This window comes from Octopus bimaculoides, chromosome 14 (genome assembly GCF_046866305.1).
Source record: "Octopus bimaculoides isolate indiv1 chromosome 14, ASM4686630v1, whole genome shotgun sequence".
NCBI classification, from domain to species: domain Eukaryota; kingdom Metazoa; phylum Mollusca; class Cephalopoda; order Octopoda; family Octopodidae; genus Octopus; species Octopus bimaculoides.
In genome coordinates this window covers 3,317,711-3,460,308 of record NC_142941.1, presented here as the reverse complement: position 1 = coordinate 3,460,308, position 142,598 = coordinate 3,317,711, and the positions used below count along the sequence as shown (strand labels likewise).

General features: G+C 34.6%; 7 protein-coding genes across 7 annotated transcripts in view; all 7 read right to left on the bottom strand.

The window, feature by feature from the left end:
• LOC128249399 (protocadherin beta-16-like) overlaps positions 1-35,037 on the bottom strand; it is a 37,664-nt gene extending 2,627 nt beyond the window's left edge. Inside the window, exons 1-2 of the mRNA XM_052972915.2 lie at positions 34,915-35,037; positions 1-524 (exon numbers count right to left, since the gene is read on the bottom strand). The exon at positions 1-524 is cut by the window's left edge and continues 2,627 nt beyond it. Of these exons, the coding sequence (XP_052828875.1) occupies positions 1-480 (480 nt within the window). The 5' untranslated portion in view covers positions 481-524; positions 34,915-35,037. The remainder of the gene's footprint in view (positions 525-34,914) is intronic.
• A 21,911-nt stretch (positions 35,038-56,948) lies between these two features.
• On the bottom strand, positions 56,949-65,018 carry LOC106870064 (protocadherin beta-15-like). Its single transcript, XM_089362167.1, has 4 exons — positions 63,839-65,018; positions 58,939-61,379; positions 58,168-58,330; positions 56,949-57,224 (listed from the first exon to the last, which is right to left on the bottom strand). The coding sequence occupies exons 2-4, from the start codon at positions 61,342-61,344 to the stop codon at positions 57,142-57,144; spliced, it is 2,652 nt and encodes an 883-aa protein (XP_089218293.1). The 5' UTR covers positions 61,345-61,379; positions 63,839-65,018; the 3' UTR covers positions 56,949-57,141.
• A 998-nt stretch (positions 65,019-66,016) lies between these two features.
• LOC106870065 (uncharacterized) lies at positions 66,017-69,236 on the bottom strand. Its single transcript, XM_014916034.3, has 3 exons — positions 68,597-69,236; positions 67,651-67,788; positions 66,017-66,411 (listed from the first exon to the last, which is right to left on the bottom strand). The coding sequence occupies exons 1-3, from the start codon at positions 68,768-68,770 to the stop codon at positions 66,406-66,408; spliced, it is 318 nt and encodes a 105-aa protein (XP_014771520.1). The 5' UTR covers positions 68,771-69,236; the 3' UTR covers positions 66,017-66,405.
• Positions 69,226-88,907, bottom strand: LOC149132592 (protocadherin Fat 4-like). The gene is made up of 11 exons (XM_089363310.1): positions 87,573-88,907; positions 83,029-85,463; positions 82,734-82,881; positions 79,638-79,707; positions 76,613-79,022; positions 76,102-76,249; positions 75,888-75,937; positions 75,341-75,477; positions 70,110-72,519; positions 69,594-69,741; positions 69,226-69,429 (listed from the first exon to the last, which is right to left on the bottom strand). The coding sequence occupies exons 2-11, from the start codon at positions 85,423-85,425 to the stop codon at positions 69,350-69,352; spliced, it is 7,998 nt and encodes a 2,665-aa protein (XP_089219436.1). The 5' UTR covers positions 85,426-85,463; positions 87,573-88,907; the 3' UTR covers positions 69,226-69,349.
• On the bottom strand, positions 85,441-91,988 carry LOC149132591 (protocadherin beta-15-like). Its single transcript, XM_089363309.1, has 5 exons — positions 89,589-91,988; positions 89,072-89,219; positions 88,829-88,907; positions 87,573-87,760; positions 85,441-85,463 (listed from the first exon to the last, which is right to left on the bottom strand). Exons 1-5 carry the CDS (start codon positions 91,986-91,988, stop codon positions 85,441-85,443), a joined length of 2,838 nt encoding a protein of 945 aa, XP_089219435.1.
• A 3,430-nt stretch (positions 91,989-95,418) lies between these two features.
• Positions 95,419-101,898, bottom strand: LOC149132590 (protocadherin beta-15-like). Its single transcript, XM_089362196.1, has 4 exons — positions 101,169-101,898; positions 96,524-98,958; positions 96,212-96,350; positions 95,419-96,047 (listed from the first exon to the last, which is right to left on the bottom strand). Exons 2-4 carry the CDS (start codon positions 98,918-98,920, stop codon positions 95,968-95,970), a joined length of 2,616 nt encoding a protein of 871 aa, XP_089218322.1. The 5' UTR covers positions 98,921-98,958; positions 101,169-101,898; the 3' UTR covers positions 95,419-95,967.
• A 275-nt stretch (positions 101,899-102,173) lies between these two features.
• Positions 102,174-142,118, bottom strand: LOC149132589 (protocadherin-16-like). The gene is made up of 22 exons (XM_089363308.1): positions 137,731-142,118; positions 137,158-137,296; positions 136,944-136,993; positions 136,066-136,076; positions 131,542-133,951; positions 131,096-131,234; positions 130,854-130,932; positions 129,226-129,237; positions 124,187-126,596; positions 123,892-124,039; positions 123,649-123,727; positions 120,225-120,293; positions 117,680-120,084; positions 117,121-117,199; positions 116,546-116,597; positions 116,068-116,072; positions 110,763-113,172; positions 110,259-110,397; positions 109,037-109,243; positions 103,029-105,430; positions 102,562-102,700; positions 102,174-102,397 (listed from the first exon to the last, which is right to left on the bottom strand). The coding sequence occupies exons 1-22, from the start codon at positions 140,125-140,127 to the stop codon at positions 102,318-102,320; spliced, it is 15,861 nt and encodes a 5,286-aa protein (XP_089219434.1). The 5' UTR covers positions 140,128-142,118; the 3' UTR covers positions 102,174-102,317.
• Positions 142,119-142,598: the final 480 nt, after the last annotated feature.

The window sequence follows — 142,598 nt, the reverse complement described above, 5'->3', positions numbered from 1 at the left end:
TATAGCATTGGATATCGATCGCTTTGTGCCCCTTCCATCAGTTTCCGAGAACCAAAGGTCTACTTGACTCTCGGGAAACTCTGGTTTGTGATCGTTTATGTCTTCTATACTAACTTTTATTTTTAATATTTTAACAAACGCTTCCTCTTGATGGATCACACATTTTAGAATCCTGAAACAATCTGTGGCATATATGCAAAGGGCTTCAGCATCCAACCTTTTAACCGTGTAAAGCTTTCCTGTCTTGGAAATGTTAAAAAGCTCAAAATTTTCTGATGAACCTACATGAAGCTGACTAAAAGTGATCTGGCTGTGATCTTGGGCAGAGAACTGGTCGTGGAAGTGGGTGTCTTGAGCGATGTCACCAATCAACGTCCCAGGGCGTTTCTCTTCTGCTACATTGTAGGAAAGGTCTGTGCAGGATGAGTTATGCAGCAGGAGAAAAAGTAATAACAGCTCCGCTAACATAGCCTCATGCATAGCAGTTGCAGACACTGGTCTTCAAAGAAATATATCTACAGGCCCTGAAAGAAGAAGAAGAAAAAGAAACATCAAATTAATTTGGAAGCAAAAAATTTTCTTCTTTCACATTTATTATATTCATTCTCTTTCATATTAGTCACATGACAATTTATTAATCTTGTGAAAGTGATATCACACACACACACACACACACACACACACACACACACACACTCGTGATCAGAGATGCACATACTGTCAGCCACCAAGGGACATGCTCAACTGGTTAAGGACAAACAAATGACATGCATATCTGTGGTGTTGAGCAGAATATTAGCTGTAGCCCACCTTTTATACCAAGACAAAACAATATATTATTATTATTTTTATTATTATCATTATTATTATTATTATTATTATTATTATTTAGGGCTCAAGCTGGCAGACTCATTAGCATGTCGGGCGAAATGCTTAGCAGTATTTTGTCTGCTGTTGTGCTCTGAGTTCAAATTCCGCCGAGGTCGACTTTGCCTTTCATCCTTTTGGGGTTGATAAATTAAGTACCAGTCAAGTACTGGGGTCGATGTAATTATCTATCCTCCTCCCCACAAATTCCAGGCCTTGTGCCAATAGTAGAAAAGATTACTATCATTATCATCACCATCATCATCATCATTGCCTTTGCACAGCTTCTAATGCTGGAGATATACTACAGTGTCAGCTGTTCACTACCGGTGAACTCAGGTAACACCCCTTATTTTTCGAGCACCTTCCGGAGTATTCGAGTGCTGTTTTCTGCAAGTGCTCCACCCTTATTGCAGCCCCTATTTCTTCCACGTACTTCTCGAGATTTTTACTCACTGTTCCCAGGGCTCCGACAATTACTGGTACTACTACCACCTTTTTCATTGACCACAACTGCTTATCATCATCATCATCATCATTATTATTATCATCATCATCATCATCATCATCATCATCATCATTATTATTATTATTATTATTATTATTATTATTATTATTATTATTATTATTATTATTATTATTATTATTATTTCTTTACCCTTGCAATGTTGCCTTAATTGATGCATTTGCTGTTGCAACATTTGTTGTTGCTGTTGTTGTTTTAGCGGTTATTTTTGTTGCTACAACAACACGCCAAACAATCATCAATTCTAATGGTTTTTTATCAAAATGATTAGAACCCATTAATAAAACAACAACAGCAACAGCAACAGCAACATTAACCTATAACCAGACAGCAACATTATCATCAATGACAACATTATCATCAATGACAACATTATCATCAACATGAACAACATCAGCAATAAAATGAATATTGATAACAGTTTCTTTCAAACAGGAAGAACTTGTCAGAAGAATTGGACTGGGCCTCAAACAATGGTTGTGGTGGCAGTATGGTGGTAGCAGTGGTGGTGGTGGAGGTTGTGGTGATGGTGGTGATGGTAGTGAAGGTAACAGGGGTGGTGACAGGGATGGTGCTGGCAACAGTGGTGGTGGTGGTTGTGAAGGTAATGGTGGTAGTGATGGGGCTGGTGGTAGCAGTGTTGGAGGTGGTGATGGGGATGGTGGTAGCAGTGGTGGTGGTGGTGGTGATTGTGGTGGTGGGGATAGTGGTAGTGGTGGTGGTGGTGGTGGTGGTGGTGGTGGTGATATTTGTGGTAGTGTTCGTCGTAGTATTGATGCCAGTAGTTATAGTGTTAACAATCATTTAAAGGTAATATTGATAAAGGAAGCAAGCTAATTGGTAAGTATCGCCAACATGAACAAACCTGTTTGTTGTGCATTTATCAATCTAGTTTATATCCAAGGGACTCTATTTATACAGAGTATAATCATGTTTACTCTGTGTGTGTGAATATATACTCTCATTGTGTTTAAGTATATACACTCACTTTGAGTGTATATAAATTGTTCTGTGTGTAAAAAAATATTGCTTTCAAATTTTGGCACAAGGCCAGCAATTTTGAGGGAGGGGTAAGTCCAGCATTCAACCCCAGCATTCAACTGGTACTTGTATCTTTGATCATGAAAGGATGAAAGGCAAAGTCAACCTCGGCAGAATATCTGTGTGTAGAAATATGGAACCTTTTTCATGTGGCTATGAACTGTTGTTATATGAAGTGTGTGTCCTGGTTTGTAGAAGTGGTATACTGTGGCCCCTTTTAGAAATGTCCCTGTGTGTCATAAGAGATGACCCTAGGGGTTGGCAACAAGAAAGACATCCTGCTGTAAAAGTGTGGAAACATTTCTCCAAGGCCAGACAGATTTTTGTGGAAGATTGAAAATGAAGGATGAAATGAAGGATGCATCGAACAGGCAATCTTTATTCGTGATGGCCATAACATACTCAATAGCAGACGTTAACGAGTCTGTAGTGACGCTTTTATAGCAGACGACTGTTATATGTTCAATGTCCGGAGTTTTATCCACGCATGCGCAGGGACTAGTTCCGGAAGGAATACAGGAAGAGTCTCATGCACATGCATAGAGTTCGACACCCAAGTGTTCGTGCCTTTTCTCAGCCTCTTCGTTCACTGATCTTCGTCGTGTCGAGACGTCCCACAGAGCTCTCTCACATCTCAGCACCAGAGTTTCACAAATAACCACGAACTTCATTCAGAAGGCGTCTCAGTAACCGAAGGCGAAGAGCTACCGAATTCCCTCTAAGCATGAGCCGAATTCCACTGTAAATAAATATTGTTGTGTTGTTCAGAATCTGCGTTCCGTTGTTTCTTCTAGAAATTTTATGTACGGAAGCGGAGTACACCTAATGGTGTATAACCTCTTCCCTACAATTGGTGACCCCGAGTAAGAACAACAGCAGCCGAAAATCTGAACTGCGACCAATAATACTACATTTCAGTGAGTACATAACACATCGATACTACACAAGCCGTCCTTGGGTATTGTGAGCATGCTTGTTGGTCTCTCTCTCAACAATGCCCCAGACATAGTAGTCCAGTGAGATTAAATCAGGAGTATTGGGAGTAGATTATGGGTCAGATTATCATGAAAACTTTCAGCTTTCCACTCTTGGTTGTGATAACTTCATTATACTTAATTCCTACAAACCCTATTTCTCGTTTACACATATCAAAAAGTCCAGAGAGAGCCACAAAGAATACATTCAGTCATGATGGCAGTGTGAGAAATATTTGCTTCTTGTTATTGATATAAAAAATCAATAATTGAAATAAAATAATGAATGATTGCAATGATTTGTACCCAAACATCAGCATAAACAAATGCAATTACAGAATTTGGTGGGGGTGCAAGTGTGTGTGTGTGTGAAGGAGCTGAAAGTTGAAGCCTTTTGTTAGAAAAGAGTGGACTCCTAGGGAGTGGAATGGATTATTGTCCCCTGAAGTAGCCAATTGATCAGGAAATATGGTTTCGCTGAGATGGCAGCAGAGGTAATGATGTGAAGATATTACTGACCATGTTTAATAATGATAAATTTTGGTAACTGTACTCAGGTTTGGTGCTAAGATTGATGGTTCCTTGGACTAATTGAATCGTGACCCCTTTACAGGAATTTTTCCTCATGAATTTTCACATTTTGTTTTAATTTTATTTTCCCATTTGTTTTTCTTTGTATTTTTAGAGATGACAAACCTATGATGTAGTCCTCCCTGGCTCATTGTGCTCCAGGTAACTGCCCATGGTGTCATCAGAGCTTCCAATTAGCCCCGATTGGATCTGAAAGCATTAACTGACTTTCAGGTCTCCCTGACTTCATTCTCAGAAATATTTCAGGGGTTAGGATGACACCTTAAACCTTCCCTGTTCTTAATTGATTGTATCTTCTTAAGCCTTTGGTCTTTTACCATTGATGCTTTTAATCCAATTTAATCCCTGATCTTACAATAAAACAAATGATCCATAACCTTAAAGGAAGTCATCATCTTTTGTAATATTTCTTCTTTCATCTTGTCAACATTTGACTGTGCTGCCCCCTGCTGTCAGGGCTAAGAACTATTTTAAATACAAAATCGTCCATAATAAAGCAACAAAGCAAAGTGGTTGGGTAGTTTTGTGATTATTTTCCCTTTTTGAAAATCATTAATTGTAATTATAATTATAACTGTATCTGATTTTTAATTTTCAATGAAATTGTACTTTTGAATTTTAATAAAAATTTAAGTATTTTTTTCATGTTATTTGTTCAATTGTTTTTGCTGCTGTTGTTGTTGTTGTTGTTGTTCTCAGTAAAGTGGTTATGATATAACTGTTTCTTTTCATTTATATTTAACTGTAGAACATATAAAAGAATAATTTCGAATAAACATTAACATTAAAAAACCATGTCTTTGATTTTTCCTTAAAAACAGACAAGAAGAAGGTGTATGTTTGCATATCTCAACAGGAGATAACTGACTGGTTGAACAATTATGTAAAGTAGATAAATCTTAACATCAGCCCCTCAAAAAACACATGTTCATAAACTCTAACAGTCCTACACATATCATTAAGGATGAGAAACTATGTGGAAGGACTTCACATATTTAGGAAGCCTTATCAATCAAGTCAAAAAAGGGGAAGGGGACATGAAGCAAGGCTTATTAAAGCTTGTGTGGTGTTCACAAGGCTTCAGTTAATCTGGAAAGTCTTAGAACTAAAATTGGATTCTCTCCAGAGCAATGTAAAATCTCTCAAAATGTATGGCTCAGACCAATGGTGGTGAGTGATAACAGGGGAGATAAATAACATGATGCTTGAGGAAAATCTGTCACAACACGTCAAATGTTGCTGAGGCAAGAAGGTTAGTTTGACCAGTGTTACCCTTGGGCTAAACTAGCCCCAGATTATTGAGCCAGAAGAGAGATGCACTATTGATGCTCTCATTTTAGCAAGGCAGCGGCAAGAAGCTTGCTTCCCAACCACATGGTACCTGCGCCGATGGCATGTAAAAACACCCGTTACACTTTCGGAGTGTTTGGCTTTAGGAAAGGCATCCAGATGTAGAAACCATGCTAAATCAGACTGGAGTCTGGTGCAGCTCCTAAGCTTACCAGCATGGACAACAAACGTTAAATGATGATGATGATGATGATATATATATATATATATATATATATATATATATATATATATATATATATATATATATATATATACATACATACATATATATATATATATATATATATATATATATATATATATATATATATATATATATATATATATAGAGAGAGAGAGAGAGAGAGAGAGAGAGGGAGAGAAAGAGAGAGATATATCTACCTGTTTATTTGTCTGTCTCTTTCCCTGCTCTCTCTTCTCATCTCTATATATATGTATACACACATATATATGAATATACATACACACACACACACACGTATATAGACATACATATACATATCCCCCCACTCCAATCTGTGTGTGAGTGTGAGTGTGTCAGTGTGAGTGCAATGTGTGAGTGTACAATTTTTATTGTTTAGTTGCATTAAGTGTGCAGCATAACTGTGCAAGAGCGTGTAAGAAATGAGGTCAAAGGCCAACTGCTGCACATTATACTGCAGTGGCTGCTCTAGTTGAGTCAAGTGCACACAAAACAGTGCAGTGTTGCTATTTACGGGAGTGCAGTTCTTTCTGTACTCCACTTACACTTCCTGGCATTTCACAGATGTTTACGGGCATCTGGAATGTTGTTGATGGAACTGATGACGATGGGAGTGGGGGATGGATGGGGCTGGGGTGGGGCTGGGGTGTTGGAGGCTGGGGTGGCAGCGGCGGTGGTGGTGGTGGTGCAGGTGGCAACAGCAATTAATTATTTGTGGTTGTTGTTTGTGGTACTGGTAGAGGGAACATCACATATGTTGGTAAGGTGATATAATGACACAGCTTGGATGATGATGATGATGGTGATGATGATGATGGTGGTGGTGGTGGTGGTGGTGGTGGTGGTGATTGCGATGGTTTTGGTGGTGGTTATGATGATGATGATTATGGTGGTGGTGATGAACATGATGATGGCCGTTGTGATGATGGTGATAATGATGATGATGATGATGATGATGATGATGATGATGATGATGAACAAGTGAAAAAAAAGATCAACAAACATTTGCAAAATGGGCCAAACAGGAAGTGTATGTGAGGATGATGCCAAACACGACACAGTTATTATATTAATTAAGAAGATTCTAGAGGTAATACCTGCCACATTCATAAAACCCCCACCTCAACCCCTCCACCTCACTCTCCCCCCACATCTTTTCCTCTTCTTTGTCTTTGTTTTATATTTAGTTTTCCAATAAATACAGGAATTTATAAATAAATACTGACCTCCATGAGACATCACTTCTACTGGCCCCACTGTAATATGGTCTACTTATCTGGTTCTTACATACATAATATATATATATATATATATATATATACACACACACATATATATATATATTCATCACATTAAATACATACACACACACACACATATATTCATCACATTACATACATACATATATATATATATAGTTGAAAAATATCATTATAGGTATAAATATACCATAAACAATTATATAAAAATGGAGGAAAAAACGATGTTGCATCAAAATTAGATTTAATACAATTTCAGATTCATTACATACGCACGTTTCAAAGGACAATACAAATATGTAAGAAAAAAATTATAATCATAGTAATTATGATTAAATTTATACATTGTCATTCTCATCAGTGTGAAGAATTTTTGGAAGGACATCAAAAAAGGTTTAATAAAATAAAGTAAATTAAAATAAGATACAAAAAGGAAGAATACAAAAGGGGTAATAGGGAAAATTCGGTACAAGGGATAGATGTATCCATAGGCACTCCTGGTATTACCTCAGTATGTATGGTCCTTGTTATAAGGTATACGGTAGTAGGTAATTTAAAAGGTAAACTGTGGTTTAATGTATATGAAGACGATAAGAAAAGGAGCAATAAACAGTGAGAAGTGGATCGTTGAACACATTTTTTTGAACACATCCCCAAATTTTAAGTCACTTCAAAAAAACTCATCTATGCTTGGAATGACCAATTTTAAATACTATTGGAACTTACAAGGTACAGGAATCTTATATGCATACCATTCTGCCTAAATAATGGAACTACAGATACAATATCCCTGGATATCTCACGTCTATTTTCATTCCTCCACTTCACTCTCTATTTTATATCTTATCTAGAATAACTATTGCTTAACTATTTTCTCACACTGTGTCCGATGAAGGGATATATAAAATATCCCAGAAACAGCTGTAAGGCTTTCTATTTATAAATGTTCTGAAATCTTTCACAGCTTTGGATTTTTATCTCATTCTAAAAATTTTTTATATATACACATGCTGATATATGACCTGCGTCGGACTCCTCATTTGCATAATCACCGAACCTGGAGCTTAACCATAGTCTGTCCATAAAACTTACTCAGCATTACCTGACACCTTTGGGTCTTATTGACACCATTACCTCTCGTAACCTATATATATCTATATGTATATCCATTATATGTATATATATATATATATGTATATATATATATATAATGGATAATAAAATGAATGGTTTACACCTGGTAGCTTACTGGTAAAGCATGGTCACTTTCACAGTGATTGTTATGTATATGGTAAATGAAAGACGGAAGATGGAATATACGAGAATTTATTATTAATCACAACAATTGTTTCGACACATTTAGCATCGATTCCTCTGAAATTCTAAAGGTTTACGAAGCAAACCGTTTTTGTTGTTGCTGTTGTCTACCTCCAAATATCAAGGCAGTCACTTCTTTCGCAATTATTGTTCTTCTTACTCCAATGAAAATTTCATGAGGTAATGCTCGAATGTTTTGAAGTGAAAATCAAAAGGATGTCTTGACACTATAAAGCTCAATAATAATAATAATAATAATAATAATAATAATAATAATAATAATAATAATAATAATAATGATAATAATAATAATAATGATAATGATAATAATAATGATAATAATAATAATGACAATGATAATAATAATGATGATGATAATAAAAGGCAGACTGTATGACGCATGCGTACGAACAGCCATGCTACATGGCAGTGAAACATGGGCTGTAACTGCTGAGGACATACGTAAGCTTGCAAGGAATGAAGCCAGTATGCTCCGTTGGATGTGTAATGTCAATGTGAATACCCGTCAGAGTGTAAGTATCTTGAGAGAAAAGCTGAACATTAGAAGCATCAGTTGTGGTGTGCAAGAGAGACGATTGCGCTGGTATGGACATGTGGTGAGAATGGATGAGGATAGCTGCGTGAAAAAGTGCCACACCCTAACAGTTGAGGGAACCCGTGGAAGAGGTAGGCCCAGGAAGACCTGGGCTGAGGTGGTGAGGCAAGACCTTTGTACATTGGGCCTCACCGAGGCGATGACTACTGACCGAGACCTTTGGAAATGTGCTGTGCGTGAGAAGACCCGGCAAGCCAAGTAAGATCGTTGCCAGTGCCCCTGGACTGGTTCTTGTGCGGGTGGCACATGAGATGCACCATTTTGAGCGTGGCTGTTGCCAGTACCGCCTGACTGGCTCCCGTAGGATTTTTGAGCGAGATCGTTGCCAGTGCCCCTGGACTGGCTTGTGCGGGTGGCACATAAAAGACACCATTTTGAGCGTGGCCGTTTTCGTGCGGGTGACACGTAAAAGCACCCACTACACTCTCTGAGTGGTTGGCGTTAGGTAGGGCATCCAGCTGTAGAAACTCTACCAAATTAGACTGGAGCCTGGTGTTGCCACCCGGTTTCACCAGTCCTCAGTCAAATCGTCCAACCCATGCTAGCATGGAAAGCGGACGTTAAACGATGATGATGATGATGATGATGATGATAATAGTAATAATAATAATAATAATGATAATAATGGTTTCAAATTTTGCCTCAAGGACAGCAATTTTTTGGAAGGGGTATGAGTTGATTACATCGACCCCCCAGTGTCCAACTGGTACTTATTTTATCAACTCCGAAAGGATGAAAGGCAAAGATGACCTCAGTGGAATTTGAACTCAGGACGTAACAGCAGAATAATAATAATAATAATAATAACAATAATAATAATAATAATAATAATAATAATGGTTGTAGTAGTAGTAATAATAATGATTTCTTTAACAATAACAATAATAACAATGATGATGATGATGATGATGATGATGATGATGACGACGACGACGACGACAACAACAATCACAAAAAATATAAAATGTAGAACATGAAAGCTTCAGATGTTTTCCGGAAATTCCTTGCAAATTAATTCTTTATAAGAAGCAGGCAGTGTCGGCTGCAGCAACAATAGCAGCTGCAAGATATTGGTGCTGGTGTTGCACATATTTGTTGGCAGCATGCATTGACGGAATGTTGCAAAAATTCTTCAGCAGATGATAACGATGATTATGATGATGATGATAATGTAGAAGCAGGTGACGATGAAGAAGAAGAAGAAGAAGAAGAAGATGACGACGACGGCAATTATGACAATGATGACAATGATGCTGATGATGATGGTGAGGATCATCAGATGAAGAAGATGAGGATAAGAAGATGATAATGACACTGATGTGATGATGATGATGCTGATGCTAATGATGAAAATGATGATGGTCATTGTAAAGATTGTTGTTGCTGCTGCTGCCGCTGCTGCTCCCCGTGCGCTCTCATTTCAGTGTTAGTGTTTTGATCAGTATGGGCCAGTGACATGCCATGCATGCCAGAAATGAACGGTGATGGGTGGAGGGGATGGAGGGGCTGGGGATGCGAAGCAGGAGGAGAATGTGGCAGATGAGTGGGTATAAACACACGCACAGTTGTATAGGCACACTCACATATACAAAAATGCATACATACATACATACATACATCCATCCATATATATATATATATATATATATATATAAACATATATATATACATATATGTATGCATATATATACATATATGTATGTATGTATATATATACATACATATATATATATATATATATATATATATATATATATATATATATATATGTATGTATGTATATGTGTAACCACATGGTTCCGGATTCAGTCCCACTCCATGGCATGTTGGGCGAGTGTTTTCTATTATAGCCTTGGGCTGAGCAAAACCTTGAATTTGGTAGACAGAAACTGAAAGAAGCCTCTCGAATATATATAATATATATATATATATATATATATATATATATATATATATATATATATATATATATACAAGCTCACACGTGAATAGTGATTCTGTTGTATAGATAAGAGAGAACATAATTATGGGATGTGATGTGATGCTCATGGTTTTCATATGTATATATATATATACATATAGTGTAGTATATTGCCACTTAAGTGTGGCTGACCCCTAGGGGTGGATGTTACTGTTGCTTTTAGCCCCAGGAGGACATCTCCTCCAGCTGGCTTATCGACACACGACATCTCACTCTCTAAATACAGGAATTATTCATTTTTTTAAAGCTTAGTATTTATTCTATCGAACTATTTTGCTGAGCTGCTAAGTCACAGGGACGTAGACAAACCAACACCAGTTGTCAAGCAGTGATGGGGGACAATCGCAAACACAGACACACATACATATGTACATATGCACATACATACATATATACATATGCACATACATAAATATATACATATGTACATACATATATACATGCATGCATGTATCCATGCATACATACATATATATAGACACACATACACATACATACACATACATACATACATACGACAGGTTTCTTTCAGTTTCTGTTTACCAAATCCACTCACAAAGCTTTGGTCTTTGTGGGGCTGCAGTAGAAGACACTTTCCCAAAATGCCATGCATGTATGTATATGTAGGGGCCAATATGTAAAGTAGTGCTTATATATTTATTATTAACTGTAAAGCTTCACAAGTGACTTAAGAGTTTAGGGGTTTATGCATGGCATTGCCAAACCTGAGGCCCTTTACCTTTTTATTACCATATTTCCATTGAAATACACTAATCAATTTTGAAAATAATGAAGAATTTTGTCAAATAACTTTATCATTATTTTAAAGTTTTCGAAGGCCCAGTCCATCTGCTTGAACAAAAAGTACCGCATCAGACATGGACAATATGTTTTTAGCAGCAGCCCTTATGAAATAATGCCGAGTTTAAATTCCATGAAGTTTATCTTTACCTTTCAGCCTTTTGGGGGTCAATAAATAAAATACCAGTGCTGTACTGGGATCAGCATGCCAATTTCTTTTCTATCTCATCATTTCTTTCAACCGAACTCTTTGTCTCTTTCGGGAAGAAATCCTCTGTCGTTTCAACCGAAGAAGGGCAGAAGGTTCTGCCTGGTCTAAGAATGTCCAAGACATGCTATGTGTGACAACAGTGCTTCAACAATTTCCTCAAGGACTTGGGGGCCCAAAGTAAGGCCAAAATATAAGAGAAGCGGACCTAAAGATGATGGCACAACATTCTTGTAAAGTGTTCAACTCGCTTTAAACACCTCAGTGCTATCCTATCCTTCCTGTGTTTATTCTGTGTCCTGCTGAGGACTTTTATCATTCATATTTTTTTGCTTTTACTTCTGTAGATCCTGATTTTTAAAATAGGTCCATAAACTGTGTATCCTCATTATCATCATCATTTAACATCTGCCTTCCATGCTGGCATGGGTGAGATGGTTTCACAAGAGCCGGCCAGGAAGAAGCCTGCACCAAACTTCTGTGACTGTTTTGGCAGGATTTTTACAGTTGGATAATTATTAAGCTTACAAAAAATAAATCCTGGGGTCAATTTACTTAGTGGTTTGGCAAAAGGGATGGATAGAATAAGTACTAGGCTTACAAAGAATAAGCCCTAGGGTTGATTTGTTCAACTAAAGGTATTGCTCCAGCATGGCCACAGTCAAATGACTGAAACAAGTAGAAGAATAAAAGAATAAGAAGATATGATATTATATATATGCAAACATTCAAGGCTCAAGGGTCCATCCTGAGCCATAAGTTCAGATCTCTCATTTCCCAGGTTCTGTGACATAATCCCTTTAACATCCAAAGCAGTCATATCAGGCCTGTATATTCTATTTGCTTTACATTTAAAATTGGCTGGATCTGGCCTCTTACATCCGCCCTACATTATCATTCTGAAAATAAGCAACCACATGATCAAAATGTCAGGGCTACATGATAATGCATAATTAATACAAAACAATGTGAATAAATAAACCATTACATTTGTGAGAAGAATCTGAATGCTAAATGGATACATATTCCCAACTGACTGGACAAGATGCCAGTCTGTTGCAGGATTACTCATGTTTGCCAGTTGAGTGGACCGAAGCAATGTGAAATGAAGGGTTTTGCTGAAGAACACAACACATTGCCCGGTTCAGGAATTGAAACCACAGTCTTATGATCACGAGTCCCACAACCTTAACCACTAAGCCATGTGTTTCGACATGTAAACATTACATGTATATATGACATGTACCACACAAAAACTCATAAAGTTCTGCATGTAGCCCGAGTACCACAGGTTTGATGCAGGGTAACCCAACTAACTGCTGTGAGAAATGGCAACAGGGGTAAATTGATGATCGATTCATTATGAAAAGGGGGGGGGGGCTTTGATTATTTATGACAAGGTGCAGGCATGGGTGTGTGGTAAGAAGCTTGCTTCCCAACCACATGGTTCTAGGTTCAATCCCACTGCATGGCACCTTGGGCAAGCATCTTCTACTATAGCCTCGGGCCAACCAAAGCTTTGTGAGTGGATTTGGTAGATGGGAAACTGAAAGAAGCTTGTTGTATGTATATTTATATATATATATATATATATATATATATATATATGTGTGTGTGTGTGTGTGTGTGTGTGTGTGCATATATATATATATATTTATATATATAGGCGCAGGAGTGACCGTGTGGTAAGTAGATTGTTAATCAACTGCATGGTTCCAGGTTCAGTCCCACTGCATGGCACTGTGGGCAATTGTCTTCTACTATATAGCCTCAGGCCGACCAAAGCCTTGAGAGTGGATTTGGCAGGTGGAAACTGAGAGAAGCCTGTTGTATATATATATATATATATATATATATATATATATATATATATATATTGTAAGAATTTACAAAAATACAAAAGACGAAGACAGGTGTGTAAACAGCAAACAGTTGTATTAGTTTAACGCTCGGGGAGTGAGAAAGTCTTTTACGTTTCGAGCCTACGCTCTTCGGCAGAAAGGAATACAAAAATAAACAGGGAGAGAAAATTGAAAAAGGTTTAGTGGCTCAAGTGCAGATTGAGAGAAACGACAGGTTACATATGGGCAGAAATGTGTGTGTGTGTGTGTGTGTGTGTATATACATACATATATATACATGTGTGTATATATATATATATATAAAAACAACTAGACAACTGTGCATAACAAAATAAACGCACACATAAAAGAATGATAAAACGTACACATTTATGTGTACATATACACATACGCCCAATTACACACATGCACCTACAAACACACATACACACACACCTTGTTATAGACACATGCTCACAAAGACTGTGTTATGTTACATATACACACACAACACATTTCCATAGGTACATACGCAAACACCTAGTTATACGTAGACACACAAACACTCATACACATACACACACACAACTATAACCCCTACACTTCTGTCTGTCTCTCTCTCTTTCTTCCTCTCTTTCTGTCTGTCTGCCTGTCTGTGTGTCTCACTCTCTCTCTCTCTCTCTCTCTCTCTCTCTATATATATATATATATATATATATATGTATATATATATAAAGCTATACCTACACACCTACACACACACACACACACACACACACACATAACTACCCTACCATACATTCCACCCTCAACAACAAGTTTCTATCTGTGTCCCCCCGTCCCCCACTCCACCATATTTACATAAATGTGACCAGCATTCTTCTCTATTGATGTCACCGACTGCTACTAACAACAACAACAACAACAACAATAGACAGGCCATACATCTCAGCATCACTGACTCTATCGATTTTTTGACAAAAGGGAACACGTTTGTTCTTCAGCTCCTTTCTTCCCCTTCATTAAACATTTTTCTCTTCCTCATCTCTCTCTCTCTCTCTCTCTCTCACCGGCTCACTTAGTTGTGTGTGTGTGTGCTTGTGTGTGCTCTAAACTCTACGCCTGCCCCTATCTTCAGCCTCTAATCAGTTCAATACACTCTATCATTTCTCTGTCCCCTTCATCCTTATTCCCAGCCCCAATTTATATTTGTTCTCCTTAATCTCTTCTCTCTCTCTTTTCCTTTCTTTCTTTCTTTCTTTCTTTCTTGCTTTCTTGCTTTCTTTCTGTATACACAGATGCTAGCATATGCACGTGTGTGTATATGTAATATACATATATATACACACACACATGTACACACACTCGCTCATATAAATATATATATATATATATATATATATATATAAAACATTGAAAGTGTGTGTGTGTATATATATGTCCACATATACACATATATGTGTATATGATATACACACACACACACACAGACATATATATATAAGTATACATACATATGCAGATATATGCACTCATTCTTACATACATACACATGCATACGTACACACATACATGCGCGCGCGCTTGTGTTGATATACAATAGATAGACTTAGGTGAACCCAAGCAGCACATCTTTAGTTTATCGAAACAAGATACTTAATTACTGAGAGTGCACAACGACTCAACAAGTAGTAGGGGCTATGACTTTATGGGAATTAACCAAACGGGAGCAATGGACCACAAATTCACCTCTGAAAGAAAATATAGAAAATGCACCGTAAGTTATTGGTATGTGTGTGTGTGTGTGTGTGTGTGTGTGTGTGTGTGTGTGTGAGTGTGTGTGTTTTAATATGCACCCATTTTAATAAAAAAAAATTGGGAGAAACAATTTAAGGTAAACTGTTCAATATCATACTTCCAAGCAGAAGTATTTGTTTATATCTATCTATCTGTCAATCTATCTATCTATCTATCTATCTATCTATCTATCAATACATAAACACTTACCACATATACATATATCTAGTGTATATCTTTTTATCTATAGCTGTGTGTATGTATATGTGTATATATTACAAAACACAAAATTGATATATTTGCATGTGTTACTATACACACATGCTCATTAATATATATATATATATACAGTCACTCATTTCATCTTTTCACTCTTTCCTCCTCTCTCTCTTCCTCGCTCTCCTCTCTCCATTCCCCATCTCTATAGAAATATCAATCTCTTTCTGCTACTCTCTCCCTCTCTTTTTCCTTTCTCTCTCTCCCTCTCTTTTTCCTTTCTCTCTGCTTCTTAATACTGATCGCTAAATCCCTACACTCTCCCTTTTCTCCTTCTCCCTTGTTCCCTCATTCTCGTTTCTATTTTTTAACCATTTTCTCTCTCTCTTTCTCTCCTTTGTCCTCAGTAAGACAGGCATGAACATCACAACAGCTCAGTTCTCAAATCTATGTAAAACCCCAAACACCATCAATCACGTTATAACCTGTCTCCCTCTCTATCCTCCCCCTCCTCCCACTTACTCCTGCTCCACCTTAATCCATACCTCCCTCTAACCCTTTTTCTTCCCCTCCACTGCACGTTCACATGAATCCACTTCCATTGCCCACCTCTCTCTCTTTCTCCCTATTATTCCACACCTCATCCCTCCGTCTCTGTCTCCTCCTCTCTCCTCTTCCTCTGTCTCCTCCTCTCTCCTCTTCCTCTGTCTCCTCCTCTCTCCTCTTCCTCTGTCTCCTCCTCTCTCCTCTTCCTCTGTCTCCTCCTCTCTCCTCTTCCTCTGTCTCCTCCTCTCTCCTCTTCCTCTGTCTCCTCCTCTCCCACTCTCTTTATCTGTCAGAGTCATGTGCTTATTATCAATTTCTAACTGGATCATCTGTCGTCTGCTTGTTAATGGTTGCCTTGGTTACAGTGCACGGTGCGCGTGTTCGATGCTAATGGAATGCAGTGCTGTGCATAGAGTGCAGCAAGTGCCGGTAACCATTGCATGGTGCTGCATTGCAAGAGACCAAGGGACTGAATGGCAGCAAAGGGATTTCAACATAGGAAGGGGTTTAGTAGGGTTCAGAAGTGGTTCAGAATTGAGGGAATGATGACAGAGGATCATTAGGAACTGGAAGGACAGACAGGGAATAACTACGGAATAATTGTCAACTGTGGCCAGTTTATTAGAGGGAAGACTAAATATTTGGTTTATGGCTTGATCTGAGATTGAAACAGAAACAGTTATATCACTGCCCTAGCAGCCATTGAAATCGTATAACATAGCATTAGAGTCATGCCTTGTTTATAGTGTAATACTTTCAGATATCATTAAATACAATCCTATTATTCTATACAGTTATATCTTGCATTATATATATATGTTATGTTATATACTGTTGTGTATTGATCCATCCATGACCCAGTCATTGATTGTCCATCCGACTGTATCTGTTGTTGTGGACAGCTCAGCTGATTGACCACCAATATCAATGACCAGGTCACTCCATTGAATGGTCACATATACCTTTATTTATCTATCTATCTATCTATCTATCTATCTATCTATCTATCTATCTATCTATCTGTTTATCGTATCTATATATAAATGACAGCTGTCACTGTCAAATGACCTGCCAGCATGTACAGTGCTTCCACAAACTGTGTTTGGTTGCTGTGGAGTAACTGGGAGCAGACTTTGACACCCTCTTAGTCCTTCTCCCTTTGATGCAAAAGATAAAGAAGAGTATGACAATGAGATGCAAAAAGAGATGCACCATCTGTTGGCTGGTCCTTAGTTTGAGCTGAGCAGACTGGAACAAGGAGACAATGTGCTACCCAGCGCAGGAATTGAACAGATGACCTTATGATTGTGAATCTAACACCTTTACCACTAGGCCATGTGCCTTCCCAGTATGTTGGTATATTTGTATATGTGTCTCAATGACCAGATACAGAACATTAAATAACATGCACATTCATGTCCACATAGAGCTGCACACGTTTCCTCACTCACACACACACACATATACGCATGTGTACACAATCATAACTTCACAACGTCATGAATATAATGTATTTCTTTCATAATTCATCAATATTTGTTATTAATGTTATCCATAACCAATCAATAAATATAAATACAATCAATTCATGAACTCAATGTATCAGAACAAAAATATCAAAGTTCATGATCTTGTGATGTGTAACCGTTCACCCACCACTTGTCTCTAGTTACCATGAACCCTATAACAACAATTAGCCCAGTTGTTACCATTAGCCCTAAAGCTACAATTAGAGTAGCAGGTCACATTAGCCCTATAACTACTATTAACCCAATAGCTACCATTAGCCCTCTAGCTATCATTAGTACTATAAATATGATTAACCCTAGAGTTACCATTTATTCAAATGCTACGATTAGCCTTATAACTGTCATTAGCCCAATAGTTACTATTAGCCCTTATGAAGGCATATGGCTTAATGGTTAAGAGTGTTCAATTCATGATTGTAAGGTCGTAAGTTCAATACTAGGTGATGTGCTGTGTCCTTGAGCAAGACACTTTATTTCATGTTGGCTTAGTCTACTCAGCTGGCAAAAATGAGTTGTACCTGTAATTCCAAAGGGCTAGCCTTGTCACAGTCTGTGTCACACTGAATCTCACTGAGAACTACATTAAGAGTATGTGTGTTTGTGGAGTGCTCAGCCACATGCATGTTAATTTCATGAGCAGCTTGTTCACTGGAACACACATCATTGTAACTGATGGAGTGCCAGTTACATTAGCCTTATAGTTACCATTAGCCCTGTAGTTACCATTAGCCCAATAGCTACTATGAGCTCTATACTTACCATCACCTTCATAGCTATCATTACCACTATAACTACCATTAACCCTCAAAGTACCATTAGTCCCATAGTAATATTAGCTCTATAACCTTAAAATTGCTAAAAGCCCTACAACTATCCTTAGCCTGGCAGTTACAATTGACTCTATGGAAACCATTAGCCTTGTACTTACACACACACACACACACACACACACACACACACACAAATGGGATATTCGCAGAGGAAATGTCTTTGACCTTAAAAATGCCAGTTCAAAGCCAATCCAGAGACAACACAGTAACAATGCACCCAGGACACAATGTACTTCTGCAAACATACTGCACTCATAGAAGTGCAACTCAATGCTTTGTCAGCCAAAATAAGTAAACAAGAGCAAATTTGAATCTATCCACACGCACACACACACAACCACAGTAGTAAGGTCACACAGTGTGAACAGACTGCAAAACTTTTAAAGTTCATAAAATTCAAATTGCTCAAATTTATAGACTTGATATTATAAATTATATTTATTGATTAAATCAATAAATATAGTTTTGTTATATTTAGAGTGATTAATATAATTATTTCTTAAAATACATCGTGAATGCATTTTAAAGAAAGAAATCTACATGAGATTTCAATAAACTAGTTTGTGCCATCATTGGCATCATCTTTGTTGTCATTGACTCCACCACCATCACCACCACCACCACCATATATATATATATATATATACGGTTGAATATTAGTTATGCGATGATGCTTGATCGTGTACATATTTAATCCTAACACTCACAAATTTATAACTCAGAGTATTACACTGAGGAGAACAATTATAATTTACTTAAAGTTTGAAATGCGTCTGTGATTAACCGAAGTTGTGCAGACTCATCATTTTTCTTTTTACCTACATAAAAAAAGTGTGTTATTGTCTCAGAGATTTTTATGGTAGTTGAAAAGACATTAGTGTCTATTTCTAATTCAGTACGTGGCGAAGCACTTAGCTGACCCCTGATTATAATTTTGTATATAATTATAGAATATTATATATCTCGGAGTGGTTGGCGTTAGGAAGGGCATCCAGCTGTAGAAACTCTGCCAAATCAGATTGGAGCCTGGTGTAGCCATCTGATGATGATGATGATGATGATCATCATCATCATCATCATCATCATGAGGGATGAAATGCTGCAAAGCATTTTGTCCAGCATGTTAATAATTCTGTCTGGTCACCACCTTCAATTCCTTTATAAGGATGAATTTACATGTTTCCCTAACGTTATGGGTTGCATAGATCTATTGCACCACTAAATTAATGTTGTTTAACTCTTCATGATATCAACAAGTGTGTCCCTATTTCTAATTATCTTCATTTCGTTCCTAAATATTTCACCCTGTATCTACTTTGGACTGAATCTGAGGATGGGTGAACAGGACAAAGATATACACAGGTGGAGAATGTGATGTTTAACAAGCTACCTGTGTGTGTATAAACATTTGTATTGAGATGTTGCTGGTAGCAAAACATATTTTCATATACAATTTATAGATCCACAAGTGCTAAAGTTAATAACATAGGATAATATCAAGTATTTGATGTAATGGTGGAAATTAAATATTATTATTATTTTTTTTATGTCAACATAAGATCTGAAGAGAAAATGAAATTAAGATTGTGTAATGGTTGTTACTTCAGAAGGGCTTGAATAAATGTCAGCAAACTGGCTACAATTTTATCAAATGTCAGTTTGGGGGAATACGTAGAGTAGCGTCAACTGTTGAGGAAACAAACACACACACATACACATACACATACATGCACACACATACACACACACATAGACACACACCTATTCATATATATTATGTATTTATATGTCTATGCATATGTGTGTGTGTATATATATATATATATATATATATCATCATCATCATTGTTTAATATCCATTTTCCATGCTGGCATGGGTTGGACGGTTCGACTGGGGTCTGGGAAGCCAGGAGGCTGCACCAGGCACCAGTCTGATCTGGCAATGTTTCTACAGCTGGATGCCCTTCCTAACGCCAATCACTCCAAGAGTGTAGTGGGTGCTTTTTACATGCCATCGGCACAGAAGCCAGTCGGTGCAGGGGGCTGGCATCGACCACATTTGGACGGTACTTTTTACGTGCCACCAGCACAGGGACCACAACTACAATTTCCATTTGATTGTGATTTGATTTCATTTTCATTTTGATGTTGATATACTTGACTCAATAGGTCTCCTCAAGCACGGCATGTCATCCTACAATCCAAGGGTACTTTTTGAGTTGGCTGGTTATGCAACACTGGTGTAGATTACAATTGTGATCTCACTTTATCTGCCAGGTCTTCTCAGTCACAGCATACCTCCAGAGGTCTCTGTCTTTTGTTATTTCCTCTGTGAGGCTCAACGTTCGAAGGTCATGCTTGACCACCTCATCCCATGTCTTCCTGGGTCTCCCTCTACTCCAGATTCCTTCAACTGTTTGGGAGTGGCACTTCTTCACACAGCACTCCTCTCCATCCATTGTACATGACCATATGGAAACTGAAAGAAGCCCATTGTATATATATGCATATATATATGTGTGTGTATGTGTATATATATGTATACATATATATATATATATATATATATATATATATATATATATATATATATATATATATATATATATATAGATGTGCATATATACGTGTGTGTTTGTCCTCCCCATCACAACTTAACAACTAGTGTTGGTGTGTTTACATCCCCGTAACTTAGCAGTTTGGCAAAAGAGACCGATAGAATAAGTACCAGGCTTAAAAAATAAGTATTGGGGTCGATTCATTCGACTAAAAATTCAAGGCGGTGCCCCAGCATGGTCGCATTCTAATGATTGAAACAGGTAAAAGATAAAAGATAATACTTTACTAAAGTGAATGTGTGAAAAACAAAATAGGAATTTTGAAAGAAATATCTATGTTTAAACATCGAATGGTTATGGGAGTCCAGCAGAGTCAAATAGTAACCAAAGGGGTCATCATCATCATCATCATCATTTAACGTCCATTGTCCATGCTGGCTTGGGTTGGGTGGTTTGACCAGGACTCCAGTCTGATGTGGCATGGTTTTCTACAGCTGGATGCCCTTCTTAATGCCAACCACACCAGGAGTGTAACAGGTGCGTTTACTTGCCACTGGCACCAGTATCTGCCATGACTGCAATTTCACTTGGCTTGTTGTGTCTTCTTCGCAAGCCCGACATAATGCCAAAGGTCTCGGTCATTTGTCATTGCCTCCATGAGGCTCAACACTCAAAAGGTGCTTTCCACATGCTACCGGCATTGGCCACCTTGCCTCCGTGAGGCCCAATGCTTGAAAGGTGCTCTTTACATGCCACCAGCATAGGTGCCATGTCTTTCTGGGTCTACCTCTACCACAGGTTCCCTCCCCAGTTAGAGATAGGTGCTTCTTTACACAACTGTCTACATCTATACACAGGCACTTTACACAGCTAGAGGGAGAGAGAGAGAGAGAAACAGGAATCTTCCACAGAAAAGGGCAAGCTGGTTCTTTATTTGTTAACCATAAAAAATAAAGACAAAGTCGACCATAATGATATTTGAATGCTGTAACAAATACTGCAAACTATTCTCTTGATACTGTCAAATCAGCACACTCAAAACTTCTATGTTGGTACCAGAAAAAGAACATTTGTCTGGAGTTGATGAACATAAAGTGGATATCCATTACATTTATTAACTACAGACAGAGTATGATAACACTTATAGCTCCATTGTATTGAACCTCATCAGGAGATAAGTCACAGAGACAGACCATGAAATACAAAAGTACTGCAATTTACAACGAAGGCATTGGTCAGCAAAGGTTGAACTATTATAGCTAGTCATGGAAATGTCTAAAACGAATGAATTATTCCTCTGTTTGTGTAAATCTAAATGTAAAAAGAAATCACATACCTTTGTCAACAATTAATCTTTACTTGTGATTGTGATTAATTCAATTGTAATGTAAATACAGTTTTATAATTGAACTGAAAAAATATCCAGCAAAGTTGAAAATAAAATCTCAGAAAATGACTGTCTTTCTTTGGCTAACAATAACCCTTTGGTTGTTACTGAATGATGTCTATATAAATAGTAGTAATCCTTTATTTCTCTCTCCTTCTGTCTTTGAAACTTACCCTCTCACAACAACGCAAGTAACAGGCAGAGTTGGCGCACCACATGCCACCCTTCAAACTCGTGACACTAGATATGGGCTGGAAGAACACAAGAGTCATATTTCAGGATGTTGGTAGCATTAGTGATTTTTGACTGAGCACCACCCTTGTGTAGGCTGGTTGTGAGTACCAGGCTGACTAAAAATATGTGGTCAGGACAGGCCTGTATGGACATACAATTCATAATAATACCCATTCCACAAAGACCACATTGCTATTCTGGAGCTGCGAAAGCCAGAAGAGAGGGAGAAAGTAGCAGACAGCCATAGAGCCAACATAGATAAAAAAATAGTTGAGAACCCCTGATCTAGAATAAGATAATTTGTCAGTGACATTGTCTATGAGTTGACAACCGCCATGTGTGTATGTATGCATGTATGTATGTATGTATGTATGTATGTATTTTTGAATTACATGTGTATGCACATACATACATACATCTTGAGAAATTTGGCTTCTCAAAACCAGAAAGGAGAAAGCTAATTTGAAGACTACAGATCCAATCCATCATTGGTACTGTAAAAATCTGTGTGTGTGTGTATGTATGTTTGTGCCTGTGTTTGTCCCCCACCACTGCTTGACTACCAGTGTTGGTGTGTTTACGTCCCTGTAACATAGTGGTTTGACAAAAGAGACTGATAAAATAAGAACTAAGCTTAAAAAAAATAAGTCCTAGGGTAAATTCATGCAGCAAAACTTTTTCAAGGCAGTGTCCCAGCATGGCCACAGTCCAATGACTGAAACAAGTAAAAGATCAAAGATCAAAGATATTAATGTCTAGTAGCTTGTACCAGACATTTGTTAATTGTTAATTTGTTAATTTGTTTATTGTTTTAAGTGTTTATGGGGTCACGAGCACATATAGATATCCTCTCAACCATCACACATTTGACCCAGAGAGAATGTGATAACTGGAGGGAGAGTGAGCTACACAGGTACTCAGCTGGTAAGACTGGGGTAACATGAATGAAGAGTCTTGCTCAAGGAGAGTAAACCCTGCAAGGTTTTCTGGGAATTGAACCCACACCTCTATGATCATGAACCCAGCATGCTAACCATTAGGTCAGACACCTCAAACATTTATATACACTTGTAAATATATGTGTGTTTATGAACATTTGAATGCTTGAGGTAGTGAACATGTATGAACATATGTATATGTTTGGGGTAGTGAGCATGTGAGTATATGAACATAGGTGTATATGTTCAAGGCAGTGAACATGTGTGTATACAAATTTATATGTATATATTTGAGAAAGTGAACATGTATGTAAACATATATGTGCATGTGTGTGAGCATGTGTGTTGAAGCTGTGAGTGTGTGTATACACATCTGTGTCTATGTGTTGTGGGCATTACATTGGCAGATTCATTAAAATGTTGGGTCAGATACTTTGTAGTATTCATCCTGACTCTTTGAATTCTGAGTTCAAACCCTACCAAGGCCAGATTTCTCTTTTATCTTCTCAAGGGGCTTATAAATAAAGTACCAGTTCAGTATTGGGGTCCATTCTTACCTTCCTCTCTCCCCCTCTCTCTGTGTCTTTCTCTGTACCTTTCCAACATTGTGTCAAGCTACTAGTACAGTGTGAGAATTACACTAAAGGTGCTCGTGTCTGAGGAATACTCATCCACTTGTTCACAGGTGATTCTAACTGGATCTCATCAAAGAGGAATGGAAGTGTCTTTCAAAAGGTGTAAATTTACCAAACAATCACCTGGGGTCTCAGGTTGAAATGGCTACAACGTCCAAGATACCTTGGCTCTGGGACACTTTAACCATCCAGGAGTGTAGCTGTTCAGACAGTAGCACAGAATATGGCAGCAAAGGGGTATCCAGGTGTCATCATCTGGGAATAGTCTGGCCCCTATTGGGTGTAAGGAGTTAAGGGCTGAAATACTTGCATGGGGTGCTTTTTTAATGAAGACCTTTTGCTGTTCAGCTCTTCTGAGAATTTCCTTCTACCTAATAGTTGGAGTAAAATGTGATGAAGGGCAGAACGTATGATTCTGGTGTAGGAAGTGAGATGCTGTGTCATGGCAAGGCGTAGGTCTTGTATGTGGAAGTTTTGAAATGACAATAAAGAAATAAAGCAAACATGCTTCACTGGATGTGCAATGTTAGTGTTGATGAATGATGGAACATTGAGGAACTGAGAGGAATATTGAATATAAAAGAAATAAAATGCTGTGTGCAAGAGATAAGACCATAATGGTATGGGCAGGTGACGTGACAGGTGGAAGTGACAGTTGTATAAAGGAGTGCCAAGCAATCAAAGTGAATGGAAGAAGGAGACTTAGGAAGACATGGGATGAAGTGATGAAGACTGATCTCAAGAAAATGAATCTCATGAAGATGACAAAGTCCCATAATGAATAGTAACACATGGAGTTACTTCCCCACTGGCACATAGTAAAAAAGTATTTCAAATGGTGGTGGTGGTGGTGGTGGTGGTGCTTGGGCAGTATAGTGTTTCTTCTATTATGTATCTCACACATGGTTAAACCTTCATCTTCTGTCTTCCTCATTAGCCTCCCTTCCATTCATTATATATCAGCTGTGTTTTGAGATATGGCATATGATTTGATTTGTCCATGTTCCATCTCATCTCCATCACCCTTCTACTCCTCTTAGCCATCATTCACTCCATCATCATCATGTCACTCTTCATCTATCATCACCCATCTTTATTGCTACCCCAATAATACTGCTGTTGGTTTTCTATTCAACCTCTTTACCAACAACCGACGTGTAGCTATCATTGTCCCCTCTTTCATTCCTCCCACCTCTACAATTCTATCCCTCCTATCACTATTCACATTCTCCCTTCTATTCATTCTTTTGGTCACATTTTCTGTGTTGCTGGCCATCTCTCCTTCTTCCCTGAATCATTGCCTTTTGACATCTTTTTCTCATTCTTAACATGTCTGTCCAGTTTTGCTCACAAGGCTTGTGTCAACCTGAAACTATAGTAGAAGACACTTGCCTTAGATGCCATACACTGGTATTGGACCTGGGTCTTCAGGATTGAAAAAGAAAACTCATATCTCCCAGATATGGCTGCAAATGTACATATGCATGTATACATACACAATATACACACTTCATTTTAATATCCATCCGGCATTCTAATTATTATCTCTTCCCACACCATTTCTCACCAATCATATCCTTTCTGTGCCTTCAGTTATCTCTCTCCCTCTCCTCTTAGCTACATCTTAGGTTTGCAATACCTCATCTTTAACACCTCCTATAATATCTGCTATCATTTCAACACACTCTTGTATCCACCCTTAATGGACCCCCAATATTTCTCCCCCTCACTATCAACATATTCATGTGCTACTGACCTTCATCTCTGTCACTGTACATCTCTCTCCAGTCTTACGCCCTGCACATCATTCACTTCCTTTCTGGTTTGTGACACAGCTGTCCTCACCCTTCCTGTTCAGTAGCTTCTTTCTTCCCCCTTCCTGAGCCACTCCAATCCCTTTCACCTTCACCCCTCCTTACTGATATTTACCATCAATCATATTCCCACCCATGTTCATCATTCACTACATTCACCTCTGGCTCCATCTCTTACCATCTGTCATCCTCCACCCATACCTTGATTAATTTACCTCCACCCCGCCCCATTTATACTTTATCCACATACTCTCTTCTACGCACCTTCTTCTGCCTTGAGAACACCTCATCATCACCATCTTTAGCAAAACACTTGTGCTCGTCCCATCCTCATGATTTAGATTCTTAATGCCTGGTAGAAAGTCCCTGCCCTCTCTCAAAAATGCTCTCGGTCAATGGAGGGGGATTTTGTTGTCTTGCAAGCAATTTGGTGACCTCACTGGTGCCAGTGGCATGAAAAATCACCCAGTATATACAGTAAAGTGGTTGGTATTAGGAAGGGCATCCAGGTGTAGGAGCCAGAGCAAAACTGACATTGTGGGCTGACGTAGCTCTGTGGCTCATTGGATCCTGTTGAACCATACAACTCGTGCCAGCATGGAACACACGATCATGATCACACACATTCACACACACACACTCTCTCTCTCTCTCTCTCTCTCACACACACACACACACACAGACAACATGTGTAAACACATGCATATACATTTTGCAATCACTGGAGAGGATATGTGCCCTCGTTCTGCTATTGCTACCACTACTATTGAGGCCACTGCTTCTTTCCAGTCTCATCTCCCGACTCCTTTATCTCTTTCATTCAACTCCAGTATTGTGTCTATCCACTGGTTGCTCTGTAATACCATGTGGTTGATGTAGAGGAAAGGGAATAGTAATGATGGTATTGTTGGTATGAATGGTTTTGATGTTGTTGTTATGGCTGGTATAGATGGTAGTGATGGTAGGGTATAATTTCCTGGAGATTTGGCTGCTATTTCTAGCATGTTGAGAGACCTTGTAGAAGTTCCCCCATTGATTTGGTGAACTTATTGATTTTGATGGTGATTGAATTTTGTCAATTATTTAAATGATCTCCTGTTATATTTGTTGCAGGATGGTAATTAGTGCAGCAGTAGCAGCAGCAGCATTTTCCCTGTAGCTATGAGTAGTTCTCAATTTTGGGTCTTATCTAAACTCTGCAGATTTGTAGAGGTCAGGGTTTGCAGTCTTGTTGCAATCCCTGCTGCCACCAGAGAGAGAGAGAGATACATGTGTGTTTTGTGGGCCATTCTAAAGGTGCATGACTTAGTGGCTAAGGTAGTTGGCTTATGAGCATAAGGTCATGAGTTTGATTCCTGGCAGTGTTGTGTCCTTGAGCAAGACACTTCATTTCACATTGTTCCAGTCCCCAGAGCTGGTAGAAATGAGTAACCCTGCAATGGACTGGTGTCCCATCCAGGCAGGGAATCTGGGAAACCAGACTCATGAATCTATGGTTTGGGAAGAACATGTGACCCTTTTTTCTTTGTTATTAATGACCTGATAGTGTGTGCCTATCCATGTCTGTATGGAACCTGGATTCACAGACATTGGTTTAGCTGTGGGAGTCAAGAAGCTTATTTTGGAAGCATGTGGTTGAGAGTTCATTCCCATTGTGTAGATGCTGTCAGGTGTGTCTACGAATAAAGCTGCAAGTTGACTGATGTAAGTGAAATTTGGTTAATGAAAACTGGATGATACATGCATGTGTGTGTGTGTGTGTGTGTGTGTGTAGACACGCATGCATGTGTGCATGTGCATGTGCGTGAGTGTATATTTGTCTTGTCTTCACATGTGCATGCTGTTTGTAAACAAAACACCACCATTTATACAATTAATGCAAAAGGTGTTGTTTGTTTACAATCCTCTGCTGAAAATATGGACAGGTTGTTTGGTGTTCATTAGTCTAGGCAAGACATTACCTGGCAAAATAGGTGAGAGTTGGTGACAGGAAGAGCATCCAACTGCAGAAAATTTTGTCACCCATGCAAGCATGGAAAAGTGGAAGATGAAAGTGATGCTGACAATGATAAAAATGATAACAACAATGACAATGATGATGATGACTGATAATGAAAATGACAACCACAAGGAATGTTGGGGTGGGGCATCGCTCATTTGGCAGGTGTTCTGATTCAGTTTTTCTGCTGCTGGAAGAGACAAAAGTGTCATGTCTCCCCTTGTCAAGATCCCTCTCTGTTTATGGATTCTGTGTATGTTTGGGGGTGAAATATTCAAATGGTAAAAGATGAAGATCTATGGTGTTAAGATGTTTGTTTTCTGAGAAGCAGCCAGAGCATGCCAAAGAAGAGCTTGGGAGACATAACTGAGCCTTGAGGTGCACCACAATTTCTAGAAGGTACTGAGCGATACAAAAAATGAGAGATGGATGGAAACAATTGGTGGGAAACTCAGGCCATTTTTATAACAGAAACAGGTGGACACTTTACTGGAACCAAATGCAATAACATTGCTTTGAAGGAAAGTTTTGAGAGCAGTGGGACTACTGGCAATAAACAGAAGAGAAAATTTCTGGTAAACCTGGCACTATAGAAGCAATATTTGGAGAGAGAGAGAGAGAGAGAGAGAGAGAGAGAGAGAGAGAGAGAGAGAGAGAGAGAGAGAGAGAGAGAGAGAGACTGATAGGGATGATTGCTGATGAGTGATTTCATTATGTTTGAGATTTTGGAAATGAGAGTAATAGGTTGGTAGTGGCAAGGCTGGAGAGGCTGCCACTTTTGGTGGGGAATGGGACAAACTGCAATATATTCCTAAAGGTTGGCATAGCGACTCAGAGGGAGAGAGAGAGAGAGAGAGAGAGAGAGGTGTTTGCTCAAAGAAAGGACCTTGGCTGTGAAGCATACTGTTTGGATTGGAATGACCAGATGAGATTTTGTATCTTATGACATTGTATATATATATGTGTTGTTGTTGTTGTAGTATAGCCCCAGGTCAGATCTGACTGAGGTGACCCATATCACTCAGGCAGCCAACCATATACACACATGTAATATACAGATCTGTTGCTCCAGATGGGCCATGTCCCTGTCTATCTGAAGACCACACTATACACTCTGACATGCAGCAGTGAACTGTATGAGATGCAGTGGAACAGCCTGGACATGTGCTTCTACCTGCAAGGTTTAGTCTGCTTCTGTACACCTATCGTTTAGCCTAGATCAGTTCTGATTGAACAGATATGGAGCTAAACCTGGAATCAAAGGCATTCCAGTTGAGACCATCCCTCTTTTTTACAGTTGACATGGAGCAAAGAATCCAGGCATTTGAGCACAAGTGCTTCAGAAGGCTATTACACGTCCCGCACATGGAGCACAAAACAAACAGCTCTGTAGGGCAGCAAATCACTGGCAGACAGAAATTATTTCTTGCACAGGTAAAAAGATGAAAGCTTGCCTGGTATGGTTATGCATCCTGCCACAACTCTGTCTTCAAAATCATTCTTCAGGGCAGAGTTGAGGGAGGACGAGAGGCAGACAGAGAAAATCTTGGATTGACGACATCAAGGACTGGACAGGTGACAACACGGCAAACCTGTTATGCATGACAGAGAACAGAAACCATTGACAATGGCTGACAATGAAAGGGCCTTGAGTGGCACCCCAACCACCGGCTGAATCAGTTAAGGGACTTTGATGAAGATGAAGGTGTGATTTGATGGTGAATTGGCTGATATTCTACAGGTGTATCAAGTAGTCCAGAGACCATGAAGATGCTGCTTTGAATATCTCTGGTTTCAGGTGGGACCCCACAATCAAGACAGAATGCAACATTTGCTGTCGGTGTTGTTGTGGCTGTTAAAGTTTTGTCCTGAGTCAGCCTTGTCCAGTTGTGACCATCCTGTCTATTTTCAGAGAATATATAAAACTACATTATTCAATGTATCCTTCCTTTTATAAGATGGAAGGATGTGAATAGAGGTAGATTTAGCTTTTATTTCTAGCTGGTCTAGTGACTACTGATGTTGTTGTTGTTGTTATAAGTGGTGGTAGTAGTCATCACTGCTCAAGCAGACCTATTATGATCAAAGGTTTTCCAGATGTGACCACTCCATTTTTTTGAAGAGGTATTCTTTTATTCTTTTCTTGTTTCAGTCATTTGACTGCAGCCATGCTGGAGCACCCCCAGGACTTATCCTTTGTGAGCCTGGTACTTATTCTATTGGTCTCTTTAAGTTACAGGGATGTAAACACACCAACATCAGTTGTCAAGCAATGGTCGAGGGACAAACACAAACACACACACAAACATATATACACACACATATATATATATATATATACAATGAGCTTCTTTCAGTTTCCATCTACCAAACCCACTCACAAAGCTTTGGTCAGCCCGAGGCTACAGTAGAAGACACTTGCCCAAGGAGCCACGTGGTAGAACTGAACCCAGAACCACACAGCCACGCCTGCACCTATACAGAACTTATTTATAGGTATATAGAAATTATGTGTGTCCTTCTATTTTCTAAGATGATGGAGTATGATTTGATAGAGATTTGGCTGCTATTTCTAACAGGTCAAGCATCTTCTGCATTAAGTTTACCTCATTATGTAGTCTTACCTATCTACCAACCATTCTTAGATCCCTCTTTTAGACTTTCTCCCTCTCCCTTTCTATTCATCTCTCTCCTCCTCTTTCCCTCTCTCTCGCTCTCTCTTTCTATGTCTGCGTGTATGCATGTGGGCATACATGTGTGAATGTGCATATATACACATATATACATTTATATATATATATATATATATATGTATATATGTATATATGTATATATATATATATATATATATATATATATATATTTATATATATATATAATGAATAATATTGTTCTCTTCTTATTCCCTCTTATCTCTAACATCATCATCATCATCATCATCATCATCATCAAGTCCATCACAATCATCAACAAGACAACTACAACAACAGAAACAACAATAGCATCATTACTTTCAATACCACAACCTACTGTGTGTACAAACCCTCCCCTACCCCCTCCGTCCCCCCACACATACACCCACAACAACAATGCCAAGAACACCTCCTACAGCATTACCACCACGACAATGACAGCAACCACCACCACCACCACCACCACCACCACCACCACCACCACCACCACCACCATTACTTCCCTATCAACAACAATAACATAACACAGACCCGTTACAAACAGTATTTCTCCATCTGTTACTGGAGCCTTCACCCTTACCAGTGATACCCCACTACAAGCATCACCCATACCACCTTTCGAATCTGGCCATTCGGATGCTGAATGCATTGCTGTTTGTATCTGTGCATATGTACAGGTGTGTGCATGTGCGCGCATGTGCATGTGTGTGTTTGTGCATGTGTGCGCATGTGTAGGACTATGGTTATATAGTACCGACAGAAATTGCCAACACATACACACATAGTCACATGTGCATTTACACACATGCACACACTGACATATACACAGCATATATATGCGTATGTATATGTGTATGTGTGTATATATGTTTTAGTGCAAGTGTGTGTGTGTGTGTATGTATTTTTAAAATTCTTTTATTTGTTTATTTGTTTCAGTCATTTGACTGTTGCCATGCTGGAGCACTGCCTTTTTTTAGTCGAGCAAATCGACCCCAGGACTTATTCTTTGTAAGCCTTGTACTTATTCTATCAGTCTCTTTTGCCGAATTGCTAAGTTACAGCAACGTAAACACACCAGCAGTGGTTGTCAAGCGATGATGTGTTGTGGGGGACAAACATACACACACACACATATATATATAACCAGGCTTCTTTCAGTTTCCGTCTACCAAATCCACTCACAAGGCTTTGGTCAGCCTGGGGCTATAGTAGAAGACACTTGCCCAAGGTGCCATGCAGTGGGACTGAACCCGGAACCATGTGGCTGGTAAGCAAGCTACTTACCACACAGCCACTCCTGCGCCTATATATAAACGTTTATTTCAAGTTTATGTATACATATATATATATATATATACATGCACATACTGATATAAGCATTTGCATTTATGTTATATGTATAAGTATATATATATATATATGTATATATATATATATATATTTATCTTTTTATTGATATTTATTGATACATGTGCATACGCACGTAGCTGAATACAATTATATGCATATAGATTCATATGGACTTATGAATGTTTATGTGTATAAGGTTTTGAATTTGGTTTGCAAAAGTAGGTATGCATCTGCATAATTACACTCACACACACACACACACACACACACACAAACACACACACACACACACACACACACACACATATATCCATATCTTCCCATGTAAGCAGCTATGCACATAGATATACGTGTACATAAACATACTTCAATATACATGTAGATGCTTTGATAGTTGTCAGTGTGCATGTGTGCAACTACAAGTGTGTATAGCAGATCCCATATTGTAGATATTCAGATATTACTGTATCTGCTACGATATACATCCTTATATATCTCAGTAGCTGGTATGTATATAATATTAGCTTTAGCAGGCACATGTACACACACACACACACACACACACACACACACACACACACACACACACACACACACACACACACACACACACACACACACACACACACACATATTTGATTACATATAACAACATAAAAGCAGATAGACTTGTTATGACCTACATCTATGTATACACATATTTATGTATTTAAGTTATGTATGTGTGTCAGGGTATATACATATATATATATTTGTGTGTGTGTGTGTGTGTGTGTGTGTATATGTGTGTGTATGTGTGTGTGTGTGTGTGTATACCCTGAATACTTGTGATTGTGTTTGTACATGCATGTTTGTATACACATTTATGATGCATGTGATATGGGTAAATGTGTGTGTATGTGTGTGTGTGTGTGTATTTTTTTTCAATTTAATATTACTGCTTGGTATATAAACAAACATAGACATATATATTTAGGGACATACGCATATACATATATGTGTGTTTGTGTGTGTATATATATATATAATTATATGTATATATGTATGTATATATATATATATATATATATATATATATATACATATACATCCTCACTCACACACATGTATATGTGTATATGCATATATTATGTGTGCTTTATATATATGCATGTATACATGTGTGTGCATGTTTGTCACATGTGATTTTGGTTGCAGCTATTGAATGCTGAACAAAACAGTGTTCTGTTCTATCTATCTGTCTGCCTGTCTGTCTGTTTGTCTGTCTCCTCTTTCCCTGCTTGCTTATCTATCTATCTATCTATCTATCTTTCTGTCTGTATCTGTCTGTCTGTCTGTCTGACTATCTGTCTGTCTCTCTATCTCTCTCCTCATCTTTCTCTCTCCACACACATACATGCACTTACAGATACACACACGCACGCATGTGTGTGCACGCACACACACACACTTGACATTGAATTCATTATCTCAGTCCATGTATAAATACGTGTGTATACAAATGGCTTTATGCATGCATTGATATCTGTATAGAATGGAATTTGTTGTCACATATGTATGTATAAGTTAAATGAATGTATACATACAGAAGTATGTATAATAATACACTTACATTTATTTATCCCACAATTCGCCTTAGATTATGTGTGTATACATATGTATGTATACATGTATGGATATTATACATACAAATATATATATATATATATGTGTGTGTGTGTTTGTGTGTGTATATATATATATATATGTGTATATATATAGATAGATAGATTGATAGATAAATAGATAAATAGATATAGATATATATACATGTATGTATATATGATGTATGTATGTATGTTTGCGTACATGAATGAATATATGTCTGTATATACATACAGATATGAGTGTGTGTGTGTGCGTGTGTATGTGTATATATATATATATACATATTTATTATATATGTATGTATGATAATATGTATAAAATATATATACAGGCAACCTTGAATATGTAAATATCTACATGTATATATAATCCCTTCTAGGTGTATGTTTAAATATTCATCTGTATATTTCTGACGTATGTATATAACAAGTCACAGTCACTCTACATCATCATGTGTACACATCTGTGAGTGTATAACATTCATTAACATCAACACCAATAGGTGTGTATACACGAAAACTGCACACATATGTACGTTTATGACCAAATATTTACATATGTGCATATATAAGCAATTATATTTTATTGTGTACCAGCCAGAGTGAAGTCTACTGACAGCCACATACCTTTTCATTTGATAATTCCACATCTCACCGAGCAACCCCTCCCTTCTCACACACAGCTCTACTTTCACTTTGCATTTCGCTTTTTCATTTTCCCTTTCTTTCTCTTTTTTCAGATTGACATCAACCTACATGTGTCTATATCTCTTAACTCACACACTCTCTATCTCTCTATGCATGTATATATACATATATATATATATATATAGATATACATAGATATGGATAGATATATCTATCTCTCCCTATATATAAATATATATATACATGTATTTATACAATTATACACACACATGTGTATATGTCTACATATATGCCACACACACATACATCTCTCTCACCACACACACACACACACACACACATTCAGTCATACATACATACATACATACCCACATCTGTACCTCTTTGCATACATAGATAATTGTCGATTGTCCTTATTGCTTCTCTACCTCTGCAGTGATCTCTCCCGCTGGATTTTAATTACACGTGTGAGGAAAGGATCTGAAATAGGAATCAAAGAAATCTAGCGAAAGCCTACCACAAGGTTTCTCATCATTGCTAATGTTCATGTTACAGTCAGCATGTAGGTTCCTCCAACGGCACTCGTGCTGCTGCTGCTGTTACTGTTACTGCTCTTACTACTGCTGCTGCAGTTGCTGCTGTTGCTGTTTGTACTACTACAGCTACTACTACTACTACTACTACTACTACTACTACTACTACTACTACTACTACTACTACCACTGCCACCACCGCTGCTGCTGCTACTACTACTACTACTACTACTACTACTACTACTACTACTACTACCACCACCATTACCACCACCACCACCACCACCACCACCACCACCACCACCACCACTACTACTACTACTACTAGAAGACAACTGCTGCTGCTGTTGTTGTTGCTGCTGGTACTGCTGCTGCTGCTGCAGTGCTTTTGTGACAATAGTCACGCTGCAACGATACAGCAACACTGGGGCGGTATCAGTGGTTTTTCGAATTAGTACTGCCACTACCTCAACTGTTATTGTTGTTGTTGTTGTTGCAGCTGATTGTTGTTGTTGTCAGTGTTGATATTGCTTTTCAGCTGTGTACACCTTACTAATTATTGCATGTGGTTAGTACATGTTAGTAAGTTAGTAGTACATGTCACTACTTAGTACATGGTATTAATTAGTTCATGATACTAGTTCCTCTTAATTTCTAAATTATAACTAACTTTGTGCATGTCTTGTTTTATAAACATACCTAAATACATAAATACACACACATCTCCCATTTTTTCTTTGTTTTAATATCTATCTATCTATCTATCTATCTATCTATCTATCTATCTATCTATCTATCTATCTGTTTGTCTGTGTGTCTGTCTACCTACCTACCTACCTACCTAACTATCTATTTATCTATCTACCTATGTATGTATATATGTATGCTTGTATCTATCTATCTGTCTGCCTACCTGTCTGTCTATCTATCTATCTACACTTGCATACAGATATTTTTCACTATCTCTTTCAATATATCTTTATGCCATAATCACACAAAGTGCTCAATTCATGAGGTAGAGCCATAAAAATAATGTAATTTAACATACATGTGAAGATATACATGTAAAATACATTAAGAAATATAGGTATTGCTATTAAAACGATATTAAAATATAATGGCTATATATATACATACATACATATATATATTTATTCATAAATATCTACATACACACACACACATTCACACATTCACACATTCACACATTCACACACACAGAGCTGAAGGTATTTTTACTTCCCCTTGGGTCAATCTGCCAATATTATTGTGTGTGCTTTCTCGAAGGTATGCAGTTCAATCTGATTTGGTTTATGCGTTTGCATATGTATGCGTTTGCATATGTATGCGTTTGCAACTGCATTTATACAATTGCCTCTGTATCTGTGTGTTCGATAGCACGTGCTTAATTTGTGTATGCATCTATTCGCATTGCTGTGCCATCAGAAGCCAGTTTGTCATTGTGTGTTTATCGAATGTGCATCCAGTCCCTCAGCTGAACACTCCTTATTCACTGCCAGTTTGTGTGGTGCTGTATGCTACCTTATATAGAAACTGCAGTCTGTCTACAAAGGAAAGTGTCTGTACAGCCAATTCATCAGATGTTGATGACTACGGCTGGCAGCACTTTGCTAGCTTTGTTGTTGTTTTCTAAACTGTCATACCGGTAAGAATTCCGGGCAACAGTTTGTTTAATGGAAATACTTCCAAAGACCGAGGCGAGCTGTATGATAAACATTCCACTCGATTCAGCAACCATATTTTTTTCTCCCCTCATCACCTTGTTCAAAGAACTGGCAATAATAAATGACATGTCACTCGGCGGTTGACTAAGCAGCAACTATACAAAGAGAGAATTGATAATTGCCAGCTACAAGTTGTGAACTCACGGTTCATTGGATCAAATAGCAGTGCCAGGAATATTTACATTTCTTGTCCTTCGAACACTGTTAAAATAAATACCAGCCGACAATTCTGTGATGAAGCATTGAACAGGCCAGATGTTTGATGGCATATGGACACGGGTTCAAACCTTCATACAGAAGTCTGCAGGTAATGAACTACAAATAAACAACATTTCTGGAATATACGGTGCTTCTCCACCCTGGCTGGGAAGAAAGGAAGATGTTTGTGTGCAAAACAGGACCACTTTATTGAAATACATAAATGAGTCAGGGACTGAAGAAGAACAAAAAACAAAACAAAAAAACATGGACCTAAAAAAGTTATCAAATGAAAAATAACATAAAATGAGGAAGAAGTTGGTGTCAGTGGAGAAATAGACTTTTCCATGGCATATCAGTAATGCTACATATATACATATGCATATATATACATACACACACACACACACACACACACACATATATACACAAAAGTGATGTTATATTCTTTATTAGTGCAGATGGTGAGGGTGGCAAGCTGGCTGCATTGTTAGCATGCTGGGCAAAGTGCTTAATTGGCATTAGGGTTAATTGGCATTTGTCTGTCTTTGGATTCTGAGTTCAAATTCGGCTGAGGTTGACTTTGCCTTTCATCCTTTCAGGGTCAATAAAATAAGTACCAGCTGAGTGCTGGAGTCAATGGAATCAATTTTCCCCTTCCCCTGGACTTGCTAGCCTTGTACAAAAATTCGAAACCATTATTATTATTATCATCATTATTATTATAGAGATTGTTTATGTTTTCAGTCGTCTCAGTTTTGGTTGTCTCTATTTCCAGATCTTAATATTTTTAGATGAAATGCCCTGTGTTACTTCTGCTTTTTTACATTCTGAATTCAAATCCCGCCAAGATCGACTTTACCTTTCAACCTTTCGGAGTTGATAAAATAAGTGCCAGTCATATACTGGGGTCAATTTAATCAGCTCACTCATTTCAGCATGTCAGAAAAATGTTTTGCAGTATCTCTTCCAGTTTTTTACTTCTCGAGTTCAAATTCCATCACAATCAACTTTGCCTTTCATCTTTTCTGGTGTTGGTAAAATAAAGTACCAGTAAGTTAATGTTGAAGATGTTTCCTTAAAATGAGATTGTTTACACACCATGTATATATATGTCTATATGAGGACTGTATTTGCAAATCAGTTATAACATGTAAGCTGTATACACCTCTTATTATTTGTGTAGTTAAATACTTAAGTATTGATATATAATATAGAATTTGTCTTATATATATGGTGATGATGATGATGATGGCTATCCACTTGTGACCATTGCCCATGCAAAATGCCAGCAACGCCCATGCATGAGGTTATTGCACCAGCAGTTAGGAGGAGGAGGGGGGGGGGTATTCAGGAAGCTTATTTGTTGACATAAGGATTGGTTGAAAAAGTCCAGGGAATTATTACTACAACTTTTCCATCAGAGCAAAGGGCAGATCGTATGATATTTATGGATGAATCAGGATGATGCAGGGTAGTGAGAGATGGGCATTGAATTCAGGGGATTTGAGAAGACATAAAGTGAGTATGCTCCACTGGATGTGTAATGTGAAGGTGCACGACTGACAGAACACAAATGGGCTGAAAGAAAACCTGAACGCCAGAGAAATCAGTTGTAATGAGCAAGGGAGAAGACTGCATAAGTATGATTATAAGGAATGTTTACAGAGGAGGACAGACAGCTGTGTAAACAAGTGCCACATGCTTGGAATGAATGGAGCATGGAGTAAAAGGAAGGCCGAGGAAGACTTGGGCCCAGAGTAATGAAGACACAACTCAAGTTATTGTATCTCAATGAGTCATGGAGGAAATGGAAAATGATTGTATGGATTGGTGCCATGCTGTGCTGGAAAAGATCTACCTTTCTGGTCTGGTCTGGTGAAACAGATGATGAAATTTAAGTATATGTTTGTATGTGGATATGTGTGTGATTGCATATAGATACATATACACCTATATATGTGTGTGTAGGTGTGTGCATGTGTGTGTGTCTGTGTTTGTATAAGTATGTGTGCATCTCTCTTTCTATCTCTCTCTCTCTCTCTCCCTCTCTCTACATATATATACACACACACACACACACATATATATATATATATATATATATATATATATATATATATATATATGTATGTATATATATATATATATATATATATATATATATATATATATATATATATATAAATATACACACACACACACACACATATATACATGTATATATACACACACACATGCATGCACCCCCCACACACGTTTGTGCATCTGTATGTGTGTATGCATGTTTGTGAATGTGTGTGAATGTTTAGGAACCAGTTTATGTGTGTATATATTAGTTCCCATATGAGTGTGTATGAATTTATATGTATCAAATCACATGTATGTTAGTGTGTATAAATATGTATAAACATGTGCGCATGTTTTATGAATGCATATGTGGACATATAAAGATGTCTTATCAGCTTTACATGTGCACAAATCATGCATAAAGAACCACAGCAGACCCTGTTCAGTGTTTTTCAGTTAGTTCACTACAGCATAGTATGTTCACTACAACAGAGTCTTTTTCATTCTTCACACTGAGAGCAGTGAACAAACTATATCCCACTGCACGGCACCTTGGGCAAGTGTCTTTCACTATAGTCTTGGGGTGACCAAAGGCTTGTGAGTGGATTTGGTAGATGGAAACTGAAAGAAGCCTGTCGTATATATATATATATATATATATCCAGTTAAAAGAAGAAAAGAAAGAAAATAAAGATAAGGAAGTTGATAATTTATTGTTAACAAATTGGTCATCTTTACTTCTTACAGCTGTTTCAATTTATACTCAATAATTTAATTACAAATTTATACATTAAATTTGCATTTATGTGACATGAGCATAATTTCATCAGAGAAAAGAAAGATGTACCTTTGGATGCTATATGTAGACTTATCAATTCATTTGAGCAGACTCATCTAACATCTCAAGATTCATCTTTTTCTCCTCTGATGAAATTATGCTCATGTCACATAAATGCAAATTTAATGTATAAATTTGTAATTAAATTATTGAGTATTAATTGAAATGGCTGTAAGGAGCAAAGATGACTAATTTGTTAATAATAAATAATTATTAACTTCCTTATCTCCATTTCCTTTTCTTCTTTTAACTGGATATAAACTATATGCTTGATGTATACCGATTGTTTTAAGGGAATTTCATTCCTCAACGATACTAAGTATTGAACCAGTATTCCCTTGGATACAACCATCCCTTCACAAGGTTAACAAATCCTCTTGTTAAATATATATGAATATGCATTTATCTAGATATGTATATATATCTACCTCTTAACAACTGGTGTTGGTATATTTACATCTCCATAACATAGCAGTTCAGTAAAAGAGACTGATAGAATAAGTACTAGGCTTAAAAAATGAGTCCTGGGGCTGATTTGTTCAACTAAAACCCCTCAAGGCAGTGCTCCAGTATGGCCGCTGTCAAATGGCTGAAACAAATACAAGAATAAAAGAATGAAAGAGAAGCTGTCCCATTGATCGGATCAACTGGAACACCAACCGTCATAACTGACGGAGCGCCAGGTGTTGCTCTTGGTGTTGTTGTTATAGCTGCTGTAAGATATGGTGTTGCTATTGCTGTTGTTGGGTTTGTTGCTAATGACTTTTGTTACTCTTCTCTATTTTTGTTGTTGTTGTAGTTGTTATGGTTGCTACAGATGTTGCTAATGCTTTTTCAGCTGATATATTTGGTTTTCTTTTAGGTTGTATGTCATTTCATGTCTTTGTATTTGAGCCCTTGTGGCTAATAAAAGAATAAATTATTATTATTATTATTATTATTATTACTACTACTACTACTACTACAACTACTAAGGCGGTGAGTTGGCAGAATTGTTAGCACGGTGGATGAAATGCTTAGCTACGTTCTGAGTTCAAATTCTACCAAGGTTGACTTTGCCTTTCATCCTTTCAGGGTCAATAAATTATGGACCAGTGAAACACTGGGGTCCATGTAATTGACTCGTCCTTCTCCCCAACAATTTCAGACCTTGTGCCTTTAGTAGAAAGGATTATTGTTGTTGTTGTTGTTGTTGTTGTTGTTGTTGTTATAGTTACTAATATTCTTCTTGCTGCTGTTGCTGCAGCTGGCCTTGTTGCTACAGTTGCTAATGATTCTTGTTACTGATTTCTTTTGCTGTTGCTGTTGTTGTTGTTGTTACTGTTGCTACAGCTGTTGTTAATGTTTTTTCTTCCGCAGCTGATGTGTTTGTTGTTGTTGTTGTTGTTGTTTTTCTCCCTCCCCAAACCAAGTAATCAATGCAAATCTTATGGAGTGTGGAGCAGTATCATGCAGTCTGTGATCGGAGGTGGTGGTGGTGGTGGGGGGGAGAGATAACAGAGCTGTCTCAGCCCCTGCCACCCCACCCCCACCCCCACCCCACAAGGCACAGGGGATGGAAGTGTCAGAGGAGGACGGGGGACGGAGGCGGGTGGGGGACGTCATTGATTGATCGTTATCGTTTTTTAAAAGAACATTTGTCTGGGGTTAGCTAAAGGATCCCTTCTTCCTGATCTCCCACTTCATAGTGGAAGGGGATGGGAGGTGGCGGGGGGAGGGGTAACTGGTGGAAACGATGGTGTGGGGGTAGGTAGTGGGTATGACAGCGGTGGTGTGAGAGTAGTGGCAGTGATGGTGGTGGTGGTGGCGCAATAGAAGCAGAAGTGGGTAGGGTAAGTAATGAGGGTAGTTTTGGTGGTAGTGGGGGAGAGGAGGAGGTTGTATTGCTAGTGGTGTGTGGGTGGGATGGTGATGGTGGTATTCATAGTGGTAGTATAAGCGATTCTGTGGGGGGGGGGTCTTGTGCTGGGAGGGGCAGTAAAATAGACTAAGGTGTTGTTGTTGTTGTTGTTGTTGTGTTGATCAAAGGTATTCCAAACATGACCATCCTGTCTTTGATTCAGGAATGATGTAGTCATATGTTACATTATCCAATGAGAGAGATTCAGCTGTTATTTCTAGCATGGCAGACAAGCACATTGAGAGAGAAACATATTGGGTGGGGAAAATGTAGACAGGGTGTGGAATGGGTATTGGTGGAGGTAATGGTTGTGTAATGGTATGAGTGGTGCTGGTGGTGGCAGCTGTAGTCGAGTGAGGGTGGTGGTAGCAGTGTGGATGCTTGGTGGAGTGGACATAGTATTGGAAGGGGTGGATGGCAGTTTTGGTGGCACTATTATTATTATTATTATTATTATTATTATTATTATTATTATTATTATTATTATTATTATTATTATTACCATTGTTATTAAGGCAGTGTGCTGGCAGACTCATTAGCATGCTGAGCAAAATGCTTCGCGGTATTTCGTCTGCCGCTATGTTCTGAGTTCAAATTCTTCCGAGGTTGACTTTGCCTTTCATCCTTTTGGTGTTGATATTTTAAGAACCAATCAAGTACTGGGGTCAATGTGACCAACTTACCCCCTCCCCCAAAATTTCAGGCCTTGTGCCTACAGTAGAAAGGATTATTATTATTATTATTATTCTGCTGAGGTCGATTTTGTCTTTCATCTTTTCAGGGTCAATGAAATAAGTACCAGTCAAGTACTGAGGTCCATGTAATCGACTAGCCCCTTCCCTCAAAGTTTCAGGCCTTGTACTTATAGCAGAAAGGATCACCACCACCACCACCACCACCACCACCACTGTCGTCATCGTCATCGTCATCATCATCATCACCACCACCATCATCATCATTATTGTTGTTGTTGGTAGTAGTAGTAGTAGTAGTAGTAGTATATTTCACAGTCAGTTACATTCTCCTCTCTTCCATTTCATTTTCCTTTCTTTCCTCTTCTATATTTCTTTTTTCTTCTCTATTCTCTCCATTCCCCCTCACCCTCTCTCCCTCCCTCTCTCTCCCTGCTTTCCCTCCCCCTCTCTTTCTTCTATAGGAAATATTCCTTAATTTTTCCTCACCTGCCTCCACCCTTTGAACCCATCTCTTCTTTTTACCCCACAACATTAAAGTAACATTAAAACTGCTAATCCCTCATTAGATGTGTTGTTGTTGTTGGTGGTGGTGGTGGTGGTGGGGTATGAGACATTCTCCCCTGCACCCTCCACCCACCCATCCAAACAAATCCATGTAAAAAAAAATAGTTTGTGAAAAATAAACAAATTAATTAAAAACCAAATTGAATTCCTTAAATTGCTTTTAAACAAGAATATTTTTATTGGCATTGTTGTTGTTGTTGTGTAACCCCAGGTCGGTCTTGCTTGAGAAAAACTTATAATCAATGGCATTCCAGCCATGACCATCCAGTGGTATGTAAGACTACATTATCCAGTGTGGTTCTTCCTTTCCTCAATATGATTTAAGGGAGGTTTGGCTGCTATTTTTAACAGATTCTGTGACCAGGTTGCAGCTCCTCAATAATTAATAAATTTGTTAATTAAATATTCTTGTTGTGATGGTGGTTGTTTAGCCCCTGGCCAGTCTTGATCCAGCAGATCTATGATCAAAGACGTTCTGACATTGGTCTAACAGATGTATGACCAAGGGCGCTCCAGCCATGACCAATCTGTCTTTTTAGAGCCATGTACAGATAGCATTATACAAAATGTTCGTAAATAATGTAAATAATGTAAATAATATTCAGAACTCTGTTCTAAGGACTCCACTGAGATATTTATCTCAGTTTTGCTACTTTCTCTCCAATGTCCACTCTGTCCTTGTACACCAGTTATTGTCTAGCTCCTGGCCAACTCTTAACAAAGAAACTCATGAGCAAAGACATTCCAGTTGGGCCCATCTCATCTTTTCTCTGGACAACACTGTCCAATATGTTCATCCTTTTTAAGATTGTAGGGGTGTAACCTGAAGGAGATTTGGCAGCTAATACCAGCAAGTCAAGTGACTCAGTAGAAGGTTTCTCATTCGCTCATCAGCCCTTGTACACTAAGGTGGTGGCAATATATCTGGTCATAGAGTAACCAATTGTTTTGTATCCGTAAAGTGCTTAACCCTTTGGCTCCCATGCTGGTGGCACATAAAAAGCAGCATTTGAGCGTGGTCGTTGTCAATGCTGCCTGACTATATATATATATATATATATATATATATATATATATATATATATATATATATATATATATATATATATATATACATGAATATGTATGTATGTGTGTGATGGTGGGAGATGTAGTGATCCTAATTAAGGATATAACGGCAGCAACAACAGAATATTGTTTGTTTTCCCAGATTTAGTTAATGATGTGACCACTAGTGGGTGACCTACAGGAGAATGGTATAGGCATAGTGGTGGTGGTTGGAAAGGAGAGGGATAGTTAGAGGAAATGGAGAGGGGGGAATGATTGGAGAAAGAGAGAGGTGGTGGTGGTGGTGGAGGAGGAGGAGGAGGAGAAGAAGGAGAAGGAAAAGAAGGAGAAGAAAGAGAAGAAGAAGGAGAAGAAGAAGAAAAAGAAGAAGAAGAAGAAGAAGAAGAAGAAGAAGAAGAAGAAGAAGAAGAAGAAGGATGAGGAGAAAGGGAACAAAAAGACGGTGATGATGTTTGATGTAGGTGTTATATACTTCACACATCCAGAACATTCCATAGAAACCATTCAATAAATATATAACAAGAATATTTCACTAATCAATGCGATTCCACCATTTTTTTTATTTACTTGATCACTTCTCCCCCCTCTTTCTCTCTTCCCCTCCCTCTCGCCTCCTCCCTCTTCCCTTTACCCCCATCTCTTTCTCCTCTCCCCTTCTCTATCATCTCACACCTTCGCTTTCTCTATCCTCACCACTTCTCACTCTCTTTGTTCCTCTCCCCACATCTCCCCCTCTCTCTCTTCCCTTTGCTTCCTCTTCTCCTCAATTTTCTTTGCTCCCTTCTCTTTCTCTTTCTTTATCTCTCTCCCTCTCCCTTTCTTTCCCCTCTCTCTCACTCTCCATTCTTTCTCATATTCCCATCATCCCCCCACACCACCTCACACTCCATGACTTTTTGCTCTCCTTCTCTCCTTCATTACTCTCTCTCTCTCTCTCTCCATGCATTTCTCTCCCTCTCTTTTCTCACTCAATAACATCTACTTCTCCCACTGTCTCACTCTCACTATATCTCTTTCTGTCTCACTATATCTCTTTCACTTTCCCCCTCCCACTCAGTATATTTCTCTCTCTCTTTCTTTCCAGTTTAGTCCTGCCCACCCCCATTCTCCTTCCCCCCACATTCCCCCTCCAACTCAAACCAACAACAATTATTTAGTTTCATCTCTACAAAGTGTTTGTTGGAAGCTGAAGGTGAGGGTGGTGGGACGTAGGGAAACAGGTGGGGGACACAGAGCCAACCAGACAGACAGACACCCTCCCCATAGGCAAATAAACATGCAAGGGTAGAAGGGAATATATTTAGTCAGACAACTAAACAGACAGATCACCATAACGTTGCCGCCGGCTCCACCCCCACCATGATAATCACCTCTGTAGGAACTGAAGGAATTTTGGTGTTGTTGTCGTTGTTGTTTAGCTCTTGGCCAAACAAATCTATGAGCAAATATATCCAGCCATGACCTATGTGCAGAGAATCCAGGGCCACAGTATCTAATTTCTCATTTCTTAAGACAATGGGGGTATAATTTGAGGAAGATTTGGTTGCTATTTCTAGCTTGGTGGGTAACCACATAGAGGCCCTATTATTGGTTCATTTGGATGGAGGTAGAATTGCTTGAGTAATGGATTAGCAAAACTGGTGGAGTGTCTGACTGAAATATTTTTACAAAAATTACATCTCTGTAGGTTGTGAGTTCAAATCTCACCAAGATTGACTTTCATTTCTTCTTTCTGGAGTTATCATCATCATCATCATCATTTAACGATTTGTTGTCCATGCTGGCATGGGTTGGACGGTTTGACTGGGCTGGCATGCTGGAAGGCTGTACCAGGCTCCAGTCTGATCTGGCATGGTTTTCTATGGCTGGATGCCCTTCCTAACGCCAACCGCTCCAAGAGTGTAATGGGTGTTTTTATGTGCCATCTGTGTGGCACCGGTATCTGTCATGACTGTGATTTTGCTTGGCTTGATGGGTCTTCTTCTCAAGCACGACATAATGCCAAGGTCTTGGTCATTGCCTCCGTAAGGCCCAACACTCGAGAGGAACTTGGTCATTTTGCCCCCTTGGGGCCCAATGCTTGAAAGTCAATAAAACAAATACCAGTCAAGTATTGGGGTCAATATAGCTGACACCCTATCTCTCCCTAAAGTATGTGACCCTGTGCCTATAACAGAAATCAAGGAATCCTTACACTAGACTACCACACAAAATGTATTGTTACAGTGTGTAATGTCCATTTATGGCCAAAGTGTTAAATAATTTGGCACCAGACATTTTGGGGCATTTTGGGTCTGAAAGTAGTCCAGATTTATGGGAGAGCTTTATGGTCCCTTGCCAAGAAAACTTTCATCAACTTGGTAGAATTCTCCCAACGCCACCATCAGTCACATACATGGCAAATGCTTATATATTTTAAAGCCTTTATTATCTCAATCAAATTTAATGACGAATCGCATTGTTTAAACATCTGCAAGAAATAGGAAGAAAAAGAAGGAAAATGTTTCTGTTCTTGAAGTGTCTTGTAATTTCCAAGAATTGAAAGGCCTTGTTTATGGCAGGTAGATATTTAATAATGAATTGTAGCACCATCCTTGGTAACATTTGAATTACAGGTACAACTCATTTTTGCCAGCTGAGTGGACTGGAGCAATGAGAAATAAAGTGTCTTGCCCAAGGACACAACACGCCATCAGGAATTGAACTCATGACCTTACGATTGTGAGCCGATTACTCTAATCACGAAATCCTGAGCCTTCTGTAATAAAATATAGCTTAAAGGAACATGACCAGTTTGTGGGATTATTGTTTGTCAACATTGTACAATATATTTCTTCAACTGATGGCTGAGTTTAAATTAAATCAAATTACATTCCATAAAATAAAATAAACAAGTTAAAACTCATTACTTATGGTATTAAAGAATAAATGCCACATAAATATGGTTTCCATTCTTGAAAAATATTTGTTGTCTAATTAAGAAATTAATATCATTGTTAAGACATGGAGGGCAATGGGCCAGCAGAACCATTCGAGCCTTGTGGCTTTTGTTCAGGCTTTTATGTTCTGAGTTCAAATCCCACCAAGGTCAACTTTGCTTTTCACCCCTTCAAAGGTTTGATAAAATAAAGTAGCAGTCAAGTACTGGGGGGGGGGGGTTGATGAAATTGATTACCCCCTCCCCACTCCCACCCATCAAAATTACTGGCCCTGCACTTCAATTAAAACAATTATAATTAAAGCAGAAAAGGGGCAGAAATGGCCAAGTCCCTTCTGTGTTTATTTTATAGTGTTGTCATGGTTACAACAAGTCAATCACTGGTTCACAGCTTCCCTGATGGCCACAGTGATAAGGGACTCTTCAACTTAGTCGCACAACAAAGAGATTTCACTTAAAAAACACCATTTATTTCATTTTATTTTATTTCATTTTATTTAATTTAATTTAATTTTGTTTCATTTTATTTTATTTTATTTTATTTCATTTTATTTAATTTAATTTAATTTTGTTTCATTTTATTTTATTTTATTTTATTTTATTTCATTTTATTTTATTTTATTTATTTATTTGCCATATACTTCCTGGGTTGTACATCAGGATGTAAAGATTTTCTTGTTTTCGGTTTTGTTGGTGCCAACACAAGAACAAGAATGTGTGTGTGTGTGTGTGTGTATTGCTGTAGTGTTTTTGTTTGTGGTGTTGGTAAGGTGGCAGTGACAGTGCTGCTGCTGCTGCTGGTGATGGTGGCGGTGGTGGTAGTGGTGGCGGTGGTGGTGGTAGTGGTACAGATGATGGTGATGCTGATGCTGATTATGGTGATGGTACTGACGATGATTCAGACTCAGTTGTAATAGAAAACAACATTGGTCTCAGATTAAGTTGTAAGTTGAAACTATGTGTACAGCTGTGTGTGTGTGTGTGTGTGTGTGTGTGTGTGTGTGAGATGTATATTCATTGTGTATATATGCATCCTTCTGTGTGTGTGTATATACATATAATAAATATATACTTATGTATGGATGTATATACATACATTTAGATATTTGTATCTATAAACATATACATATATGCACACATACACACATACACCCATACATACATAATACATATATATATATATATATATATATATATATATGTATGTATGTATGTATATATATGTACCTATGAATACACATACTCACACACACACATAAGTATGTTTGTATGTATATGTGTATATAAATCCCGCTTTCCTCATTGATTTCTGTGCGATTCAGAGGTTGTGTGAGAAATAACTGTGACTCGGTGTTCAAAAATAGAAACATCCAGAAGAGAGAATTTATTGAGGAAAAAAAAACAGAAAACCACTAAAAGGGAGAAAGGAGAGATAGAGAGGGTGGGGATTAAATGAAAACGTTTGAAATTGATAGGGTCTGCAGCAGAATTGAATGGGATCAAGTGACTGTTTGTTTTAAAACAGGCTCCTTCCTTCATGTTTAGCTAATGGGATCAGTTGTAACATTAACAGCTGTACTCCATAGCTATGATGATGATGGTGGTGGCGTTGGTTGTTGTGGTGGTGATGTTGTTAGTGGTTGTAGAGGTGATGATGTGTGGCAGTAGTGATAGTGATGATGATGATGATGATGATGATGATGGTGGGGATGCATTATCAGCCAATCTAATCACACCCAGTGCTTATTCACTGGAATCCTCTCTCTTCTATCTATCTAACCATTCTAAGACCTGGAGCTTACCATAAAATTCTTTTGACCAACAAGAATTGAATGTTGCTTACATCGTAAGAATGTAAACTTATGACATAAAATTCTTACTGGTAAGAACACACAGTTTCTAAAATGGGAAGAAGAATTTGAAGGATTGCTTTGATCCAATGGTAGAACATCTGTCATATTTACAAAAGATACAGATTCAAGTCCCAGTGGCAACTTTTCACCTTTTTCTTTCCAAAAGGGCTTTTTAACCCAATGTTTTGATGATCATATTTATACCTGTATCTGCTTTGAGTTCAATCAGTAAAAACAAAGTGCACACACACATCTGTATATATATGTGGCTAGTGGCACCCATGCAGTTGGCACGTAAAAACACCAATTACATCCTCAGAGTGGTTGGTATTAGGAAGGGCATCCAGCTGTAGAAAACCACGCCAAATCAGACTGGTGTCTGGTGCAACCTTCCAGCTTACCAGCCATGGTCAAACCATCCAACCCATGCCAGTATGGACAATGAATGTTAAATGATGATGATGATGATGATGCTGATGATATATATATATATACACACACACATGTGCACATCCATCCATCTACCCATACATAGCTGTATCTATTTATATGTATATGTTGGGGGGACTGGAAAATAAAGGCTTTGGTGTAAAACATGAAGGTACAATAGAATGCTAAAAGGAGAAAGTAGAGTGTTAAGAAATATATATATATTAAACCTGATACTTTAATTTGCATGACTTTAACTTTCCCATTTCTGGTCTGCAGACGAAATTTGAGTGATGAAAGAGGAAACCAGTGAGAAGAAAGCTCAGATTATGAAAACAAAAACAAAAAAGAAAGCAAATGATTGGTTGCTTGTAGAAAGATAAATCAATATAGAACGATATGATTGGTTGCCAATAGAAAGATAAAATCAATGAACTAAAAAATGAAATTAATAAGAATATGATTCAATCCTATCAATTACAGGTATTTTAGGCCATTCATAAAGTGTCATTCACATTCAAATACTACAAAATAACAGAAAATAAATAAAAAAGAAGATATTGAGAGGAGGAAGTGAAAAAGTGACTGTCAGAAGAGGGAGTGAGAAGAAAATTATGTTAAATTTTAAAAAGCTGTCAGAAAACATTTTCCATTCATGTAACAGCCTGGAATGTAACAAAGAAAAAAAAAAATGGTGATGGTTGAAGAATAGACAAAGAATGCAAAAAAGCAAAAATGGAAATGGAAACAAAAAAATATGACAGTGCTAGAAACTTCATTGAAAATTTTCTATGGCAGATGCATTTTTTAATTGCTTTATTTAAAAAAAAAAATTACATAGTAAATATTTGGCTTTATACAGACAATCACAAAGAATTTAATTTCCTGAATTCCAACAGTTCTCAATCTGTGATAATATTAAAACCTTGTCAGTTAAACAAAGATGACACCTTGGTATACCTGTTGTGAGCATGTTTGTTAGCAGGTGTAACACCAAGACTAGTCCAAGTTATATTAAAGGTACGACCATAAGTTTCTTTAATCTCCAAATCTATCTTGAATGACCTGTTGAAAATTTTCTGTTTGGCTTGAGTAGGAAATGTCTGTGTGAGTATTATGTCATCATAAAATATATTTCCTGTTGTTACTCTGCAGGATTTTGGTTGGGAGCATTATATAATTCTACCTTTTACTTCAAATAAAGAATATTTAAGACAATTTTCATTAAGGAGTCTCTTACAACAGTACATCTTATTAGAAGTACACTTGGTGAAGGTGTTACCATTGTCTGAAAGATCTTTTGCATTAATGGAGTTAGCAAACTTGCTAAATTTTTGCAACTAGTGTAAGAAACTTGAATAATGTTTCCATTCAGGATTTCATTATACCTATGTTAGAGAATCCGTAATACATGCCTGCTTGCATACATACATGCCTGTCTGCCTGCCTGCCTACATACATACATACATAGATATATACATACATACATACAAAAGTTAGCTTTACTTTGCAGCTCATTAATAAATATAAGAAAGTGAGCTGGCAGAATTGTTAGCATGCTGGATGTAATGCTTAGCAGTATATCGCCCATCACTACATTCTGAGTTCAAGTTCTGCTGAGATTGACTTTGCTTTTCATCCTTTTGGGGTCAATAAAATAAGTACCAGTGAATCACTGGGGTTAAGGTGATTGACTTGTCCCCACCCAAATTTCAGGCCTTGTGCCTTTAGTAGAAAGGATTAATAAATATAATGAAAATCGTACGTGTTGTTGAGGTGTTTGTTCATTTATTTCATTTTTGACCCTTGTCCATCTACTAACAGTCTTGTCTTAAATTACTTTTATTCATTTTCATATGTCCACATCTGTATTGCTTGTTAATCCAGTTATTGTTTGTCTGTTCTCGTTCTGTTATGTTTTGGTTCCATTTCCCAGCAACTCTCATTGGTTGCCACCAAAAAAGGAAGTAATATTATCGTTAAAGGCATGAAAATGCATTTGACCCTCTGACCAATAACTGATGGGGAGTTAGGGGCCTTCTGTCTCTGATTTCCGCTCATCTCTGCATTTACTATGTTTTTCAACTTGCCATTCTGCGTCTGGTTTTTGTTTGTGCATTTACTAAACATTTTTTAAACTTTATACACACACACACACACACATATATACTCTGTGTGTGTGTGTGGATGTATACATCTGTGTGTCTGTGTCTGTATTTGTGTATACTGGTGTAAAATTTTGTGTCAAGTTGTATCTGTTTATAAAAAAAGGGCAACTGAAAAACTCAATAAACAGAATCTGGTTTTTATTCTGGTTCCAATCAATGAATTGGAACCAGAATAAAAAAGAAAAAGAAAATAAAGAATAACGTAACAGAATGTTGGTTTTTCAATAATTTTTAATCAAGCAGAATTCAATAAATGTAAAGATAATCCAGTAAGTACAATGATGTTCCATCAACAATATTACAGTAGAAACAGGTTTACACACATAAAATTCAACAATTCCTTGTTTGCACTGGTTTTTATGGAACCAACAACAATACAAATATTTCTACACAATGTTCTAACATGTAAAGAAGGAGGAGACAAATTGACTAATATTTTCAGTCTATATAATCCATAGTGAGTCACAGACATAAACCGAGGTGGCACATATATATATATATATATATATATATATATATATATATATATATATAATCTGGCATAAAGGTGAAATCTTGGGCTAGAAAGATCATGTGGTGAGAAAGCACCGCCTGACCCAAGATTTCAGGATCTTGTCTTTTGTAAGCATCTGAATCAGACGTTTGATTATGGAATCCTGCAGTCTAGAAGGGTCTGAGACCCATAGGCTCTGTCTTTCCATCTCACACTAATAAATAAATAAATATATTTATGTATATACAACAATCTAGAGTTCTGAAGCAACAAAAACCAGCCTCTCATATGTGGATGACCTCTTCAGCAGATTTATTATGCCTGTAGAGGTACAAAGTTTTTGCAAATATAAATGGGGCACATTCTATCATTTGTAACACATAATCCAGCCCGTACTAATATAGACAAACTAACTTGGGATGCTAACTGGAAGCAATCTAAAAACAAAACCATTGCAGTCTTGAAGAATTTATCAGTCTAACTTATATATGATCAAGCAGAGAAGGCTGGTGTAGATAGAAAGGCTGGGGTACATCACAAGATTAAGTTTTTGAATGTAGAAAAAGATGAAGAAGGCAAGAGAATATGACAAAGGTAAAGTACTTTATGAATTTGATGAGGAATATTTCCCTATTCAACCTTTGGTTCTTGCAAGTATGAGGTTGCCTTTCTTTACTTGATTTCTGGATACACAGAGTATGGACCAAATATGGCAGCAACGAAAGCTTTAAACTTGAGACAAATGTCTGTTTCATCTTAGACTTCAGTTAAAAAAAAACAAAAAACAATTACTAGTTATGTATACTGAGATCTTCAAATATATCTATTTAGCTTAAATAACTAAGAGAAAAACTTCATCAGATTTACTGAATGAGGCACAATAGTTTGTTCTCTTTTAATTTTAATGAAACATTGTTAGTTTCAGCAATAGAAACATAACTATATAGATAAATTATGGGGTACCCTGAAGATAAATTATGGGGTACTCTGATAACAGAGAGTGAGCTGGTTACTGCCCCAACTGTTGTTGGCTCCAGACAGATTATTTTGAAATTATCTCATTAGTTCATCTCAGAGGCCTTGAAAAATAGTTTTGTAAGATAAAACTCAATTCAACAAGAGACAGCAGCATGAATGTCTCATGTACTGGGTTTTTGTTGGATCTCCTTCACATAGTGACTTTATCTCAACTGGTCCCTATATATGACCCCAACATGGCATGCCTGTTACTGTTGTGAACTTCACCAAGATTAAAAGCAATTTAAGTTAAAATGGAAAAGAAAAGAAAAAGCTGAAGGCTCAGTTTAATTAAATAGTCCTGGTAATTAGAACTGTTTTGTCATATTCTAGTCAAGGATCTAAAATAGACAATGAAACCCAAACGAACAAGATGGAGTTATTACAAAGTGCTGCCATAGAGATTTTCTCAACCAACAGAAGTGTCATATCCATTCTGTACAGATTTGACATTTTGGGGTTGTGATGTAGCTTTTGAATCAAACTGACACAAACAACTAGTATAGATTTTGATTGTGACCATCTGTGACAATGGTTTTGCCACTGGCCTTTGGAAAGGGTCAGAACAATTGATTATATTTTACTGTAGAAGTTTGTAGCATTTCTAAGGCCTTGATATAGTTGACAATGTATATACACTACGTACATACATATATATATATATATAAACAAGTTGTACAATTTAAATTTTAAATGACACTATATAAATGTGTGTTTGTGTATATATATATATGTACACACACACACACACATATATACACAGATACTGTATTATACATATATGTATGTATACATACATATATACACATATACATATATATACACATATACATACATATATACACATATACATACATATATACACATATACATATATATACACATATACATATATATATACACATACACATATATATGTGTATATATAAATGGTATTATTAAGCAAGGAATACTAAGAGACCAGGAGAAAATAACCTGAATTTGAGACAATATTATAGGATCAAAAAGAATTTTTATTTACAATGATTCTTTGTCGAAGGTTATGGCAACACTGTCCTCCTGCAGGGTAGGTAGGTAGGTTGGGGTCGGGGTGGGGGTATATGAGGCGAGAATAGTATAAAAGATAGGTGTATTTAATTAAAGCAATCATTTTATTAGTTGGCAACTGATAAGACTGCAACACTGAAAGACCAAACGTTGATCAGATTGGTTGATGTCAGTGACATCGGGATTCAATCGGACAAAATCATTGATACAACATGGATTACATTGTTATTGGGAAGAACGAAAAGTATGAATACACAAGTGTTTATAGATTAAGCGGGTGTATACATATGGTTGTAGAGTGTTTATTTGAAGATATTTCAGTTGATAAGTACATGCATATACACGCATTAGATTGTATGTTGTATCTGTGTAGTTGTTGATGTGTGTATTTAAACATACTCAAGTTTATAAATGCACACATATACACATTCAAACACATAAATACATAGAACTCCATATACAGTTATTAAATACATACACATACATATATAAAGATAGATAGACAAAGACATACATGAGAAAACATATTTGCAAAAAAATATATATATACACTCACATTATATGTACATCTATAGAGACATGCAAAGACATGGTTACACAATAATAATGTATAAAACAACTATAAGCATATATATTATATATACACACAGAAATACAGTGTGTATGGTTAAATGTACCTAAGTGTTTACGTTCTGTATGTCAGCCTTGATGTTTGTCTGTGTCTGTACAATAATCAGAAGCTGTGGAACTGAACCAAAGAGAAGAAAAGCCAGAAGTGCAGAGAAGACAAAATAAAAGTTGTGCTCAATTTTTTGTTTGTTTTGCTTTTTACTTTTTGTTTAATCAAAGACACACATATAAAAACATACACACACACACACACACTACTTCTTCCTCTCTCACACACACACACATACATACTGCCATTCACTCTCTTTCTCACAGATGCACATACATACATATAAACTGAAAAAAAAAAAAAGTGATAATAATTAAAACGCTTGTCTTGATATCACAGTTGAAAGGGGTAGTGAAGAATTATGAACTAGTGTGGAATCCATGTTAGAAGCAAGCCAAGGATTGAGATTAGGGAAACCAACAGTGGAGCTTATTATAAGGGCAATGTTTCATCTTGGATATTTCAGAGATTGCATATAATAATAATAATGATAATAATGATAATAATAATAATAATAATAATAGTAATAATAATTAGCACATTAATTATTTATACTGCTGTACAAATGGCATTTAGTTACATGAATGACTTGAAAAGCGTGTAGCCTTTTTTGGTTCTTTTGTTCTTAGCGATATATTTTCTTTCAGGTGGAGTCTGTTTTGGAAGAAAAAAGCAAATGAACGACAGTTGATGGTTTATTGGTCGCAGTGTTACTTATTTCAGATTAAATATGGTGTGAATGTTGGGAGGAATCAGGGAAGCAATGGCAAAAATACTTCTTTGATATTAAAACTTTTTTTGCATGAAGACACCAAATGTAACCCGGGGTGTAGCTGTCCCAGGTGTCTATACAACATGGAAGAGGGACAGATGCATGTACCCACCACCCACTGGCACTTTGAAAAAAAAAAAAAAAATTGAAAACAATGACCCACAACAAATAGTGAAAGATTAATAGTTTTGGGTGAGTGGTCCTGAAAGTATAAATCATTTGATAATTGGATAATTAAACCAAAATTAATAAAAGAAAATTCATAGTTACATCAACACATGATAATTTAAATAAAAGGATAAAAATATGTTGTTTTATTAATAATGTCAAATTTTGGTGATTTTTAAAGAAATTTAATATTTCTCTTATCTTTAGTGTTGCTGTGATCATTTATGTGGCTCAACAAGGAGTTTTGTATTTAGCACTTGGTAAGCTAAAGTTTAAGTGATTTAGAATGTTCTAGTTATATTATCAATATCGAACATTACAAAATATTCAGTTAGGGTCATGTGACATCAGTACATAGATTTCAATTCCCACAAATATGATTGATTGATTGAAAAAAAATTCAACAGTAAAAATAATGTAGTTAAAAAAAAAAAAATAAAATAAAAAAGGTTATATATGTGTGTGTGTTTGTGCGTGTGTGTATGTGTGTGTATCAGTGTCAAGAAGGGTTTGATTTCATAGAAAGCTGCTAAAATGAAGAGTGTCAAAGTGGAATTATGGCTAATATCAGACATTTTCCTCATAAAAAAGAGAGAAGGCTATTTACAAACAACCAAAATTGATGGAAGAATTCCACATGTAACACTGTTGTAACCTTCTTTCACACCAAACTAATTCAGGGCAACAGAAAATCGATAAATCTCTAGAATTATAGGCACAAGGCCTGAAATTTTGGGGGAGGGGACGACTTGATTATGTTGACACCAGTACTTGACTGGTATTCATTTTATTGATCTGAAAAGGTAAAAATCTCTAGAATAATAAATATATAATCTGAAAATTTTAAAGAGATTCATCAGGAGAGTAAATCAAAGGCATTCCAGTTATGACCACCACATCTTTTTAGGGATATGAACAGGACTACATTAGCCAATGCATCCTTAGCTTATTTAAGAAGACAATAGAGTGCGATTTGAGGGAAGTTTTTGGCAACAATTTCTAGCAGGCTGATGGTGTTTCATGTAGGTGTAATGTGGATTATCCAATGTTGTATTGAAGTTTTAGCAGCCAATACATAACTGTATGTGTATATATATATATATATATATATATATATATATATATATATATATATATAGAGAGAGAGAGAGAGAGAGCTATGCATTGAATATATGTGTGTGAGATGCAAGAATTGTTTATGTTCATCCTAAATAAGGACAGGTTTGATTGGATAATTCCAGTGAGTGAAACAGATCATATGATTGTAAGATTCTGGCAAAATACTTAATATTGATATCAATAAGGGTTTGTTTTACCTTATCTGGTGTGGATTTTGTCCTTAATGTTAGTAGCTATTGTTTTTGTTGTAATTGGTTATCCCAGCCTGGCCCACTCCCCACTACTAACAGATATATGAACTAAAGTTATTATGAATACTGATATTGAGATGTGGTATGGATGGCGTTGGTGGGTATGAATGCTTTCTGTCTGTATGTGGTTGTACCAATGTTCAGCAAGTTTTCTTGGGGGACACTGTATGCCATACAATATGACATACACTGCCCCATGTTAGACTGGTTCCAGATATGCTTGTTGTTCTTGTTCTTGAAGATTCTGTGGTGCTGGAGAAACAGTTGTGGTGGAATTGATTTCTGGAAAATCAGAGAAGAAACATGGATCAAAGACAGATCAATAATTTTTTTATTGAATGTTATTTCATTTGATTGGATTATCTTTATCTTGTTTTTTTTTTTTAATTTGTTTCAGTCATCACACTATGACCATGCTAGAGCAGTGCTTTGAAGGGTTTAGTTGAAGAAATCAATCCCACTCTTTATTTATAAAATCTGGTACTTATTCTGTTGCTTCTTTTTTTTGCTGAATTGCTAAATCATAGGGATGTAAACAAACCAACACTGGTTGTCAAGCAGTGGGAAGAGGGAACAAAAACACACGCACACATGTGCAAACACAATGGGTTTCCATACAGTTTCTGCCTGTATATATATATATATATATATATATATATATATATATATATATATATATATACATATATATATATATATATATATATATATATATACATATATATACATATATATATATATATATATGATGATGATATATATGTGTGTGTGTCCAAAATCATGCAGTAGGAGGGAGTGAGAGAAAGTAATAGCATGTTCTGGTCAACTTTACCTTTCATCCTTTCGGGGACGATACAATAAGCACCAGTTGAACTCTGGGGATCGATGCAATCGACTTAGCTGTTCCTCGAAACTGCTGGCCTTGAGTCAAGATGTGAAACCAATCTGATCTCTAGACCAAGAGATCTAACTCGACTATTATGGGCCGAACTAAACCAAGGGAGATAACTCTGTGGTGACACACCATCCTTCTACAAACTGACTATAACACCCCAAACCCAAAGATGTTCTTTCCTTATCCAGATATAATCGAGTTCTTTGTGAGTGTGTGTGTGTTAATGATAGAGAGGGAGAGAAAGAGAGATTGAGAGAGAAGAAGAGAGAGAGAGAGAGAGTACATTAGTTATAAGTTAGATTTAGTTTTCAACAAGGTAGTCATAATTACCTGATGTTCCTTCAACTTCCTCATAATCTTTCAGATGTTCTTTGTTTTTAATAAGTTCCCTGTTACTCTTTGTGAATCCAGAATCATTCATGTAGCTGTTAACTTTAGCACAGTCACGGTTGATGTGTTCATAGGAAGACCTCATCTTCTCTCCACCATATGTCTGTTAAATAACATCAACATAAGTCTTCAACTCAAATAGCTGTAAACATTAGACTTTTGTTAGATGCAATTCACAAAATCCTAAGTTTGACATATAAAAAAGGTGTAAAACCCACAGCCATTCATATGAAAATTAAGTGCATTTGATGCAAAATACTATTATTTATATAACTTACAATTTACAGATGCATTTGATGCAACAAACATATTATATATAATCCATGTTAGATTTGAACCATTGACTCCAGTCACCTAGACTTACAACCCATAGAAGGTATGACATAACCCCAACTAATATAAGATTTGATCCCTATTCCTGGCAGATTACAGGTCCGTCAACAGAATAATAAAGAAGTGGCTAGTGTTATTCACAGGTTTATTTTGATGGTTGCTGACAGAGACCCTCTCCAACTTTCCTCAAATTCCTACAACACAACAATTTATCTGAGTCAAAGACTCAGCTGATTCAACTAGTTTCATAAAAAATAATGTAGAAGTTCAATGTTTGGAGTTTGTCACTTCAAAAAGTATCTTAGACATGAATGGAATTATAAAAGATGATCAAATATGGAGATAAGAGTTTGAAACAAAGACTAATTTATCACTTACCTGTGGAACTGGTGGAAGTCTCCGGGGTGTTGTTGAGAATTTCCATTCATTGGGTGTCTGTTCCATCTCTGGATAAAACTGACTTTTAGATTTTATTGTCTGAAGATTTCGGTTAAATATCTCTTCTGCATTTCTTGTTATTGCAACAGGATTGTTAGTCTGATACAGTAATTGTCTCATCTCAGTCTGAGAGAGAAAGTTGGGATTATCTGCTGTTGTAGGTGAGTCATTTGTGTGATTAATACATCTGAAAACACACAGTGTTATTGACACTACAATAGCCACAGATAGTATTACAGCTGCTGCTACAATGATAATTATCCAAGTCATATTCAGGTTGTTACCAGACTGGAATGGGACAGCAGTCAACATTGGAGATGTATCATTACTAACAAACAGTGTTAGTATGATAGCAGTTGTTGCTGATTGAACTGGAGTACCACCGTCTTTCACTATAAACTGCAGCTCATATGTTCCTGCATCATTTTGGTAAACTGTACGAGAGAAGGATAAGACACCAGTGTGTGAGTTCACTGTAAACAGGTTTTTATCATTGGATCTCAGTATTCCATATGTGAGGAAAGCATTGTTTCCAGTGTCTTTGTCAGATGCTTTCAGAATTGTGATGTCCTTCTTACTGTGTGGATGGTAGTGGACATCTAGATTGTAAGGGTCATTATTAGGAAATGTAAAATAAGGAGCATTATCGTTTTTATCTAGAATCTCAATAACAATATTGGCAGTGTCATTGAGAGAAGGTGTTCCATTATCTTTCACTAAGACCTTGAACTTATAGATGTCTTTCATTTCTCGATCTATTGGTTGTGATGTAGAAATAAATCCATATTTTGTCAGTTGGAATGGAATGTTATCATTGTTGTTATCATTGATGATAGAATATGTAAGTTGGCCTCCATCTCCAAGATCAGGGTCTGTAGCATTGATGAAGCCAATAGGGAAGTCAACTTTCTGGTTTTCATAGGTGAGGAATTGGAATGTCTCTTTGGTAAAATGTGGTTCTACATCATTGACATCAGTTACTTTGACAGAGAAATATTTTTTACTTTCTAGTTGAGGTGACCCCATGTCATGACACACAACAGATACTTTATAGTGGTCCCTTATTTCTCTGTCAAGATGGCCCTTAACAATCATTTTATATTCTTTAGAATCTATTTTGGCAAGTTTAAACTTATCATGTTTTAAATCACAGATAACCTCACCATTAGGTCCACTGTCAGTGTCAGTGACCATAACATAAGCTATAAAACTATCTACTTCACTGTTTTCTGAAACAACCGTGGAACTCTCTGTTAAAGGAGATACAAAATCAATATTAATCAACGGAGCATTATTTTGAGTATTAATTACATTTACTTGTATCTTTGTTATGGAACTCAAAGATGGACTTCCCATATCTCTTGCTTCAACAAATAAATTATACATCTGTTTGTTATCATAACTAAATTTTTGTTTTAGGAAAATGTCTCCAGTGATTTTATTTAATGTGAAATGTTTCTTTGCTTCATTTGATGTTTGTTGATTAAATAAGAATGAAATCTTAGCATTTTGTCCTGAATCCATATCAGTTGCTGATAAAGTCAATATTGGAGATGATGTTTTATGTGAATTTGTTACAGAGACATTGTACATTTTCTGTGAAAATATTGGTCTATTATCATTAACGTCTGTTAATTCTATAAGAATTTCCAAGATGTCATATTTTGGTGGGGAACCTCCATCTTTTGCTACTAACTCTAACATATGGCTAGCTTTTGTTTCTCGGTCCAACTTTTTTTCTAAAACTATTTCAGGTGTAAATATATTGCCATATAAGTTTGATGTTATCAATGAGAAAACGCCATCAATATTCTTATTCAGCTGGTATCTAATATTTGAATTCTGAACACTAACATCTTTGTCGATAGAGTTTGGAAGGGATTTCTTAGTTCCAACTCCATCATTTTCACCAAATTCCAGATGGAACTGATTTTCTGGAAACTTGGGAGCATGGTCGTTTATGTCTACTATAATTATTTTAACTTTAAGAATTTTCATAAATGTCTTTCCTTTCCTCACTGCCACCTTAACAATTCTGGAACATTCCTTGTTGTATGTACACAGAGACTCAGCATCCAGTGTCTGAGTAGTGTATAGTTTTCCTGAGTTGGTGACATTAAATAAGTGAGAACCACTCTCGACTGTCCTTTGTAGTTGTGTAAATGTAATGAGAGTGTGTTGTTGATGTGTGAGAGGGTGTGATAAGTTAGAGTCAACAGCAATGTCTCCTATATAGGTGTGAGGACTGTCTTCCTCCTTGACATGGTATGTAATATCTATGGACAGTACAAGGGTGATCAGTAAATGTAGAAGACACACAAGTAAGGTAATGTATCCAGTCATCATCAGAAGTTTTCACCATTGTCCAGATAAGAGGTTTCCTACAAATGGAAAATACATGTTAATCATAGAAACTTCTTTAATTACATGAAGGGCACCAAAAAGAAGACAATAATTTGCATTACAGTACACACACACACACTCATGTTAGCACCACATGAAAAGAATTTGCACTAGAACCACGAAAAAAGCACTTGTGCTGACACCACCATGTGAAAAGAACTCATGCCAGTGCCACATATGGAGCACCCAACACACTCTGTAAATAGTTGGCATTAGGAAGGACATCCAGCCATAGACACCATGCCAAAACAAACAATTGTGTCTCTCTGGCTAGTCAGCTCCTGTCATACCATCCAACTCATGCCAGCATGGAAGACAGACGTTAAACGATGATGATGACGATGACAACAACAGTGATACGTGTGTGAGTGTGTGTATAAGGGTGAGATATAGATTATGTTTGCATGTTGGACCTGACAAACAACATATCATAGAACATAGAGTCAAGAGGAATGTGTCAATGTGTTGTAGGGTAGTACTTCAGCTACTGCCACATGGATAAGTGTGACATTGTGTAACATGGGGTAATGTGACATTGCATAACATGAAGTAATGTGACACTGTGTAACATGGTGCAGTGTGATATTGTTTAACATGAGGTGCTGGGACATTGTGTTGCATAGTGTATACTGCCATTGTAAAACTATAAAACAAGGTGTATACTGTCAATGTATAACAAGAGGTACACTAACAGTATGTACCAAGGTATATCTATCCTAACAATTAAGAAAAAAAAAGGAGCACTCCGTCGGTTACTATGACGAGGGTCCCAGCTGATATGATCAATGGAACAGCTTACTTGTGAAATTAAAATGCAAGTGGCTGAGCACTCCACAGAGACATGGAGCTCTCAGAGAGATTCAGCGTGACACAGAGTGTGACAAGGCTGGCCTCTTTGAATTACAGGTACTACTCATTTTTGCCAGCTGAGTGGACTGGAACTATGTGAAATAAAGTGTCTTGCTCAAGGACACAATACATTGCCAGGAATTGAACTCACGGTCTTATGATCATGAGCAGAGTGCCCCAACCACTAAGCTACATGGCTTCTATCCTAACGCTATACAGCACTAAATAGTTGTAGAGAATTATACAAGGACCAACCTAGTAATGTTGTAGAGCCTTAATTACAGAATGGCAAATACATCATCCCTGAGGAACGACATTGCTTTGGCTTTTAGACACAATACGGTTTGGAAATTCAATTTTCCTTACACAAACACACAACTTACCTCACATAAACAAACACATGAATTTACTTCACACACCATTTACCACTCTCATACCCATACACAGATTTACTTTTTTTTCTCTCTCTCTCTCTCAAACACACACACACATACACACAAATTTATCTCATGCAAATATGCACACACACACATACACACATACAAACACACAATTCCTCTGACATATATTCTGACAAAAAAGTCTCTATGTAGTCATTGAATCTGCTAGAAATAGCAGCCAAAGGTTCTTCAACTTATGGCCTAGCACCTTAAAAAAAGAATACAATGGCTAAACCAGGCTGAGATAGAGTGTTTAAATAAACAAAGTGATGGCCATAGTTGGAATGTCTTTGATCATAGCACTGTCCAGTTGCAGCTGACCTGGAGTTATAAACAATATTTCTACAGATCAATCACTATTGATTAACAATTAAGAAATTTAAAAAAAAAATAGCTATAAAGAAGACATTAATTAAAGACATTAATTAATGAGACATTATATATCCAATTAAGTATCCAAAGTGTAATTAATGCAGGAGTGTTGTGTAATTGCTGTTATAGGAATATGATGTCTTCCTTTGAGATGTCATAATACAACAACAACAACAATTGCTACTGCTGTTGGTGTTTGGCCTCAGGACAACCCTCACTGAGCAAGTGCATCTAATTATAAGCACCTGTTAATTATGTGCATTATTCACTTAGGACTACATTATGCAACGTTTTCATCATTTTATCAAATGATAGGGTGTAAATTGATGGTGATTTGGTTGCCATTCCTAGCAAGTTGAACAACATCACAGAGGCTCCATCACTAATTCATTGTGGATGATGTCGTTAATAATGGAGGTGATGATTACATCTCTCGGTTATACACCATTCCAGTTCCCATATATATAACTATACAGAGAGAGAGAGAGAAATTGATACGCATACACTAATAGATGTCTTCTACGTTTTTCTACATGTATACCTTTATAACTCCTGTTGGTAATGAAAAATATATAATATGGAAAATAATGCCACAAAAATTTATCAGTTTTGTTGCAACAAATATACATATATATATACACTCATACACACACACACATGTACAGCACACAGGCACATATATATGACAGCTGATATATTTGTTATGTTGTTCTAAGGTTTAAAATATGGCCCACAGAGAAATCTAATGAGAAAAAATAAGAGAGAGAGAGACTGACCTTACAGCCTAATCCATTGTTGTTGTAGAGGCATGTATTCTATTGATGTAGTGGCGGTAGTAGTGGTGGTGCTCCTGAGTAATTGCTGCTGCTGTCGATGTAGCAATGGTGATGCTACTCCTGAGTTATTACTGCTGCTGCTGTTGATGTAGTAGCAGTAGTGGTGCTCCTTGTAATTGCTGCTGTAGTAGTGTTTCCGTGTAACAAATGCTGTAGTAACGCTTATTATTCTTGTAGCGGTGTGACAGTGTAAATGCTGCTGTTGTAGTAATGTGACAGTGTCTCTGTACTGACAGACAAGTGTTGTCAGTCAGTTAGCCAACCGGCCAGCCAGCCGGCCAGCCAGCCAGCCTGTCAGTCAGTCGGAACATCTGCTCCAAGTATTCATACATGTGGAGTGTTGTACAGTCTCATGAATGGCTGGTAAGGGACAAAGGTGGGGCGACCAGCGTGAACAATAACGTGTATATGTATGTGTTTATGTATATGTGTGTGTTTATGTGAATGAAAGAAGTGTTTTACTTCAACGATTGCTCTTTGTCTGTCTGTGTGTTTATGTATATATATATACGATTAGCAATTTTATGCTTTCTATTTTACTTTAGTTTTAACTGAACAGAAATTATATAATAAAAAAAAAAAGGTATGATATTTATATTATTAATGTAATTATCATTATTATAATTATGATTGTTATTATCATAAACAAAGCACTATTTTTTTTTGTCATTATCAGAAAAGAAAATATTTTTTTTTCTTTTGTTGTTGTCATTGTCATTGATTTTGTTTGTCAAGGTAAGTTTAAAATAAAAAAAAAAACATTTAAACAATAATTTCCTTTCTTATATTGATTGTTTATTATTTTATTTGTTATTATTAATATTTTATTATTATTATTATTAACATCAATAATAACAACAAAAATAATTGTTATTGTAAATAATAATAATAATAATAATAATAATAATAATAATAATAATGATAATCACCATCTCCATTATTGTTTAAAATGGCTGACTGACAGGGATCCCAGCCCTTTATTTCTTCTGGGTTTAAATTTAGTTAAAACAAACTGACAATCATCCCAGCAGAGCCAATGCATTAAGTACCAGTTATATCCTGGTTTTATATATTTCACTGATTAGAGCCATTCGCAGTGGAAAAAAAAAACAAAAAAAAACTGAACTGCTGCCACTACTACTACTACTACTGCTGCTGCTGCTGCTGATGTTTCTATTGACATATTACAGTGCAGCAGCATCAATACCTGATGTAGCAGCAGCAGTAGTAGTAGTGGTGGTGGTGGAGGTGTTTCTTGCTGTGTTGGTGGTGGTGGTGACAGTAGTATCAGTAATACTAGTGATGTGGCCATGTGTGTGTGTGTGTGTTTCATCTGTTAAAAAATTATATATACTGCGTGTTTGTGTATGTATGTATATACACATATATGTCTATATGCATATACATACATAAGTATGTATATATATATATATATATATATATATATATATACATATATATATATACATACTTGGTAATGCTTCAACAAGTAGAAAAACACTCAGCTAAGAGAGTAAAGATAATCTTAAATTAAAAACCAGAAATCTTGAAATTACAGTGAGGTGGCTGTCATTACAAGATTTGCAGTTTTTCATTTAAGATTATATGTGTGTGTGTGTGTGTGTTTATATATATATATATATATATATATATATATATATATATATATATATATATATATATATATATATATATATATATATATATATATATATATTTATATATACATGTATGTATATGTAGATATGTATATAAGCATGTATTTTGCAATGCATTGTGGAATGATACAAGCACAGAATACCTGAGCCTGGTCGGTGTCAGAGCTGTAGATAGCCATGTTTGTAGTGTTCCAGAAATGGCTAAGGCTAAATAGAAGTGGGATGATGTTGTAGTAAATCCAGAAACGGCAAAGGATGAGTTGTAGATGCCTGGGATAAAAGTTCCAAACAATATCAGATGATAGTGATGATGATGTTGTTGGTATTGTCATCATATTAGGTGTGGACTGGTCGGTGATCGAGTAGACTGTGTTTAACAGTATCAATAGAAGAGATAGTTGACAGCAATGGTAATTTCCAAATGAAATGTTTCACGTTATTATCATTATTTATGTTGTTCTTGTTGTAGTAGTACAACCATGTTGGAGCCAAGGTGGACTCATGCAGATATAGTTTACTTCTCTCAGTGTTAAGATGGTGCTTGACAATGTTGAAGCTGTTGTAATCCGTTGACATTTTCGACATGTTAATACCTTGCCATGTTGATTAACTGGACAAAGCCTTGATCTTTTAACTTCTACTGGCCATGGATGACCAGGACAGGGTCAATAGTAATCCACTGGGGTATGTTTGTTTCGTCCTGTGTGAATTCTCAGAGGCTGGAGGACACATGTGAATAGAAATGATCAAAAATGAGATTTAGAGCTAAAACAGGAGTGCAGTGAATATGTTGGCTGTAAGGAGGTCTGTTGTGGTCCTTTGTTTGAAATACACTTGGGTTGAAGTGGTTTAACTCTGCAATATAAATAAAAGACAGATAAATACGAGAAAAGAGACATAAAGGAATATATGCTTCTGTTATCTACACCCACAAACTTTTAGATTGTTTCTAAAGGTTTATTTGAAAGTCATTAGAAAATCATTTATTACTGGAGACCAAATATCCTGTTTAGTGCTGGTGCCACAATACAATGTGCCTCATACACAGTAAAATGGTTGGCAAACAAATAGAGACAGTGTAGAGTAGAGAAGATTGTTTAGTCTTTCTGGAGACAAGACAACTTCTTGAGTGCCAGTTCTATGATAAAATGCACACATTTTATTTTATAAAGTGGATTCCACTGTTCTATTCAGTATGTTAAAATGTAAAGATTGTTATTTCACAGATACAAAATAATATTCAGAACCAGCAGAAAAGAAGGTGTTTCAGTTGGTTTCTAAAATATCACAAAATATTTTCCAAAGAAAATATATTTTATCAATGTTTCATTGGAAGTTGTCAACAAATATAACTTTAATTTTACGAGTTCTGGGAAATGGTCTGGTGTTCACTTTCCAATCAGTGGAAGTTTCGCTTTAGCAATATATAAAGGACTAATAGTGCATTAGAGGGATGGCATCAACGGGGGAACTCTAGGCATAGGTGAAGATGCACTGGTTGGTCTGTTCAAGAGGACTTCTGGGCTGAGAACTACCATGGATGGCTTCTAAGAATCCTTAGCAGTGCTACTGAGGGACAAAACTTTACAGACATGGATGTGTTTGTCAGGTAGAACAGTTTGACATGTGCACAGAACAACAAAACAATATTGCATGCATTTGTGCAATATCTGAGCCTTACTGATCAGCAGTTATTGCATGTAGGATAGATTTGACTAGCAGGCACTCAAAAGGTCCCTGAATGAGGGTTGTTTAAGGATGAGGAACAAAACTCCCACATTTCCAAGGAAGAATTGTTCAAATCTCAAAGAATCCCTCTTAACACATGGCTATGATGCCTCACTGTTAATCCTGCTCATGATCAGAGATGCATATATAATGAATCACTAAAGGACATGCTCAATTAGTTAAGGTCAAGCAACTGACAAAAAAATCTGTGGCAATGAGCAGAATATTTGCTGTAGCCCATTTTTTTGACATCAAAACAATACATGTACATGTTATCACTTCCAAAACAGAAGCTATGAGAGCCACTGCCTGATATTGCATCAGGGCAATAGAAAGATTAGTTCGAAAACTGAGTGAAAAACTTACCTTTATGTCCACTCTCATCATCCTGGGGAATTTAATACTCAGAGATGTGTCCAGTGGCATCTGCCTTGCATTTCCATTTAGTTCATAGTTCTGTATGAGATGGGACTGTTTTGTCTTGTGTGTTTGTTGATTAGTAAACTGTAAAATAACACAAAGAAGAAAACTGATTTTAAAGAGAATTTTTTTACTCATCTTATTTTGTTTCAGATATATTGTCTTTATATTTAGTAGCTTTTTCCACATAAATTTGAAGGAATTTTTACAAAATATTGTTTAATATTCTTAGAATTTACTCACATAATATACTATACAGTGTAGAAGTTAATTATAAATAGATGAGACAAAGAGGGAGACAGTGAGTGATTGAGAAGAAACAGCATAAGAGAGAGAGAGAGAGAGAGAGAGAGAGAGAGAGAGAGAAAAAGAGAGGGTGGAACCAGGAAAAAGAAACATGTCAAACTAACAATCAAAGTTGTGATGTTCATATTCTACACAAGAGAAATACATCCAATATTAATTATTTGGTGATGCACGTTTGGTAACAAATGTTCAAAACTCATAATCTAACACACTGAGATTAAATAAAAGCACTTTGGCTTTGAGGGAAAATGATTGTTTTTCTTTTAAATAAGTAACTTAGAACATAATAAATTATGCCAGAGACACACAAAAAGCACTCAGTACACTCTCTAAAGAGACTGACATTAGGAAGAGCATCCAGGCCTTAAAATCCACAACAAAAAAATGACAGGAGCCTGGTGCAGCTTCCCTGCTCCTGTCAAACTGCTAAACCCATGCCAGTTTGGAAAACGAATGCTAAATAATGATTATGATGATATTCTCCACTCATTCACCATACAGCAGATCTGGTGAACAATTTCCTTAATATAATACAATGATTACAACAATTTTAAGCTTAGATTAAATCAGTTTGTAATTAACTTACTGGTGTTGGTGGTAGGATTTGGGGTGTTGAGAATTTCCATTCCTCTGTTGCTTGCTTCATTTCCATATAAAACTGGTTTTTAGATTTTAATCTCTGAAGATTTCGGTTAAATATCTCTTCTGCATTTCTGGTTATTGCAACAGGATCATTAGTCTGATACAGTAATTGTCTCATTAATTGTGTGTATGATGAACAAAGAAAAAAGCTATCAGCCTCACTTTCAATATTGAAAGAAATCTAGAAAATCTCTCTCATCCAATAGGAAATTACTGCAATGTTGTCTGTGTCACACAAACACATCAAATAAGGGAAGTCGTGTTACACTGAAGCAGGGGTATTATCATTAGTATAACTTTATTATATAATTAGTCTTAGTAAAAAGGAATTTCTATTAAGAAATTTATAATTATATTTCTGTGTTTCATCGAAAATAGAGAAAATAGAGAACGTTTTATCCTTATGAAATTAATATTGACGGAATAAATTAAATCCATTCTAGTATAGCTAGGGAGATGTGTCTAATAAGACTGAGATTAAAATAACTATTTTATAATAATGTACTACAATAATAGAGAGTAGGATGTTTGTAGTATTTATTGTATGAGAGATGGGGTCATAATAGATGCCACTGTAAGGCCTTTTATATGGGATTTGTGAAAGGAATCATAGAGTTGATATTTTTATATGAATATAAAGTATTGTATAAGATTTGGTGTGTGAGAGAATCATTTAACAATAGTCATGGAACATCTACTATGTTGGCTGTAGATAGGTATCTTGTATTTGTTGTCCCTTTAGTATTGTGGCTGCAACTGGATTGTCATTGGTATATTCTGCAAAATATCAAATATACAAACACAAATTACATTTCAATATAACAACTCCAATATATAAAGATAGAAACATTGATCTTATATTACACTAAGCATAACATTATATATTGTCCTACAGTAATAAAGGTAATTACATTTATATGTTATGTTTCAATAAAAGTTACCTGGTTCTGCAGGTATCTCATCATATGGTTTAGTCTTGCCATTACTCTTGCTAGCTTCTCTGTCCTTTTGGGATGTTAAGGAGCCACTGTTGTAGTTAGACATGTTGCAACTGGTGCGACGTTCTTGACTATGGATTGAATCACATCTCTGTTGATTAGAAAACAAAGCAGAATGAATAGTGTTAAACAAGAGAAGCATTTATATTTGAATTCTAGAATGTCCCTGCTATGACAAAACAATGTAATCCTTTTACGAACAGCAATTTGTGAGTGGTAGAATCATAACAACATAATTTTTATAATTATACAATTTGTCAGTATAAAAAATTAGAGAAACAATACAAATATGTTTACTGGTCAAATGAAATTCTACTTATTCAGTATAATGTGAAATTAAGGAAAAGTTATTTCATTTCTTGCAGAAGAAAAAGTCCTTATTTTTGGAAGATCATTTCCAAAATATGACAGACAGAAATTTATTATACAACAAGTAAATTGTTTCAAAATATTTTTTACCTGAGGCACAGGTGGAAGTCTCCTTTGTGTTGTTGAGAATTTCCACTCATCTGGTGTCTGTTCCATCTCCAGAAAAAACTGACTTTTAGATTTTATAGTCTGAAGATTTCGGTTAAATATCTCTTCTGCATTTCTCGTTATTGCAACAGGATTGTTAGTCTGATACAGTAATTGTCTCATCTCAGTCTGAGAGAGAAAGTTGGGATTATCTGCTGTTGTAGGTGAGTCATTTGTGTGATTAATACATCTGAAAACACACAGTGTTATGGACACTACAATAGCCACAGATAGTATTACAGCTGCTGCTACAATGATAATTATCCAAGTCATATTCAGGTTGTTACCAGACTGGAATGGGACAGCAGTCAACATTGGAGATGTATCATTACTAACAAACAGTGTTAGTATGATAGCAGTTGTTGCTGATTGAACTGGAGTACCACTGTCTTTCACAATAAACTGCAGCTCATATGTTCCTGCATCATTTTGGTAAACTGTGCGAGAGAAAGATAACACACCAGTGTGTGAGTTCACTGTAAACAGGTTTTTATCATTGGATCTCAGTATTCCATATGTGAGGAAAGCATTGTTTCCAGTGTCTTTGTCAGATGCTTTCAGAATTGTGATGTCCTTCTTACTGTGTGGATGGTAGTGGACATCTAGATTGTAAGGGTCATTATTAGGAAAGATGAAATAGGGAGCATTATCGTTTTTATCTAGAATCTCAATAACAATATTGGCAGTGTCATTGAGAGAAGGTGTTCCATTATCTTTCACTAAGACCTTGAACTTATAGATGTCTTTCATTTCTCGATCTATTGGTTGTGATGTAGAAATAAATCCATATTTTGTCAGTTGGAAAGGAATGTTATCATTGTTGTTATCATTGATGAGAGAATATGTAAGTTGGCCTCCATCTCCAAGATCAGGGTCTGTAGCATTGATGAAGCCAATAGGGAAGTCAACTTTCTGGTTTTCATAGGTGAGGAATTGGAATGTCTCTTTGGTAAAATGTGGTTCTACATCATTGACATCAGTTACTTTGACAGAGAAATATTTTTTACTTTCTAGTTGAGGTGACCCCATGTCATGACACACAACAGATACTTTATAGTGGTCCCTTATCTCTCTGTCAAGATGTCCCTTAACAATCATTTTATATTCTTTAGAATCTATTTTGGCAAGTTTAAACTTATCATGTTTTAAATCACAGATAACCTCACCATTAGGTCCACTGTCAGTGTCAGTGACCATAACATAAGCTATAAAACTACCAATTTTACTTGATTCTGAAACTGCTGCTGAGCTCTCTGATAACGGAGATACAAAATCTATATTTATCAATGGAGCAATATTCTGATTGTTAATAACATGAATCTGGACTTTGGTTACAGAACTGAGGGGAGGTTTTCCTCCATCTCTAGCTTCTACAAATAATTTATATGACTGCTTTTTACTAAACTGAAAATTATCATGTAAAAATAAATCTCCAGCGTTCTTATCTAATATAAAATATTTCTGGATATTTCGAGATGTTTTATGGTTGAAATGAAAAGAAATCTTTCCATTGTTGCCAGAATCTTGATCTGTGGCCTTTAAAGTAAGAATTGGTAAATGTCTTTGATGTGAATTGATTATAGAAATGTTGTAGAGTTTCTGTGAAAATACAGGTGTGTTATCATTGACATCTGTCACAGATATGTGTACCTTGAGTGTAGCTGTTTTTGGAGGGTTCCCTCCATCTTTAGCTTCTATAGTGAACATATATGAGTCTTTGAGTTCTCTGTCTAATTTATCTTCTAGAACCAGTCCTGGAATATAGACACCGTCATGTCGCTTTGTGACTGAGAGAGAAAATGGTTCTCTTTTACTTTTCTTATTCATATATGTAATTTGAGAATTTTTGATTGAAATATCTTCATCAATAGCATTTGGAATTGTTTTTGTTAGACCTTTTGCTTCAGTTTCACCAAATTCTATGTCAACTTTCTGATATGGAAATTCTGGAGAATGGTCATTGATGTCATCTATTAATATTTTAATCCTTAGAATTTTCATAAATGTTTCTTCTTTCCTCACTGCTACCTTAACTATTCTGGAACATTCCTTGTTGTATGTACACAGAGACTCAGCATCCAGTGTCTGAGTAGTGTATAGTTTTCCTGAGTTGGTGACATTAAATAAGTGAGAACCACTCTCGACTGTCCTTTGTAGTTGTGTAAATGTAATGAGAGTGTGTTGTTGATGTGTGAGAGGGTGTGATAAGTTAGAGTCAACAGCAATGTCTCCTATATAGGTGTGAGGACTGTCTTCTTCCTTGACATGGTATGTAATATCTATGGACAGTACAAGGGTGATCGGTAAATGTAGAAGACACAGTAGACCAATATATGCTGTCATGTCTGGAATTCTTCATCACATTTTAGCAGGAGAAATTGCTACAAAAGACAAGAAAGATATTTAAAGCTTATGTAGAATTCAACCAAAATAAGACATAAGTATAATGATTTGTGTAAATGTTATTTCTATCTCCAAATATATACATTTAGATTTATCAGAATTCTTTAAAATATCTCAACTTTTCTGTTCTGATGATGTCTTGAATGTGATGTGGTGGCTGAATGGCTGGTATGAAACAAAAACCATGGAACAGTGCAGACCAAAATACCTGGATATTCCAGAGTAGTCTCAATACTGTACTGCTAGAAGTTCAATGTTGAATAAAATTTATATTGATAAGCTCAGCCTAGTATTTTCCTACTGAAGTTAATAAAACCACTTGGAGTGACCGCCTTCCTACATACAGTTAGGGGACCATACTTCACTTGCCATGGTTTCTACATTCTTAACACATTATGGATTTCAAATTACAGAGAGTACAGGGTAAATTTTATCTTGGCACAAACATTAGAGAGGCTGGCATATTCTTGGTAAGACAATCTATGTTTATACATTTATAATGGAAATAAATATCTTGCAAATAGAATGAAGATACACTTTTTGCATAATGTGTTTGAACAGAGATCTCAATAAATTACAAACAAATTCAGACAATATACTGAAATATAAGTTTGAATACAGATTCAAAAATATATATTGTCTATCCAAATGGAAATGAATACATATATACACATCATCATACATTTTACTCTGGACATGAATTAGCGTTTTTAATAGCCTGACATTTTAGGGAAACAGAAAAACCAGTGAATGTTTCAAGAAGCTGAGTAGACCATCACAGATACAAATAGATTGAAAAGTTTGGTGAGTTTAGGAGCTAACTCAGGAGTTTACAAATGGAAGGAGATGGAAGAAACACAATTAGGGTCCAGTCATATGGGCTGAAGTGGTCCACAATGGTTAATATTTACCCTTGACTCTGGCTGGTGCTGAATGACTGCATGGATCAGGTGGTAAGGTACCAGACAACCAGCAGAGTGATCAGTGGTTCATATCCATTAGAGAAATTGGATATAAATTACATCTATGTAATTTAGAGAAGGTTTACCTAAGTGACTGCTAACTATTTCATATGAAAAAGAAACTAAATAAATTTGAGGTTCAGACTGAAGCTAGTAACAATATAAGAATGTCTGATATTGTCTGGTAGGATGTCATTTAGGATTAAGAATTAGAGAATGAAAACAGTTCTATGAGATTAAAGTAGAGATTAATGAAAAATAAATTATAATGAAATTATTATGTAGTATTGAGTGGGGAAAATCTAATTAGGGGAGTTTAAGTTTAGAAAGCTTAACATTTAGGAAATGTTGATTGGATAGAGGATATTTTGGAAATTTAACCAATATCTTCATGGAATATTTCTAAATAAACTGCACATGAAATACTGAATTATATTGACAATAATTATTACAAGGCCTGAAATTTGAGGGGATGGGACTGGTCGATTGCATTGAACCCCAGTGTTTCACTGGTACTTAATTTATTGATCCTGAAAAGATGAAAGGCAAATCAACCACAGTGGAATTTGAACTCAGAATGTAATGATGGATGAAATGCCACAAAATATTTTGCCTGGCGTGCTAACAATTCTGCCAGCTCAGCACCTTAATAATAATAATAATAATAATAATAATAATAATAATAATAATAATAATAATAATAAAAATAATAATAATAAGCATTGTCAGTTTATTATATACAAAGAAATATTTAGTGGATATTTTACAGGTTCTATATATATATATTTATATAACTACAGATGTATATACTTATACAGAAATATTAGTGATCTGTTAGTTGATGAAAAGCTAGCGAAATATAAGGATTTAATAAGTGAATTATTACGACAAAACTGAAAAACTATATTGACGTACATTATTAACACCCAGTCATATTGGCTATCAATTAACATTTTCTGACAGTGAAATAAATATATATACATCTAGTTTGGACTATTTTACAATTAAATTATATATAAAATATATCATAACAACGTATATAGTTTAATATCTCTTGTTGTCTTGTGTGATTCTGAGATTAAAAGACATAATCCAGATTGAAGTAATTGTATTACAATGGCTACTGCAGTTCTTGTTGTTAATGGTGGAAGTGATGACTAGATCTCTCTATCCTCCACTGTCCCAGTCCCTGTGTATATATATATATATATATATATACAACATGGCAGACACTTTAGATATTATCCTTACCCTGTCTTTCATTAGAAACACATATTAAACAAATGCTATAATGAATATGAAAAGATAATAAAGAGAATAAGAGAGAGGGAGAGAGACTTACCTGCATTGTTTAATCCCTCACTGTAGATGTGTGTGATGGATGAAGTGTATCCTGCTGTAGTGTTCCACTCTAACTGCTGCTGCTGCTGCTGCAGTGGTATTATAGTGGTACTGCTGCTGCTGTAGTAGTAGTGTTCCTGTGTTACTGCTGCTGCTGCTGTTGTAGTGGTGGTGGTAGTGTTCCTGTGTAACTGCTGATATAATAGTGTGACAGTTGCTGTGTGTAGTGGGAGGTGAGATGTTAGCCAGATGCTGGTGTGTGCTAGTTACAACTCTATGTCCTCCACACACACACACACAATTGTGTGTATGATGAACAAAGAAAAAAGCTATCAGCCTCACTTTCAATATTGAAAGAAATCTAGAAAATCTCTCTCATCCAATAGGAATTACTGCAATGATGTCTGTGTCACATAAACACATCAAATAAAAGAAATCGTGTTACACTGAAGCAGCTTGATAACTTACGGGGATATTACCATTAATATGACTTTATTACATACTTGGTGTAAATAAAATGGAATTTCTATTAATAAATCTATAATTATATTTCTGTGTTTCATCGAAGTTTTATAAGTTAATATGAGATGAAAATTAAGCAATATCTAAAAGAAAAACAGACTAAACTTCAGAGAGAAGATAGAAAATGTTTGATCATTATGAATTCAATATTCAAGAGATACATTAATTAAATCTATTTTAGGAAAGCTAAAATTAATAGACTTATGCTTAAGGAAATATCTATACTAAAACTGACAGTATAATAATGCTTTTATAATAATATACTATGGTATAATAAAGTTAGGTTTTTGTTGTATTTATTGTATCAGAGATGTAAAAAAGGGGTCATAATAGATGCCACCATAAGGCCCTTTGTGTGTGATGTGTGAAAGAAACATAGAGTTGATATTTTTATATGAATATAAAGTATTGTATAAGATTTGGTGTGTGAGAGAATCATTTAACAATAGTCATGGAACATCTATTATGTTGGCTGTAGATAGGTATCTTGTACTTGTTGTCCCTTTAGTATTGTGGCTGCAACTGGATTGTCATTGGTATATTCTGCAAAATATCAAATATACAAACACAAATTACATTTCAATATAACAACTCCGATATATAAAGATAGAAACATTGATCTTATATTACACTAAGCATAACATTATATATTGTCCTACAGTAATAAAGGTAATTACATTTATATATTATGTTTCGATAAAAGTTACCTGGTTCTGCAGGTATCTCATCATATGGTTTAGTCTTGCCATTACTCTTGCTAGCTTCTCTGTCCTTTTGGGATGTTAAGGTGTCACTGTTATAGTTAGACATGTTGCAACTGGTGCGACGTTCTTGACTATGGATTGAATCACATCTCTGTTGATTAGAAAACAAAGCAGGGTGAAACAATATAAAATGGAAGTAGCATTTACATGTATATTCTAGAATGCTCTTGATAAGACACAACAAAAGGATACTTTTATAAAAAGTAAGTTTTGGATAGTAGAATCAAATTAACAGTATAATTGAGGAATTTGCTAGAATAAAATAACTAGAGAAACAATAAAAATTAGTTTACTGGTTAAATAAAAACAATTCCATTTGTTCTGGAGAATCTAATTATATAATTTTTCCTTAATTAAAAAAGAAAATTACACATCCTTACACTTGAAAGATCATTTTCAGAATGTGAAAGAAATTTATTATTAAAAAATTGAATTGTTTCAAAATATTTTTTACCTGAGGCACAGGTGGAAGTCGCCTTTGTGTTGTTGAGAATTTCCACTCATCTGGTGTCTGTTCCATCTCCAGAAAAAACTGACTTTTAGATTTTATAGTCTGAAGATTTCGGTTAAATATCTCTTCTGCATTTCTCGTTATTGCAACAGGATTGTTAGTCTGATACAGTAATTGTCTCATCTCAGTCTGAGAGAGAAAGTTTGGATTATCTGCTGTTGTAGGTGAGTCATTTGTGTGATTAATACATCTGAAAACACACAGTGTTATGGACACTACAATAGCCACAGATAGTATTACAGCTGCTGCTACAATGATAATTATCCAAGTCATATTCAGGTTGTTACCAGACTGGAATGGGACAGCAGTCAACATTGGAGATGTATCATTACTAACAAACAGTGTTAGTATGATAGCAGTTGTTGCTGATTGAACTGGAGTACCACCATCTTTCACAATAAACTGCAGCTCATATGTTCCTGCATCATTTTGGTAAACTGTGCGAGAGAAAGATAAGACACCAGTGTGTGAGTTCACTGTAAACAGGTTTTTATCATTGGATCTCAGTATTCCATATGTGAGGAAAGCATTGTTTCCAGTGTCTTTGTCAGATGCTTTCAGAATTGTGATGTCCTTCTTACTGTGTGGATGGTAGTGGACATCTAGATTGTAAGGGTCATTATTAGGAAATGTAAAATAGGGAGCATTATCGTTTTTATCTAGAATCTCAATAACAATATTGGCAGTGTCATTGAGAGAAGGTGTTCCATTATCTTTCACTAAAACCTTGAACTTATAGATGTCTTTCATTTCTCGATCTATTGATTGTGAAGTAGAAATAAATCCATATTTTGTCAGTTGGAAAGGAATGTTACCATTGTTGTTATCATTGATGATAGAATATGTAAGTTGGCCTCCATCTCCAAGATCAGGGTCTGTAGCATTGATGAAGCCAATAGGGAAGTCAACTTTCTGGTTTTCATAGGTGAGGAATTGGAATGTCTCTTTGGTAAAATGTGGTTCTACATCATTGACATCAGTTACTTTGACAGAGAAATATTTTTTACTTTCTAGTTGAGGTGACCCCATGTCATGACACACAACAGATACTTTATAGTGGTCCCTTATTTCTCTGTCAAGGTGGCCCTTAACAATCATTTTATATTCTTTAGAATCTATTTTGGCAAGTTTAAACTTATCATGTTTTAAATCACAGATAACCTCACCATTAGGTCCACTGTCAGTGTCAGTGACCATAACATAAGCTATAAAACTACCAATTTTACTTGATTCTGAAACTGCTGCTGAGCTCTCTGATAAAGGAGATACAAAATCTATATTTATCAATGGAGCAATATTCTGATTGTTAATAACATGTATCTGGACTTTGGTTACAGAACTGAGGGGAGGTTTTCCTCCATCTCTTGCTTCTACAAATAATTTATATGACTGCTTTTTACTAAACTGAAAATTATCATGTAAAAATAAATCTCCAGTTTTCTTATCTAATACAAAATATTTCTGGATATTTCGAGATGTTTTATGGTTGAAATGATAAGAAATCTTTCCATTTTGTCCTGAATCTTGATCTGTGGCTTTTAAAGTAAGAATTGGTAAATGTCTTTGATGTAAACTATTAATAGAGATGTTGTAGAGTTTCTGTGAAAATACAGGTGTGTTATCATTGACATCTGTCACAGATATGCGTACCTTGAGCGTAGCTGTGTTGGGAGGGTTTCCCCCATCTTTAGCCTCCAAGCTCAACATATATGAGTCTTTGAGTTCTCTGTCTAATTTGTTTTCTAGAACCAGTCCTGGAACATAGACACCGTCATGTCGCTTTGTGACAGAGAGAGAAAATGGTTCTCTTTTACTTTTTTTAATCACGTATATAATTTGAGAATTCTTGATTGAAATATCTTCATCAATGGCATTTAGAAGGGATATTCTAGTTCCTTTACTGTCCCTTTCAGAAAATTCAATTTCAACTTCATTCTGTGGAAATTCTGGAGAATGGTCATTGACGTCTTCTACTAATATTTTAATTCTTAATATTTTCATAAAAGTTTCTCCTCTCCTCACTGCTACTTTAACTATTCTGGAACATTCCTTGTTGTACGTACACAGAGACTCAGCATCCAGTGTCTGAGTAGTGTATAGTTTTCCTGAGTTGGTGACATTAAATAAGTGAGAACCACTCTCGACTGTCCTTTGTAGTTGTGTAAATGTAATGAGAGTGTGTTGTTGATGTGTGAGAGGGTGTGATAAGTTGGAGTCAACAGCAATGTCTCCTATATAGGTGTGAGGACTGTCTTCTTCCTTGACATGGTATGTAATATCTATGGACAGTACAAGGGTGATCAGTAAATGTAGAAGACACAGTAGACCAATATATGCTGTCATGTCTGGAATTCTTCATCACACTTTAGCAGGAGAAATTGCTACAAAAGACAACAGACATATTGAAAAACTAAATAAAATTGAATATAACAATTTATCATTGTAATAACCATTGTATAAATGTTATTTCTATCTGTAAATACACTCTACTACATCCAAATAAATAATTTGAAGTATATAAGGAGTTAAAAAAAGGAATTCAAAGAAAACGGTTGTGGTATATGCCAGCTGAGATTGTATTTGTAAGTACAAAAATAAAATCTTTTAAACTTGTATGCCGTTTCTTAAGGGGAAGATTTGAATGTTTGAGATCAAGTCCTGTTTCAGAGAAAAAGAAAGATGTTGGCACACCCTTTTTGAAAGAAAGGCAGTACCTCCCAAGAAGGATGTATCATCATGTTTCTCCAAATTTGAGAAATGGATCATGTGGCGATCGTCGAAAAGGTTCTATTATAACAACATATCAATTTTGTTAATTTTAAATTTGCAGATTTCCAACACAATCAGCTTTTAGTCTGACTTATCTCCCTGGAATAACTGAAATATTCATATATTCCAAACCAGAACAAAAATCCAACTGAAGCGATATGAAACAGATTTATTATCATAAAACAAACTCCTAAAATACTTGACCGAATCAAAAATGCTGCTGACCAACACATCGTCCTTTCTGATACTCACAACTACAACAAACTTCACTTGAAGAATACAATATTTTTGAAAAAAAAAAAAAAAAAAAAAATACTGTAAGAGAAATATTTCAGGGATGAAATTGTGAATTAGAAATAATTAAAGAAAAAGAAGAAGAAGAAAGGAACCATCATCCCCAACATACACAAAGTACCATGCAATGACAGTTGGCCCTAACCAGAACAGAATTAACCAAAATAGAGCTATTAGGGAATATTATAGATTTGGGTTCACAAACCTAATGGTTGGAATATGATTGTATGGATAGAGGAAATTTTGTAGAATTATCCACTAAATATTGTTGTATTTCGGGATGGTAATTTTTTTTTTTTTGCCAAATAAACACACACACACTATATCTTCATTCTTCTCTTGTTCATTACTGTTCTTATTTTAACTCATGAGGCTGAAGAGGTCACAGATGTGTGATGAAAGATTTCTTCCAGACAATGAACACGAGTAATAAATGAGTGAAGAACAAATATATAGTGTGTGTGTTTATTTGGGGAAAAAAAAAAAAAAAAAAAAAAAATAAAGAGAGACCATCCCGAAATACAACAAAATCTGTTTCAACACATGGTTTCACGTCATGAATGTTGCAACACAAATTCATAAATGTATTCAATAAATATCTTCAAGGTATATTTTATATTAAACTAGATTTGAAATATCAAAATTATATTGACACAATCATGATTAAAGCTCAACACAGTGGCATCAGTAACAGAGACAGAACAAGGCAGTAAGCAGGCAGAAGCATTATCCTGATGAGCAAAATGCTTGGTGGTATTTCATCTGCCTTTACATTCTGAGTTCAAATCCTGCTGGGGTCGACTTTGCCTTTCAACCGTTTGGGGTTGATAAAATAAGTACCAGTTGGGCACTGGGGTCGATGGGATAAGTTGATTACATTGACCCCAATAATCATCTGGTACTTATTTTATCAACCTTATAAAGATTAAAGGTAGTGTTGAACTTGGCGAAATTCAAACTCAGAAGGTAAGGACAGACAAATGAAGTGCTGCTAAGCATTTTGTGCAATGTGCTAACAATTTTCCCTGCTCACCACATTAATAACAATAACAACAACAACAACGATGATGATGATGATGATATTAATTATAATAATGAACATTCTTGGTATATTATATACAAAGAAATACATAAGAGATATTTAACAAGGGACATATATATATATAGATATGTAAATATATATATATATATATATATATATGGGGATATTAGTGATCTGATAAAGTTCATTAAAGCTAAAGATAGATAAAGATTTAATTAGTGAATAATAACACAGACATACAATACTAACACCCGGTTGTAATATCAATCAATGTTTTCCAACAGTATATATATAGATATATATATATATATCTAGTGTAAACTATATCATACCAATATAAAACATACCGTAGCAATATATATATAGTTTAATATCTCATCAATAAGGAGTCTTTTGAGATTCTGACATTAAAAGATGTAATCCAGTTTGAAGTAATTGTATTATAATGACTACTGCAGGTGTTGTTGTTGTTGTTGTTGTTAATGGTGGAAGTGATGGCTAGATCTCTCGATCCTCCACTGTCCCAGTCCCTGTGTATATATATATACAACATGGCAGACATTTTAGATATTATCCTTACCTTGTCTTTCATTAGAAACACATATTAAACAAATGTTATAATGAATATGAAAAGATAAGAACCAAAGAGAAGAAGAGAGAGACTGACCTGCATTGTTTAATCCCTCACTGTAGATGTGTGTGATGGATGATGTGTATCCTGCTGTAGTGTTCCACTCTAACTGCTGCTGCTGCTGCTGTAGTGGTATTATAGTGGTACTGCTGCTGTTGTAGTAGTGTTCCTGTGTTACTGCTGACTGCTGCTGCTGCTGCTATTGTAGTGGTGGTGGTAGTGTTCCTGTGTAACTGCTGATATAATAGTGTGACAGTTGCTGTATGTAGTGGGAGGTGAGATGTTAGCCAGATGCTGGTGTGTGCTAGTTACAACTGTATGTCCTCCACACACACACACAATTGTGTGTATGATGAACAAAGAAAAAAGCTATCAGCCTCACTTTCAACATTGAAAGAAATCTAGAAAATCTCTCTCATCCAATAGGAAATTACTGCAATGATGTCTGTGTCACACAAACACATCAAATAAGAGGATTCGTGTTACACTGAAGCAGTTTGATAATTTACAGGGGTATTATCATTAGTATGACTTTATTATATAATTAGTCTTAGTAAAAAGGAATTTCTATTAAGAAATTTATAATTATATTTCTGTGTTTCATCGAAGTTGTATAAGTTTTAATATGAGATGACAATTCAGTAATTTCTTTCAAAAAAAATTGACTAAACTTTCAAGAGAAAATAGAGAATGTTTTATCATTGTGACGGATAAATGACTTCTTGAGTTGATACAAAGAGAAAAGACTAAGAGAAAAGTTGTAAATGAAGGTAAAACAATCGAAAGTACATTTTGGAATTGGTGTCAAATGAAAACAATATAATTAACCCTCTTAGGATGACTCAGACTAATTTATCTATGCTTAGTGAAATGTCTATACTAAGACTGAGGAGGAAAAATAACTATAATAATTAACTATAGTAATGTAGAGTTGGGTGTTTGTAACATTTAATGTACCAGAGATGGAAATTAGGGGTCATAAGAGATGCCACTGTAAGGCCCCTTACATGTGTGATGTGTGAAAGAAACATAGAGTTGATATTTCTATATGAATATAAACTATTGTATAAGATTTGGTGTGTGAGAGAATCATTTAACAATAGTCATGGAACATCTATTATGTTGGCTGTAGATAGGTATCTTGTATTTGTTGTCCCTTTAGTATTGTGGCTTTAACTGGATTGTCATTGGTATATTCTGCAAAATATCAAATACACAAACACAAATTACATTTCAATATAACAACTCTGATATATAAAGATAGAAACATTGATCTTATATTACACTAAGGTAATTACATTTATATGTTATGTTTCGATAAAAGTTACCTGGTTCTGCAGGTATCTCATCATATGGTTTAGTCTTGCCATTACTCTTGCTAGCTTCTCTGTCCTTTTGGGATGTTAAGGTGTCACTGTTGTAGTTAGACATGATGGAACTGGTGCGACGTTCTTGACTATGGATTGAATCACATCTCTGTTGATTAGAAAACAAGGCAGAATGAATAGCGTTAAATAAAAGAAGCATTTATATTTGTATTGTAGAATGTTCCTGATAAAAGACAAGAAAGGCATGCTTTTAAAATGTGCAGAAATATTATCAAATTTCTTCAACTATATTTACCTGAGGCACAGGTGGAAGTCTCCTTTGCGTTGTTGAGAATTTCCACTCGTCTGGTGTCTGTTCCATCTCCAGAAAAAACTGACTTTTAGATTTTATTGTCTGAAGATTTCGGTTAAATATCTCTTCTGCATTTCTCGTTATTGCAACAGGATTGTTAGTCTGATACAGTAATTGTCTCATCTCAGTCTGAGAGAGAAAGTTGGGATTATCTGCTGTTGTAGGTGAGTCATTTGTGTGATTAATACATCTGAAAACACACAGTGTTATGGACACTACAATGGCCACAGATAGTATTACAGCTGCTGCTACAATGATAATTATCCAAGTCATATTCAGGTTGTTACCAGACTGGAATGGGACAGCAGTCAACATTGGAGATGTATCATTACTAACAAACAGTGTTAGTATGATAGCAGTTGTTGCTGATTGAACTGGAGTACCACCATCTTTCACTATAAACTGCAGCTCATATGTTCCTGCATCATTTTGGTAAACTGTGCGAGAGAAAGATAAGACACCAGTGTGTGAGTTCACTGTAAACAGGTTTTTATCATTGGATCTCAGTATTCCATATGTGAGGAAAGCATTGTTTCCAGTGTCTTTGTCAGATGCTTTCAGAATTGTGATGTCCTTCTTACTGTGTGGATGGTAGTGGACATCTAGATTGTAAGGGTCATTTTTAGGAAAGATAAAATATGGAGCATTATCATTTTTATCTAGAATCTCAATAACAATATTGGCAGTGTCATTGAGAGAAGGTGTTCCATTATCTTTCACTAAAACCTTGAACTTATAGATGTCTTTCATTTCTCGATCTATTGATTGTGATGTAGAAATAAATCCATATTTTGTCAGTTGGAAAGGAATGTTATCATTGTTGTTATCATTGATGATAGAATATGTAAGTTGGCCTCCATCTCCAAGATCAGGGTCTGTAGCATTGATGAAGCCAATAGGGAAGTCAACTTTCTGGTTTTCATAGGTGAGGAATTGGAATGTCTCTTTGGTAAAATGTGGTTCTACATCATTGACATCAGTTACTTTGACAGAGAAATATTTTTTACTTTCTAGTTGAGGTGACCCCATGTCATGACACACAACAGATACTTTATAGTGGTCCCTTATCTCTCTGTCAAGATGTCCCTTAACAATCATTTTATATTCTTTAGAATCTATTTTGGCAAGTTTGAACTTATCATGTTTTAAATCACAGATAACCTCACCATTGGGTCCACTATCAGTGTCAGTGACCATAACATAAGCTATAAAACTATCTACTTCACTGTCTTCTGAAACAACTGTGGAACTCTCTGTTAAAGGAGATACAAAATCTATATTTATCAATGGAACATTGTTTTGGTTATTAATTACATAAATGTGAACTCTGGTTACCGACTTTAGAGGTGGATTCCCTCCATCTCTTGCTTCTACAAATAATTTATATGACTGCTTTTTACTAAACTGAAAATTATCATTTAAAAATAAATCTCCAGTTTTCTTATCTAATACAAAATATTTCTGGACATTTCGAGATGTTTTATGGTTGAAATGATAAGAAATCTTTCCATTGTGTCCAGAATCTTGATCTGTGGCTTTTAAAGTAAGAATTGGTAAATGTCTTTGATGTGAATTATTAATAGAGATGTTGTAAAGTTTCTGTGAAAATACAGGTATGTTATCATTGACATCTGTTACAGATATGTGTACCTTGAGTGTAGCTGTTTTGGGAGGGTTCCCTCCATCTTTAGCTTCCAGGGTTAACATATATGAGTCTTGTACTTCCCTGTCTAATATGTCCTCCAAAACTATTTCAGGTATGAAAATACCATCACGTTTTGTGACAGAGAGAGAAAATGGTTCTCTTTTACTTTTCTTAATCATGTATGTAATTTGAGAATTCTGTATTGTAATATCTTGATCAATGGCATTCAGAAGAGGGATTTTACTACCTTTGAAGTGGCTCTCCAAAAACTGAATTATGATTTCATTCTTTGGAAATTCTGGAGAATGGTCATTGACATCCTCTATTAATATTTTTAGTTTTAATATTTTCATAAATGTCTTTCCTTTCCTCACTGCTACCTTAACAATCCTGGAACATTCCTTGTTGTATGTACACAGAGACTCAGCATCCAGTGTCTGAGTAGTGTATAGTTTTCCTGAGTTGGTGACATTAAATAAGTGAGAACCACTCTCGACTGCCCTTTGTAGTTGTGTAAATGTAATGAGAGTGTGTTGTTGATGTGTGAGAGGGTGTGATAAGTTAGAGTCAACAGCAATGTCTCCTATATAGGTGTGAGGACTGTCTTCTTCCTTGACGTGGTATGTAATATCTATGGACAGTACAAGGGTGATCAGTAAATGTAGAAGACACAGTAGACCAATATATGGTGTCATGTCTGGAATTCTTCATCACACTTTAGCAGGAGAAATTGCTACAAAAAAAAAACAACAAAAAAAAAACAAAAAACAAGAGGAATATTTAAAGCCAAAGTAAAATTAAAAGAAAATAAATCACAAGCAAAATAACAATTGTCTAACACATATATATAGATTAGTTGTAAGGATGCAATAAAACCTAGACACATCAGTACCTAGGATGCCAGAAATGGCTAGGTACAATACCATAGATCTCACAGTGAGGTAAACAATAATGAAGGTATCAAGTTTTGGTAGGCATGATGTAGGTATAAATAGAGAACAGAAATGGAGTTTAAACATCATTGGTGTTCCTTTTATATATATATACATATGTTAAATAAAATGCGGCAACAATGCAAAGGTAGTGTGGAATTTCTCGGACATTTATAAAGAGAAAGGTGTTTCAGAGATATAAAAGATATCCCATCATCAGAGACAATATGAAAGGGTTAAATAGAAAGAAATAGTAGAGTTTAATATAAGAAGTTATTCTGGAGAGGTAGAGATGTAAGAAATATAAAGAAGATCTGGGCAGTTTAAATGCTAAAGGGTCAATATATCAGGTGAAGTAATCCTGGATATGTCAGAAATGAAGACACAATGGTGAAAGTTTAAAGATAGACTGAATGATATATTTTCTTTACAGAGAAATATTAACACCCTTTAAAACTACTAGGTAGGGAAAAGTGTCCATCATTAGGGATTAAAGTGATGTAGAAAATATACCTAGGATTATAGACTGGACCCTATCTGGAATGGATCTAAGTCATAATAAAGTCAATATGTAAAAATCTTGACAAATAAAGAATTTGGACCCACAAAGCTAAAGATTCAAAAGATGATATTCTGGGTTGAAGAATATATCTTTCATATAATCAACCGATATCTTCTAGGAATATTTTATGTGAAACTACTCTTCAAACTATACTGATATTTCATAGTATATTGAAATTATATTGACACAATAATGATTAAAACTTAATGCAGTGGTATTTATATCAGAGACAGAACAGGTTATAAAAATATGCAGAAATATTTTACAAATATATAGCCTCAAGATACAAAGATGGGAAATATAAAATGTTGGATTGAATGATGATGTTGGAAAAATATGTGTAATTATCTTCATAAAATATGTAGATCTTTCTTTTTTTCAAATTAATTGTAAAATGATTTAATCACTATTTACATATAGTATGTAGATTTTTTACATATAAAAATATTTCTGTTATATTATATTTAGCAAATTGCAACTATAATAAAGTAAGGTCTGTCAGTTTGTAGAAAGATGATATTATTTCTGAACAACTTTCAACATTCATCAATTGTTGTCAGAGTTAATATATTTTAACAACACATGACAATATCATCAGTTTATATCTCACGCTAAATATCTTGAATAACAAATCTACACTAAATTATATTTATGACCAATCCATAGTTATTATATACAAAGAAATGTATAGTATACATTTAACAGGGAGTATGTATATACAGGGATACTGGCGATCTGTTAGAGTTCATTAAAAGCTAAAGAAAGATTAAGATTTAATTAGTGAATTATTTCAACAAAACAGATATAAACTATATTGACATACATTATTAACACCTAGTCTTATTGGCTATCAATCAATGTTTTTGGACAGTGAAACATGTGTATATATATATAAAAGTCAGGATGCACAGCATTCAGTTACTCAATAAATGGAAAATGCATTAAATACAACAAAATGTACACGTAGGACAGATACAAAAGAACCCTAATTCTTCATCAGAAGTGTAAGTTGGATTATATTATATCAATATTATACATAAAATATACCCTGGCAATATAAATCATTTTAATATCTCTTGCTTAGCATGTTTTGTGTGATTCTTTCTTTAAAAATATAATCCAGTTTGAGATAATTGTATTACAATGACTACTGCAGTTCTTGCTGTTGTTAATGGTGGAAGTGATGGCTAGATCTCTCGATCCTCCACTGTCCCAGTCCCTGTGTACATATATACAACATGGCAGACGCTTTAGATATTATCCTTATCCTGTCTTTCACTAGAAACACATATTAAACAAATGTTATAATGAATATGAAAAGAGAAGAAAGGGAGAGAGAGAGACTTACCTGCATTGTTTAATCCTTCACTGTAGTTGTGTGTGATGGATGATGTGTATCCTGCTGTAGTGTTCCACTCTAACTGCTGCTGCTGCTGCTGTAGTGGTATTATAGTGGTACTGCTGCTGTTGTAGTAGTGTTCCTGTGTTACTGCTGACTGCTGCTGTTGTAGTGGTGGTGGTAGTGTTCCTGTGTAACTGCTGATATAATAGTGTGACAGTTGCTGTATGTAGTGGGAGGTGAGATGTTAGCCAGATGCTGGTGTGTGCTAGTTACAACTCTATGTCCTCCACACACACACACAATTGTGTGTATGATGAACAAAGAAAAAAGCTATCAGCCTCACTTTCAATATTGAAAGAAATCTAGAAAATCTCTCTCATCCAATAGGAAATTACTGCAATGTTGTCTGTGTCACACAAACACATCAAGTAACAGAAGTCATGTTACACAGAAGCAACTTCATAGTTGATATATAGTAATAACACTTTATTGCATATTTTCTGTTCAGAAATTTAAAATTTGCATGAAAAATACAAAATGTGTTATTACATAATTTTACATCTTTTTTTTTTTTTAAAAAGATGTACATTTTAGTACAGACAGTAAAAGTTTGACCATTCTTAAAGTTTATTTTAAATAAAATTTAAATAAACCAAATGTAATCAAAGAAATGAAAATATTTTCAAATAAATAATTTTGAAAGCAAAAATGATTTTCCAGAAATATTCTAATTTATCTTCAATATTTGATCTTTTCAATTTTAAAATTTAACAAAAGTTCAAAAATGAGTAGGTTTTTGCAGTATACAATCTTTACTTTTAGAGGTCTGTTATTTACCTCAACAACAATTATCCATCTATGAGGATGGTTAATTGTAAAAGTACTTCTTTCGTTGATAGAAAGAGAAAAGACTAAGAGAAAAGTTGTAAATTTTACATTTTAGAATTGGTGTCAAATGAAAACAATATAATTAAACTTCCTAGGATGACTCAGACTAATTTATCTACGCTTAGTGAAATGTCTATACTAAGACTGAGGGGAAAATAAGTATAATAATTAACTATGGTAATGTAGAGTTGGGTGTTTGTAACATTTAATGTACTAGAGATGGAAATTAGGGGTCATAAGAGATGCACTGTAAGGCCCCTTACGTGTGTGATGTGTGAAAGAAACATAGAGTTGATATTTTTATATGAATATAAAGTATTGTATAAGATTTGGTGTGTGAGAGAATCATTTAACAATAGTCATGGAACATCTACTATGTTGGCTGTAGATAGGTATCTTGTATTTGTTGTCCCTTTAGTATTGTGGCTGCAACTGGATTGTCATTGGTATATTCTGCAAAATATCAAATATACAAACACAAATTACATTTCAATATAACAACTCCGATATATAAAGATAGAAACATTGATCTTATATTACACTAAGCATAACATTACATATTGTCCAACAGTAATAAAGGCAATTACATTTATATGTTATGTTTCAATAAAAGTTACCTGGTTCTGCAGGTGTCTCATCATATGGTTTAGTCTTGCCATTACTCTTGCTAGCTTCTCTGTCCTTTTGGGATGTTAAGGAGTCACTGTTGTAGTTAGACATGTTGCAACTGGTGCGACGTTCTTGACTATGGATTGAATCACATCTCTGTTGATTAGAAAACAAAGCAGAATGAATAGTGTTAAACAAGAGAAGCATTTATATTTGAATTCTAGAATGTCCCTGCTATGACAAAACAATGTAATCCTTTTACGAACAGCAATTTGCGAGCGGTAGAATCATAAGAACAGAATTATAATTAAACAAGTTGTTAGTAAGAAAATTAGAGAAACAATACAAATCTGTTTACTGGTCAAATGAAAATAATTCTATTTATTCAGTATAAATGGAAATTAAGGAAAAGCTATTTCATTTCTTGCAGAAGAAAAAAGTCCTTATTTTTGGAAGATCATTTCCAAAATATGACAGACAGAAATTTATTATACAACAAGTAAATTGTTTCAAAATATCATTTACCTGAGGCACAGGTGGAAGTCTCCTTTGTGTTGTTGAAAATTTCCACTCATCTGGTGTCTGTTCCATCTCCAGAAAAAACTGACTTTTAGATTTTATTGTCTGAAGATTTCGGTTAAATATCTCTTCTGCATTTCTCGTTATTGCAACAGGATTGTTAGTCTGATACAGTAATTGTCTCATCTCAGTCTGAGAGAGAAAGTTTGGATTATCTGCTGTTGTAGGTGAGTCATTTGTGTGATTAATACATCTGAAAACACACAGTGTTATTGACACTACAATAGCCACAGATAGTATTACAGCTGCTGCTACAATGATAATTATCCAAGTCATATTCAGGTTGTTATCAGACTGTGAGTGGATAGCAGTCAACATTGGAGATGTATCATTACTAACAAACAGTGTTAGTATGATAGCAGTTGTTGCTGACTGAACTGGAGTACCACCGTCTTTCACTATAAACTCCAGTTCATATGTTCCTGCATCATTTTGGTAAACTGTGCGAGAGAAGGATAAGACACCAGTGTGTGAGTTCACTGTAAACAGGTTTTTATCATTGGATCTCAGTATTCCATATGTGAGGAAAGCATTGTTTCCAGTGTCTTTGTCAGATGCTTTCAGAATTGTGATGTCCTTCTTACTGTGTGGATGGTAGTGGACATCTAGATTGTAAGGGTCATTATTAGGAAACGTAAAATAGGGAGCATTATCATTTTTATCTAGAATCTCAATAACAATATTGGCAGTGTCATTGAGAGAAGGTGTTCCATTATCTTTCACTAAAACCTGGAACTTGTAGATGTCTTTCATTTCTCGATCTATTGATTGTGAAGTAGAAATAAATCCATATTTTGTCAGTTGGAAAGGAATGTTATCATTATTATTATCATTGATGATAGAATATGTAAGTTGGCCTCCATCTCCAAGATCAGGGTCTGTAGCATTGATGAAGCCAATAGGGAAGTCAACTTTCTGGTTTTCATAAGTGAGGAATTGGAATGTCTCTTTGGTAAAATGTGGTTCTACATCATTGACATCCGTTACTTTGACAGAGAAATATTTTTTACTTTCTAGTTGAGGTGACCCCATGTCATGACACACAACAGATACTTTATAGTGGTCCCTTATTTCTCTGTCAAGATGGCCCTTAACAATCATTTTATATTCTTTAGAATCTATTTTGGCAAGTTTAAACTTATCATGTTTTAAATCACAGATAACCTCACCATTGGGTCCACTATCAGTGTCAGTGACCATAACATAAGCTATAAAACTATCTACTTCACTGTTTTCTGAAACAGCTGTGGAACTCTCTGTTAAAGGAGATACAAAATCTATATTTATCAATGGAGCAGTATTCTGGTTATTAATTATGTGAATCTGGACTTTGGTTACAGAACTGAGGGGAGGTTTTCCTCCATCTCTTGCTTCTACAAATAATTTATAAGACTGCTTTTTACTAAACTGAAAATTATTATGTAAAAATAGATCTCCACTTTTCTTATCTAATACAAAATATTTCTGAATATTTCGAGATGTTTTATGGTTGAAATGGTAAGAAATCCTTCCATTGTGTCCAGAATCTTGATCTGCAGCTTTTAAAGTAAGAATTGGTAAATGTCTTTGATGTGAATTATTAATAGATATGTTGTAGAGTTTCTGTGAAAATACAGGTGTGTTATCATTGACATCTGTTACAGATATGTGTACCTTGAGTGTAGCTGTTTTGGGAGGGTTCCCTCCATCTTTAGTTTCCAGGATCAACATATATGAGTCTTTGAGTTCCCTGTCCAATTTGTCTCCTAGAACTAGAATAGGTATGAAAACACCATCATAGCGCTTTTCAACTAAAAGTGAAAATGGTTCTCTCTTAGTTTTCTTAATCACATATGTCATTTGAGAATTCTTTGTTGAAATATCTTGATCAATGGCATTGAGAAGAGATATTTTATCTCCTTTTCTATCTCTTTCAGAAAATTCAATTTCAACTTCATTTTGTGGAAATTCTGGTGAATGGTCATTGATATCATCTATTAATATTTTAATTTTTAGAATTTTCATAAAAGTTTTTCCTTTCCTCACTGCTACTTTAACTATTCTGGAACATTCCTTGTTGTATGTACACAGAGACTCGGCATCCAGTGTTTGAGTAGTGTATAGTTTTCCTGAGTTGGTGACATTAAATAAGTGAGAACCACTCTCGACTGCCCTTTGTAGTTGTGTAAATGTAATGAGAGTGTGTTGTTGATGTGTGAGAGGGTGTGATAAGTTGGAGTCAACAGCAATGTCTCCTATATAGGTGTGAGGACTGTCTTCTTCATTGACATGGTATGTAATATCTATGGACAGTACAAGGGTGATCAGTAAATGTAGAAGACACAGTAGACCAATATATGCTGTCATGTCTGGAATTCTTCATCACACTTTAGCAGGAGAAATTGCTACAAAAGACAATAGAAATATTTAAAGTCTATGTAAAAAACCACTGATCATTATAAGTCTAAATATGTTTTCTTTCTTCAGATATACTTCACTAGATCAGTGTTTCTCATTAAGGTTGCCTAATGAGGATTGAAAAGGAAGCAGACATATTGTCATGTTTAATGCAATTCAGATGAATTTTAAGTTTTTTAACTTGTCCAACATCATGTGAAAGATGGAATTACATACAGAGATATAAACTGTGACAGCAGAACTCAACAATATCATAACTAATGAGAAGCTGCCCTAAAAAAAAATCTTAAAATAATCCATGTAAGATAAATAACTTTGTGTTTTGGCCAAAGATTAGCTGAAGCCATGTCTAACTTAATAGCACCACTTGATAAGATCTATTAAGCCATTTTGAAATCAAGTTTTGTGGTATCATGGCCCACTGAAGGAGGGAGTTGTTTCTGATTGAAATGTATTCAGGTAAAGGTGAATTATCTGGTATTCCTTGAAGAAATTTGTTCAGGTTTTGTGTGAAGGTGAAAGGATCTTTTTCTTATTTGATTTGTTTTGGGATAATGTTAAATAGAACAGAGCCTGTTGAGGAAAAGAAATTGTGATACAGTGAATTGATGTGCTGTGATCCTAAATTGTGCTGGGAGTGCATGGTATGTGGACTGAGACTTGGATGAATTCTGAATCTGATGTTAAGCTTGTTTGGGCAATGCTGGTGATAAATCCTCCATATTGTGGTGCTTAAGGTTAAAAAGAATTAAGCTTACACCTCTCAGAGAAACGATAAGAAGGAAGAGGGTTCCAGATATCTGATGCAAGAAACTACTGAAGTAGAAACACTAGTAATAGGTGGGGGGGGGGCATCGACAGAGAAAGAATGATAATTAGTAGAAAAGTGAACCATTTGATTGGCAACCTTAAGAGGAAGAACAAGAGAGGAATGTTTGGCAGAAGAATGACCATGGGAATATTTATAGAATAGAGATAAAGAAGGAATGTTCTAATGGTGGTAAAACAGGACCAATAATGTTAGGGACTTGCTTCTGAATGTAATCAAGAAGAGAAAGAACACTGGTAGAGACACCTGCAGGGGTACCAGCCCAGATGTGGCAACAGTTTTTATTAGAAAGGAAGAGACCACCAAGCTAAATTGCTAAATACTTTCAATATGTTATCTTAAAGCATCATAGGAAGTTATGACAGTCAGAAGATCAGCACCTGAGCACACAGAATGGTTTCTCAGAAAAGAGTGATTGAAGGTGCAAAGCAACATGCTGATTGATCAAATACTGGCTCCTGTAATGGTGGCATGCAAAAAGCACCATCTGAATGTGGTCAATGCCCATGCCCCCTGATTGGCTCCCATGCCGGTTGCAAGTAAAACGCACTATCTGAATGTGATTGATGCTAGTGGCATGTAAAAAGCACCCACTACACTCAGAGTGGTTGGCGTTAGGAAGGACATCTAGCTTTAGAAACATTGCCAGATCAGATTGGAGCCTGGTGCAGCCGCTGGCTCTCCAGACCTCAAACTGTCCAACCCATGCGAGCATGGAAAACAGATGTTAAACGATGATGATGATGATGATGATAACCAATACCATCACAGAATATTTACATTAAACAAGACTTCAGATACAACAAATCTACAAAATACATCTCTTGTTGTCAGAGTGGCTGGGGTAAGGAAGGGCATCCAGTAGTAAAAACCCTGCCAAAACAGACACAGATACCTGGGGTACTCTTCTACCTGGCCAGCTCCTGTCAACCGTCCTACCCATACATGCATGGAAGACGTATATTAAACGATGATGATAATGGTGATGACTATATTTATCACCATCTTGATACTACTACTACTACAAATAATAATAATAATAATAAAAATAACAATAAAACATTCCAAGTTTAATATAAGTACATAGAAATATACAAAAGACATTTAACAAGTGGTATTATATACCATACTGAATCTCAATTTACCTTATATTGTGCCTGTAAAGGCATGAACTTGCTAGCCACCTTATTATTACTATAAATAACGGTAATAATACTTCTTTATATATATATATATATATACATCAAGGTCTAATATGTACTCTTATCAGTTTAATATATACATATACATATAAATATCTATACACAGGGATTTTAGTGATTTGTTAGCATTTGTAAATGGTGGAGAATGTTTAAGATTAAATTAGTGAATTATTATAAGAAAATAGATAGAAACTATACTGACATACATTATTAAAACCCAATCTTATTGGTTTTCAATAAATGTTTTCTGATTGCTAAATAAATATACATACACTTACTTAGGACTATATTAGACCAATAATGTATATAAAATATACCACAACAATATATATAGTTAAATATCTCTTGTATAATGTTGTCTTGTGTGATTCTGACATTAAAAGACGTAATCCAGATTGAAGTAATTGAATTACAATGACTACTGCAGCTGTTGTTGTTGTTGTTGTTAATGGAGGAAGTGATGGCGAGATCTCCCTATCATCCACTGTCCCAGTCCCTGTGTGTGTATATATATATATATATACAACATGGCAGACATTTTAGATATTATCCTTAGCTTATCTTTCACTAGAAATTTATTTAATATAAATGTTATAATGAATATGAAAAGATAATAAAGAGAGAGAGAGAGAGAGAGACTTACCTGCATTGTTTAATCCTTCACTGTAGTTGTGTGTGATGGATGATGTGTATCCTGCTGTAGTGTTCCACTCTAACTGCTGCTGCTGCTGAAGTGGTACTATAGTGGTACTGCTGCTATTGTAGTAGTGTGCCTATGTTACTGCTGCTTCTGCTGCTGTTGTAGTGGTGGTGGTGTTCCTGTGTAACTGCTGATATAATAGTGTGACAGTTGCTGTATGTAGTGGGAGGTGAGATGTTAGCCAGATGCTGGTGTGTGCTAGTTACAACTCTATGTCCTCCACACACACACACACAATTGTGTGTATGATGAACAAAGAAAAAAGCTATCAGCCTCACTTTCAATATTGAAAGAAATATAGAAAATCTCTCTCATCCAATAGGAAATTACTGCAATGTTGTCTGTGTTACACAAACACATCAAACAAGAGAAGTCATGTTACACAGAAGCAACTTCAAAGTTGATATGTAATAATAACATTCTATTGCATATTTTCTGTTCAGATATTTAAAATTTGCATGAAAAATACAAAATGTATTATTACATAATTTGACATCTTTTTTTTTTTAAAAAAAAGATGTACATTTTAGTACAGACAGTAAAAGTTTGACCATTCTTAAAGTTTATTTTAAATAAAATTTAAATCAACATAATTTAATCATAGAAATGAAAATATTTTCAAATAAATAATTTTGAAAGCAAAAATGATTTTCCAGAAATATTCTAATTTATCTTCAATATTTGATCTTTTCTATTTTAAAATTTAACAAAAGTTCAAAAATGAGTAGGTTTTTGCAGTATACAATCTTTACTTTTAGAGGTCTGTTATTTACCTCAACAACAATTATCCATCTATGAGGATGGTTAATTGTAAAAGTACTTCTTTCGTTGATACAAAGAGAAAAGACTAAGAGAAAAGTTGTAAATTTTACATTTTGGAATTGGTGTCGTATGAAAACAATATAATTAAACCTCCTAGGATGACTCAGACTAATTTATCTATGCTTAGTGAAATGTCTATACTAAGACTGAGGGGAAAATAACTATAATAATTAACTATGGTAATGTAGAGTTGGGTGTTTATAACATTTAATGTACCAGAGATGGAAATTAGGGGTCATAAGAGATGCACTGTAAGGCCCCTTACGTGTGTGATGTGTGAAAGAAACATAGAGTTGATATTTTTATATGAATATAAAGTATTGTATAAGATTTAGTGTGTGAGAGAATAATTTAACAATAGTCATGGAACATCTACTATGTTGGCTGTAGATAGGTATCTTGTACTTGTTGTCCCTTTAGTATTGTGGCTGCAACTGGATTGTCATTGGTTAATTCTGCAAAATATCAAATATACAAACACAAATTACATTTCAATATAACAACTCCGATATATAAAGATAGAAACATTGATCTTATATTACACTAAGCATAACATTATATATTGTCCTACAGTAATAAAGGTAATTACATTTATATGTTATGTTTCGATAAAAGTTACCTGGTTCTGCAGGTATCTCATCATATGGTTTAGTCTTGCCATTACTCTTGCTAGCTTCTCTGTCCTTTTGAGATGTTAAGGTGTCACTGTTGTAGTTGCAACTGGTGCGACGTTCTTGACTATGGATTGAATCACATCTCTGTTGATTATAGAAAGTGAAATCTGTATAAATACAAGTTTAGATCACTCCTAAGAAAATAGTCTGAGAGACTGAAGTTGAGTTTTTTTGTAGTAATAACTGTACATACATGAATAATGGATAAAATACTACTTTTAAGAAATAAAACTTCTATTATCCAAAATAATATTTACCTGAGGCACAGGTGGAAGTCTCCTTTGTGTTGTTGAGAATTTCCACTCATCTGGTGTCTGTTCCATCTCCAGAAAAAACTGACTTTTAGATTTTATTGTCTGAAGATTTCGGTTAAATATCTCTTCTGCATTTCTCGTTATTGCAACAGGATTGTTAGTCTGATACAGTAATTGTCTCATCTCAGTCTGAGAGAGAAAGTTGGGATTATCTGCTGTTGTAGGTGAGTCATTTGTGTGATTAATACATCTGAAAACACACAGTGTTATTGACACTACAATAGCCACAGATAATATTACAGCTGCTGCTACAATGATAATTATCCAAGTCATATTCAGGTTGTTACCAGACTGGAATGGGACAGCAGTCAACATTGGAGATGTATCATTACTAACAAACAGTGTTAGTATGATAGCAGTTGTTGCTGACTGAACTGGTGTACCACCGTCTTTCACTATAAACTCCAGCTCATATGTTCCTGCATCATTTTGGTAAACTGTGCGAGAGAAAGATAACACAGCAGTGTGGGAGTTCACTGTAAACAGGTTTTTATCATTGGATCTCAGTATTCCATATGTGAGGAAAGCATTGTTTCCAGTGTCTTTGTCAGATGCTTTCAGAATTGTGATGTCCTTCTTACTGTGTGGATGGTAGTGGACATCTAGATTGTAAGGGTCATTATTAGGAAACGTAAAATACGGAGCATTATCATTTTTATCTAGAATCTCAATAACAATATTGGCAGTGTCATTGAGAGAAGGTGTTCCATTATCTTTCACTAAAACCTGGAACTTATAGATGTCTTTCATTTCTCGATCTATTGATTGTGAAGTAGAAATAAATCCATATTTTGTCAGTTGGAAAGGAATGTTACCATTGTTGTTATCATTGATGATAGAATATGTAAGTTGGCCTCCATCTCCAAGATCAGGGTCTGTAGCATTGATGAAGCCAATAGGGAAGTCAACTTTCTGGTTTTCATAGGTGAGGAATTGGAATGTCTCTTTGGTAAAATGTGGTTCTACATCATTGACATCAGTTACTTTGACAGAGAAATATTTTTTACTTTCTAGTTGAGGTGACCCCATGTCATGACACACAACAGATACTTTATAGTGGTCCCTTATTTCTCTGTCAAGATGGCCCTTAACAACCATTTTATATTCTTTAGAATCTATTTTGGCAAGTTTAAACTTATCATGTTTTAAATCACAGATAACCTCACCATTGGGTCCACTATCAGTGTCAGTGACCATAACATAAGCTATAAAACTACCAATTTTACTTGCTTCTGAAACTGCTGCTGAGCTCTCTGATAAAGGAGATACAAAATCTATGTTTATCAATGGAGCAGCATTCTGGTTATTAATTATGTAAATCTGGACTTTTGTTACTGATTTTAAAGGTGGATTTCCTCCATCTCTAGCTTCTATAAATAGTTTATATGATTGCTTTTTACTAAAAAGAAAATTATCATGTAAAAATAAATCTCCAGTTTTCTTATCTAATACAAAATATTTCTGGACATTTTGAGATGTTTTATGGTTGAAATGATAAGAAATCTTTCCATTGTGTCCAGAATCTTGATCTGAGGCTTTTAAAGTAAGAATTGGTAAATGTCTTTGATGTGAATTATTTATAGATATGTTGTAGAGTTTCTGTGAAAATACAGGTACGTTATCATTGACATCTGTCACAGATATGTGTACCTTGAGTGTAGCTGTTTTGGGAGGGTTCCCTCCATCTTTAGCTTCCAGGGTTAACATATATGAGTCTTGTACTTCCCTGTCTAATTTTTCTTCTAAAGTCAGAGTAGGTATGAAAACGCCATCATGTTTTGTGACAGAGAGAAAAAATGGTTCTCTTTTACTTTTGTTTATCATGTATGTAATTTGGGAATTCTTTATTGAAATATCTTTATCGATGGCATTTGGAAGAGGGATTTTATCTCCTTTACTATCTCTTTCAAAAAATTCAATTTTAACTTCATTCTGTGGAAATTCTGGAGAATGGTCATTAATGTCTTCTATAAATATTTTTATTTTTAATATCTTCATAAATGTTTCTTCTTTCCTCACTGCTACCTTAACTATTCTGGAACATTCCTTGTTGTACGTACACAGAGACTCAGCATCCAGTGTTTGAGTTGTGTATAGTTTTCCTGAGTTGGTGACATTAAATAAGTGAGAACCACTCTCGACTGTCCTTTGTAGTTGTGTAAATGTAATGAGAGTGTGTTGTTGATGTGTGAGAGGGTGTGATAAGTTGGAGTCAACAGCAATGTCTCCTATATAGGTGTGAGGACTGTCTTCTTCATTGACATGGTATGTAATATCTATGGACAGTACAAGGGTGATCAGTAAATGTAGAAGACACAGTAGACCAATATATGCTGTCATGTCTGGAATTCTTCATCACATTTTAGCAGGAGAAATTGCTACAAAAGAAAAGAGGAATATAGAAAGTAAAATAACTTATAGAAATAATAAGAGACACATCAATGTTATATACATTATGCACACACACACATACACACACAAATAATGTACTGTTCTGTGATGGGAAGATCAACAGACATGTTAAGAAATACTGTCTGGCATGCTCTCAGCATAATGACACTAATAGCAGTACATAAAAACATATATTGTTTATGAAATAAAATCATACACACACACATACATGTAAATATACTCTATTACACCCAACTGCATAATTTCAAATCTATCTTCTCTTGATAAGACATTCTTCAATAATATTATACATGGGTAGAGTTATTTTTGTGGAATATTCCAGCAGCTTCATAGCTTTAGGCCTTTAACTTTCAGGTTACTCTCTCATATGAAATGCTTATACAGTCACATTTTTTCCTCTTAATAATGCATTATCTTGTAGGTTCAAAGTTTGATGATGGGATTGTTTATATTTAGAATGACATTGTAGAGTAAGTGTGAGAGGCCTGATCTAGCCAGTTTGAACAGAAAATATAGAATATCTAGGCTGGATACAATCAGTTTAAATGCTAAAAGGTTCATATTAAATTCTCAACATGTCTCATTATTTATCACTCAGAATTCTTCATATAGAGACTATATTCTGTGTAAACCAATGTTTTGTAGTTTCTGTGTTTATCTGACTTTGACAATTATTGAAGAAATAGTTGTAGTTTTATTGAGATATATTCTAATCAGAACATTAGCAGCAACAGATGCAATACATTGCTTAAATTAAACAATAGGCATTTCAAAACTTAGTGTAATTAAACATCTTGAAATTAATTGACATTATAGCTAAAACTATATATTAATTCACATTGCAAAAAAATATTTGAAATTTAATTGACATCAACGAAATACTTAGAGTAAAATTCATGTAATTTGTATGTATTTATGGTTGAGTGAATGTAACCCTAATAAAATGGTTTAAGCTGTATGTTAGTGAAAGTGATGAGTGGGTTGGGATTTCAAATCCCAGTCCACTCAAGAAAGTAAGAAAAATACTTTTCTAAAAGTGCTGAGATTGACTTCATTATTTCAAACAGTAACAAGACTTAAGGAATCTTGATGTGGGATGCAGAAAACTTTCTTCATAATACATATTTAGACAAGAATTATTGAAAATGACATAGTGATATTAATAACAGGGACAAAATAATTTATAAAATTATGTAGAAATGTTTTAAAGTGTATCTTATCTATAAAAGAAAGATTAAGATAATAAAATATTAGATGCTTAAAAACAAAAGAATCATAATAATTTCCATGTAATATCTAGAAATTTTAAATTCAATAAATCACAACAAAACTATTTTAAACAATATTTACTACAAACGATAAGTAGGCTTCATAACATACTGCTACATATAATATATTTCAGAAATATTTTGTTATATTATAATAACTATAACAATGTGAAGTCAGTTTGTAGAAAGCAGATGATGGTATTTCTGATAAAATTCTCAACAAATCTACAAAATTCTTCAATTGTCAGTGAGTTAATATATTTTAGCAACACATGACAATATCATCAGTTTATATCTCACACTAAATATCTAAATAATAATAATAATAATAATAATGATAATAAACATTCTGGGTTTATTATAAATGCAAAGAAATATATAAAAGATATTCAACAGAGTACACAAACACTATACATATATATATATATATACAGAAAAATTCAGATTAAATTTATGAGTTATTACAACAACACATATAAACTATAGTGATATACATTAACACTCAGACTTATCGGCTATAAATCGATGTTTTCTGACAGTGAAACAAATATATATACACCTAGTGTGAACTACATCAGACCAATATTAAATATAAAATGTATCATAGTAATATATATATAGTTTAATATCACTTGTATAATGTTGTCTTGTGTGATTCTGAGATTACAAAACGTAATCCAATTCAAAGTAATTGTATTACAATGACTACTGCAGTTCTTGCTGTTGTTAATGGTGGAAGTGATGGGTAGATCTCTCTATCCTCCACTGTCCCAGTCTCTGTGTATATACATATACAACATGGCAGACATTTTAGATATTATCCTTACCCTGTCTTTCATTAGAAACACATATAATATAAATGTTATAATGAATATGAAAAGATAATAAAGAGAGAGAGAGAGACTTACCTGCATTGTTTAATCCTTCACTGTAGTTGTGTGTGATGGATGATGTGTATCCTGCTGTAGTGTTCCACTCTAACTGCTGCTGCTGCTGCAGTGGTATTATAGTGGTACTGCTGCTGTTGTAGTAGTGTCCCTGTGTTACTGCTGCTGCTGCTGTTGTTATAGTGGTGGTGGTGTTCCTGTGTAACTGCTGATATAATAGTGTGACAGTTGCTGTATGTAGTGGGAGGTGAGATGTTAGCCAGATGCTGGTGTGTGCTAGTTACAACTCTATGTCCTCCACACACACACACACAATTGTGTGTATGATGAACAAAGAAAAAAGCTATCAGCCTCACTTTCAATATTGAAAGAAATCTAGAAAATCTCTCTCATCCAATAGGAAATTACTGCAATGATGTCTGTGTCACACAAACACATCAAGTAACAGAAGTCATGTTACACAGAAGCAACTTCATAGTTGATATGTAATAATAACACTTTATTGCATATTTTCTGTTCAGAAATTTAAAATTTGCATGAAAAATACAAAATGTATTATTACATAATTTGACATCTTTTTTTAAAAAAAAAAAGATGTACATTTTAGTACAGACAGTAAAAATTTGACCATTCTTAAATTTTATTTTAAATAAAATTTAAATAAACCTAATTTAATCATAGAAATGAAAATATTTCCAAATAAATAATTTTGAAAACATAAAAGTTTTTCCCAGAAATATTCTAATTTATCTTCAATATTTAATCTTTTCAATTTTAAAATTTAACAAAAGTTCAAAAATGAGTAGGTTTTTGTAGTATACAATCTTTACTTTTATTTACTTTTATTTACCTCAACAACAAATATCCATCTATGAGGATGGTTAATTGTAAAAGTACTTCTTTCGTTGATACAAAGAGAAAAGGCAAAGAGAAAAGTTGTAAATTTTACATTTTAACTATAATAATTAACTATGGTAATGTAGAGTTGGGTGTTTATAACATTTAATGTACCAGAGATGGAAATTAGGGGTCATAAGAGATGCACTGTAAGGCCCCTTACGTGTGTGATGTGTGGAAGAAACATAGAGTTGATATTTTTATATGAATATAAAGTATTGTATAAGATTTGGTGTGTGAGAGAATAATTTAACAATAGTCATGGAACATCTACTATGTTGGCTGTAGATAGGTATCTTGTACTTGTTGTCCCTTTAGTATTGTGGCTGCAACTGGATTGTCATTGGTATATTCTGCAAAATATCAAATATACAACCACAAATTACATTTCAATATAACAACTCCGATATATAAAGATAGAAACATTGATCTTATATTACACTAAGCATAACATTATATATTGTCCTACAGTAATAAAGGTAATTACATTTATATGTTATGTTTTGATAAAAGTTACCTGGTTCTGCAGGTATCTCATCATATGGTTTAGTCTTGCCATTACTCTTGCTAGCTTCTCTGTCCTTTTGGGATGTTAAGGTGTCACTGTTGTAGTTGCAACTGGTGCGACGTTCTTGACTATGGATTGAATCACATCTCTGTTGATTATAAAAAGAGGAATCCTGTATAAATACAAGTTTAGATCACTCCTAATTATTCAGTTCCTATATAAAGAGTATTGTATTTCTATAATGAATATCGTGGCTATTTTGATATCTCTAACATTACAAAGAATAATAAATTCATACAAAGTAAGTGATACAATAAATATTAAGTAAAGATAGAAAACAGTTTGTAGACATAAGGATCTGAAGTTGAGTTTTATGTAGTAACAATTGTACCTACATGAATAATGGATAAAATACTTCTACTTTAACAATAAGAAGAAAGATAACAAAAACATCTATTATCCAAAATGATGTTTACCTGAGGCACAGGTGGTAATCTCCTTTGTGTTGTTGAGAATTTCCACTCATCTGGTGTCTGTTCCATCTCCAGAAAAAACTGACTTTTAGATTTTATTGTCTGAAGATTTCGGTTAAATATCTCTTCTGCATTTCTCGTTATTGCAACAGGATTGTTAGTCTGATACAGTAATTGTCTCATCTCAGTCTGAGAGAGAAAGTTGGGATTATCTGCTGTTGTAGGTGAGTCATTTGTGTGATTAATACATCTGAAAACACACAGTGTTATTGACACTACAATAGCCACAGATAGTATTACAGCTGCTGCTACAATGATAATTATCCAAGTCATATTCAGGTTGTTACCAGACTGGAATGGGACAGCAGTCAACATTGGAGATGTATCATTACTAACAAACAGTGTTAGTATGATAGCAGTTGTTGCCGACTGAACTGGTGTACCACCATCTTTCACTATAAACTCCAGCTCATATGTTCCTGCATCATTTTGGTAAACTGTGCGAGAGAAAGATAAGACACCAGTGTGTGAGTTCACAGTAAACAGGTTTTTATCATTGGATCTCAGTATTCCATATGTGAGGAAAGCATTGTTTCCAGTGTCTTTGTCAGATGCTTTCAGAATTGTGATGTCCTTCTTACTGTGTGGATGGTAGTGGACATCTAGATTGTAAGGGTCATTATTAGGAAAGATGAAATAGGGAGCATTATCGTTTTTATCTAGAATCTCAATAACAATATTGGCAGTGTCATTGAGAGAAGGTGTTCCATTATCTTTCACTAAGACCTGGAACTTATAGATGTCTTTCATTTCTCGATCTATTGATTGTGATGTAGAAATAAATCCATATTTTGTCAGTTGGAAAGGAATGTTATCATTGTTGTTATCATTGATGATAGAATATGTAAGTTGGCCTCCATCTCCAAGATCAGGGTCTGTAGCATTGATGAAGCCAATAGGGAAGTCAACTTTCTGGTTTTCATAAGTGAGGAATTGGAATGTCTCTTTGGTAAAATGTGGTTCTACATCATTGACATCAGTTACTTTGACAGAGAAATATTTTTTACTTTCTAGTTGAGGTGACCCCATGTCATGACACACAACAGATACTTTATAGTGGTCCCTTATTTCTCTGTCAAGATGGCCCCTAACAATCATTTTATATTCTTTAGAATCTATTTTGGCAAGTTTAAACTTATCATGTTTTAAATCACAGATAACCTCACCATTAGGTCCACTGTCAGTGTCAGTGACCATAACATAAGCTATAAAACTATCTACTTCACTGTCTTCTGAAACTGCTGCTGAGCTCTCTGATAAAGGAGATACAAAATCTATGTTTATCAATGGAGCAGTATTCCTGTTATTAATTATGTGAATCTGGACTTTGGTTACAGAACTTAAGGGTGGATTTCCTTCATCCTGTGCTTCAATAAATAATTTATAAGACTGCTTTTTACTAAACTGAAAATTATCATGTAAAAATAAATCTCCAGTTTTCTTATTTAATACAAAATATTTCTGGATATTTCGAGATGTTTTATGGTTGAAATGGTAAGAAATCTTACTATTGTCTCCAGAATCTTGATCTGTGGCCTTTAAAGTAAGAATTGGTAAATGTCTTTGATGTGAATTATTTATAGAAATGTTGTAGAGTTTCTGTGAAAATACAGGTGTGTTATCATTGACATCCGTCACAGATATATGTACCTTGAGTGTAGCTGTTTTGGGAGGGTTCCCTCCATCTTTAGCTTCCAGGGTCAACATATATGAGTCTTTCACTTCCCTGTCTAATTTGTCTTCCAATATTAATTCAGGTATGAAGACACCATCATGTCGCTTTGTGACTGAGAGAGAAAATGGTTCTCTTTCACTTTTCTTAATCATATAAGCAATTTGAGAATTTTGTATTGAAATATCTTCATCAATGGCATTCAGAAGTGAAATTTTACTTCCTTTACTATCTCTTTCCGAAAAATGAATCTTAACTTCATTCTGTGGAAATTCTGGTGAATGGTCATTGATGTCTTCTATCAATATTTTTAGTTTTAGAATTTTCATAAATGCTTTTCCTTTCCTCACTGCTACTTTAACAATTCTGGAACATTCCTTGTTGTATGTGCACAGAGACTCAGCATCCAGTGTCAGAGTAGTGTATAGTTTTCCTGAGTTGGTGACATTAAATAAGTGAGAACCACTCTCGACTGTCCTTTGTAGTTGTGTAAATGTAATGAGAGTGTGTTGTTGATGTGTGAGAGGGTGTGATAAGTTGGAGTCAACAGCAATGTCTCCTATATAGGTGTGAGGACTGTCTTCTTCATTGACATGGTATGTAATATCTATGGACAGTACAAGGGTGATCAGTAAATGTAGAAGACACAGTAGACCAATATATGCTGTCATGTCTGGAATTCTTCATCACACTTTAGCAGGAGAAATTGCTACAAAAGAAAAGAGGAATATAGAAAGTAAAATAACTTATAGAAATAATAACAAATGGGTTGATGTTATACACATATGTAAATATTCTCTGTTGCACCCAACTGTACAATTTAATAACCATCTTTTCCTGATGTGACAGTTATCAATGGGTAGACTTAACTGTACAGAATAAAACAGCCTGAACTGAATTGTCAACATGTCTCACTATTTATCATTCAGATATTCTTCATATAGAGACAATATTATGTGTAAACTAATGTTTTGAAGGTTCTGTGTTTATGTGACTGTGATAATTACCGAACAAATAGCTTTTGTTGTATTGGGATTTATACACTCACCAAAATGTTAGTTGGAATGGATGCAATATATTTTTAAAATGAAATACAAATTATTTTAAAAGTTAGCAAAATGAAACATCAAGGAAACTAATTGACATTATAGCTGAAAAATATATTGCTTCACAGGGCCAAAAATACTCGAAACTTAACATTACAGATATATTTTGAATTTAATTCAAATCTCAATGAAATATTGAGAGTAAAATTCATGACATTTATATATATTTATGGTTGAGTGAATCCTAAGGAAAATGGATGTTAAATGATGATGATGATGATGATATGAGGTGGTATTCAAAAGTTCCCGGACTAGGTATGTTTAATAAAAAACAACTTATTTACCTAAGTTTTAACATCATCTCCTTCGAAGTAGTCATCTTGTGCAGCAATACACAAGTCTGAGCGTTCCAGTCACTTTTGGAATCTGGCCTGGAAGTTGTTTTCTATAAGTGAGTCAAGGACCTTCCGCAATTCGCTGTTATCGTGACAATGGTGTTAAAACAGTGACTGTTGAGCTGCATTTTCATCTTGAGGAAGAGATAGAAGTCTGCAGTTACTAAATCTGGTGAATAGGGCAGGTGCAGAAGCGATACCATGTTGTTTTTGATGGGAAACTCACGAGTGAGGAAAGTTTGGTGACAGGGTGCATTGTCATCATGAAGAATCCAGTTCTATGTACTCCACAGATGTAGTCACTTTTGCCAAACGCCTTAATTGCATCAAAATATTGCAGTAGAACTCTTGATTGATGGTCTGGCCCTGGGGGTTGAATTCTTGATGCACAATGCTGCCAACGTTTGCTGCTTTGTCTCAGGGTTGTACTTATAGACCCAACTCTTGTCACTGGTTATGATCCTTGACATGATGGATGGGTCATCAGTGGCATGCTTACAGAGATTTTAACAGATGTCAATGCGAAGTTCTTTCTCCTCAGTGGTCAGCAGGTGGGGACAAACACGTTGCATGTTCAATTCAGACATTAAGATTCCTTGCATGGACCCATACGACAGACCAACATCAGCAATGTTGTTGACTGTTCTCCAACAACCCTCATGCACAGACTAATGAATGTTCTCCACATTCCCATGGATAATGCCCGTGACTGGTCTTCCAGAGTGCTCATTCGCTTTCAGGGATATTCTTCGACTTTTAAAGCACCTGTGCTACTTGAAATATTGCATATGGCCCATTGCCTCATTGCCATAAGCTTGCAGAAGCATGCTCAATGTCTCTGTAGCAGACTTCCCAAGTTTAATGCAAAATTTCACAATGACTTTTTGTTCCAACTACCTGTCTATAAAAAAATCGCAGACTACAGCATACACGTGATCACAAAAACACAAATTTAACAACTTGTGAAGTAAACACAGTGATGTTACTCACCACACAGCCTCATAAAGGCCACTGCTAGCCCTCACTGCACACGCAACTGTGTACTGCCATCTGTTGGCGCACAACAAAATTAGTCCAGGAACTATTTAATACCACCTTGTATGTATATAATGTATATACACACACACACACACACACACACATATATATATATACATACACACACACACACATATATACACACACACACACACAATATGTATGTGTAACCTATGCTAGCATGGAAAGCGGACATTAAACGATGATGATGATGATGATGATGATGATGATGATGATGATGATGATGATTGACTGTTTAATAGCATATGAAGAAGACACCGAGTGAAAAAAATTGTTCCAGTTTTTTGCTAACAGTAAATCAAAGGAAAAGATGTGCATAGGGAATAAAAAATGGTAGATGGTGAATGTTCAAGAGTGGCTGGAGCACCAATAATATGGTTCAAGGTTTGTGTTAGTGAAAGTATTGAGTGGGTTGGAATCTGAAGAAGGAAAGAAATATTTTTCTAAAAGAGCTGAGATTAGTTTCATTATTTCAAACACTGACAGAGCTTAAAGTACTTTGTTGTAGGGTGTGGAAAACATTTTTCATGATACATTTTTTGATATTGAAATGAACACAGTAACATTAATATGAAACAAAGAATAATTTATAAAATTACACAAAAACATTTTACAATATACCTTTAATAAAACAAAGATGGACATAATAAAATATTAGATGTTAAAAAAAAAACCCCAGAAACAAACCCATAATAATTTCCATGTAATATATAGAAATTTTAAACTGAATACATCAAAACAAATATTTTCAATCTTATTTACCAGATATGATATGTAGGTTTTATATTATACTGCTACATGTATTTCTGTAATGTTTTGTTATTAAATAACAACTATAATAATGTAATGTATGTTAGTTTGTAGATGGAATATGATATTATTCTTGATAAATTTTCAACAAATCTACAACATTCATCTCTTGTTGTCAGAGTTAATATATTTTAACAACACATGACAATATCATCAGTTTATATCTCACACAAAATAACTTAAATAACAAATCTACACTAAATTATATTTATCACCACCTTCTTAATGATGATAATAATAATAATAATAATAATAATAATAATAATAAATAAACTTTTTAATTTTTTGTATACAAAGACATATATAATGGAGATTTAACAGGGAATACAGAAAGGCATATTTGTAATCTGTTAGAGTTCATTAAACCTAAATAAAAATTAAGGTTAAATTAGTGAATTATAATGACAATACAGAAAGAAACTATACTAACATACATTATTAATACCTAGTCTTATTAGATATCACTCGATGTTTTCTGATAATTAAATAAATAAATAAATAAATAGGATTGGAGCCTGGTGTTGCCATCTGGTTTCACCAGTCCTCAGTCAAATCGTCCAACCCATGCTAGCATGGAAAGCGGACGTTAAACGACGATGATGATGATGATGATGATGATATACCCCGTTTGGACTATATAACATCAAAACTTAATATAAAATATATCATAGCAATGCATGATTTATCTTGTATAATGTTGTCTTGTGTGATTCTGACATTAAAAGACGTAATCGAGTTCAAAGTAATTGTATTACAATGACTACTGCAGTTCTTGTTGTTGTTAATGGTGGAAGTGATGGCTAGATCTCTCGATCCTCCACTGTCCCAATCCCTGTGTACATATATACAACATGGCAGACATTTTAGATGTTATCCTTACCCTGTCTTTCATTAGAAACACATATTAAACAAATGCTATAATGAATATAAAAAGATAAGAAACAAAGAGAGAGAGAGAGAGACACTTACCTGCATTGTTTAATCCTTCACTGTAGTTGTGTATGATGGATGATGTGTATCCTGCTGTAGTGTTCCACTCTAACTGCTGCTGCTGCTGTAGTGGTATTATAGTGGTACTGCTGCTGTTGTAGTAGTGTCCCTGTGTTACTGCTGCTGCTGCTGTTGTAGTGGTGGTGGTGTTCCTGTGTAACTGCTGATATAATAGTGTGACAGTTGCTGTATGTAGTGGGAGGTGAGATGTTAGCCAGATGCTGGTGTGTGCTAGTTACAACTCTATGTCCTCCACACACACACACACATAATTGTGTGTATGATGAACAAAGAAAAAAGCTATCAGCCTCACTTTCAATATTGAAAGAAATATAGAAAATCTCTCTCATCCAATAGGAAATTACTGCAATGATGTCTGTGTCACACAAACACATCAAATAAGAGAATTTATGTTACATTGAAGCAGTTTGATAATTTACAGGGATATTATCATTAGTATGACTTTGTTATATAATTAGTCTTAATAAAAAGGAATTTCTATTAATAAATCTATAATTATATTTCTGTGTTTCATCGAAGTTTTATAAGTTAATATGAGATGACAATTAAGCAATATCTAAAAGAAAAACAGACTAAACTTCAGAGAGAAGATAGAAAATGTTTGATCATTATGAATTCAATATTCAAGAGATACATTAATTAAATCTATTTTAGGAAAGCTAAAATTAATAGACTTATGCTTAAGGAAATATCTATACTAAAACTGACAGTATAATAATGCTTTTATAATAATATACTATGGTATAATAAAGTTAGGTTTTTGTTGTATTTATTGTATCAGAGATGTAAAAAAGGGGTCATAATAGATGCCACCATAAGGCCCTTTATGTGTGATGTGTTAAAGAAACATAGAGTTGATATTTTTATATGAATATAAAGTATTGTATAAGATTTGGTGTGTGAGAGAATCATTTAACAATAGTCATGGAACATCTATTATGTTGGCTGTAGATAGGTATCTTGTATTTGTTGTCCCTTTAGTATTGTGGCTGCAACTGGATTGTCATTGGTATATTCTGCAAAATATCAAATACACAAACACAAATTACATTTCAATATAACAATTCCAATATATAAAGATAGAAACAGTGATCTTATATTACACTAAGCATAACATTATATATTGTCCTACAGTAATAAAGGCAATTACATTTATATGTTATGTTTTGATAAAAGTTACCTGGTTCTGCAGGTATCTCATCATATGGTTTAGTCTTGCCATTACTCTTGCTAGCTTCTCTGTCCTTTTGGGATGTTAAGGAGCCACTGTTGTAGTTGCAACTGGTGCGACGCTCTTGACTATGGATTGAATCACATCTCTGGTGATTAGAAAAGAGAGTGAAACAATATTAAATAGAAGAAACATGTGCATTTATATTCTAGAATGTCCCTATTATGGACACAAGAAAGAAATGCTTTTAAAATGAGTAGAAATATTATAATTAAACATTTTCTTGGTTAATTAACATAACTTGGAGTAGACAACAAACAAGACAAAAATACAGGTTTAATGAAATCCATGTAAATTTTGAATTCATTTCATCTGTAAAATGTAAAATTATGAAAGAGGAAGGCATAAGGAATGGAACACAACATGAAAATACACAAGATGTATAAAATATGTTTGCAGGAATATTGTAAAAAAATGTGATGCAACAACTGGATTGTTTCAAAATATATTTACCTGAGGCACAGGTGGAAGTCTCCTTTGTGTTGTTGAGAATTTCCACTCATCTGGTGTCTGTTCCATCTCCAGAAAAAACTGACTTTTAGATTTTATTGTCTGAAGATTTCGGTTAAATATCTCTTCTGCATTTCTCGTTATTGCAACAGGATTGTTAGTCTGATACAGTAATTGTCTCATCTCAGTCTGAGAGAGAAAGTTGGGATTATCTGCTGTTGTAGGTGAGTCATTTGTGTGATTAATACATCTGAAAACACACAGTGTTATGGACACTACAATAGCCACAGATAGTATTACAGCTGCTGCTACAATGATAATTATCCAAGTCATATTCAGGTTGTTACCAGACTGGAATGGGACAGCAGTCAACATTGGAGATGTATCATTACTAACAAACAGTGTTAGTATGATAGCAGTTGTTGCTGATTGAACTGGAGTACCACCATCTTTCACTATAAACTGCAGCTCATATGTTCCTGCATCATTTTGGTAAACTGTGCGAGAGAAAGATAACACACCAGTGTGTGAGTTCACTGTAAACAGGTTTTTATCATTGGATCTCAGTATTCCATATGTGAGGAAAGCATTGTTTCCAGTGTCTTTGTCAGATGCTTTCAGAATTGTGATGTCCTTCTTACTGTGTGGATGGTAGTGGACATCTAGATTGTAAGGGTCATTATTAGGAAATGTAAAATAGGGAGCATTATCATTTTTATCTAGAATCTCAATAACAATATTGGCAGTGTCATTGAGAGAAGGTGTTCCATTATCTTTCACTAAGACCTGGAACTTGTACATGTCTTTCATTTCTCGATCTATTGATTGTGATGTAGAAATAAATCCATATTTTGTCAGTTGGAAAGGAATATTATCAATGTTGTTATCATTGATGATAGAATATGTAAGTTGGCCTCCATCTCCAAGATCAGGGTCTGTAGCATTGATGAAGCCAATAGGGAAGTCAACTTTCTGGTTTTCATAGGTGAGGAATTGGAATGTCTCTTTGGTAAAATGTGGTTCTACATCATTGACATCAGTTACTTTGACAGAGAAATATTTCTTACTTTCTAGTTGAGGTGACCCCATGTCATGACACACAACAGATACTTTATAGTGGTCCCTTATTTCTCTGTCAAGATGGCCCTTAACAATCATTTTATATTCTTTAGAATCTATTTTGGCAAGTTTAAACTTATCATGTTTTAAATCACAGATAACCTCACCATTAGGTCCACTGTCAGTGTCAGTGACCATAACATAAGCTATAAAACTATCTACTTCACTGTCTTCTGAAACTGCTGTGGAACTCTCTGATAAAGGAGATACAAAATCTATATTTATTAATGGAGCATTATTCTGGTTATTAATAATGTGAATCTGGACTTTAGTTACAGAACTGAGGGGAGGTTTCCCTCCATCTCTTGCTTCTATAAATAATTTATATGACTGCTTTTTACTAAAATGAAAATTATCATTTAAAAATAAATCTCCAGTTTTCTTATCCAATACAAAATATTTCTGGATATTTTGAGATGTTTTATGGTTGAAATTATAAGAAAGCTCTCCATTGTTGCCAGAATCTTGATCTGTGGCCTTTAAAGTAAGAATTGGTAAATGTCTTTGATGTGAATTGATTATAGAGATGTTATAGAGTTTCTGAGAAAATACAGGTGTATTATCATTGGCATCTGTCACAGATATGTGTACCTTGAGTGTAGCTGTTTTGGGAGGGTACCCTCCATCTTTAGCTTCTAAAGTCAACATATATGAGTCTTTGAGTTCTCTGTCTAATTTGTCTTCTAGAACCAGTCCTGGAATATAGACACCATCATGTCGTTTTGTGACTGAGAGAGAAAATGGTTCTCTTTTAGTTTTCTTAATCAAGTATGTAATCTGAGAATTTTGTATTGAAATATCTTTATCAATAGCATTTGGAATTGTTTTTGTTAGACCTTTTGCTTCTGTTTCACTAAATTCTATGTCAACTTTCTGATATGGAAATTCTGGAGAATGGTCATTGATGTCACCTATTAATATCTTAATTTTTAATATCTTCATAAAAGTTTTTCCTTTCCTCACAGCTACCTTAACTATTTTGAAGCATTCTTTGTTGTATGTACACAGAGACTCAGCATCCAGTGTTTGAGTAGTGTATAGTTTTCCTGAGTTGGTGACATTAAATAAGTGAGAACCACTCTCGACTGTCCTTTGTAGTTGTGTAAATGTAATGAGAGTGTGTTGTTGATGTGTGAGAGGGTGTGATAAGTTGGAGTCAACAGCAATGTCTCCTATATAGGTGTGAGGACTGTCTTCCTCCTTGACATGGTATGTAATATCTATGGACAGTACAAGGGTGATCAGTAAATGTAGAAGACACAGTAGACCAATATATGCTGTCATGTCTGGAATTCTTCATCACACTTTAGCAGGAGAAATTGCTACAAAAGAGAAGAAATATTTAATGTCTAAAAAATGAAAATATGATAAATTTTAATAATCAGTGCACAAATATAATTTCCATCTCTAAATACTCACTGAAGAATTAAAAATGATATTTCTGATGTGCCAATCCGTAATGGAATATATGGCTAGAGTTATAGCTACAGGTAGACCCAAGAAGACATGGGAAGAGGTGATGATGCATGATCTTCGAACTTTGAGCCTCACAGAGGCAATAACTAGAAACCAAGACCTTTGGCAATATGCTGTGCTTGAGAAGACCTGTGAAGCCAAGTGAAATTGTAGTCATGGCTGATGCTCGTTCCACGTAACTGGCACCTGTGCCAGTGGCATGCAAAAAGCACCTTTTGAGTGTTGGGACTCCTAGAGACAAAGTGGTTGAGCTCCTTTTGAGTGTTGGGCCTCATGGAGGTAATGATCTTTGGCATTATATCATGCTGGAGAAGAAGACACATCAAGCCAAACAAAATCACAGTCGTAGCAGACACTGGTGTCACACAAAGGGCACCAGTGCTGGTGGAACATAAAAGTACCCATTACACTCTTGGAGTGGTTGGCATTAGAAAGGGCATCCAGCCGTAGAAACCATGCCAAATCAGACTGGAGTCTGGTGCAGCCTTCCAGCTTCCTAGCCCCGGTGAAACTGCTCAACCCATGCCAGCATGGACAACTGATGTTAAATAATGATGATGATGAGTTATATTCTTAGAATAACCGAAGTTTCCAATGTGAAAGTTAGGGAGTTAACATGCTTCATTTGATCCTTCAGAATTACATATATGGACACACTAACTTGGTTTATTGTAAAAAGAACTAATATTTTCAATGTTCTGTTGTAGAATGTCTATTGACAGTTAATGAAGAAAGAACTGTAATTCAACAAGTTAAATTGAGATATAACAAGACCGAATTATTTAACATTTATATATAACACCAAATGTCCCAAAATTTTATTCAAATGGTACAGTATGATACATTCGTGAACTCTTAAATAAGTGGAATAGAAATATTTTTTATTCAGTATTGAATAAATATATTAATGAAGGTCTGCTAAATATTTTGCTAAGAAAGTTGATGACTAATATATGGAAGTATATATCAACATATTATCATGTGATCAGTAAACCTGTGCCATTTTGCCAGAGTATGGTCCATGTCTGTTTGTTGAATTGTAAATAGGGATGTATTTAAGGCCTGTTTAGAGATTTCACTGTGGCAGGAGCCTTACAGTTTTGCAAATTTTATAATGCGGTGAGAGAGAGAGAGAGAGAGAGAGAGAGAGAAGCCAAGTATTTGTGGTAACTTTGTAAGTTTTGTGTGTTGTTCATACATAGAGACATAATATGTTTCCTTGGTAGGTGTAGAGACTACATTTTTGTGTTGTTTAAGGAGACTAGTTTGTTATTTCCATCAATGGAAAATGGTTGTGGAAGTCACATGTATAAGCGTAGCTTGTGGCATGAAAGCTGTATGCATATGTAAGTGTGTGTGTGTGTGTGTGTGTGTGTAAAGCTTAAGGAAGTGTGAAGGAAGGTATTGTTTGGGTAAAAAGGTGCAGAGATAGATCTAGCAGCAAGGTTTATAGTGTTGAGATAGAAGTGTGTGGCACGTATAACTGAACTTTGTAGTATACCAGAGTTAAGAGAGGAGAGAGAGAGAGAGAGAGAGAGAGCGAGAGAGAGAGAGAGAGAGAGAGAGAGAGAGAGAGAGAGAGAGAGAGAGAGAGAGAGAGAGAGAGAGAGAGAGAGAGAGAGAGAGAGAGAGAGAGAGAGAGAGAGAGAGAGAAGTGTAAATACAAGTTGTAATACAATGAAATGAAAGGAGACAGTCAATCCAATTGATACAAGAAAACAGTTGCAGTATTATTAAGAACACAAAGAAAATAGTTTATAAAAATATAGGAAAATATTTTGCAATGATATATATTTTAAGTATACAGATATTGATTGTAAAATAATTCAATGAATGTTGCTGATTAATACAGAAAATCTTCAAGTAGAAATTTGTTTCACAAAATAATTATGAAATTAATTGAATCTTTTTTTTCAAATTAATTGTAAGTAAAACAATGTAAATCATGTTCATACAAAGTATTTCTGTTTTGTTTTTCACACTAAATAACAACTATAATAATGTGAAGCATTTTAGTGTGTAGAAATGAGATGATAATATTTCTGATCAATTCTCAACAAGTCAACAACATTCACCTCTTGTTGTCAGAGTTAATATATTTTAAAAACATGACAATATCATCAGTTAATATCTCACACTAAATATCTTAAATAACAAATCTGCACTAAATTATATCTATTACCATGTTCGTAATAATAGTGACAAACATTTGCACATTATTACATACAAAGGGATATATAATGGACACGTAAAAGGGGCATTTGTGATAAATTAGAGTTCATTAAAACTACAGAAAAATTAAGACTTAATCATTACGACAAAAGACATATAAACTATATTGACAGACATTATTAACACCCAGCCTTATTGCTTATAAATCAATGTTTTCAGAAGATGTATATATACACACACAACTAACTTGGACTACATTAGATTGATGTTATGAATATAACATTCCTTCCCTATCTCTCTCTCTCTCTCTCTCTCTCGCAATATACACACACAAATTTGCATACACATGTATTATTTTGTGTGATTCTAACATTAAAAGATGTAATCCAGTTCGAAGTAATTGTATTACAATGACTACTGCAATGGTTGTTGTTGTTGTTAATGGTGGAAGTGATGGCTAGATCTCTCTATCCTCCACTGTCCCAGTCCCTGTGTACATATATATATACAACATGGCAGACATTTTAGATATTATCCTTACCCTGTCTTTCATTAGAAACACATATAATATAAATGTTACAATGAATATGAAAAGAGAATAAGAGAGAGAAAGAGAGAGAGAGACTTACCTGCATTGTTTAATCCCTCACTGTAGATGTGTGTGATGGATGAAGTGTATCCTGCTGTAGTGTTCCACTCTAACTGCTGCTGCTACTGCTGTAGTGGTATTATAGTGGTACTGCTGCTATTGTAGTAGTGTTCCTGTGTTACTGCTGCTGCTGCTGTTGTAGTGGTGGTGGTAGTGTTCCTGTGTAACTGCTGATATAATAGTGTGACAGTTGCTGTATGTAGTGGGAGGTGAGATGTTAGCCAGATGCTGGTGTGTGCTAGTTACAACTCTATGTCCTCCACACACACACACACAATTGTGTGTATGATGAACAAAGAAAAAAGCTATCAGCCTCACTTTCAATATTGAAAGAAATCTAGAAAATCTCTCTCATCCAATAGGAAATTACTGCAATGTTGTCTGTCACACAAAACACATCAAATAAGAGGATTCGTGTTACACTGAAGCAGTTTGATAATTTACAGGGGTATTACCATTATTATGACTTTATTATATAATTAGTCTTAGTAAAAAGGAATTTCTGTTTAAAATATATAAATATATTTGTCTGTTCCAACTAAGTTTAATAACTTTTAATATGAGATGACAATTTAGTAATTTCTCATATTCTATAACTAAAAAAAAAAAAGAAAATACATAAAGAACTGACTAAACTTCAGAGAAGTGATAAAAAGTGTTTGACTGCAATGAATTTAATAATCAAGGGATAAATTAATTAAATCCATTTTAAGATAACTAAAATTACTATTTTATTATAATGTAGTATGGTAATGTAGAGTAAGGTGTATCTAATATTTAATGGATCAGAGATGGAAATTAGGGGTCATAATAGATTCCACCATAAGGCCCCTTATGTGTGTAATGTGTGAAAGAAACAGAGTTTATATTTTTATATGAATATAAAGTATTGTATAAGATTTGGTGTGTGAGAGAATCATTTAACAATAGTCATGGAACATCTACTATGTTGGCTGTAGATAGGTATCTTGTATTTGTTGTCCCTTTAGTATTGTGGCTGCAACTGGATTGTCATTGGTATATTCTGCAAAATATCAAATATACAAACACAAATTACATTTCAATATAACAATTCCAATATATAAAGATAGAAACATTGATCTTATATTACACTAAGCATAACATTATATATTGTCCTACAGTAATAAAGGTAATTACATTTATATGTTATGTTTCGATAAAAGTTACCTGGTTCTGCAGGTATCTCATCATATGGTTTAGTCTTGCCATTACTCTTGCTAGCTTCTCTGTCCTTTTGGGATGTTAAGGAGCCACTGTTGTAGTTGCAACTGGTGCGACGTTCTTGACTATGGATTGAATCACATCTCTGTTGATTATAGAAAGATGAATCCTGTATAAATACAAGTTTAGGTCACTCCTAATAAAATAGTCTGAGGGACTGAAGTTGAGCTTTTTTGTAGTAATAACTGTACATACGTGAATAATAAATAAAATAGTACTACTTTTAAGAAATAAAATTTCTATTATCCAAAATAATATTTACCTGAGGCACAGGTGAGTCTCCTTTGTGTTGTTGAGAATTTCCACTCATCTGGTGTCTGTTCCATCTCCATAAAAAATTGACTTTTAGATTTTATTGTCTGAAGATTTCGGTTAAATATCTCTTCTGCATTTCTTGTTATTGCAACAGGATTGTTAGTCTGATACAGTAATTGTCTCATCTCAGTCTGAGAGAGAAAGTTTGGATTATCTGCTGTTGTAGGTGAGTCATTTGTGTGATTAATGCATCTGAAAACACACAGTGTTATTGACACTACAATAGCCACAGATAGTATTACAGCTGCTGCTACAATGATAATTATCCAAGTCATATTCAAGTTGTTACCAGACTGGAATGGGACAGCAGTCAACATTGGAGATGTATCATTACTAACAAACAGTGTTAGTATGATAGCAGTTGTTGCTGATTGAACTGGAGTACCACCATCTTTCACTATAAATTCCAGTTCATATGTTCCTGCATCATTTTGGTAAACTGTGCGAGAGAAAGATAACACACCAGTGTGTGAGTTCACTGTAAACAGGTTTTTATCATTGGATCTCAGTATTCCATATGTGAGGAAAGCATTGTTTCCAGTGTCTTTGTCAGATGCTTTCAGAATTGTGATGTCCTTCTTACTGTGTGGGTGGTAGTGGACATCTAGATTGTAAGGGTCATTATTAGGAAAGATGAAATAGGGAGCATTATCGTTTTTATCTAGAATCTCAATAACAATATTGGCAGTGTCATTGAGAGAAGGTGTTCCATTATCTTTCACTAAAACCTTGAACTTATAGATGTCTTTCATTTCTCGATCTATTGATTGTGATGTAGAAATAAATCCATATTTTGTCAGTTGGAAAGGAATGTTATCATTGTTGTTATCATTGATGATAGAATATGTAAGTTGGCCTCCATCTCCAAGATCAGGGTCTGTAGCATTGATGAAGCCAATAGGGAAGTCAACTTTCTGGTTTTCATAGGTGAGGAATTGGAATGTCTCTTTGGTAAAATGTGGTTCTACATCATTGACATCAGTTACTTTGACAGAGAAATATTTTTTACTTTCTAGTTGAGGTGACCCCATGTCATGACATGCAATAGACACTTTATAGTGGTCCCTTATTTCTCTGTCAAGATGGCCCTTAACAATCATTTTATATTCTTTAGAATCTATTTTGGCAAGTTTAAATTTATCATGTTTTAAATCACAGATAACCTCACCATTAGGTCCACTATCAGTGTCAATGACCATAACATAAGCTATAAAACTATCTACTTCACTGTCTTCTGAAACTGCTGTGGAACTCTCTGTTAAAGGAGATACAAAATCTATGTTTATCAATGGAGCAGTATTCTGGTTATTAATAATGTGAATCTGAACTTTTGTGACTGATTTTAAAGGTGGATTTCCTTCATCCCTTGCTTCTATAAATAACTTATAAGATTGCTTTTTACTAAACTGAAAATTATCATTTAAAAATAAATCTCCAGTTTTCTTATCTAATACAAAATATTTCTGGATATTTCGAGATGTTTTATGGTTGAAATGATAAGAAATTTTTCCATTTTGTCCAGAATCTTGATCTGTGGCTTTTAAAGTAAGAATTGGTAAATGTCTTTGATGTGAATTATTAATAGAGATGTTGTAGAGTTTCTGTGAAAATACAGGTGTATTATCATTGACATCTGTGACAGATATGTGTACCTTGAGTGTAGCTGTTTTGGGAGGGTTGCCTCCATCTTTTGCTTCCAGGGTCAACATGTATGAGTCTTGTACTTCCCTGTCTAATTTTACTTCTAAAGTCAAAGTAGGTATGAAAACACCATCATGTTTTGTGATAGAGAGAGAAAATGCTTCTCTTTTTCTTTTGTTTATCATGTATGTAATTTGGGAATTCTTTATTGAAATATCTTCATCAACGGCATTTGGAAGAGGTATTTTATCTCCTTTACTGTCTCTTTCTAAAAACTGAATTGTGACTTCATTCTGTGGAAACTCTGGAGAATGGTCATTGATGTCATCTATTAATATCTTAATTTTTAATATCTTCATAAATGTCTTTCCTTTCCTCACTGCTACTTTAACTATTCTGGAACATTCCTTGTTGTACGTACACAGAGACTCAGCATCCAGTGTTTGAGTAGTGTATAATTTTCCTGAGTTGGTGACATTAAATAAGTGAGAACCACTCTCGACTGTCCTTTGTAGTTGTGTAAATGTAATGAGAGTGTGTTGTTGATGTGTGAGAGGGTGTGATAAGTTGGAGTCAACAGCAATGTCTCCTATATAGGTGTGAGGACTGTCTTCTTCCTTGACATGGTATGTAATATCTATGGACAGTACAAGGGTGATCAGTAAATGTAGAAGACACAGTAGACCAATATATGCTGTCATGTCTGGAATTCTTCATCACACTTTAGCAGGAGAAATTTCTACAAAAGACAACAGGAATATTGAAAGTAAAATAACTTATAGAAATAATAAGAGACACATCAATGTTATATACATTATATATACACACACACACACATACACATAATGTACTGTTCTGTAATGGGAAGATCAACAGACATGTTAAGAAATACTGTCTGGCATGCTCTCAGCATAATGACACTAATAGCAGTACATAAAAACATATATTGTTTATGAAATAAAATCATACACACACATACATGTAAATATACTCTATTACACCCAACTGCATAATTTAAAATCTATCTTCTCTTGATAAGACATTCTTCAATATTAGACATGGGTAGAGTTATTTTTGTGGAATATTCCAGCAGCTTCATAGCTTTAGGCCTTTAACGTTCAGGTTACTCTGTCATATGAAATGCTTATATCGTCACATCTTTTTACTCTTAATAATGCATTATCTTGTAGGTTCAAAGTTTGATGATGTGATTGTTTATATTTAGAATGACATTGTAGAGTAAGTGTGAGAGGCCTGATCTGGCCAGTTTGAACAGAAAATATAGAATGGGCTGGATATAATCAGTTTAAATGCTAAAAGGTTAATATTAAATTCTCAACATGTCTCATTATTTATCACTCAGAATTCTTCATATAGAGACTATATTATGTGTAAACCAATGTTTTGTAGTTTCTGTGTTTATCTAACTTTGACAATTATTGAATAAATAGTTGTAGTTTTATTGAGATATATTCTAATCAGAATATTAGCAGGAACAGATGCAATACATTGTTTAGATTAAATAATAAGCATTTCAAAATTTAGTATAATTAAACATCTTGAAATTAATTGACATTATAGCTAAAACTATATATTAATTCACATTGCAAAAAAATATTTGAAATTTAATTCACATCAACGAAATACTTAGAGTAAAATTCATGTAATTTGTATGTATTTATGGTTGAGTGAATGTAGCCCTAATAAAATGGTTTAAGCTGTATGTTAGTGAAAGTGATGAGTGGGTTGGGATTTCAAATCCCAGTCCACTCAAGAAAGTAAGAAAAATACTTTTCTATAAGTGCTGAGATTGACTTCATTATTTAAAACAGTGACAAGACTTAAGGAATCTTGATGTGGGATGCAGAAAACTTTCTTCATAATACATATTTAGACAAGAATTATTGAAAATGACATAGTGATATTAATAACAGGGACAAAATAATTTATAAAATTATGTAGAAATGTTTTAAAGTGTATCTTATCTATAAAAGAAAGATTAAGATAATAAAATATTAGATGCTTAAAAACAAAAGAATCATAATAATTTCCATGTAATATCTAGAAATTTTAAATTCAATAAATCACAACAAAACTATTTTAAACAATATTTACTACAAACGATAAGTAGGCTTCATAACATACTGCTACATATAATGTATTTCAGAAACATTTTGTTATATTATAATAACTATAACAATGTGAAGTCAGTTTGTAGAAAGCAGATGATGGTATTTCTGATAAAATTCTCAACAAATCTACAAAATTCTTCAATTGTCAGTGAGTTAATATATTTTAGCAACACATGACAATATCATCAGTTTATATCTCACACTAAATATCTAAATAATAATAATAATAATAATAATAATAATAATAATAATAATAATAACAATAATAATAATAATAATAATAAACATTCTGGGGTTATTATAAATGCAAAGAAATATATAAAAGATATTCAACAGAGTTCACAAACATAAACACTATATGTATATATATGTATAGGGATAGTGATCTGTTAAAGTTCATAAACGGTACAAAAAAATTCAGATTAAATTTATGAGTTATTATAACAACACATATAAACTATAGTGATATACATTAACACTCAGACTTATCGGCTATAAATCGATGCTTTCTGACAGTGAAACAAATATATATACACCTAGTGTGGAGTACATCAGACCAATATTATATATAAAATGTATCATAGTAATATATATATAATTTAATATCACTTGTATAATGTTGTCTTGTGTGATTCTGAGATTACAAAACGTAATCCAATTCAAAGTAATTGTATTACAATGACTACTGCAGTTCTTGCTGTTGTTAATGGTGGAAGTGATGGCTAGATCTCTCTATCCTCCACTGTCCCAGTCTCTGTGTATATACATATACAACATGGCAGACATTTTAGATATTATCCTTACCCTGTCTTTCATTAGAAACACATATAATATAAATGTTATAATGAATATGAAAATATAATAAAGAGAGAGAGAGAGAGACTTACCTGCATTGTTTAATCCTTCACTGTAGTTGTGTGCGATGGATGATGTGTATCCTGCTGTAGTGTTCCACTCTAACTGCTGCTGCTGCTGTAGTGGTATTATAGTGGTATTGCTGCTGTTGTAGTAGTGTCCCTGTGTTACTGCTGCTGCTGCTGTTGTAGTGGTGGTGGTAGTGTTCCTGTGTAACTGCTGATATAATAGTGTGACAGTTGCTGTATGTAGTGGGAGTTGAGATGTTAGCCAGATGCTGGTGTGTGCTAGTTACAACTCTATGTCCTCCACACACACACACACAATTGTGTGTATGATGAACAAAGAAAAAAGCTATCAGCCTCACTTTCAATATTGAAAGAAATCTAGAAAATCTCTCTCATCCAATAGGAAATTACTGCAATGTTGTCTGTGTCACACAAACACATCAAGTAACAGAAGTCATGTTACACAGAAGCAACTTCATAGTTGATATGTAATAATAACACTTTATTGCATATTTTCTGTTCAGAAATTTAAAATTTGCATGAAAAATACAAAATGTATTATTACATAATTTTACATCTTTTTTTTTAAAAAAAAGATGTACATTTTAGTACAGACAGTAAAAGTTTGATCATTCTTAAAGTTTATTTTAAATAAAATTTAAATAAACATAATTTAATCATAGAAATGAAAATATTTCCAAATAAATAATTTTGAAAGCAAAAATTATTTTCCAGAAATATTCTAACTTATCTTCAATATTTGATCTTTTCAATTTTAAAATTTAACAAAAGTTAAAAAATCAGTAAATTTTTGTAGTATACAATCTTTACATTTAGAGGTCTGTTATTTACCTCAACAACAATTATCCATCTATGAGGATGGTTAATTGTAAAAGTACTTCTTGAGTTGATACAAAAAGAAAAGGCTAAGAGAAAAGTTGTAAATTTTACATTTTGGAATTGGTGTCAAATGAAAACAATATGATTAAACCTCCTAGGATGACTCAGACTAATTTATCTATGCTTAGTGAAATGTCTATACTAAGACTGAGGGGGAAAAATAACTATAATAATTAACTATGGTAATGTAGAGTTGGGTGTTTTTAACATTTAATGTACCAGAGATGGAAATTAGGGGTCATAAGAGATACCACTGTAATGCCCCTTACATGTGTGATGTGTGAAAGAAACATAGAGTTGATATTTTTATATGAATATAAAGTATTGTATAAGATTTGGTGTGTGAGAGAATCATTTAACAATAGTCATGGAACATCTACTATGTTGGCTGTAGATAGGTATCTTGTATTTGTTGTCCCTTTAGTATTGTGGCTGCAACTGGATTGTCATTGGTATATTCTGCAAAATATCAAATATACAAACACAAATTACATTTCAATATAACAACTCCAATATATAAAGATAGAAACATTGATCTTATATTACACTAAGCATAACATTATATATTGTCCTACAGTAATAAAGACAATTACATTTATATGTTATGTTTTGATAAAAGTTACCTGGTTCTGCAGGTGTCTCATCATATGGTTTAGTCTTGCCATTACTCTTGCTAGCTTCTCTGTTCTTTTGGGATGTTAAGGAGTCACTGTTGTAGTTAGACATGATGGAACTGGTGCGACGTTCTTGACTATGGATTGAATCACATCTCTGTTGATTAGAAAACAAGGCAGAATGAATAGCGTTAAATAAAAGAAGCATTTATATTTGTATTGTAGAATGTTCCTGATAAAAGACAAGAAAGGCATGCTTTTAAAATGTGCAGAAATATTATCAAATTTCTTCAACTATATTTACCTGAGGCACAGGTGGAAGTCTCCTTTGCGTTGTTGAGAATTTCCACTCATCTGGTGTCTGTTCCATCTCCAGAAAAAACTGACTTTTAGATTTTATTGTCTGAAGATTTCGGTTAAATATCTCTTCTGCATTTCTCGTTATTGCAACAGGATTGTTAGTCTGATACAGTAATTGTCTCATCTCAGTCTGAGAGAGAAAGTTGGGATTATCTGCTGTTGTAGGTGAGTCATTTGTGTGATTAATACATCTGAAAACACACAGTGTTATGGACACTACAATAGCCACAGATAGTATTACAGCTGCTGCTACAATGATAATTATCCAAGTCATATTCAAGTTGTTACCAGACTGGAATGGGACAGCAGTCAACATTGGAGATGTATCATTACTAACAAACAGTGTTAGTATGATAGCAGTTGTTGCCGACTGAACTGGTGTACCACCGTCTTTCACTATAAATTCCAGCTCATATGTTCCTGCATCATTTTGGTAAACTGTGCGAGAGAAAGATAACACACCAGTGTGTGAGTTCACTGTAAACAGGTTTTTATCATTGGATCTCAGTATTCCATATGTGAGGAAAGCATTGTTTCCAGTGTCTTTGTCAGATGCTTTCAGAATTGTGATGTCCTTCTTACTGTGTGGATGGTAGTGGACATCTAGATTGTAACGGTCGTTATTAGGAAATGTAAAATAGGGAGCATTATCATTTTTATCTAGAATCTCAATAACAATATTGGCAGTATCATTGAGAGAAGGTGTTCCATTATCTTTCACTAAAACCTGGAACTTATAGATGTCTTTCATTTCTCGATCTATTGGTAGTGATGTAGAAATAAATCCATATTTTGTCAGTTGGAATGGAATGTTATCATTGTTCTTATCATTGATGATAGAATATGTAAGTTGGCCTCCATCTCCAAGATCAGGGTCTGTAGCATTGATGAAGCCAATAGGGAAGTCAACTTTCTGGTTTTCATAGGTGAGGAATTGGAATGTCTCTTTGGTAAAATGTGGTTCTACATCATTGACATCAGTTACTTTGACAGAGAAATATTTTTTACTTTCTAGTTGAGGTGACCCCATGTCATGACACACAACAGATACTTTATAGTGGTCCCTTATTTCTCTGTCAAGATGGCCCTTAACAATCATTTTATATTCTTTAGAATCTATTTTGGCAAGTTTAAACTTATCATGTTTTAAATCACAGATAACCTCACCATTAGGTCCACTGTCAGTGTCAGTGACCATAACATAAGCTATAAAACTATCTACTTCACTGTCTTCTGAAACTGCTGTGGAACTCTCTGATAAAGGAGATACAAAATCTATATTTATTAATGGAGCATTATTCTGGTTATTAATAATGTGAATCTGGACTTTAGTTACAGAACTGAGGGGAGGTTTTCCTCCATCCCTTGCTTCAATAAATAATTTATAAGACTGCTTTTTACTAAAATGAAAATTATCATGTAAAAATAAATCACCAGTTTTCTTATCTAATACAAAATATTTCTGGACATTTTGAGATGTTTTATGGTTGACATGGTAAGAAATCTTTCCATTGTCTCCAGAATCTTGATCTGCAGCTTTTAAAGTAAGAATTGGTAAATGTCTTTGATGTGAATTATTTATAGAGATATTATAGACTTTCTGAGAAAATACAGGTAAGTTATCATTGACATCTGTTACGGATATGTGTACCTTGAGTGTAGATGTTCTTGGAGGGTAGCCTCCATCTTTAGCTTCTAAAGTCAACATATATGAGTCTTTCACTTCCCTGTCTAATTTGTTTTTTAAAGTCAGAGTAGGTATGTTTACACCATCATAACGCTTTTCAATTGAGAGTGCAAATACTTCTCTCTTATTTTTCTTAATCATGTATGTAATTTGGGAATTCTTTATTGAAATGTCTTTATCAATGGCATTAAGAAGAGGCATTTTAGTACCTTTAAGGTCTCTCTCCAAAAACTGAATTGTGATTTCATTCTGTGGAAATTCTGGAGAATGGTCATTGATGTCATCTATTAATATTTTAATTTTAAGTATCTTCATAAATGTCTTTCCTTTCCTCACTGCTACTTTAACTATTCTGGAACATTCCTTGTTGTATGTACACAGAGACTCAGCATCCAGTGTCTGAGTAGTGTATAGTTTTCCTGAGTTGGTGACATTAAATAAGTGAGAACCACTCTCGACTGTCCTTTGTAGTTGTGTAAATGTAATGAGAGTGTGTTGTTGATGTGTGAGAGGGTGTGATAAGTTGGAGTCAACAGCAATGTCTCCTATATAGGTGTGAGGACTGTCTTCTTCCTTGACATGGTATGTAATATCTATGGACAGTACAAGGGTGATCAGTAAATGTAGAAGACACAGTAGACCAATATATGGTGTCATGTCTGGAATTCTTCATCACACTTTAGCAGGAGAAATTGCTACAAAAGACAAAAGCAATATTGAAAACAAAATAACTTATGGAAAGAACAATGAAAAAGTCAATGTTATAATGCATATTGTTATATTCTTTTACTTGTTTCAGTCATCTAACCATGGTCATACTGGAGCACTGCATTGAAGGGTTTTAGTTGAATTAATTGAAACCAGGACTTTTTTTTGAAGCCAAGTATTTATTCGATCAGTTACTTCTGCTGAAACTGCTAAGTTACAGGGACTTAAACATACCAACACTGGTTGTCAAGTGATGGTCGGGAAACAAACAAAAAGACACACACATAAATATATACCTATATAAATACATATTTGATGGGCTTCCTTCATTTTCCGTCTACCAAATCTATTTACAAGGTTTTGGTTAACCTGAGGCTATAGTAGACGACACTTGTCCAAGGTGCCACATAGTGGCACTGAACATATATATATATATATATATATATATATATATATATATATATATATATATATATATATATATATATATATATTTGTATATATATCTATAAATATATTCTGGTACACCCTGTTGTACAATTTAAAAACCATCTTTTCCTGATACAACATTCATTAGTGAGTAGAGTTATCTTTGTGGAAAATACAAGCACCATGGTAGCTTTTATACTGGCTTCAAATTATGGCAGCAAGCCAGCAAACTTGGGAAAGGGGTAAATCGATTACATGTACCCCAGTGCTCAATTGGTACTGAATTTATTGACCCTGAAAGGATGAAATGCAATGTTGGCCCCGGCAATATTTGAAATCAGAATCTAAAAATGGATGAAATGCTGCTAAGCATTTGTAACACAGGTGACATGGCACAAAGAACAGGAGAGGGTGATTGCAGAGTGAGTAGCAAGAAGGTGACTAATAGAGATCACACACACACACAAACTATTAGATGGTGTAAGAGCAATTTTTATCCATTTAAATAAAATACATAAGAAACTGTTAATTCTTAATAGTATAGTCTACCTTCAGTTACCTGGCCACAGGTAACTGAGTTCCACCACTAAATTTGGCATATTTTCCAGTTCAGTGCACCAGCCTGTTTCTCTTATTTTGGTGGTGCTAAAAGGGGCATAAGATTTTGGTAAACGCTAGCAAGCCCTTTCTACTAGTTTCCCTACATTTATTGTAATTATCTGGTTTAATATGGTCCCAGGCATGTTTCAATGCATAAAGGAGACAGTTCTTGCAGCATAAAACTCAATCAGCAAACATTGTTCTTTACAAATAAATTTGATTTTCTGAAATATGATGGGGTGTTGAAAAGTTCCTGGCTTTAAGGGTATTATGAAAGGTCTGGTTGGAGGCTCAACCTTCCGAGTTCTTTTACAGGACTTAGAAAAACTGAATGACCACTGCAGTAAGTTTGTGAATCTGAGAGGGAATGTGTTGAATAAAATCATAATTTACTGTATTTTCTTTTACCTAAAGCCAGGAACTTTTCAGCGCCCACTCTTAATTTGACAGCTGTGTGTCTGAGAGATGTTTGTGTGAAGCACTTCTTTTATGCATTGAATCCATAGCTGGGTGTTAATGTATGTAAGTTATAATAATAAATGTTGAACAACAAGTAGGAATGGTTCACTAGTGTTTACAAAATTACACAGAAAAATTTGTACTACATTAACTTTTTAACAATGTATAACAAACACAGAGAAAGATATTGTTCTAGTTCTTTGCTAACAGTGAATTACAGGAAAAAAGGTGCATAAGGAACAAAATAATAGTAGATGGTGGAAATTCAGGAGTGGATGGAGCACTAATGATATGGTTTAAGCTCTATGTTAGTGAAAGTACTGAGTGGTTTGGAATTTGGAGAAAGAAAGAAATATTGTTCTAGTGACAGAACTTAAAGTATCTTGTAGGATGTGGAAAACTTTCTTCATAATACATATTTTGACAAGAATTATTGAAAATGACATAGTGATATTAATAACAGGGACAAAATAATTTATAAAATTATGTAGAAATGTTTTAAAGTGTATCTTATCTATAAAAGAAAGATTAAGATAATAAAATATTAGATGCTTAAAAACAAAAGAATCATAATAATTTCCATGTAATATCTAGAAATTTTAAATTCAATAAATCACAACAAAACTATTTTAAACAATATTTACTACAAACGATAAGTAGGCTTCATAACATACTGCTACATATAATGTATTTCAGAAACATTTTGTTATATTATAATAACTATAACAATGTGAAGTCAGTTTGTAGAAAGCAGATGATGGTATTTCTGATAAAATTCTCAACAAATCTACAAAATTCTTCAATTGTCAGTGAGTTAATATATTTTAGCAACACATGACAATATCATCAGTTTATATCTCACACTAAATATCTTAAATAGTAAATAAAGAGTAAATTATATTTATTGCCATCTGAATAATTATAATAATAATAATAATAATAATAATAATAATAATAATAATAATGATGATGATAATGACGAAATATTCTTAGTTTATTATATACAAAGAAGTATATAACGGATATTTAACAAGGTATATATATATATATATATATATATATATATATATACATATAGATAGATATTAATGTTCTGTTACAGTTCATTAAAGCTAATTAGTGAATTATTATGACAAAACAGAAACTATACTGATATACATTATCAACACCCAATGTTATTGGCTATCAGTATTTTCTGATAGTTAAATAAATATATATACACCTAGTTTGGATATTAGACCAATATTCTATATAAAATATATCATAACAATATATATAGTTCAATATCTCTTATATAATGAGTCATGTGTGATTCTTTCTTTAAAAACATAATCCAGTTTAAGATAATTGAATTACAATGACTACTGCAGTCGTTGTTGTTGTTAATGGTGGAAGTGATGGCTAGATCTCTCGATCCTCTACTGTCCCAGTCCTTGTGTATACATATATACAACATGGCAGACATTTTAGATATTATCCTTACCCTGTCTTTCATTAGGAACACATAATATAAATGTTATAATGAATATGAAAAGATAAAGAGATCAGAGAGAGAGAAAGAGAGACTTACCTGCATTGTTTAATCCTTCACTGTAGTTGTGGGTGATGGATGATGTGTATCCTGCTGTAGTGTTCCACTCTAACTGCTGCTGCTGCTGAAGTGGTATTATAGTGGTACTGCTGCTGTTGTAGTAGTGTTCCTGTGTTACTGCTGCTGCTGCTGTTGTCGTGGTGGTGGTAGTGTTCCTGTGTAACTGCTGATATAATAGTGTGACAGTTGCTGTATGTAGTGGGAGGTGAGATGTTAGCCAGATGCTGGTGTGTGCTAGTTACAACTCTATGTCCTCCACACACACACACACAATTATGTGTATGATGAACAAAGAAAAAAGCTATCAGCCTCACTTTCAACATTGAAAGAAATCTAGAAAATCTCTCTCATCCAATAGGAAATTACTGCAATGTTGTCTGTGTCACATAAACACATCAAATAAGAGAAGTCATGTTAAACGAAAGGAACTTCATAGTTGATATGTAATAATATTACATATTTCATGCTAAGAAACTAAAAGTTTGTATGGAAAATTTAAAATTTACTATCATATAATTGTAAATCTTTTTTTTTCAAGCAGATGAAAATTTTAGTAAAGACAACCAAATTTTGACCACTTTCAAAGTTTATTTCAATTCAAGTATAAATTAACCTAATTTTAAATGTGGAAATGAAAATTTTCCAAATGATCATTTTGAAAGCAAAAATGAATTTTTCAGGAATATTCTAATCTATCTTCAATATTTGATGTTTTCAATTTTAATAATTTAACAAAACTTTAAAAATAATGACGTGTTTGTAGAGGTGAACTATTTACTTCTACAATAATTATCCACCTATAAGTATGGTAATTAGTATTGGTCTCCAATGAAAACATAGTATAATTAAAAATTTTAAGATGATTCAGATTAAGTTATCTATTTTTAATGAAATCTCTATAAGAAAACTGAGAGTAAAATAACTCTTTTATAATAATGTACTATGGTAATATAAAGTAGAATTTTTGTTGAAATTTAATGTATCAAGGGGTAAATTGGGGGTTTAGATGCCAATGTAAGGCCGTTTATGTGTGATGTGTAAAAGAAACATAGAGTTGATATTTTTATATGAATATAAAGTATTGTATAAGATTTGGTGTGTGAGAGAATCATTTAACAATAGTCATGGAACATCTACTATGTTGGCTGTAGATAGGTATCTTGTATTTGTTGTCCCTTTAGTATTGTGGCTGCAACTGGATTGTCATTGGTATATTCTGCAAAATATCAAATATACAAACACAAATTACATTTCAATATAACAATTCCAATTATAAAGATAGAAACATTGATCTTATATTACACTAAGCATAACATTATATATTGTCCTACAGTAATAAAGGTAATTACATTTATATGTTATGTTTCGATAAAAGTTACCTGGTTCTGCAGGTATCTCATCATATGGTTTAGTCTTGCCATTACTCTTGCTAGCTTCTCTGTCCTTTTGGGATGTTAAGGTGTCACTGTTGTAGTTGCAACTGGTGCGACGTTCTTGACTATGGATTGAATCACATCTCTGCTACAGAAAAAGGGATCTTGCATTAATACATAGTTAGATCACTCCTAATAAAACAGTTTTTATATAAAGAGTATTGTATTTCTATAATGAGCATTGTCACTGCTTTGCTATCACTAAATAAAGAATAATTCAGAATGTCAACAAAAGAAAAACTATAACTTTTGATTATTAAAGAAATAAAACATTACATGTACACTAGAATCTGAAGTTGGTATTTTATAGAAATATTTGAACATACATCACTAATGGAAAAAATACTTTATTTAAAATCAAAAGGATACCAAAAAGATAAGATAATATTTACCTGAGGCACAGGTGGAAGTCTTCTTTGTGTTGTGGAGAATTTCCACTCATCTGGTGTCTGTTCCATTTCCAGAAAAAACTGACTTTTAGATTTTATTGTCTGAAGATTTCGGTTAAATATCTCTTCTGCATTTCTCGTTATTGCAACAGGATTGTTAGTCTGATACAGTAATTGTCTCATCTCAGTCTGAGAGAGAAAGTTGGGATTATCTGCTGTTGTAGGTGAGTCATTTGTGTGATTAATACATCTGAAAACACACAGTGTTATGGACACTACAATAGCCACAGATAGTATTACAGCTGCTGCTACAATGATAATTATCCAAGTCATATTCAGGTTGTTACCAGACTGGAATGGGACAGCAGTCAACATTGGAGATGTATCATTACTAACAAACAGTGTTAGTATGATAGCAGTTGTTGCTGATTGAACTGGAGTACCACCGTCTTTCACTATAAACTGCAGCTCATATGTTCCTGCATCATTTTGGTAAACTGTGCGAGAGAAAGATAAGACACCAGTGTGTGAGTTCACTGTAAACAGGTTTTTATCATTGGATCTCAGTATTCTATATGTGAGGAAAGCATTGTTTCCAGTGTCTTTGTCAGATGCTTTCAGAATTGTGATGTCCTTCTTACTGTGTGGATGGTAGTGGACATCTAGATTGTAAGGGTCATTATTAGGAAAGATGAAATAGGGAGCATTATCGTTTTTATCTAGAATCTCAATAACAATATTGGCAGTGTCATTGAGAGAAGGTGTTCCATTATCTTTCACTAAAACCTGGAACTTATAGATGTCTTTCATTTCTCGATCTATTGATTGTGATGTAGAAATAAATCCATATTTTGTCAGTTGGAATGGAATGTTATCATTGTTGTTATCATTGATGATAGAATATGTAAGTTGGCCTCCATCTCCAAGATCAGGGTCTGTAGCATTGATGAAGCCAATAGGGAAGTCAACTTTCTGGTTTTCATAGGTGAGGAATTGGAATGTCTCTTTGGTAAAATGTGGTTCTACATCATTGACATCAGTTACTTTGACAGAGAAATATTTTTTACTTTCTAGTTGAGGTGACCCCATGTCATGACACACAACAGATACTTTATAGTGGTCCCTTATTTCTCTGTCAAGATGGCCCTTAACAACCATTTTGTATTCTTTAGAATCTATTTTGGCAAGTTTAAACTTATCATGTTTTAAATCACAGATAACCTCACCATTAGGTCCACTATCAGTGTCAGTGACCATAACATAAGCTATAAAACTATCTACTTCACTGTCTTCTGAAACAGCTGTGGAACTCTCTGATAAAGGAGATACAAAATCAATATTAATCAATGGAGCATTATTCTGGTTATTAATAATGTGAATCTGGACTTTGGTTACAGAACTTAATGGTGGATTTCCTTCATCCTGTGCTTCAATAAATAATTTATATGATTGCTTTTTACTAAATTGAAAATTATCTTGTAAAAGTAAATCTCCAGTTTTCTTATCTAATACAAAATATTTCTGGACATTTTGAGATGTTTTATGGTTGAAATGGTAAGAAATCTTACCATTGTGTCCAGAATCTTGATCTGTGGCTTTTAAAGTAAGAATTGGTAAATGTCTTTGATGTGAATTATTTATAGAGATGTTGTACACTTCCTGCGAAAAAACAGGTATGTTATCATTGACATCTGTTACGGATATGTGTACCTTGAGTGTAGATTTTTTTGGAGTGTAGCCTCCATCTTTAGCTTCAAGTGTCAACATATATGAGTTTCTGATTTCTCTATCTAATTTGTCTTCTAATATTAATTCAGGTATGAAGACACCATCACGCCGCTTTTCAACTGAAAGAGAAAATGGTTCTCTTTTATTTTTTCTAACTGTATATCTAATTTGAGAATTTTTAATTGAAATATCTTTATCAATGGCATTTGGAAGAGGTATTTTATCTCCTTTACTGTCTCTTTCTAAAAACTGAATTGTGACTTCATTCTGTGGAAATTCTGGAGAATGGTCATTGATGTCATCTATTAATATTTTAATTTTAAGTATCTTCATAAATGTCTTTCCTTTCCTCACTGCTACTTTAACTATTCTGGAACATTCCTTGTTGTACGTACACAGAGACTCAGCATCCAGTGTCTGAGTAGTGTATAGTTTTCCTGAGTTGGTGACATTAAATAAGTGAGAACCACTCTCGACTGTCCTTTGTAGTTGTGTAAATGTAATGAGAGTGTGTTGTTGATGTGTGAGAGGGTGTGATAAGTTGGAGTCAACAGCAATGTCTCCTATATAGGTGTGAGGACTGTCTTCTTCCTTGACATGGTATGTAATATCTATGGACAGTACAAGGGTGATCAGTAAATGTAGAAGACACAGTAGACCAATATATGCTGTCATGTCTGGAATTCTTCATCACACTTTAGCAGGAGAAATTGCTACAAAAGAAAAGAGGAATATAGAAAGTAAAATAACTTATAGAAATAATAACAAACGGGTTGATGTTATACACATATGTAAATATTCTCTGTTGCACCCAACTGTACAATTTAATAACCATCTTTTCCTGATGTGACAGTCATCAATGGGTAGACTTACCTGTACAGAATAAAACAGCCTGAACTGAATTGTCAACATGTCTCACTATTTATCATTCAGATATTCTTCATATAGAGACAATATTATGTGTAAACTAATGTTTTGAAGGTTCTGTGTTTATGTGACTGTGATAATTACCGAACAAATAGCTTTTGTTGTATTGAGATTTATACACTCACCAAAATATTAGTTGAAACAAATGCAATACATTGTTTAACCCTTTTGTTACTGCATTTCTGTTGAGATGCTCTGTGTGACTTTCAATTACTTTAAATATAACAAAGAATTCAGTAAAATAACTTAGTTATCATTCTGCTAGTGTTAAGAACATAAATTGTGACTAATATTTGGTGGAAGATTTTAATTCAGAACTTTCGAAAACAAGACATTTGTACTACAAAGCCAGAGCTGGTTTCAGCCAGGTTGGTATCAAAAAGGTTAATGTTGTCTGGTAAAATTTAGATTTTAGGGGCAATTTCATGAAGGATTAATAATAATTAGAGAATGACAAAGTTCTAGAAAATATTAGTAAACTTAAAAAAAAAGTATATCACAGTGTTTTTATGGAGAAGATTTAGGCCATGATAAAGTGGATAAAAAGATATTTTGTTCAGTTATTCAGTTAACATCTCCACGGAATACTGTATGTTAAACTACACTTCAAATGATACACTAATATTAACACTTTTACTGTGGAGATCAGATACACACAACCAAAATATCATTAGCTTTAAGAGCAGAAAGCAGTCTTATAAAGCAATCTATCTTTTGTTGAAGAATGTCATGTTTGAAACTATTTTTTTGTTGAGATACATCAAGTTTATTGAAGCTGTATGACTTGCAGAAAATACCAATTCTATTGTTTTTTGTTGATATTTAGCATCATTAATGGAATAACAAATAAAATTTCATATCACAGTTAAAGGGCTAATAAAAAAGACGGAACAGCTAACATTATGTAGAAATATTTTACAATGATATTTTTAATGAATACAAAGATAAGGGATTATAAAATGTTGGAGTGAATATACTTGATGGAAAAATATGTATAATTATTCTCATAAAATATGTAGATTAGAGTTCATTAAAGCTAGAGAAAGATTTAGATTTAGTTAGTTAATTATTACATTACCGACATACATTTTTAACACCCAATCTTCTTGGCTTTCAATCAATGTTTTCGAACAGTTAAATAAATATATATACACTTTGTTTGGAGTATATTACATCAATGCATAGTAGGTATATATATATATATATATATATATATACACACATATAGTGTAATGTGTCTTATATGATTCTGATATTAAAAAACATAATCCATCTAGAATTGTATTGCAGATGTTGTTAATGGTGGAAGTGATGGCTAGAACTCTCGATCCTCTACTGTCCCAGTCCCTGTGCATATATATATATCCAACATGGCAGACACTTTAGATATTATCCTTACCCTGTCTTTCATTAGAAACACATATTAAACAAATGCTATAATGAATATGAAAAGAGAATAAGAGAGAGAGAGAGAGAGAGACTTACCTGCATTGTTTAATCCTTCACTGTAGTTGTGTGTGATGGATGATGTGTATCCTGCTGTAGTGTTCCACTCTAACTGCTGCTGCTACTGCTGTAGTGGTATTATAGTGGTACTGCTGCTGTTATAGTAGTGTTCCTATGTTACTGCTGCTGCTGTTGTTGTAGTGGTGGTGGTGTTCCTGTGTAACTGCTGATATAATAGTGTGACAGTTGCTGTATGTAGTGGGAGGTGAGATGTTAGCCAGATGCTGGTGTGTGCTAGTTACAACTCTATGTCCTCCACACACACACACACAATTGTGTGTATGATGAACAAAGAAAAAAGCTATCAGCCTCACTTTCAATATTGAAAGAAATATAGAAAATCTCTCTCATCCAATAGGAAATTACTGCAATGTAGCCTGTGTCACATAAACACATCAAATAAAAGAAGCCATATGGAAGTAAGGCAGTTTGTAGTGCAAACGATTTCGTTTATGCTTAGTATTAATAAACAAAGAGATTTCATGTTTTACTATTAATTAATTCTAAATAATAAACCTATTTGTTTGAGAGTTATTCCTTGTAATTAGTAATATTTAAAATTATATCTTGTGTTAATATTGATTTTGAAATTAAAAAGACAAAACCCTTAACATCTGAGATGAAATATAAAAAGTATGAAACAAAACAATACGTTACAATGTTGTACGTTTGAAGAAATACATTTAAGTTTTATGTTTATGATGTTAATATTGAATTTATGAGATTATCTCATTAAGGGATGATTTAGTCTCTCACCATGTCAATATAATGGTGGGAACAGAATTGGAACTTTTTAAAAAAATACTAATACCATCACTTTCCCATATTTAACTCTGTAAAGGATATAATGTAATCAGATAAATTTACAAATTTATCTGATGTTTCAGAACTCAATCTATGTTTGAAGGTAATAAAAATGTGAAACAGTTCAGTAAATTAACAAAAATCATGTTTATCTCAGATAAGAAGTGTAAAATATATTATAGATATGGACCATAAAACTGAATAAAAAATGTAGACACACTATTTTACGAATAGTTCTATTGCTATTTATGTAGTGGGGTGGAAATTAAGGGACATTACATAAGACACAAAAGACCATTTATATGTGATGTGTGAAGGAATCATTGAGTTGATATTTTTATATGAATATAAAGTATTGTATAAGATTTGGTGTGTGAGAGAATCATTTAACAATAGTCATGGAACATCTACTATGTTGGCTGTAGATAGGTATCTTGTACTTGTTGTCCCTTTAGTATTGTGGCTGCAACTGGATTGTCATTGGTATATTCTGCAAAATATCAAATATACAAACACAAATTGCATTTCAATATAACAATTCCAATATATAAAGATAGAAACATTGATCTTATATTACACTAAGCATAACATTATATATTGTCCTACAGTAATAAAGGTAATTACATTTATATATTATGTTTCGATAAAAGTTACCTGGTTCTGCAGGTATCTCATCATATGGTTTAGTCTTGCCATTACTCTTGCTAGCTTCTCTGTCCTTTTGGGATGTTAAGGAGTCACTGTTGTAGTTGCAACTGGTGCGACGTTCTTGACTATGGATCGAATCACATCTCTGTTGATTAGAAAAAAAGCATGGTGAAACATAAACTGAATGGAAGAAACATGTACATTTATATTCTAGAATTATCCCGGTAAGAACACAAGAAAGGGAATATTTTATAAAGAGGACGAACATAATTAAACCTTTTGTTAGTTAAACCATATTAAAGTAGAGAATAAAGAAAGACAAAACTAAATATTAAATATTTACACACAAAGTTTTAATCTGTTTATTTTGGTAAAATGTAGAATTAAGAAACAAAGAATCATTGAACATTTTAGGCAATAAATATGGTGCTACTTTGTAATAAATCATTAAAATGTATAACAAAAAAATATATGAAACAGAACATAACAAATAACAAATTAACTACATATTGAAATGTGTTTTACAGAATGGCATAAAAATATATTATCGTACAAAAGAATTGTTTAAAATATATTTACCTGTGGCACAGGTGGAAGTCTCCTTTGTGTTGTTGAGAATTTCCACTCATCTGGTGTCTGTTCCATCTCCAGAAAAAACTGACTTTTAGATTTTATTGTCTGAAGATTTCGGTTAAATATCTCTTCTGCATTTCTTGTTATTGCAACAGGATTGTTAGTCTGATACAGTAATTGTCTCATCTCAGTCTGAGAGAGAAAGTTGGGATTATCTGCTGTTGTAGGTGAGTCATTTGTGTGATTAATACATCTGAAAACACACAGTGTTATGGACACTACAATAGCCACAGATAGTATTACAGCTGCTGCTACAATGATAATTATCCAAGTCATATTCAAGTTGTTACCAGACTGGAATGGGACAGCAGTCAACATTGGAGATGTATCATTACTAACAAACAGTGTTAGTATGATAGCAGTTGTTGCTGATTGAACTGGAGTACCACCATCTTTAACTATAAACTGCAGCTCATATGTTCCTGCATCATTTTGGTAAACTGTGCGAGAGAAAGATAAGACACCAGTGTGTGAGTTCACTGTAAACAGGTTTTTATCATTGGATCTCAGTATTCCATATGTGAGGAAAGCATTGTTTCCAGTGTCTTTGTCAGATGCTTTCAGAATTGTGATGTCCTTCTTACTGTGTGGATGGTAGTGGACATCTAGATTGTAAGGGTCGTTATTAGGAAATGTAAAATACGGAGCATTATCATTTTTATCTAGAATCTCAATAACAATATTGGCAGTGTCATTGAGAGAAGGTGTTCCATTATCTTTCACTAAAATCTTGAACTTATAGATGTCTTTCATTTCTCGATCTATTGATTGTGATGTAGAAATGAATCCATATTTTGTCAGTTGGAAAGGAATGTTATCATTGTTGTTATCATTGATGATAGAATATGTAAGTTGGCCTCCATCTCCAAGATCTGGGTCTGTAGCATTGACGAAGCCAATAGGGAAGTCAACTTTCTGGTTTTCATAGGTGAGGAATTGGAATGTCTCTTTGGTAAAATGTGGTTCTACATCATTGACATCAGTTACTTTGACAGAGAAATATTTTTTACTTTCTAGTTGAGGTGACCCCATGTCATGACACACAACAGATACTTTATAGTGGTCCCTTATTTCTCTGTCAAGATGGCCCTTAACAATCATTTTATATTCTTTAGAATCTATTTTGGCAAGTTTAAACTTATCATGTTTTAAATCACAGATAACCTCACCATTAGGTCCACTGTCAGTGTCAGTGACCATAACATAAGCTATAAAACTATCTACTTCACTGTTTTCTGAAACAGCTGTGGAACTCTCTGATAAAGGAGATACAAAATCAATATTAATCAATGGAGCAGTATTTTGAGTATTAATAATGTGAATCTGAACTGCTGCAACAGACTTTTTGGGTGGTTTTCCTCCATCTCTTGCTTCAATAAATAATTTATAAGACTGCTTTTTACTAAAATGAAAATTATCATGTAAAAATAAATCTCCACTTTTTTTATCTAATACAAAATATTTCTGGATATTTCGAGATGTTTTATGGTTGAAATGGAAAGATATCTTTCCATTGTCTCCAGAATCTTGATCTGTGGCTTTTAAAGTAAGAATTGGTAAATGTCTTTGATGTAAATTATTTATAGAAATGTTGTATACTTCCTGTGAAAATACAGGTAAGTTATCATTGACATCTTTTACAGATATGTGTACCTTGAGTGTAGCTGTTTTGGGAGGGTTGCCTCCATCTTTAGCTTCCAGGGTCAACATATATGAATCTTTTACTTCTCTGTCTAACTTATCTCCTAGAATTATTTCAGGTGTGAAAATACCCTTGTGCTTTGTGACTGAGAGAGAAAATGGTTCTCTTTCACTTTTCTTAATCATATAAGTAATTTGAGAATTTTTAATTGAAATATCTTCATCAATAGCATTCAGAAGAGGGATTTTAGTTCCTTTAAGGTCTCTTTCCAAAAACTGAATTGTGATTTCATTCTTTGGAAATCCTGGTGAATGGTCATTGATGTCATCTATTAATATTTTCAGTTTTAATATTTTCATAAATGTCTTTCCTTTCCTCACTGCTACTTTAACTATTCTGGAACATTCCTTGTTGTACGTACACAGAGACTCAGCATCCAGTGTCTGAGTAGTGTATAGTTTTCCTGAGTTGGTGACATTAAATAAGTGAGAACCACTCTCGACTGTCCTTTGTAGTTGTGTAAATGTAATGAGAGTGTGTTGTTGATGTGTGAGAGGGTGTGATAAGTTGGAGTCAACAGCAATGTCTCCTATATAGGTGTGAGGACTGTCTTCTTCCTTGACATGGTATGTAATATCTATGGACAGTACAAGGGTGATCAGTACATGTAGAAGACACAGTAGACCAATATATGCTGTCATGTCTGGAATTCTTCATCACATTTGGAGAGGAGAACTTTCTATAAAAGACAGCGGATATATTTAAGATTTCATTTAAATCAAATAAAATAAATTATCATAATCATGGATTCATGTCTATGAAGTTTGCTGCACAACCATATGTTGTTAAGTGAACTCCTACTACAGGGCTCCGTGGGCATGTCTCGTTTAGTATAAACTTGGCTGGTTAATACCTTTAGTGAATTTCATAGACTGAAACTTTCCGAGTCTTGCATGCCTGCTGGTCTATCTATATAATCTATCTATCTATCTACATACATACACAGAAATATGCCTGAATGTGATGTTTTACATCTTCACGTGATTATTAGGATAGGGTGTGTTCCATTTTCAAAGCCTTGAAGAATAAAATAGCCCCTTCACTGAAAAACAGTGAAGGGTTGGCAACAGGAAGACTACCCAAATGTACAATCATGACTTAAATATGTTTCCATCCAGTGCCTGTTAATATGGAAAAACTAATGTTAATGAACAAACCATTGTGTAAAAGTTACTTATATCTCTAAATACAATCTATTAGCATTAGGCTCAACTGAGCAATGAGAAATCACCTTTTCTGATCTAACAATCTACATTACAGTTTGTAGCTGGAGTTGCCTCCCTGGAATAAACCAACACTTTCGACTTGAGTATTCAAATATAAAGACTATCGTGTGTCACAGAGTCAACCCAATGTTTCATCCTAGTTTATGTGCCTGGCTGATGTCGATAATTGTTCAACAAAACACTTGTGATTGTTAAGGTGACACTGAAATATACTCAGCCTCAAGGCAACCTTGGTCCAGCAGACATATGAACGAAGACATTCCAGCCATGATCACTCCAGATTTCTTCAAACAGCTTGCATTTACTTTATCTAATGATCCCTTTTAAAACAGTAGAATGTAATGTGAAGAAAATTCAGCTGCTATTTCCAGAACATCAAGTAAAGGAAGGCTTGTTTGGGTGTAAAGACCAGCGTTCAATCAATAAAATAATTCTGAAGGAATGCTACAAATAACACAAACATCTTTTCATTGCATGGATTGATTATAAAAAAGCATTTAGTAGCCTTCCCCATAAGAAATGCTTGGAAATTTATATAATCTCTTCATTTATTGCTGATTTTCTATCAAATAATATGAAGTTCTAGAAGACAAATCAAATACCGAATTTGGAGACAAGTTCTGTGAAAGATGGTGACATTGATATAAAGTGATTCTCTAACACCACTTCTCTGAAGCATGGCTCTCCTTCTCCTAAATAAGTTGTTGAATGACACAAGACATGGGTACAGAATATATGACAGATCAATCAATAGCCCACTTTACATGGATGATCTTGAGTTTTTCACAAAATCTGATTAATAACTGGAATGACTTTTATTGTTAAATTAGTGACAATATTAAAATGGAGTTTCGCCTTGAGAAATGTGCTAAAGCCATATGCATTAAAGAAAAGCTCTTGAAAACACAACTTTTAGCTAGACAAGTGTACCATAATCAAAGAATAAGATCCTAAAGAAAACTACAAATATTTAGGTGTGGGTGAGGAGGGATAGCATCTGGCATCTACAAATTCTGGAGGGAAAATGGAAACATTATCATTTGCAGAGTAAATAGGTGGATCAAAAGGTGTTGAGAACTTGACACAGAATATTTTGTAGCATTATTAATCCAATATTTTCAAGAAATACTTTACATTAAACTTGAATTCAAATAATTCATTGAAAAACATTTCATTGAAACTTGACACAGAGGCATAACACCAACAAAATAGTTTATAAAATTCTATTAGTTCACAAAATATTTTAATGATAAAAAGATAGGGATTATAAAATATTTCAGTGACGGTTATGAATGAAAAAATAATCTACAAGATATTTAGATCAATTTATCCAGTGAAATGTAATAAAAATTATTTAATCACTATTTATATACAATACTTAGGTTTTATGTCATATTGTTACATATAATATATTTGTTATGTTGTTTTTTCTTAACTAAATAACAACTACAATAATGTGAAGCGTGTTAGTTTGTAGAAAGAAGATGATAGTATTTCTGATCAATTCTCAACAAATCTACAACATTCATCTCTCGTTGGCAGAGTTAATATATTTTAACAACACATAACAATATCATCAGTTTATATCTCACACTAAATATCTTAAATAACAAATCTACACTAAATTTCATTTATCAGCAACTTAATAATAATAATGATGATGATGATGAAATATACTTAGTTTATTATACACAAAGATATATATACAATGGATACTTAATAAGGTATATAGACATAGGGATATTAATGATCTGATAAAAGTTCATTAAAATTAGAGAAAGATTTAGATTTAATTAGTGAATTATTATGACAAAACAGATACAAACTATAATAACATACATTATTAACACCCAGTCTTATTGGTTATTAATAAATGCTGTCTACAA

What these genes read in the sequence shown, in the direction of transcription:
- LOC106870064 (XM_089362167.1), bottom strand. Translation starts at nt 61,344, where the DNA reads ATGATGACTGGATACATTACCTTACTTGTGTGTCTTCTACATTTACTG. An exon ending in GACTTCCACCAGTTCCACAG is followed by an intron (nt 58,331 to 58,938) that starts GTAAGTGATAAA and finishes GTTATTTAACAG; the next exon opens with ACATATGGTGGAGAGAAGAT. An exon ending in GGAAGTTGAAGGAACATCAG is followed by an intron (nt 57,225 to 58,167) that starts GTAATTATGACT and finishes CTGATTTTCCAG; the next exon opens with AAATCAATTCCACCACAACT.
- LOC106870065 (XM_014916034.3), bottom strand. Translation starts at nt 68,770, where the DNA reads ATGAGACAATTACTGTATCAGACTAATGATCCTGTTGCAATAACCAGA. An exon ending in AAATCCTACCACCAACACCA is followed by an intron (nt 67,789 to 68,596) that starts GTAAGTTAATTA and finishes GTTATTTTACAG; the next exon opens with TTTACTAATCAACAAACACA.
- LOC149132592 (XM_089363310.1), bottom strand. Translation starts at nt 85,425, where the DNA reads ATGACACCATATATTGGTCTACTGTGTCTTCTACATTTACTGATCACC. An exon ending in GACTTCCACCTGTGCCTCAG is followed by an intron (nt 76,250 to 76,612) that starts GTAAAAAATATT and finishes TCTAATCAACAG; the next exon opens with AGATGTGATTCAATCCATAG. An exon ending in GACTTCCACCTGTGCCTCAG is followed by an intron (nt 69,742 to 70,109) that starts GTAAAAAATATT and finishes TCTAATCAACAG; the next exon opens with AGATGTGATTCAATCCATAG.
- LOC149132591 (XM_089363309.1), bottom strand. Translation starts at nt 91,988, where the DNA reads ATGACAGCATATATTGGTCTACTGTGTCTTCTACATTTACTGATCACC. An exon ending in ACCTATCTACAGCCAACATA is followed by an intron (nt 87,761 to 88,828) that starts GTAGATGTTCCA and finishes TTATATCAGCAG; the next exon opens with TTACACAGGAACACTACCAC. An exon ending in TGAAGGATTAAACAATGCAG is followed by an intron (nt 85,464 to 87,572) that starts GTAAGTCTCTCT and finishes TTTTTTTTGTAG; the next exon opens with CAATTTCTCCTGCTAAAGTG.
- LOC149132590 (XM_089362196.1), bottom strand. Translation starts at nt 98,920, where the DNA reads ATGACAGCATATATTGGTCTACTGTGTCTTCTACATTTACTGATCACC. An exon ending in GACTTCCACCTGTGCCTCAG is followed by an intron (nt 96,351 to 96,523) that starts GTAAATATTATT and finishes TATAATCAACAG; the next exon opens with AGATGTGATTCAATCCATAG. An exon ending in TGAGATACCTGCAGAACCAG is followed by an intron (nt 96,048 to 96,211) that starts GTAACTTTTATC and finishes GATATTTTGCAG; the next exon opens with AATTAACCAATGACAATCCA.
- LOC149132589 (XM_089363308.1), bottom strand. Translation starts at nt 140,127, where the DNA reads ATGACAGCATATATTGGTCTACTGTGTCTTCTACATGTACTGATCACC. An exon ending in TGAGATACCTGCAGAACCAG is followed by an intron (nt 136,994 to 137,157) that starts GTAACTTTTATC and finishes GATATTTTGCAG; the next exon opens with AATATACCAATGACAATCCA. An exon ending in ACCTATCTACAGCCAACATA is followed by an intron (nt 116,598 to 117,120) that starts GTAGATGTTCCA and finishes AAACTGCTTCAG; the next exon opens with TGTAACACGAATCCTCTTAT.